This window comes from Melanerpes formicivorus, unplaced genomic scaffold (genome assembly GCF_026170545.1).
Source record: "Melanerpes formicivorus ecotype bairdi unplaced genomic scaffold, bMelFor1.0.p_v2 SCAF_6, whole genome shotgun sequence".
Lineage (NCBI taxonomy): Eukaryota > Metazoa > Chordata > Aves > Piciformes > Picidae > Melanerpes > Melanerpes formicivorus.
The window spans coordinates 34,937,911-35,078,700 of NW_027142358.1; the positions used below are offsets into that span (position 1 = coordinate 34,937,911).

The 140,790-nt window shown below is 50.0% G+C and overlaps 3 protein-coding genes across 5 annotated transcripts; all 3 read left to right on the forward strand.

Moving 5' to 3' along the window:
* Positions 1–17,742: 17,742 nt before the first annotated feature.
* On the forward strand, positions 17,743–20,848 carry HMX3 (H6 family homeobox 3). The gene is made up of 2 exons (XM_068140463.1): positions 17,743–18,406; positions 18,618–20,848. Exons 1-2 carry the CDS (start codon positions 18,091–18,093, stop codon positions 19,223–19,225), a joined length of 924 nt encoding a protein of 307 aa, XP_067996564.1. The 5' UTR covers positions 17,743–18,090; the 3' UTR covers positions 19,226–20,848.
* A 2,149-nt stretch (positions 20,849–22,997) lies between these two features.
* On the forward strand, positions 22,998–29,623 carry HMX2 (H6 family homeobox 2). The gene is made up of 3 exons (XM_068139261.1): positions 22,998–23,055; positions 27,849–28,126; positions 28,818–29,623. Exons 2-3 carry the CDS (start codon positions 27,850–27,852, stop codon positions 29,360–29,362), a joined length of 822 nt encoding a protein of 273 aa, XP_067995362.1. The 5' UTR covers positions 22,998–23,055; position 27,849; the 3' UTR covers positions 29,363–29,623.
* Positions 29,624–31,036: 1,413 nt separating this feature from the next.
* BUB3 (BUB3 mitotic checkpoint protein) lies at positions 31,037–44,555 on the forward strand. Of its 3 annotated transcripts, none has more exons than XM_068140464.1 (9): positions 31,037–31,115; positions 31,493–31,612; positions 33,804–33,998; positions 35,071–35,140; positions 36,399–36,550; positions 39,555–39,713; positions 41,098–41,275; positions 41,630–41,846; positions 44,218–44,555. In XM_068140464.1, exons 2-9 carry the CDS (start codon positions 31,604–31,606, stop codon positions 44,225–44,227), a joined length of 990 nt encoding a protein of 329 aa, XP_067996565.1. In that variant the 5' UTR covers positions 31,037–31,115; positions 31,493–31,603; the 3' UTR covers positions 44,228–44,555. The 3 variants fall into 3 exon arrangements, with proteins under 3 accessions (XP_067996565.1, XP_067996567.1, XP_067996566.1); XM_068140465.1 differs by lacking the exon at positions 31,037–31,115 and adding an exon at positions 31,175–31,256; XM_068140466.1 differs by lacking the exon at positions 44,218–44,555 and having other exon boundaries at positions 41,630–41,850.
* The last annotated feature ends 96,235 nt before the right edge of the window (positions 44,556–140,790 follow it).

The following is a 140,790-nucleotide window of genomic DNA, read 5'->3' on the forward strand; positions in this document are numbered from 1 at the left end:
CAGTCCATGTGGGCAAAGAGCAGACAGCCTTGCAGCCTCGGTAAGCATAGGTGCACAGCCAACAACTGAGGGCTAAACGCATGAAATGTGTCCACTGTGCTTCAGGACCTCGGCACAAAGGCTCTGCTGAGGGTAGAGCTACAAGCGCCTCCAAGCAGACATCCAGCCTGGTCCCCACCTTGCCTCCATCCTGGTGTTTTCTATACATCTTGGCAAAAGATGTTTGCCAAGTCGAGAAGGATAAAGGGGGCAGGTGGGAACGTTTTGGATAAAATGGGCAGGTGGAAACGTTTTGGTTTTATGCCTGCTGGGGGATTGCAAACACTGTCACAGCACACTGACTGAAAGCAGGGGCGGCGGCAGCTTTCTCTTTTCTCGGGGCTGGCTGCAGGACCTTAGCTCAGCTTTTCAGGAGTGCAGAAAGTTTGTAACTCAGCTGAAGCCACTGCTCCTGTTCATAATTGCTGGGCTGAAAAGGTTTAGCAGCTGAACACAAAATGCTCATTTTAGGATTAAAGCTGGCAGGTAAGACTGTCAGATGAGGGGGAGATTTGTTCTGGAACGAAAACACCCTTCCCTCTCCCTTGTTGGCATCTTTTGATTTACGGGCATGGGTTTCGGGATGGGCTTTGTGCCCGGATCCCGCCCCGCTGCTCCTGCCAGTGAGCGTGGCTGCTCAGCCCAGCCCGCTGCTGCAGCTGCTCCAGGGCCAGGAAGCCTTGGTGGGAATGCACCTTCCACCCCTCCCCGGGCTTTCTGGGAGTGATTCCACAGCAGCTGGGTTTCATTGCAGGATGCACAAGAAGAAAATAGAGTGATGCTGCTGATGCTGCTGTGGAATTAAGTGCAGAGCGTGGCCAGGCTTGCCAGAGGTCTCCGCCAGCACGCCCTGGTACAGCTCAGCTTATTTCCCTTGGGAGAAAGCGTGATCTCCCCGGTGCTCTCGGCTCAGCCTCCCGCTAGCCAGCACCCTGAGTTTTACCTGCAAAAGATGAAAAATTGCAAAGGAAGGTCAGAGATTAGGTAAAAGAGTTGAGCTAAGGCAGCGTGAAACCACAGGCGGTAGCGAAGGATTTATTCTGCTGGATTTATACCCGCTCTTTAGGCTGGATTCCAGGTCGTGCAGCTACAATTCACGGCGGCAAGCGCTGCAGCGGGGCTCTTCGTGGGGGCCGGCGTGGGAGCCTTGTCACCCTCGGCCAGCGGGATGCTGCTCCCTATTTGCCAGCCAGGCCAGCGGCGGGTGAATGGCATTTCTCCGCCTGCAGGTCGGAGCGTTATTAGCTCTTAGCTCTAATTGCCATCATTTTCAAAGTGTTCGAGCAGATGGCTCTAAGAGAAGAGTGGGGAGAGAGAGAGCCTTTCATACCTGTGACAAACACACACACACAGAAGGAAAAAGAGAAAGAAAGTGCTTGCTGGGCTTCCAGCTCACGTTTGTGGGGTTAACCATGGCAGAAACAGGCCAGATCCCACTGTGGCTTCAGCTGAAAAGGGACCAGGGAGCCTAGGAGAGTCCAGGTTAGGTTCCCACTTGCTGGTGTCTGCTTGCTCTTCCAGAATGCCCCCTGCCCTACCTGGTAGGAGCTCACCAGGGAAATGGCTTTTCCCCATGCCTTGGCCCCGCCGTGCAGCTCCCATGGGCCAGTGATGCTCCTCGGGGTGCCTGGCACTGTGAGGGGTGCTTTGGTGGGGTGTGTACCGTGATGGCCCCCACCACATCCCTCCTGCCTGCCCAACTGCATCCCCCCACCAGCACACACGTGCCGACACCGCAGAGGAAGGGTTCAGTGGGCTCCAGCGGGCTCCAGCTGCACAACAATTACCCATATTAAAGCATCACCTTTAAAACCACTAAGCCCAGTCCCAGGTGAGGTGCTGCAGGGCCTGGGTGCATAAACCCTCAGCACGAGCAGATTCCCTCATTTGGCTAACTGCTCCGGTGTGAAAGCACACCCGAAAGAGGCTGTTCCCCTGCCTGGTATTTTTCATCATTTGGTCATTAAATAGTGATGGATATAAACCTATAAAGTACCTAAACTGAACCTCTTAACAATCCATGAGCAATACTATCATTTCTTTAATAGAACTCGCTGACCGTGCCTTTCTCGGGTGCCATTTGTCATTTTCAGCCTGCAATAATCAATAACTTGGCTTTGAAATAAATAATCTAACAGTCACAATATATTATCTTTCAGGCCAGCCTTATCCTAACCATAAAACAAGTCTTGGAGAGGTGAAAAACTTTAGGTAAATGCCAAAAATGAAATAACTGAGAGCAGGAGCTGAATGAACCAGAAGCTGTCCACAGTTTCCCTTCCCAATTCATTCACACTTCCCTTCCTTTTAGGAAACTGGCTCTGCTCCCAGCATGAACACACCAGCCTGGCACCCTCTGGTTTCAGCTCTGAGACAAGTGGAGTACTACTGGAGTACTGCCTCCAGTTCTGGAGCCCCTATGACAAGAAGGATCTGGAGGTACTGGAAGGTGTCCAGAGAAGGGCCAGGAGGATGAGCAGAGGGCTGGAGCTGCTCTGCTATGGAAAGAGACTGAGAGAGTTGGGGCTGTTCAGTCTGGAGAAGAGAAGGCTCCCAGGTGACCTCATTGTGGCCTTCCAGGATCTGAAGTGGGCTACAGGAAGGCTGGGGAGGGACTGCTCAGGATCTCAGGTAGTGATAGGACTAGGGGGAATGGAATGGGGCTGGAGGTGGGGAGATTCAGGCTGGAGGTGAGGAGGAAGTTCTTCCCCATGAGAGTGGTGAAGCCCTGGAATGGGTTGTCCAGGGAGGTGGTTGGGGCCCTGTCCCTGGGGGTGTTTAAGGCCAGGCTGGATGAGGCTCTGGCCAGGCTGATCTAGTGTGGGGTGTCCCTGCCCATGGCAGGGGGGTTGGAACTGGATGATCCTTGTGGTCCCTTCCAACCCTGACTGATACTGTGATACTGTGATACTATGATACAAGTGCAGTCTCCTCAGTCCTCCTGCCCCAGGGCTGCTGCAGCTTTGCTCTCCCAGGCTCCAGGTCAGGCAGACGTGTGAGCAGCACCACCAGCCTGCTGTTATTCACCAGAGCAATTCAACACATGCCAAGTTTTAAGCACATGATTGGGACATTGAGATCAATAGGGCCCAAGAGCGCTCCTGAATTAAACTCCTCTCTAAACCCAGCTGGAGTTTAGAACAGCAGCTCCAGCGTGAGATGGCTAAATCCCAGTCAGGCTCTGGGCATGGGTGGGTGGCTGCTGCGGGCAGAGCCATGCATGCACAGCACTAGAAAAGCAGCGTGAAGCCCTGTGTAAGGCAGCATGCATGTAGGATACCAGAGCAAGCTTAGCTCTGTGTTTCTTCTGCTGGCCAAGCCTTGATCAAATCCTTAACTGTCCCATGTATTGCTTTTCCTTGGTTGAATTTGATCCCAAAAAGCCTACAAGCCCCCTGCTCAGCCTGGGCCTGGGCTGATCACCTGTACCCAGAAGCAAGCCTACAGTTTTAGTGTAGGAGGGGAAGAAGCCAGACTTTTGTCAGGTTCAGGAGAACAGTCCTGAGAGCAGAAGGACCCCCAGGGGATCTGCTTTTCTACCTCTCCTTGGAGTGAAAAGTCAGAAGGGAGTTTGCATCAAACTGGCACTAGCACTGCTCAAAGTTCCTTGCCCACATCCTTACTCGAGAAAGGAGCCCCATACATAGGAGCTGAGAGAGGGCAACATTTGTGCAGCCATGGGCTTCCTCCCACTCACAAGCTACCCAGCAAAGCAGGGGCAGGCAGTCAGGGCCACCAGGGTCCCTGCCTTACTCCTTGGGGATGGATATTTTCTGATTAAGGAGAGGGTGATGGGCTCCTGTGTGGGGAACTTGCTCCTAAGTGTTGCTTCAGGACTCCCCACTGAGCTTTTTTGAAGGTTTGCTGAGCCTGGGAGAGCAGGGGAAGAGAGGAAGGTTTTGTGTAACTACATTCTGGTGATTCAGTGCTGAGGCAACATTTCCTCAGCCATCAGTGTAAGAGCTTTGGCTGCTCTTTGCAACTCAGCCCTCTTTGGAGAAGCTCTTGCAGACACCGGCAGTGCCCCATGGCAGAGCCACAGCCAGCCAGGGAGGGCCGAGCCCAGAGAGTGGTGGTGAATGGTGCCACAGCCAGCTGGCAGCCAGGCACCAGTGCTGTGCCCCAGGGAGCAGTGCTGGGCCCTGTGCTCTTTAACATCTTCATTGATGATCTGGATGAGGGCATTGAGTCCATCAGCAGTAAATTTGCTCACAACACCAAGCTGGGGGCAGGAGTTGATCTGCTGGAGGGTAGAGAGGCTCTGCAGAGGGACCTGGACAGGCTGGACAGATGGGCAGAGGCCAAGGGCAGGAGATTGAACACATCCAAGTGCCGGGTTCTGCACATTGGCCACAAGAACCCCATGCAGTGCTACAGGCTGGGGTCAGAGTGGCTGAGAGCAGCCAGGCAGAGAGGGACCTGGGGGTGCTGGTCGATGGTAGGCTGAACATGAGCCTGCAGTGTGCCCAGGCAGCCAGGAGGGCCAATGGCATCCTGGCCTGCATCAGGAACAGTGTGGCCAGCAGGAGCAGGGAGGTCATTCTGCCCCTGTACACTGCACTGGTTAGGCCACACCTCGAGTCCTGTGTCCAGTTCTGGGCCCCTCAGTTTAGGAAGGAGGTTGACTTGCTGGAATGAGTCCAGAGAAGGGCAACAAAGTTGGTGAGGGGCTTGGAACACAGCCCTGGGAGGAGAGGCTGAGGGATCTGGGGTTGCTTAGCCTGGAGAGGAGGAGTCTCAGGGGAGACCTTCTTGCTCTCTACAACTACCTGAAGGGAGGTTGTAGACAGGCAGAGGTTGGTCTCTTCTCCCAGGCAGCCAGCACCAGAACAAGAGGACACAGTCTCAGGCTGTGCCAGGGGAGGTTTAGGCTGGAGGTTAGGAAGAAGTTCTACACAGAGAGAGTGATTGCCCATTGGAATGGGCTGCCTGGGGAGGTGGTGGAGTCACCATCACTGGAGGTGTTCAGGAGGAGACTTGCTGGGGTGCTTGGTGCCATGGGTTAGTTGTTTAGGTGGGTTGGATTGGTTGATGGGTTGGACACTATGATCTTGAAGGTCTCTTCCAACCTGGTCTGGTCTATTCTATTCTATTCTATCCACTGGCTGGCAGAGGGGCACCTGTCAGGGAGCTTCCCCATAGATTGTCCCCTGGCATCCCTGGGTGCTGTTTAACTGCTGAGATTTAGATGCAAGGAGCAGAAGTTCCTGCCCTCAGGTGTGAGCAGCCCTTGTCGCTCCTGTGGTTTCAAATAATGATAACAATTAAAAGCTCAGGGGCTCAGCGATGGAGCGCTTCCGTCCCCTGCCGCAGGTGCGATCGATGCGGCCCCGGCTCGCACCGCGGCCCCGGCTCGCACTGCGGCCCCGGCTCGCACTGCCGCCCCAGCTCGCACTGCCGCCCCGGCTCGCACTGCCCACATCAGCCACTTCATCTTTACCACCTTTTGGAACTCACTTAATCACCCTTCCTCTCCCTGCCCCATCGAGACTGCCAGGTCTTCAGGGCAGAAGGGGAGCGAGTAGCAGACAATGAAGCCCCAGGCTCAGCTCCACTCCACGGCAGCTCTCGTAAACACAAAGATAGGCTTTGAAGGAGGTGCTTTAATTTGATTTGCTCTTTTGAGCACAACCGAAGGCTGCAGCCAGGGTGACGATCTGGGAGAGGGCAGACAAGAAGGGAACTTATCAGACCTCTGTGGGAGGCTAACTGGAGTCTGCAGGGCGTTTGTTCTCGGCAGTGCCCGCCCGTGAATCTAGAGGTAGTGCCTCTGATCCTGTGTGTCTGCGACTGGGGTCACAAACGACTGATTCAGAAGAAGTGCTTCACCCCGTTGCCAACCAGGAAGGCAGGTCTCTAGTATTCTCAGACTTAAATGCTGCCAGTATTTCAGGTTAGGATAGTCATAAAGTTGAAGGTTAATAGGCTGTACAAATGACAGAGTTTAAAGGAAGAAATGAGGATGGGAAGATGCCTGGCACTTAGGGAGCGCTTCAGAAGCGAAGCTCCTCTGCCTAACGTCATTTCCCTACATCCTTTCTCATGCTCTTGATCACTACTGAAAACATTTCTATTTGCATAAGTTATTTCTACTTCACTGCCCGCCTCCCTTTGCTTTTTGGCTCCCCATCACTTCCCACAGCAGGTGGTGAGTCAGGATCCTGCTGCCTGCCACAGCAGCCTGCCACCCTGGGAGCGTGACAGGGCCCGGTGGAAGCCGGAGCCTCGGAGGGAGGACGGGCAGGGAGACCCGCAGTGTGGGGAAGGATTCTCTTCAGTTGCTGGTCGTGGGCAATGGCAGGCTGAGGAGAAAGGCAGACAGAGGCCCTGCTGGCAGTGGGATTTGGTTGTGGTGTTTCAGGTCAGCTCAGCAGATGTGGCAAGTGGCAGAGGTGTGGTGCTGTGCCACAGCCTGCACTCGCTTCTCAAAGGCTGGGGCTGGGAACTGGAGGCTACTGGAGGGATTACCATGACTAAGATAAATACTTTTACACAGAGACTGACAGTTACCACATTTGCTTTTGCACTCACCAAGAAAAAATCTCCCTTGGTTTCTGTCTAGGCCTTCCTAGGAGCTGCTGAAGGCTCTGGAGCACGAGTCTCACGAGGAGTGCCTGAGGGAACCAGGCTTGTTTAGCCTGGAGAAAAGGAGGCTGTGGGGAGACCTTCTCACTCCCTACAACTCCCTGAAAGGAGGTTGTAGCAAGATGGATGTTGATCTCATCTACCTAGTAACAAGTGATAGCAGGAGAGGAAATGGCCTCAAGTTGCTGCAGGGGAGGTTTAGGTTGGACATTGGGAACTATGTCTTTACCTGAAGGGTTGCCAGTTCCTGTCACAGGCTGTGCAGGGAAGCGATGAGGTCCCCATCCCTGGGTGGAGTCGAAAGACACGTCGATGTAATGCTGAGGGGCTTGGCAGGGCTGAGGTGACAGCTGGGCTCAGTGATCCAACTGGAACAGTCCTGTGATTGGCTGACTCCAGAGCAGCTGGCACAGGCCACGCAGAGAGCATCCCTTCTTGCTTGCAATGCAGAGAGATTGACCATTCCCTGGGTGACAGACTCTGGTAAGACCTCCAGTAACTGAGTTGCAGAGCATTTTCCTCTTCTCAGTGGTGCCCAGCAAGAGAGGGGGCAACCAGCACAGGGTGGAACACAGGAAGCTCCACCTAAACACGAGCAAAAACTTCTTTCCCTGAAAGCACTCTAGCAGGTTGCCCAGAGAGGCTGTGGGGTCTCATTCTCTGGAGACATTCAAAACCCATCAGGATGTGACTCTGGGAAGCCTGCTCTAGGCAAACCTGCTTTAGCAAGGCAGGGGGGAGCGAGATGACCTCCAGAGGTCCCTCCCAACCTCTCCCATTCTGTTGTTCTGCAGTTCTGTGATTCTTCTGAAACTATGGGCCCTGCACTGCCTTTGGGAGAGGTTGCAGCCCCTCTTGCCCTGCTCAGCACCCCTTACTCTGCAACTGTTGGGATCCAGATAAGACCACTGCAGAAAAGAGATAGTTTTCATGCTGAGCCTTTGTCTCAGAGGCAGCTTTACCTCTGAGGCCCACACACTGCTGTGCTGCTGGTAGAGCCTTTCATCCTTTTGCACCAGCAAGTCTGTGGATTCAGGGGAATTGCTTGTGTGAAGAAGTGCTCACCTAAAAGCAAAGGGTCCTTTCTCTTTGGTCCTCTATCATTTCTGGTTCATCATACCTTTTTACAGACAGGTGGGGTGGTTAGAACAGGTTTGCTTTGAAGAAGAGGCCATGCCTAGAAGTTCAGTGTGGAAGGTGCTGCCTGTGGCTTTTATTAGCTTCATTCACTCTAATGTATCTGCCTTGTGTGCCAAGAAAAGTACAAACAAATGGCAGGGTATTGGCTTCTCCATAACAAGGTTTAAACCAAGGACATAAAAAGCATATCCTATCTGACACTACTTATGAAACAATTAATAGTGTCAATGCCTTTTCCATCTGCTCCAAGTTGCACACACTGCATAAGTTTTGATCTATCTCAGAAACACCAAAGATACCAACTGGGCAATGTGCCAACACCTGCAGTACTGCAGGTCCAGTGCCCCAGCTTTAGAAGGACATCAGCCTGTTGGAGCAGGCCCAGAGGAGCACACAAAGATAATCAGAGGGCTGGGGCACCTCCCCTGTGGGGACAGGCTGCAAGAGTTGGGGCTGTTCAGCCTGGAGAAGAGAAGGTTCTGGGGAGATCTTACAGGACAAGGAGGAATGGCTTTAAGCTGAAAGAGTGGACATTTGGAGGGGATGTTAGGAAGAAATTCTTTACAGTAAGGATAGTAAGACACTGGAACAGGCTGCCCAGGGAGATTGTGGATGCCCCTCCCTTGGAGGTGTTCAAGGCCAGGTTGGATGGGGCCCTGATCAACTAGTGGAAGGTAGGGGGCTGAAACTAGATGATCTTTAAGGTCCCTTCCAACCTAAGCCTGTCTATGATTCTAGGACTGTTGGAGGGAGAAACATTTGGCATATCTTCTGTTTGGAAAAATAAACCAAAGCTGCAATTCTCTTAATTTGCCTGCGAGGGCCCAGGGCACGGGAGGCAAAAGGCCCTGCTTTGAGCAGGTCATCGCAGGATTTAGATACAGTTCATTGTTTTGGCTTCGGGGAGCTTATACAAGAGCTGCTAAGCCTCTGGGCCTTCCTTTTTGCCCCTCGAATCAAAGTAGTTTAGAATCATAGGCTCATAGAACCTTAGAATGTTTGGGGTTGGAAGGGACCATTTAAAGCTTATCTAGGGCAGTGAGCAGGGACACCTGCACCTGGATTGACTGCCCTTTCCCTCTCCCACGCACCCAGATGAGCACGGAGGGGCTCTGCCTGTCACAGCACCGTCACCTGGGAAGTGTAGGAGGGGCAGGATGGGACCTGCCGCAGAGAGCTGCCCCCAGCCGTGCCCGCGCCAGGACCGGCCCGGCGCTGGCCGTGGTGCTGAACGGGCGAGCGGAACGGACCGGGAAGCAGAGGGCGGCCCCGCGCTGCCCTGCTGCAGTAGTGGTAGCATCTATTAGCATCAGCATTACTAATAATGCTATTAGTGGCGGTGCTATCAGTATAGTAATAACAGCAACAACTCTCCACGGCTGAGGGGGACGCACCTCAGTACTGTCTTCAGTCTTGGACCCCTCACTACAAGAAAGACATTGAGGTCCTAGAGTGGGTCCAGAGAAGGGCCACAAAGCTGATGAAGGGTCTGGAGAACAGGTCCGGTGAGGATCAGCTGAGGGACGTGGGGGTGTTCAGACTGGAGTGAAGGAGGCTGAGGAGAGCTCTTGTTATCTGCAACTACCTGAAATAAGGTTGTGGCAAGGTGGGTGTTGGGTGGTCTCTTCTCCCTAGTAACAAGTAATAGGACAAGAGAAAATCACCTCAAGTTCCACCAGGGGAGGTTTAGGTTGGACATGAGAAGAAACTTCATCACTGAAAGGGTTCCCAAACTGGAACAGGCTGCCCAGGGAGGTGATGGAATCCCCATCCCTGGAGGTGTTTAAAAGATGCAGAGATGTCATGCCAAGGGACACGCTTTAGCACCAGCCTTGGCCTAGCTAGACAGTGGTTGGACTCAGTGATCTTGAAGGTCTTTTCCAGACAAAGGGATTCTATGTTCCTACACAATCTGTTCCCAGACAGAAGTGAGAACATTCTGGTGAGAATGCCACACACAGCCCAGGTTTCCCCAGCAGATTGTTGCAGCAGCTTTGCATTTCTGTTTTAATTGCCTTGCCCCCCCGTTTGTCACCTGAACATTTCAGAGCTGCTTATCAATAGTGCTGTGTGTGTCACGCTGCTGTGAGGCATTCCAATCAATACATTATCATTTCAGAGCATGATTATGAATGTGAAGGGCATCGTCAAGGACATCTGGAAACTCTGACCAGTGTTCTGCAATCTCTGATCAGCTTCAGTGCTCTTCAAGCACTCGAACAAAACAAACCCAGCATCTCTAGCTGGAGAGTCAGTGCTTTATCTTCTCATTCATCCCGAGCCTGGCACCAATAAACAGACAAACAGGTAAAAAGCAAAGGTGTCATTTGTATGTGTGCCCCAGAGCCTTTGAGCATATTCTCTACTCTTCACTCCCCTGCAGCTCTCCTGCACAGCAATACATGCTGTGTGCTGTGCTCCTGAGTGCAATATCCAAGGCAACAGTCATCCAGGGAAGATGGAAACACATTAGCAGTGGGGAGGTTGAACATCTTTTTTGTGACACATTACACAGGTAACTTAGATGTCACACTCTGGGAATGACAGCAGAGTGGCAGAATGATAGGTGTTGGAGGGGACTTCTGCAGAGCCTCTAGTCCAACCCTGCTGCCAAAGCAGGGTCATCCACAGCAGGTTGCCCAGGATTGTGTGCAGGTGGATTTGGAGTCTCTGAAGAGGAGGCTCCACAACCTCTCTGGGCAGCCTGTTCCAGTGCTCTGGTATCCCCACAGGACAAAAGTTTTTCCTCATGTTCAGATGGAACCTCTCGGGTTCCAGTTTGTGCCCACTGCTCCTTGCCCAGATGGGGCACCACTGGCCCCATCCTCTTGACCCCCAGCCTTTAGACATTGATCAGCATTGATCAGATCCCCCCTCAGGCTGCTCTTCTCCAGAGAAAATATCCCCAGGTCCCTCAGCCTTCCCTCCTGAAAGAGATGCCCCAGTGCAGCACCACACAGCAGGCTACCAGGGAGAAACAGCTACTGCTTTCTTAATCATTTGGTGAGTTCTGAGGGCTCAGGTGGCACACTGATGTTTTCTTTGTGTTATGTGACCACTTTAGATAGAGTGGAAATAAGAAACTGTTCATCTAGGATAAGGTTTTTCCCAGGAATGTACAGAGCTGTGATGTAGAAAGAAGCCCCAGAGCCTTCTCTTCTCTGTTGTGTCTTGCAGAAAGGGCAGAGCAGAGGCTCTGCACCGTGGGAGCAATGTGAGTGCCTGAGCTGTCTGCACAGCAGCAGGTGTGCTGGTGATGCTCCAGCCAGAAGAGGTAGGAAAGAGCCTTCTCACCATTCCTGACACATTGGGCTGGCCTGAGGAGGAGCCTTCTCTGGGGCTGGCAGAGGAGGCAGAGTCATTGATGAATGCAAAGCACACTGAGGTCTTGACAAAGCTCTTGTGGAGGCCCAAAATGGCCCCACCAGTCGTGCAGACCCAGCAGCTGCTTGGGGGATCTGCTGGCTCAGAGCAGGCTGGTTCAGGCTATGTCACTGGCAGCAGGAGTTCTGGGGGAAATTAGAGTGGTTTGGGGATCTTTCAATAAAACTGAAAACACAGCTCCTGTTCAGGATGTCCATTCAGCATAACTCCTGAGCAGCTGCCAGGGATCTCTGGTGTGAGCATGAGAGTCTTTCTAAGCAGCTGATTTTTGAGTCAATGGGCTGTAACACTTTTGAAATCAATGGTTATTTAAGAACTCCTAAACCTGCACATTGGCTGGCTGCAGTGCACACAAACATTGGATCTGCTCTGCTCTCTGCTGGCACTCTGCAGATGGATGGTTTGGATCTGGGGGCTGAAGGCTGCTCTTCTCCAGCCAAACCAGTGCACCATTCACTGTGCAGCTTTGCAGCAGTGTTGTGTTTCAGTAGGAGCTGAGAACACTCAGCACTTTCCAAGTGTGGCTGCAGGACACTCCTCAGGTTTCGTAAACAAGCTGTTTGTGGCCACAAGGAGATGTGCTTAGGTAGGATTTCATCACTGCTGATGCTTACACAGTTTATTTTGGGTTAGTTTTGCATTCTAGCTGACACCTTGGAGTTAGAACTTGATATCCAACTTGCAAAACTTCTGGGGGTGCTGATTGACAGCTGCCTAAACATGAGCCAGCAGTGTGCCCAGGTGGCCAAGAAGGCCAGGGGCATCCTGGCCTGCATTAGGAACAGTGTGGCCAGCAGGAGCAGGGAGGTCATTGTGCCCCTGTACTCTGCTTTGGTTAGGCCACACCTTGAGTCCTGTGTCCAGCTCTGGGCCCCTCAGTTTAGGAAGGACATTGAGACACTTGAAGGTGTCCAGAGAAGGGCAACAAGGCTGGGGAGAGGCCTTGAGCACAGCCCTGTGAGGAGAGGCTGAGGGAGCTGGGGTTGCTTAGCCTGGAGAAGAGGAGGCTCAGGGGAGACCTCAGGGGAGGCTCAGGGGAGGCCCTCTACAACTACCTGAAGGGAGGTTGTAGCCAGGAAGGGGTTGGTCTCTTCTCTCTAGCAACCAGCACCAGAACAAGAGGACACAGTCTCAAGCTGTGCCAGGACAGGTTTAGGCTGGAGGTGAGGAGAAAGTTCTTCACTGAGAGAGTCATTGGTCATTGGGATGTGCTGCCCAGGGAGGTGGTGGAGTCACCATCCCTGGAGGTGTTCAAGAGGGGATTGGACGTGGCACTTGGTGCCATGGTCTGGTCATGAGGTCTGTGGTGACAGGTTGGACTCAATGATCCTCGAGGTCTCTTCCGACCTTGGTGATGCTGTGATGCTGTGGAATAAGACTCCAGACTTAGGAGCTGCAAAACTACCACCTTATCCATTGTCCTTTGGGTGCCTCTGTCCTGTGATACTGTGAAACAAGGAAGAGGAACTACAGTAAAGTTTGTCTTTGGATGAGATGGTGAAGAACAACTCGTGTTCTGCCCTGAAATCCACATCAATGCTTTCCATGAGAGATTTCCTCTGGGGTATTTGGCTGATCTCTGTTCTGGGAGTTAGCTTTTGAGAGTAACAGATGGGGCACACATGACTAATGCCAACACGAGGATCATCATGCTGTCCAGCAATGGGACTGGTGGGCAGGTCACAATGGCAGAGGCAGAGGGTGTGTTGTATGAGTCTGTGATGACTCCAGAGCATCATATCTCGTTATAGAGGTGATGTGTGTGGTGCTGGGTGAGATTAGGATGGTCCTTACATAGTCTGTATGCTTAGCAGTATCTCAAGGGAGAGCGTCAAGAGGATGGGGCCAGGCTCTTTTCAGTGGCACCCAGTGACAGGATGAGGGGCCACAGGGACCAACTGGAACCCAGGAAGGTTCCTTCTGAAGATGAGGAATAACTTCTTTCCTGTGATGGTACTGGAGCCCTGGAGCAGGCTGCCCAGAGAGGAAGCAGAGCCTCCTTCTCCAGAGAGATTCCAACCCCACCAGCCATTGTGATCCTGGGCAAGCTGCTCTGGGTGGCCCTGCTTTAGCAGGAGGCTTGTGCTAGATGATCTCCAGAGGTCCCTCCCAACCACCACCATCCTGTGTTGCTGTAAACCACATCATTTGCCCATCAGTTCTGTGCCCAGAGATCTATTGCAAATTGCATGGACTTTGTTTCATAAAAACATCACAACCCAGGCAAATGATGTTCTGTGAGTCAGAGACAGCACTGTGATGAGCCTCAGAAATGAAGTCTCATAAATTAAACAACCTGCTTTCCTGCAGTGCTCAAAGGTTCTAATATTTGTCAGGAAAGACTCTCATCTTGCCAGGAAGCTGCCAGAAACCACAGCCTTACAAAGCCTTCCCTTTAAAGGTACGAAAATGCCATTGTAAGGCATAATAGGAGAACAACTTTAACTGCTCCAAAATGCCTCTCAAGCCACACGTGTCACATACACTCTAGGACACTCCACCAAGTGAATCCTGAGACAGGCTATGAAGTATAACTCCCTTGTAGTTTATCTGCTCCTGAGTGAAAGGTCCTTATCAAGCAGATCCTGCAGGAGACATGCCTTTTGATGAGGAAGCAGCAATCCCATCGTGGGAAACCTCTGTTTCCCATCATGCATTCGAGAAGAAGCAACTGAAAGAGTGACAGAGAAATGCAGTGCTGCTGAGCAACTGGGGTTTTGCAAAGGCCCTGGTAGGATGGAGCTGGTTGCAGCAGGAAGGGGAGAGGTGCTGATGGTGGCTCAGACTTTGCAGTGGTTAATCTCTGGCATTCACCACACTGTTTTGAGCTGCCTGCACAGAATCACAGAGTGGTTTGGGTTGGAGTGGACCTTTTAAGATCACCTAGTCCAACTAGATCAGGCTGCTGAGAGCCCTGTCCAGCCTGACCTAGAACATTACCAGGGATGGGGCATCTCCCACCTCTCTGGGCACCCTGGGTCAGTGTTTCACCACTCTCTGTGTAAAAACAATTTCTCCCTTCTATCTTGTCTGAACCTCCTCTCCTTCAACTTAAAACCATTACCCCTTGTCCTGTCACAACAGTCTTTGCTAAAAAAACACTGTCCTCATCTTCCTTATAGTCTCCCTTTAGGTACTGAAGGACCACAGTAAGGTCTCCCCAACATCACAACAGCAGCTCTGAAACCTGGTGATGGAATTCCTTTTGTTTGCCTGGGAAGGGAAGGTTTCTGCATGGGGCAAGGTGTTAACTAAGTTCTCATCCCTTCTTCATTCTCCTTTGAACCTCTAAGCACTGATGCAAGTAGGTGCTTCAGCACTTCCCTGTGGCAGAAACGAGTTAAAGTTAGCTAGGAATTCAAGCAGTCACTTTGAATATTACTGTTTCCCTACATCTGCTGTGAGGCCAAAGGCTGCAAACATCTACAGGAGAGCACAGGGGTGGTCTGGGGAGAGAGTCCAGGCGGGCCTCTGCTGCCTTCTGCTGTGCAGGAGGATATCTTGCCACCATCACACAAACAAACAAACCTCACCATTTCTGCCCGTGAATCCTGGCTGCAGTCCTCCCACAGCTGGGCTGCTGGGCGTGCTCCCAGTTGGGCAAACAAAGGAGCAAAGAGACTAAGCACTACACTTTCCTCAACCCCCTGGGGTGGAGAAGAGGAAACCGACCCCAAAGCGAGAGATGTTTGTCCCCTGTGGTTACAGCAGAGACACTCAGGGGTTGAGAGCTACTCAAATGGTGCAAGAATCTGGGTGATTGTGGGCTGCTGTGGGTACCTTCTGCCAGGCAAAGAGGGCTGCTTGGCACAGTGACCTGTGAGCAGGCAGCATCAACAGGCTGGAAGAGAGAGCACTTTGGAGCCCCACAGAACCATGCAGTGCAGACTCGTGCTTCAGCCTAGCAAGAGTGTAGCTCCTTAGAAAAAGAATGGAAAAGAAGAGGCAGTGCTGAGACAGGGTAAATAGGGAGATAAATCACCTTGCAACACCATGCAAGCCAAAACCTGCGAGCCAACAATGACTTTAAATCATATCAAGCACCCATCACAAACATCACATTTATACAATTGATCCATGTGTAAATTAGCCAATTAATCCCGGCTTGGAACACTAATGAAATGATAATTATCTGCTTGCAATGGGATGGTAGGAGCACGGCTTTGGGAACACAGATCAAGAAAGACTGCAGCAGAATCCGCTCTGCTCCGGGCATGGGGGGGGATTGGGGGGGGTGGTCAGCACCAGTCTTTAATGTTCGTTTATGGCTGGGGGACATAAATACAACACATCAACGGGTGAGAAAGCTGTGGGCAGCAAATGCCAGGGAAGGGCTTTTGGAGAGCATTAGTTGCCTTCTTTTTTTTTTCAGTAATGAAGAATTGCAAAGTGGAAATTTCCCTTCACATCTCCAGAGGCTGGCCAGAGGCTGGCGTGGTTTCTTGTCCCTGCTTGTCTTGCTGCCCTGAGTGGTTCTTTGCTCTGAGAGACTCCGGGGGAATTAGGACCTCACTGTCACCAAAGCAGTGAGAGGTGGATGGGAAGGGGTGGGAGTTTCAGTACAGAGTGATTGCAGTGACTCAGATCTGAAACAAAGTCGTCCCTGAGATGGACAAAGGCACTGGGGTCTTCTCTGAGAACTTTGCATCCTTAGCTTTTCCTATCAGAGCTGTCCACAGAGCTGTACCGAGCTCCTCGTGGGGTAGGCAGGGGCTGTGGTTTGGTGACTGTCAGCTGTTTCCTGCACAGAAACTGCTCGGGTTGTGTCTCTCTCCTTTTTGTTCTGTATGTTCTACCTCGGAGCTGAGGAGTGGTCACACCGGAATAGCATTCCTGTGGAAAACTCCTCGTGAGCATTCCTTTACCTGCTGCCTCTAAGTGAAACCGTTGTTAACAAGAATATATAACTATAAATTGCTGAGCCCCCATCCCTGGGATGTGTTTTGGTGGATTTTTCATTTCTGCACCTCCCTGTCTGTCTGAACTGCTCCTCACAACGACACTAACAGTTCAGAAACAGTCCCTTAAGAGATGGCGCTCTGCAAGAGGTCACATACACTGAGGGCACATGAAATAGCATGCTCTTTGCAGCCAAAAGCGTTACATGCTTGGGGCTCTGTGAACGTTCCTGAGAGGCAAACCCCAAAGTGCTGGGGGGGAAGCAGGGCTCCTGGGGGTGTCTTGCAAGCACAGACACAGAGAAGTTTGATTCAGATAAAAGATGCTGTCATTCCAATTGCCAAGGAATAGCAAGAGAAATTATTTCTATCTGACATGGGCATTAAGACTGTGCACATGTGCATGCTTCCAGCTCTGGCCCTCCTCTGCCGGGACAGATGTCTGCAGTGCGTGTTCACATGTGTTCAAAGGCTTAGAAGCACGGTAGAATGGAGAGCCCGGTGTGCTTTCTCCTCTCTTTCCTCCTTCCTTACTTTCTTCCTTTAGTTCGTTCCTTCCTTTACTTCATGCCTTCTTTCTTTCCCCTTTTCCTGATGCTGCTGTACATTACCGACTCAACTGCACACGGGACCGCGCTGCCCGCCGAAGTGCCGCCGCCAGCGGGGCTGTGCCCCGGCCTATACGCGGTACCGCTGCTGTACCGGGAGGTCACGCCGAGGCCCGCAGAACCCGGAGCCGCCCGGCGCGATGTCCCGGGACGCTCCGTTAGCCTTCGCCCGGCCGGGAGCTCCGAGCCTGCCTGTCCCGGGACACGGCGCGCTCCCGCGGCCCGGCAGGGGGCGCCGTGTGGCCGGTGGCGGGGCCGGGCCCGGGAGCGGCAGTGGGTGGCTGGTTGGGCTGGCCCGGGCACAAGCCCCGCAGCCCCGCGCCTTGGCCAGGCCGTGTCCCGGAGCCCTCGCCGCGGCCGGGGGATCGTTATTCCCTTCACCTCGCAGCACCTCCGCCGTAGGCTCGACGTGTCCCGTGGCCCCCGCTCCCGAGTAGGGGGGGAACCGACGCCGGGCGGCAGAGGGGCTCCGTGGGCAGGCCTAGGGCGGGGAGGGCACTGCACGAGAGTCAGCGCCGCCCGGGCACAGCCCTCCCGCCGCCCCGGTGCACGCCGAGCCGCAGCCTTCTGCAAAGTCGTTTCCGCCCCGAGACAGCCGAGCCGGGCCCGTGCTTGGCGGAGAGCGGCGGAGGGGTCTCGGTAGCCCGGCTCAGCGCGGCTCGGCCCGCCCGGCTGTCCCCCGGCAGCTTTTGTTACAGGCGGTGCGGGGCGGGGAGCTGGAGGCGTGGGGGGGGGTGGGGGTGGGAAGGCGGCGCGGTGGGGCGAGGGGAGGTTTTGTGGCAGGAGCGGCGCGGTCCGTGCCATTCGCCTCCCGCCGCTGCCGCCCTGCTTCGAGCCGAGCCGCGGGATCCCTTTGTGCTAATAGCCCCGTCCTCATTTGCTGCCTAATTGGACTATATAAAGCCAATAACGGGCGGGCTCTCGTAGCCTCCAGCCACAGCAGCAAGCACGTCGCAGGCGGGGTTGGGGTTTGGGGACGGGGCGGGGGGGGGCTGTTGTGGGAGGCCGGGGCCGCGGCGGCTGCGGGCAGGGGCTGCGCGGAGCCTTCTCCTCCCGGCTGCCTTCCCCGCCTAATCCCATTTGCCATTGTGCGTGCCCAATCGCCGTGTGCTCCCCGCGTTTAACTTGGATGACATTTTGATTTCATCATTAGCATCCGGCGCCAGGTTGACGCAGCAGCAGCGGCGGCGGCGGCAGCGACGACCCCGGTTCTCCGTTTACCCGCAGCGGCCCCCCGGTGTCGCGGGCTGCGCGAGTCCCCTCGGCCCCCCGCCCTGCCGCCCCCTCATGCGAGGGGGCCCCGGTCGGCCCCGCCGCCGCGCTCCCACGCCGCCCCGCCTCGCCTCTCCCCCGTGCCGCCGGGAGCCGCCACCTGCGCGCCGCTGGGCGCGGGCTGCGGGGCCAGCGGCGAGCAGGAACCGGGAGGGCACCGGACGATGCCGGAGACCGGGCAGGAGCCGCCCAGCGCCCCTCCGCCTCCCCCTAAGGAGTCCTTCTACATCAAGAACCTGCTCAACGGCGGCCCCCCCAAGGCACCCCCCAAGCAGCCACGGGCTCTGTTCGCCCCTTCGGGCAAGGCGACGGTGGACGGCGGCGGCTTCGCCCTCTCGCAGGTGGGCGACCTCGCCTTCCCCCGCTTCGAGATCCCGGCGCCGCGCTTCGCCCTGAGCGCCCACTGCCTAGAGCGAGCCCAGACCTGGTGGTACCCCTACGCCCTGACGCCGGCCGGAGCCCACCTGCCCCGCACGGAAGGTACTGCTCCCCCCCCACACACACACTTCGTTCTTCCCTCCCTCCCCTGACAGGCGGCGGCGGGGACCGGGGAGCGGCGGCGGGAGGGAGGCTGGCGGCGGGACTTGGCCGATTCGTCCCGTTTCCCTCGACGGGACGCGGGGGGCTGGGCGGTAAAGGTGTCTCTTTGTGTCCCTTATTCCCCCTCCCTTCCCTCATCCTTCTCCTCCAGCCGCGGAGAAATCCCTGCTGAGGGACTCGTCCCCCGCTTCGGGCACCGACCGGGACTCCCCGGAGCCGCTGCTGAAGGCGGAGGGGGAGCAGAAGGACCTGGACTCCAAGAGCCCCGATGAGATCGTCTTGGAGGAGAGCGACTCGGAGGAGGGGAAGAAGGAAGGAGGCGCGGAGGACTGGAAGAAGCGGGAGGAGAGCCCGGAGAAGAAACCCTGCCGCAAGAAGAAGACGCGCACGGTGTTCAGCCGCAGCCAGGTCTTCCAGCTGGAGTCCACCTTCGACATGAAGCGCTACCTGAGCAGCTCGGAGCGGGCCGGCCTGGCCGCTTCCCTCCACCTGACAGAGACCCAGGTGAAGATTTGGTTCCAAAATCGTCGCAACAAGTGGAAGAGGCAGCTGGCGGCCGAGCTGGAGGCGGCCAACCTCAGCCACGCCGCCGCGCAGCGCATCGTCCGCGTCCCCATCCTCTACCACGAGAACTCGGGCGCGGAGGGGGCGACGGGGGGCGGCGGAGCCCCCGGTACCCAGCCCCTGCTCACCTTCCCTCACCCCGTCTATTATTCCCACCCCGTGGTCACCTCTGTGCCGCTCCTGCGGCCCGTCTGAGCCCGCCCGCCCGCCGCCGCTACGCGGAGAGGCGCGGAGAGGCGCGCGAGTCACCGGCCCGCTTGTAAGTACTCCAATCACTCGTGGGATTCATCCGGCCGGCGTCTGTGAAGCTGGGGGGTGGGAAATGTGGGGAGGGGAGAGAGAAGGGGTGCGGAGGGACCCCTCGGCGGGTGGCTCTTGGAGGAAAGTCACGGAAATTTAGGATTAAAAAAAAAAAATCCAAAATAATAAAAATGGGGGGAGGGAAAGGGAAATAAAGAAAACGAGAGCGGGAACTTGTGAGAACCCTGGAGCTGTCACACCTTTTGTAAACGTGGACAAACCCTGCGATGGTCTCTGTGGCTTTAGTTTTATTTTTGTAAGAAAAAAAAAAAAAAACCAGGAAAAAAAAAAAGAAAGAAAGAAAGAGAAAACGCAAAGGATAATAATGCTAAATAAAAATACCACTGCTAATCATGGTCCCAGGCCACTCCTCGAGATTTGCCAAACGCTAACGGGAAGCTGAATTTCTGTTCCTTTCGGACCTCTCCTTCTGCCGCCAAATTGTTCAGGCTTCTGATGCTGTGGCGACTCGAAGCCCAGCCGGCCGCGGCTGTGCCTTTCCGCCGAGCTCGCCTCCGAGCTGCCCCTTGGCTCTGCCGTGGTTTGTACCTTTCGGTTTCTGCCGCGGGGCTCGCTGAGGAGCCGCGAGCACGGCCTCGGAGCGGGCAGTCACACACACCCGCACGCTTTGGGACACCTTTATTTATTATCATTTACTCAGATATTTTACATTCTTCTTTATATTTCCCCTTTCCCTCCTGGGCCGCTTGATTTTTATTCATTTTTTTTTTTTTTCCTTGTAAATTTATTTCCTTTTTTGTTTGTTTGTTTGTTGTTGGGCGGGGGGGGAGAGAAAAAAAATATCTGTACCTATTTGCTTTTTTTTTTTTTGTTAGTAATAATAATAATTATTATAATTATTAATTATTGTACTTTTGAACTGTGCAATATTGTATGACGATTCTTGAAGCACTGCTTTGATTTGACCGGTGAGGAAAGAGGGGGTTTCTAGCATTGTATAATTGCATTCGTTCACGTTGTGAGAAATAAAACCGGGGGGCGGGGAGGGGGAATAATAATAATAATAAAATAAAATAGAAATAACATAAAAGCGAAGGGAAGTGAGAAGAAAGGAGGGGTGGGGAGTCCCAGGGCGTGGGAATAAGCATCAGCCCGGCTTGTGCAAATAAATCGGGGAGGTGGGGTGAGCCGGGCGCTTTAAGTGAAGGACAATCAACTTTCGGGCGATTTTAATTTATTTGATATGCTGTACAGTTTTCTTCTGAAGCCCGACACTTCTGTGGGGTTTAATAAGCAGAAATCAAGCGAGGAGTGGGCGCCTCTAGTCTCTCTCTGTTTCAGTGTCTGCTCACCTGTTGTCTGGCAATTGTTCGCTGTCTTCCCAAGAGTTTGGGTTGGTTTATTTCCTTTATTTTATTTTAGACACTGATTTTTTTCCCCCCTCCCCCTTTCGGTTCTACTCTCTACCCTCTCGCTTTCTTTGAGGGATCGGTCCTATTTTTAAAACAGCCTATATTGTTATAATCTTAATGTTGTGGTGGAAAAAAAACCTCAATAAAACCCGTTCCTTATCAGTTTTTCAAGTGTGGCTTCGGAGAAAGAAAAAAACATGGGAAAAAAAAAGGGGGGAGGGGGGGAAAGGGGAATAAACCAAGGGTTGTGTGGGAGCGCTGCCGCCTTGCTCAGCCGGGGCTCAGCCGGGGCGCGGGCCGCGGGCACGGAGCTGCCGCCGCCGGGATTACCGAGTGTCCAGGGCCCTCTTCTAACGGGGAACGGACCGACGGAGCGGGAAGCGTGGAGCTTTCTGAGGGCATCGCGGCTGGGTGACCCCGAATGAGGGGGTCCCAGGCTAGCTCTCTGTGGAGAGCGGGAGGGGTCCCTTCCCAAGGCGAGGGAGGCGCATCCCCAGGGGCTTCCCCTGAACTTTCTTGCCGCCCCTTCCGGCTGTTTCATCTCCCGACAGGGGGGTCGATGCCGCCCTTCTCCTTCTCCTTCTCCCCCCTTCTCCGGGGCGTTTGTCCGAAGGCACCCCAGGGTGCTATGTCTCCCTCGGCCCGGGCTGCGCCCTTTGCCCTCGTCCAGAGCTGTCACTCGTGTTCACAGAGCCGGGCAGGGTAATTTGGAGATAGGATCGTTCTCCGCTTCCCGCAGATTGGCCCGAATCGAGGTGTTTATAGCGCCAGGGGCAGGATTTGGGGCCAAAGAAATAAAAATAAAACTCAGCGTTGCGAAAAGCTAATCCTGCGTTTTCTTTTCGTTTGGGATAAAAACCCTGGCAATGGGTCGTAAATGAAAAATAAACAGAGTTTCGGAGTCAAAATACGCTGCTCGCTGTGTCGCCTACAAACAGAGCGATGCCTTTCCTGTTGGCAGTACTAACTTTGGGACAAGTCGCTTGCGGCTCATTAAAAATATTGTTGTAACAGCAAATAGGGTTTTTTTCCATTTTACAGCGCGGTAGCACGATGTTATCAAACGGCGAGGGAAGAAACACACCTTCCTTTATTTGTGGTCGGTGCCCAGACAATGATTCCGGTCCGGCCCAGCCTTTCCCCAGGCGGGAAAGGAGCAGGGGGTACCAGCAGGTCCCCGCTCCCTGCGCGGCCCCATCCCCGCAGCGCGGCCCTCACGCGAGTGCGGAGAGTGAGCGCTGGGCTGCCTTACCCGTTCAGGGGAAGGTTTGATCTTGGTGGGGTCTGCCGAGCCTCAAGTAGGAGCTCCTTTTATTTTTTTTTTTAAAATTAATTAAGGGGGAAGAGGCGGGGGGGAGGTTAAAAAATAATTCAAACCCGGCAAATCAGAGACCACGCTTCTTGCTGCCCTGGCACAGCGCGGACTCGACAGCAGACAAGCTGTGAACCCCGCAATAAACTTGGGCGGTGGAGTGGGGGTGTGTGAACCCAATTCGTTGCCCTCTGACCCGCACACCTCACCCCCCCACCCCCCCGCAGCGGGGCTGCCCGATTCGGGCTGGGCTTTTCCTCCCTCCGCGGCCGGGAAGAGCTCTCGGAGAGCTGTTCTCCTTTCTATCCGCATCCAGAGCCGGCCGAGTCTGGCGCCTAGGCTTTTTTTCAAGCCCTGCAAAAGTCATCCCAAACTCCATCCTACTCTCAAATCCTCAGTAAAATGGGAATCGGCAATCTAATCTCTCCCTTCTCGAGGCAGCACGACGTTTCGAGGGGGATTCCCACAGAGCAAAGGCTCTACTGCATCCCTGGCTTTCCCGAGCCGCTCTCGGGAAGGGAGTACGGATAGGCTGCCAAGGTACCCGCCTCCCCCCTGCGGCCCCCCGCCAGCCCTAGCGCTGCCTAAAGTTTCTGGAGAGCCCGCATCAAGTAGCTGGATGGAGTGAAAGCAATCGCTTTGAGCGAAGGTGGGAAAAAAAATAGAGCAAAACTGTTTGTCGAGGAGGTTGATGTGATTCGATGAAAGTTGCTTCATTCCTCGAAGCTGTAGCAACTCAAATCTCTGCCTTTGTTTGCAGTTGGGGAGATAACACGGTTCTTCTCGGCCACTGTTTTGAGCCTGGCTGAACAGAACTCGCCCTCCTGTTTGTGGTCGAAACACACATGTATTTCTTTTATTTGGTAGCAAATAGAGGCTTGCTGTGTATAGCAAACAGTGGCAGGGGAAGATATAAACTTCCCAACCAGCAGATCTGGGGATTCAGAGGAGTTTTGCCTCCCGGAGGGCTGAAGTAGAGACCCAGGGTGCGGGGTTTGCCCCCGCAGCAGCCGCACGCCGCCGGCGAGTCGGTCTGGGAGGTCAGTATTTTTACGTTATTGCTATATTTTTTTTTCTGCATCCGAAGGCTTATTTTGTGGTACAGGTTGTTGGGAAATGTTCGATTCTGCTAGGATGTGCAGGACGGGCGGCGGAAGTGGGGACACAGGGGGTCGGTCCCAGCTCCGGGGCAATAATCCCGTCTTAAAACGCTGGTGGAAATACGTGGTTTGGTGAGGTTCTTTCTTTCTTCCCTTTTTTCCCCTTTATTTTTTTCCTTTCCCCGAAATATGCTGCAAGTGCCTCTGTAATAATCACTTTACTCTATTGACTTAGTCTAGTGTGCTAACGGAATGAGAAGACCATTAAGAGCATTAACAGATTGGTACAGCATAATGCTTCAGCTCATATTGATCGCCAAACGTCTGTAAAATATTGTTTCAAATGAATCTATTGTTCCTGCGATCTTTCCGCGGTGTTGATGACCTTGGTCTGTTCTCGCACATCCAAATTACCCTCCCGCCGCTCCCGTCTCGTTGGGAAGCTGCCCCCGCGGACCCGCGCCTAGTCCGGAGTGTAGTCTGAGGGGTCGGAACCGCCACAAAAATGGGGGAGGGGGAAAAACCCAAACCCAAAAGTTAAAGTGAAGTGAAAGGAAGGGGCTCGGTGTCAGTGCGGTGTGTTGCTCGGCCAAGCTCCCCCTCTCTCCGCAGCGTGCGCGGCTGTCGGAGCAGCGGAAGCCGCTTCCCCCGGACCGCAAACCCGGGCTCAGCCTGCAGAGCTGCCGAACGGAGAGGTTTATACCTGTTTGTATCAATACCAAGTCGAAGCGAGGAGGCAGATCCTACGGCCTTTCTCCTCATCCCACATCCCCCCAGGCTGGCCCGGGCCGGGGCGTGGGGGAACGGCTGCGAGCGGAGCCCGTTCGTGCCTCTTCCGAGCCGCCCGTACACATTTTACAGACCGAATCAGCCAATCCCTCGCCATCAGAGCGATGTTTCCGATGTAAATCTCCCTCACCTCACTCCCTGCCGCTCCAGAAGGGGCCGTGGGACGCTTGTGTCCCGTTCCCCTCCCCCCGCCGTGGGGACACAGGCGTCGCCGGGGCAGCGTGCGGAGCAGCCCCGCGGGCGTGGGAAACGGCAGCTCGGCGGGAATAAAACCTCCACTTCTCCCAGGTTTGGTCACCTGGTCTGGGCTCTCCTGAGCTCCGATATTTTAAATAAATATAAAGAATCTCTTGCTCTCCTCAGCTCTATTCGCCTTCATGATGGAGTGGAACCATCAGATTTTCATCAAAGTTCTATTAAGTGAAACATAGGTTGCAGGGCACCCTCTGATTGAAACAGTTTAAATTTTAATTGTGTTTTTAATTTGACATATAGTTGCAGAAAGGAATGACACTACAACGCCAAGGGGCGGTCGATTTTCTTAATTTCTCCCAGAGGAATTGATGAGTCTATCAGGCCACTAGATTGGAAACACATTAAAGCTCTCTGGTTAGGTTGTTAATTGGAACTTGATGGATAGGGGGCCTTGGATAGGCTATGCTGATCCAATCTTCATGACTTTCTGTTTTCCAATAAATTACACGATTCATTTTCCAGCCACAGATTACATAAATTGTACACCTCTAGGGCTCTCTTTTTCAAAGAGGGAGCCCTTTTCCCCAAAAGCCTATTGCAAGATGTCATTTGCACCAAAAAACGAGCAGCAGAGGCTCTTGAATGAAAATCGAAACATAATCAACGTTTATACTTAGAAAATTTATTGAGATCATTTTCTCTGGTATTTCCTTATTTTAAAGTTTGGACGCGTCATATATCATAATCCACACGTGTAAAGGGGACTGTGTTTAATATTTATCGAAGCTTGATTCCAAGATCAAACTTGTTTATGACTTCATCTGTCATTTCAGAGGGAACCTTCTCCCGATATTACGGCCGCTCAACAAGCCTATTTTCCGAGTGCTGCAGAAGCAGCGGAGATCAATTTTTATTAGGCTCCCTTTGAAAGCTTGCTCAGGGCCACTTTAATATCGAGCATTGTAATAATCTGGAGATCTAAACTTTAAGCGTTCGCTCTGTCTTTCAAAGTTTATCTTTGCCGCGGCGTTTGATCATCTGTGCCCTGACGGGACGGGCCACGGGGGCGTGGGGGCCGGCGGGGAGCCTCCGGCCGCGGGTTACCCCCACGCCAAAGCTTTAACGTGGCCGCCAACCCCTGGCTGATGAATATTTGATCAGATGCTAATGAGAGCGTGGCTGGGCTGCTTCACCCACCGCGAGGAGCGGAGCCGGGGCCGGCCCGGCTCGCCGGTCCTCCCCTCGGCGAGAATGCCGGAGAGGCTGCCCTTCCTGGCGAGCGGAGCGGCTGTTTCCCGAGTTTCTCCTCAAATACTCGTTTCAGGGAAATTTGGTGGCTTTCGGACTGTGCCCGGGCAGTGCTTGTTAATTCCGCCTCGGCCAGCTTTCATCTCTCCATCCAGCATCCCACCCGGGTGCCTCCCGCGGGTACGACCGCCCTCCGTGGGGAAGGCAGGACAGCATCGGGGACACACCGATCTGCTGGTGGGCTTCGAAGGAAAGAAGCTCTGGCGTGAGAGGCAGCTGGAGGCCAGCGGTGCCACTGCAATGTCACGTCGAGGGACTGCCGGGGGAGCGGGATTGCTCCTTAGTCGCTCTCCCTGCCTGCTCCGGTCCCATTTCCGTGAGGGAACGGGCTGCCGGCCCCCAAGGGCTCCAGGGCTGGTCACCTCGACGGCTCTTGCCCAGAGCCCCCTTTCCCCGCTTGCCGCCCGCGGGAGGGATGCTGGGTTCTAGGTGCGGGTCCAGCCGAGGCGGCAGAGCGGGATGAAGGACGATTTCTTAAATTGTATTTCAGTGCGGGGTCTTTCCGGGTTAATGAGCTGACATCATGATTAAAGCTGACCATTTGTAATGTGTCGCGACCCTGTTGAAAAGCACTGAAAAGGTTAATGTGGTAAAACAGGACAGCACCTGCCCCTCACAGGGAGAGGAGGAGCTGGAACACTTTTCCTAATCAATTAGTCCATTAATGAGTCTATCAAGTAGTTAAGTAGTTAAAGATTATGCCGCTGGTCTGGGTAACAGTCGTCATCTCGCTATACCTAATTATATTATAAGTACTTTATTCAATATACCAGACATAATATGGTGACTCGGAGTTAATGAAAATGTCATTTTAAAACGTCTTGACATTTTTCTCTATTGATTTGTATATTTCCATCTCGTTCTTTGCTTTCCCCGATTTGTTTCTATTTTTTAAGTTAATTTTTTTTTGGGGGGGGGCGGGGAGCGAGGTATATTTTGGAGAGGGGAAACGAACCGCACCGGGCGAGCGATCAGCAGCCGGAGCAGGGTGACCTGCGCCGACAGGGACGCCAGCCCCATGGGCAATCCGAGGTTAAAAAACGGAGCCTGTGCCCCCGCCAAGGGTACTGCACCTGGAAAGGAATCCCACCAAAACCACCGGGATTTCCAGCACTTGTCACTCGGTCCTCTCTGCAGCCCTCCTCCTCAGCCATACCCGGGGTGCTGCAGCAGTCCCTCAGTGTTGTTGCCCCCGGAGCTAAGGGGTGGGGGGCACTGGCCCAACCAACCGCAAAACTCGCCCCAATTTCATTAATCAATGATATTTCCAGGTGTGATTTGGCGGGGTGGGGGGGTGTCAGCCGGTGCCTGGCAGGGTCTGGCTCCAGGCCCCAGCAGGAAGGAGGGCGAGGGGAGCAGGAGTGAGCCCCATGCCGTTTGGGAGAGACCCCAGCCCACCGCCGCAGGCAGCCGTCGGGGCTCGGCCTCCGCCTCGCATCTCCAGGACAGGCAGGAGAGAAGTGAGCTGTAGGTCCCCGAATAAGCGGGGTTGAGGTGACCCTCAGAGCCCGGTGGGGTCCAAGCCCTCAGCCCCCTTGCCCGCCTCGTTCTTTTGGGGCAGGTGTAACACAGGGGTTGTTGTCCCAGGCGGCCCACAGAGGACTTCCAAGAGCAGGAGCGGTGGGGGGAGCAGCGATCGCCGGGATTTACTCCTCTCGAGGCGAAGAACCCCTGACTCCTGACAAAGTTTATTTGGGAATGCAGAAGGATGCTCCCTCCCTCCCTGCCTGCAGACCCTGGGAAGGAAACGCATGAAGCATTTAATGAGACATTTGTTACGGGCTGCAGTGCAAATCCCAATTTCTCGGAGGTTCTCCAGCCACCACACTGTAACAGTTGTTTTTTCTCCCCCTTCTAATGAATAAGAAAGGTAGAGATCCCTGGATATACACAAGATGTTTATCCGAACACCCACTCCCCCGGCTGGCATAAAACATGCAGCCCACGTCCCTCTCCCCGGCTCCAGGTGGAGGCGCGGCGGGAGCTCAGCATTCCTCCTCCGGGGGGGTGTGGAGTCGGAGTAGCCCCGAGGGCCGCGGTGAGGACCCCGCGGGGGTTCCCTCCGTTCCCAGTGCTTACTACCCACCCCCCCACCCCCCCCGTCTCCGTATACCCCACCTCTCCTCCCCGGACCCTGCGGGTTTCCAAACTTTCCGTGACCGCCGCCGCCGTGATTGGCGCGGCGGAGGCCACCTCCATGCAAATGAAGCCCCGCCGCCCGCCGTCCGCAGATCAATAGGGACGCGGGGGAAGGAGCATGCAGTCCGCCTGGGCAGGCGTGGGGAGAGCCGGCAGAGGCACGCCGAAAGCACCCCACCACCACCAAAACAAACCCCCCGGCCAGTTGCCGGCTCCCCCAGTCCCCCCTCCTCCCGCACACCCCGGCCCCCCAAGCGCCTCTAAAGCGTGAGCTTCCCTCCTCTGCTTTCTTATGAACCCAGGATGAGCAGCAAAGAAGACCCCAGCAAATGCTGTCCGGCGGCTGCTCCCATCTCCAGTTTCACCATCCAGTCAATCCTGGGCAGCGGCAGCTCCGACCCGCCCCGGGAAGCCGGTAGCAGGGCGGCCGCCTGGCCCCCCCGCAGTCGAACTCTTTCCCTCTCCTCGGAGGACGAGGAGCCGGAGGAGAGCTGGAAACACCGCGGCTGCTTTTGCCCCGAGGCACAGGGCCCCGCCGAGACGTGCCACAAACACCAGCCTCTCAGCTTCACCTGTATCGGTGAGTACCGGGATGGGACGGGGCGGACGGGGCCCGCCGGGAAAGGCCGCGAAGGGCTCGGCCCCAGCCCCTGCCGAGGAGGTTGTGTGCAGGGGCATTTCTCACCCTCCCTGTTTGCGGGGCAGAGCGAATTTGCGCCGTCCGTGGCTGAAGGGGGAAGAGGAAGGAATTCCGTCAAAAACCGAGTGGCTTTTTGTTGTCCTCCCAACCCCTCCTGGGGCTGCTTCCCCCGAAGGGGCGCGATAGGATGGATAACGCTCATTTTCTTAGATCCCACGCCTTTATTTATCGCCGGGCCAGGGGACGAAAGGTGTTTAATTTTTTTAGGATTAATTCTGACCGAACAGTCTGTGCCGTGCCATGCTGTGAAGTAAAATCTGCCGGCTCGTGGCGGATAGGAAAGCAGCCCTAGCCTGGTGCTCGGGTGCCTTCAGTGAGGCATGCACAGCCACCTGTACATCCCTCCCTCCATCCCTCCATCCTTCCTTCCATCCCTGGAGGACAGGGATAACCCGGGCGGGGATGGCTTCCCCCGGTTAGGGATTCCAGGGGCAGCCAGGCGGCGGGTACCTGCCGCGGTTTTCTCCTCGGTGCTTCTCTCAGCCGACGCGGCGGTAGGGGTGCGGGCTCGGCCCTCGTGGGGTGCCGGTCCCGGCCGCCGTACGACCCCCGCGCTGTCGCTCTGTTACAGGCAGCTCCAAGGGGAGCGGTGCGGCGGGCAGCGGGGAGCGGGGATCCTTCCTCCCGCCCCCCCAGCAGCAGGACTGTAAGGAGGAGAAGGAGAAGACGCTGGGACCCTCCTCGCCCTCCTGCGGGGACCGGCAACGCGACGGCGGGGACCGGCAGGCCGGAGCCGCCAAGAAGAAGACGCGCACGGTGTTCAGCCGCAGCCAGGTCTATCAGCTGGAGTCCACCTTCGACATGAAGCGCTACCTGAGCAGCTCGGAGCGGGCCTGCCTGGCCTCCAGTCTGCAGCTCACCGAGACCCAGGTGAAGACCTGGTTCCAGAACCGCAGAAACAAGTGGAAACGGCAGCTCTCGGCCGAGCTGGAGGCGGCCAACATGGCCCACGCCTCGGCACAGACTCTGGTGGGGATGCCGCTGGTGTTCAGAGACAATTCCCTCCTCCGAGTGCCGGTGCCCCGTTCCATCGCCTTCCCCGCCCCTCTCTACTACCCCGGCAGCAACCTCTCGGCCTTACCGCTCTACAATCTCTACAACAAGATCGACTATTGAGCGCCCCCGCGCCGCGCTTCTCTTCCCCTCGGCCGTCCCGTCGGGGCAGGTACCGGGGCCGGTACCGGGAGCGGGGTCGCCGGGTAGTCTCCGAGCAGACTCTCGGCCCATCTCTGCGGCGAGGACAGAGGAACAGAACTGATGGGAGGGACAGGCAAACGGAGAGCTCGGGGCACAGGGGGCATCCCCTCCCTTCCCTCCCGCTATCCTGCCACTTGAAAAAGAGAAAAAATAATAAAGAGACAAAAGGCGTTATTTCAGATCTGTACATATTTTTAAAGAAAGAAAGAAATAATAAAACGTTTTAAGCCTCCTTTGTAAATTTGCCGGCTCGATCGCGTGTTCCCCGCCCGAAGGGGACCCCCGGGACTGGGGGGTGCCCCGCAGCCGGGCTGGGTACGGTGGGGAGCCCGCGGCGGCTGGGCCCGGTGCATGGGAGAGCTAAGCCGGGGTGCTACGCCGAGGGTTCATCTTGGTTTTGTGTCTCCCGCTCGTTGTCTCGTTTCCTGCAGGGACTCCCAGGCAGGCCTGCCCGTCCCCCTGCTCACGGCCCCACCGGACCGGGGTGCGCTGGGTTCCCGGCGCTTGGCTGGAAGCTGAAGGGTCTTTCTCACATACTCAAAAGCAGTTTCGGAAACGGGCCCCGTTTTTCTCGTTTGAGGAGTATTTTGCCGAAGCCGCGGTGACAGCTCCGGTGATTGACCCCGGTGATTGACGCCTCCGGGCTTGCAGCTCCCGGTGCCTGGAGGCTCCTCTCCCCGCCCCGGGGTACCCACGGCTGCCTCGCCTAAGGAGGATGGAGTTAGTCGTTCCCATAGAAAAAGAGTAAATCCCGCAGCAAGTGGTTTTTAAGCGCTGGCCACCGGTACAGCGGGTACCGGGCGCGGGGGACGTCTGCAGCGGTAATAACAAGGGTGCCTTCACGCGGTAACGAGAAAGCCGGAGAGACAGAAGATCCGAAGGGATACATAAGGTGGTTTTCAGTGGGAACGAAGAAGCTCTTCTGCAGCGTCGCAGCCGGGATTTTAAGCCCTAGATCCCGTTTGCAGCCCGGTGCTGCCCTTGCCCCGCGGTAGCTGCAGGCCGGGGTGAGGTCAGCCTGCTGCCGGTGGGACACCGAGGTGAGCATCGGCGCTCAGGTGCCGGTGCCCCCGCCCTGCCTTTCAGGATTCTGTTATTTTTGTATTTCGGGGAGTAATTCGTATGTCGTGTTTCTCCTTTAACGTTATTAAAGCCTGGCAGCAGCTGTCCCTTCCTCCGCGGCACGGGCCTGGCGCTACGGCCGGTCTGGGACCCGCCCGGGCTTGGGCATGCCGCCGCCTCCCGTGGAGGGAAGCGGAAGGCGCTCACCCCAATCGTGGCCCCGGGGCGGGGATGAGACCACCGCATCTCCCCCCGGGGGACATCCTTGTGGCTTCCCAGGTGGGCCGCAGCACCAGCACCAGCCCCGCACCCGCACCCCCCCCAGTAACCCCCGCAGCTGCCGACGAAGATAACCGGAGCGATGGGGACTGGAAGCTGCCTCTCGCGCATCTCCTCGCCGTGACCGGAGGACTACACATCCCAGCATGCCCCGCGGCGGCGCACAGGAAGCGGCGGGCGCGCGGGGTGCGCCGGGACGCGCCGTTCCGCCCTTTTGAACCGGCCAATAGCAGGCGGCGCGGCCCGGCCGTGGGTGGGAGGCGGCGGAGTGCGCCTGCGCGCGGGCGGCGGTTGGCGGCAGGCCGGAGCGTGGGGTCGCGCGTAGCTCCAGGTGAGGCTCGGGCGTGCCGCCGGGGCCCGGCCTGCAAACGCCACCGGGGCCCGGCCTGCAAACGCCACCGGGGCCCGGCCTGCAAACGCCACCGGGGCCCGGCCTGCAAACGCCACCCGGGCCCGCCTCTTCCTCCTCGGGGTGAGAGGCAACGCGGAGGCCTGGGTGGTACTCCCGGGCCGGCGCCGCGCTGAGGCCGAGCGGGCGCTGCGGCCTGGGAACGGCCTCGTCCCGCCCGGGCTGGGGCTGCCTTGGCTCTCCTGCCGCTCTCGTAGTTCTCCCTCGCTTCCCTCTAGTTTCCCTGTGGGGCCGTGGGTGCCGGAGCCTCTCTGCTGGTCGCGGGGCCCGCCTCTGACGCCTTTCCTTTCCCGCCGCAGCCAGCAGCATTCCCCGCATCCTGACGTGTTTCTCCGGGAGCGGACTGCGAGACCGGCGCCTCCGTAACCCTCTGCCGCCGCGGGAAGGAAGCTTTTCCTTGGCGTTGCAACATGAAAACGGTACTTGTTGTGTCTCCTTCAGGACGGCTCGGGCTGCCCGTCCCAGCGCTCGCCGCAGAGGCCTGCGTTCCCCCGGTGACACTTGCCGGCCCGCTGAGCGCGGAGCGCGCTGCGCTCCCGTATCCGTTCAGCAGCACTGAGCTCTGGGAACGGGAGCGTGCAGAGGTGCAGCCTGTAGCTAAGCGAGCATCGCTGGCTCAGTGGCCTTCCTCTTCCCCATAGTGGCTTCTTGACGAGTTGGTTCTCGAGGCGCTGAAACGCTTTGCCAGGGCTTTGTTGTTGGAGGCGAGCTCGGCGTTCGCCGCTGTCTGACGGCCCTGGCTGTGGACCAGCGTCACTGAGGGAAATGTGCAGAGCTCTCTCACTGGGTTTGGTGTTTGTGTTGTGGGCTTTTTCCCCCTCCTTCCTTCCCCCCCCCTCCCCTTTTTCTTTTTATTTGTTGGTAACACACGTGCAAAGGTAGGATATGTTTAAGTTCTGATGTCTCATACGTTCTTTGGGAGATCCTGCCAGGTTTTGGCTGTAAGTAACTTTATTTCCTGGAGTGTTGCTTATTAATTGCTTCTGGGCTGGGCTGTGACTCTTGTCCCAGGCACATCGAACTCTCGTGCTTGCTGCTTGAGTTTTCTGTCCCAAGCAGCCCAGGCATGAGCACCTCCACTCTAATGTTTGTAGCTGTTTTGAGCCCCTTTAGATTTTGTCTTTGTACATCCATCTGAAATACTCCCTGAGGTGTAGTTTACAATTTAAACTCTGATGAAGGGGTAGCAAAATCCTTTAGAGTGTTGATATAGGAATAAGTGTGGCAAATTCTCCAGCTGCCTGTCTTTTGCCCCAGTGTTCCCTGAGCAGAGCTGAAAAGGAGCACAAGAAAGGAACCTTTATTTTCCGTTCTCCGAAGCTTGGTGTATTTTTCTTTCCTCTCACTTCGTGTTTAAATAGCTCTTGGTGCTGATGTAGTGAGTTGGTTTGCTTTTGTTTCTGAAGGATGGCTTGCAGAGCACCTGCCAAAGCTCCCACTTTGGGAATTTTTCCAGCCTAAGCGTGTCTTGCTCACATTGTTGTGCAGCTTGATGGCTGTTTTGTTCTGACAAGTGCTGACCTAGAATAGCACAGGACGTGACCCTTGTGCTGGATCCCCTGCTCGTTCTCTACCGACTTACTTCAGGGGTCTGACAGCAGTTGAGCATAACAAATGGAGGAGTGAGAGTGTTGTAGAAGATCTGAGCACATTGACTGTTCTGTTCCTTTGGGCACCAGGGGAATGTGTCGTTAAGGCGTTCTGAAGCCTTAAAACTTGTGGTGGTTTTGCTGGTGCACTTGCAGTGAACAGCTCTTCTCTGAGTGTTGCAGTTTGTTTCCCCAGCTCAGATTTGCTGTTCACAGCCTCTGCTGTCTTTTGAAGTGTTCACATGTGCAGCTGGGACTGTGAAGTGAGTTTGGTAGATACCTTCAGAGTCACTGATCACTCCTTAGTTTGTTTTTCCTGTCACATTGTATTTATGTGTTAGCTTTCCATTTCAGTACCCCACTAAGCATCCCCTTCCTTATTTGCCTGACTGTAGGCTCTGAGAGGAAAAAATCTGACAGCTGTTGCTCTGGGGAAATATTTTACAGCACTTAGGGAGGCCTCAGGATTGGAAAGCTGCAGAGAGCCTGAAACTGTCTAGAAGATGATCCAGGTGCAATTGTTAGAAGTACATGGCAGCCACAACAAGTCAGGGACAGCTCAACTCTTTCTGTTGGGCTTTTCAGATCAGCTTCCTTTCTGGCTGCTGGTGCTGTGGTTGGGTTTTTCAAGTCACTTTCTGATGCTCACAGTACCTTGTAAATATTTACTTTTGAAAACAGCTGCCCACACTAGAGTGGGGAAAATGCACTTGTAAGTAGCAATGTCTGAGCTTTGAGAGGATTATAACAGTAACCAACTTTTGGTACTGTTTATTGCATGCTATATTTCATATTTAAACTTAAGCTGTCTGTAGGGGGAGGAATTTGTTGCAGTCTCAGGTGGGGATCATGGTCTTGAATCTTCCAGTGTCAGGAATCTGAGACTGCTCTGAACTTTTCCTGTGCAAAAGCTGGTAAACCTTGCAAGTGCTCTTCAAGTTACCTTTCAGATGGATTATCAATTCACTTGCCAGTTTTTGTTAATAGTGAAACTGTGTCTCTGTTGCTGCCTTGCCTGCAGATGACAGGGTCAAACGAGTTCAAGCTAAACCAGACCCCGGACGATGGGATTTCCTCGGTCAAGTTCAGCCCAAACACGTCCCAGTTTCTGCTTGTTTCGTCCTGGGACACGACTGTCCGGCTCTATGATGTTCCTGCCAACACCATGAGGCTCAAATATCAGCATTCAGGAGCTGTCCTGGACTGTGCTTTTTATGTAAGTGTGTGAAGTGATTTTTTTAAGTGATTATTTCCTAGGCATGTGGTGCTCAGGACCCAGGAGAAATTGTCAGTCCCTGACATTAAAGGGACGCTGAAATCCTACCTGAAATCTGGATTGAAACCAAAAAGCTTCTGCTTATTCCTCTTTTAGTGAGTGTAGTTCTAGTGCTAAATACAGGAATTGCTGTGAAGAGTGCCAGCACACAAGTAATTCTAGTGGAAGTAGTAGGCAAAGGTAATTGGAGCTGGTTTGTGCTGTTTCTGCAGTGGCATGGGAAATGGTGGGGGTGTGTTTCTTACAAAGGGCTGTACTGGGGCTACATAGCCAGAAATCATCATTCACAATAGATACCCATGGCCAATTATTCTTTTCTTCTTAACCTTCTCATCCTGGGTTGTTTTGGAAACATGGCATTGTTCCAAGTGAGCCATTTACCAGGTACTCCATGTCTGTACTTGAATGCCCTGCCTTCGAGATGCCAGCGGCTGGAGTTTATCGGTGCCACCTCTTTTGTTTTGCCTGCTTTTAAATGGAAGCTTTCCCCTGGCATTTTCTTTGTTCTTTATGATGTTCTGCATCTCCTCCAGTGACTGGATTTTGGTGTGTTACTGAATATACTAAGGGTCAGTTTGAGTTTCTAATTCTGCTTGTGCTCTTCTCACTGCACATTTTGCCATGTATCTGATACCATCCTGTGGATCAGCAGACAGCTGCTCCAATGCTTTCTGGCTGCTGAACTAGTTGTAGAAGGAGCACTTCAATTAGGTGATGATCATTTTAAAGTGAGATTTGTGTTTTGCTGCTGCAGAAATAGGAATGGTTTGATACAGCCTCTGACTGCTTTTATTTCTTTTGAATTTCACATTAAATGAAAGCAATTCCTACCCTGAAGTCCTCAAACAGTTGGCAAAGCTTCTGCTGTCTGCCTGCTTAAATCCGGGCTGGAGCTCAACCCTGAGGTCTTAACTCCCATCTTCCCAAAAGCAAGTCCTGTGTTATGAGATGAAGTGTGTGCCAGTCAGGGAAGCCTCATGTGTGTCCTAAAGTGCAGTGTCTTGCTTGCTAGGATCCTACCCATGCCTGGAGTGGAGGATTGGATCAGCAGCTGAAAATGCACGATTTAAACACAGACCAAGGTAAGCAGATGGAATGCTGTGAGGTGATCTCAACTGGCCTAGGCTTTGGAGTTTTGCACTTGGGTGGGTGGGACACGTTCCAAGCTGCTGAGCTGGAGGATATTTCCTTCCAGTAGTATCTTCTGTTGGTGTAAATGGTCATGCTGGTGCTCAGCACTCCTGTACTGTCAGCCCTTGTGGCTCACCGAGGCGCTGAACAATGCTGTGTTCCTTATGGTGTAATTGGAGGTTGTGCTGTCACACCTTTGACAGGAGGGCTGAGTCCCTCCTGCCAGAAGCTAAGCTTGTCCCACAGTGAATGTCCATGGATGTGTGTGTATTCTATTTAATTATTTGAAGGTGGTAATGGAAGGAGAGGAAGTAGCTGTGTACTTGTCACTGTCTGTTTGAGGTCCACAGCATGTATGCTTTGTCTAATGAATACCACCTCAAGCATGGAAGCGTTCAGTAGCTGCTTGTAGGATGCCTTGCGTTGGATTTCTGATGGTAATCCTGCTCTGCCCTAGGCTACTGTGTCTAAATGAGGGGGAATTAGCTAAACTGAGCTAGAACTGAGCATGTGCTTTTCAGAAGGTTGTGGTTCAGAGCTGGTTCACATCTTTCACATGTATGGCAGAGTGTACATAAAGCTCTTGCTTTATTACATTTTTTCCCTATCAAAGCATAGCTCAAAAGTGAACAGTTCCAGGGCCTCACTGGGGCAAAACCTGTAGCTGCTTTGTCTAACCTTTTTTATGTCAGAAAGAAAAGCAAATTTCAGCCTGAGACAAATGTGTTTACCAATAGTCAGGGCTTGACAAAGCTTTGTGCAGGGATGTTAAGGTAAAGGTCAACATTCTGGTATAGATGACTTTCTGTTACTGTTTGCATCAATGCCTTTATTAACATTTAATAGTCATTCCTTCAGTCATCAACATTAATATACACAAGCTTAAGTCACTTTCTTATCAGTGTTTGCATCAAAGGTGCTGATGCCATTTGACAACAAACACTTCTTTGTACCTCTGAAGATCTCTCTGTGGCTGCCTAAAACTCTTCCTTTCATAATCTCAGAGGACCCAAGTTTAAATTCAGCAATCCTTGTCTTGGCAAAAGCTATGCTTCTGAGACACAGAAGGGACCCCTTGAAGGGGCACACCCCAGGAGTGCCAGATAATGGCATGTTCATCCTGCAGTAGTGTGTCCTTTTGTTGGTCTTGAGGCAATGTTTCCTGCTTGCAGAGCCAGTGAAGCTACACTGTATTGTACTTTCTTGCAGAAAACCTTGTGGGTGCTCATGATGCTCCTATCAGGTGTGTGGAGTACTGCCCAGAAGTGAATGTCATGGTGACTGGAAGCTGGGATCAAACAGTTAAGCTGTGGGACCCCAGGACTCCCTGCAACGCAGGAACCTTCTCTCAGCCTGAAAAGGTATGTGCTGTGTTCCAGGTGAGAGGATAAATCCTGCAGCCAGTGCCTGGTTGAACATCATCACACTGTCTTGAGCTGAACTGAATGTGGGAAGCTGTGTGACTGTATTTGCTAAAGCTGCATTTGGAAGGTTGAAAGGTTGTGAAAACACCAACATCCAGAGTGTGTTGTGATGGTAGGTGAAGGCTTCAAGCTTGCGTCGACAGGAGAGCACAGCTCAGCTCTTGGCCCTTGTGCTGCACTGAATTCTTGTCCTTTGGAACAGACTTGAAGGCAAACATAACAAACCCAACACGTGAGATTGGTGCAGTGGTTAATAATCCTTGGTGTAGTGACAGTAGGCACTGCTGATGTCCTTAACCTAAGGCTTTCCCATCTCACGCCCTGGCAGCCATGGGTCTGATCGCTTGGCGATGTGCACGGAGCCATTGATGTTGCCTGGAATCATGTTTGGGATTCCTTCCACTTGTATTGAAATAACAGCTTCTGTTGTAACACCAGGCTTTGTACCAATGCCTAGGAAATCCATTCAGCCCCCTAACACTGCAGTCCTCTGTGGTAGCAAGAGACCAAGAGAAAGGAGGTCAAATGTGATGTCTGCAGCTGTTTTGTATAGTGTGGTGGTCTGTCCTGCTTACAGCGGTGGTGCTGAAAGAGCTAGAGTGGTAATTGCTGTTTTCTGTCCTTAGGCTCCTAACCACAGGCTGGGTTCTGGATAATTTTGCATAAGAGTGGGTTTCTTTCTGCCTGTACCTTACATTTCATTGTGCCCTGTCACATCATTGCCAAGTCATAATTGTGAGCCCTCATTACCTTTCCTATTGCAGCTAAATAGCTCTTACTTTTGCTGCAACATAGCTGACTCTACTTCTGGCAAGATCTTTGTTCAGAATGAAGTAATTGCATTATTTCTAGCCTTGATTTATTGTAGTATGTAGCATGTAAAGAGCTGTGATAAATTGCTGACAGAACATCATATAATGGACAGGCACAGTGAGTCAAGCTGCTCATTGGTTCAGCCAGGTTCATTATGTCACTTTTTTAATGCTGCCTTTGATGAATGTGTACCCCTACTGAACTGCATGACAATGGCTTCATCTGATTTATGCTTCTGTGCTGCAGAAAGAATACTTCCTGTACAGGTGTGACATCAGTTTGTAAAGGAGATTTAGGATATTTATTGTTCTTAATGCCTTTGTTTCCATACCTGTGTACAAACACTTTTTTGGGTAGTGTTTATTAATCATTTTGAGTCAATTCTTCCACTTACAACAAAGGGAGATTTACAAACCTCTCTTGTTAAAATGTGTGGCTACTCTTGGCTCAAAGGTTTCATTGCCCTTTTTATACTTAATTGGGACTTAGCAGTCAGAGCCATCAGAAATTCTAGGCAACTGCTATGTGAACATTTAAGATGCTTCCCATCTTAAGGCCTCAGCTTTAGAGGGGGTGTTCTGTAATCCCATTGCAGAGTGAGAATTCACCTTGGCTGATGGGTTGGTTAAGTGAATAAATATATCTACACATACACACAGCTGCCTGCTTCTTTTGGAACAAATCTTTGGATTAAAGAGTTCTCCAGAAGTGTTTATAGCAAGTGCAAAGTTGTCTGATATTTCAGTGCAGTCTGAGCTCTGTAAGAGAACCAGAGAGTGAAACTCAAGCTACTGGAGTGAAATCGTCCAAGCACATGGCAAAAGTAAACGGAGTCCTTCTGGCAGGATGCCACATCTCTTACACTTTTGATTCTTGAGCTGAGCTATATACAGTATCTGTTTCCTATGGAGTTAGCTGTGTTAGGTCACTTGTGGAAAGCTCATTCTTGTGGTTTGCTCTTGTTAGCAGCTTGGTGACAGGACCTCTATAGGTGGCTGGGCTCTGTCTTGCTTGTGTATCAACAGCTTGTAATTCATTTGATAGCACAGGTTTCAATTGGCCCTTCTTCCTTTTAACGTCTTTCCAGATCAGCTGCATTCCAGCTGCCTCTGTTCTGGGAACAGGACGATTTATCTGCCAAGGATTTTAATGAGAAGTATGATAAAGAAGGAGTTTTTCTGCAGTAGAGTTGAAATCCCAAGCCGTAGTAGTTTTGTCATGATGTGCAGCACGTTGCTTCCTTCACTTCCCTTAGTTACATACAGACTACACTTTTGTTCCATGAGTTTTTGACAAGTAATTTCCCTTTACTAACATGAGGCTCAATGTGGAAGTACTCTCTTTCAGAAGAAAACCACACAATTAGCAGAGGGAGGGAGTCCAAGGAGAAACTGCGTGGTGTGATGCTGTAGGCTTAAACTGCAGGGTCCCAGATTGATAGTGGGGAATGCAAGCTGTGCACACCAGGCAAAGATGCTTTCCAACAGCCACACCTTTTTTCCACCCTTCTTACTTTGCATATATGTTGTGTGTGTGGTGTTCTTGCCTTGAAACATCCAACAAATGTAATGCTTGAAGTAGCTTGGGGAAAGCTTGGGTGGTACTGATTTCCATCTGAAATGATACATGGGCACAGGTGTAGCACTTAGAACAGGGGTGATGCCAGCCAAAGGGAGAGATCTCATGTGAAGAGCATGATCTAGGTACCACTGAGATCTGGGGACTGGTAACAGAGCAGAGGTGCCTGAAATTTGGAATGGTACATGTGCATGAAACATTTGTCTTTGACCAGATCAGTTCTTTGTAGCATGGAGAGACATTGGGCTTGATGGTGTATGGGGGTGTGGGGGTGGTGGTGGTTGTTTTCTTCAGCTGTGTGCTAGGATACAGAATTAAAGGTGAGCTTTTGAAATTCTCCCTGGATGTCTTATTAACCAGGTGCACACTGCTGCTCTTTGCCCTGAACTTGAGCTGGGAATTCAAGCCAGAGGGCATGCTGTAGCTCTAGTCTCGGTTGTAGGGGTCACTTGTTTTGCTGTTGTGTGTTGCTGACGGTTGCTTTTGTACAAAGAGCCGTGGATACCCAGGCTGATCAGCGCTAACTACTGCAATTCACTTTGCTTTGAAGGTCTACACCCTCTCTGTGTCCGGAGATAGGCTGATTGTGGGGACAGCAGGCCGGAGAGTGCTGGTGTGGGACCTGCGGAACATGGGTTACGTTCAGCAGCGCCGAGAATCCAGCCTCAAGTACCAGACCCGCTGCATCAGAGCCTTCCCCAACAAACAGGTGGGGGAACCAGCTCAGTACTTGCATTTCTGATGAATATTCTTTGATAGAAATGAGGGGGGAGAGGGGAGGGAGGGAATTTGTTAGATTTTCTCCATGCTTAACTGAAGAATCTTCTGGTCTCCCAGGTTCTGTAATCAGACTCTGGGGCTGGGGGAAGCGTCGAAGCTGCTTGTCCCGGTGCAGCCTGGGAACGTTTGCCACTGATGCACCAGCATGCTACATTTTCTTCTTTTCTCAGTGTTGTCTCCTTTTTAAAACCATCCTGTTCAGTGCATCATCATACTGATGTGTAATTGTAAAACAGTGAACAAACCAACCCTACACCGAGTTGTGGTGGGAGGGAGAAGGAGCTGGTGGCTGCTGAGCAGCCTTTTTACACTGCAGCCCTGGCTGCTTCAGTAGGCTGTGAGCAGGGGCAGGATTAAAAGTATGTGAGTGTCCTTTATATGTTTTTCTTTCCTGTTGTTTTTTTTCCCCCCAGCTCTGAGTCTGTGGTGCATTCAAGAGCCCCTGATCCATTATCTAGGGGGAATTGTCCAATTTAGATGATCTTGCAGCTTAACATGCTGTATGGGTGGTGTGTCTCTCGCTGAGCTAAAGCAAGGAGATTAGCTGCTTCTGACAAAATACTTTGGAAGGGAATTTTCCCCTGTCCACAGTGATGGTACAGGAATTGCCAGACCTTGCTTGTTCTTGAACTGACATGAGCACTTTGTCCATTTTCAGTTCCAGTAAAACAAGCTGATCCTCCAGGTTGTATTGTGGGATGGATTTTAACGAGCCTTGCTATAGCTTCGGGAGCGTTGCAGTCCTGCTTCTGGAAAGATCTATTATGAGCTTAGCTCAGAAGTTGTAATAAAAGCATCTCAGGTTGCTCTCAGTCAGGACTGTAATTAACTGGATAAGTGGACAGCACTTATAATCAAGTTTCTCTGAAAATACTGCTTCACCTTGAGTGTTCAGTCGCTGGTGTAAAGCTCTGAACTAATTTCCACACAATGTAACTCTGAAAATCAATAGGCCCCCGAGTAGCTCTGATATTGCAGATGCTTAGGCCCCAAGGTGGGCAAATGCAAAGGGTTCTTCAGCTGATTTGGGGCAAGAAGAATGTTGTGCTGGGACCTGCACAGGGTAATTAAAAGTCTCACTGTCAGATTAAACCCTGGTGCAACAATGAGAATCTCAGGAAGTTGTTGTTTTGTTGGAGGCAGTTTTCACTGATGCCATGGGGGTGTGGTAACCAGCAGCTCCTGGCTGTGCGCAAGTGCAGACTCTCTGCATTCAGCCTGAGTGCAGAGGGCTGTACAATGTACTGCAGTCTCCTCTCCAGTTGTGAACTTCCAAAATGCCCATTCCCACTTCCATTTGTAATCTCTGGTAGGGTTATGTGTTAAGCTCCATTGAAGGTCGTGTTGCAGTGGAGTACTTGGATCCCAGTCCAGAAATCCAGAAGAAGAAATACGCCTTCAAATGTCACCGCTTGAAGGAGAACAACATCGAGCAGATTTACCCAGTCAATGCCATCTCCTTCCACAACGTCCACAACACCTTTGCTACAGGTAGAGGCTCAGCTGCTTTGTAGCACACCAGTTCCTCCAGTTCCCATCTCAAACGGGTCAGCCTCTCACGCATAGGCCCTCGCTCTGGAAGCGTTTCAGTGGTGTTTCTGGCAAAGTGATTTGATGTGGTGAGAGCTGGCTGCTTCAGCAGGGGGTCTGGGCCGTGGGGTTGTGCTCCTGACTTATGCAGCGCCGTGTAACTGTTTCTACTGACAAAGCAATTCTGCCTCTTGACTAACAAAGGAATTGCAGGGAGTCTCTCTTCACTTCTTCTCTCCCCTTTGCTGTATCTTTCCAGTCTTGCCCCTCTCCCCAAGTGTAACTTACGAGCGGTTGTCAAACGCTGCTTTGCAGGCGGTTCGGATGGCTTTGTGAACATCTGGGACCCCTTCAACAAGAAGCGGCTGTGCCAGTTCCATCGCTATCCCACGAGCATAGCCTCGCTTGCCTTCAGCAACGACGGCACCACCCTGGCCATAGCCTCCTCCTACATGTACGAGATGGATGACATTGAGCACCCTGAGGATGGGATCTACATTCGCCAAGTGACAGATGCAGAAACCAAGCCCAAGTGAGTGTGCTTCACCGGTGGTGGAGACTGGGAGCATTCCTCCCAGGACTTATTAATTTTCCTCAATTCATGAATAGCATTATTGATGGCAGCAGATAGAGCAGCTTGACAGTAGGCCTGCCTTTGATTTTATCTTCCTCCCCAAGCTTTCAATATCCGCAGCTTGATAGACGGCCCATGGGTAAAATCGTGCCTGGTGGCTCGGTGGGAGAAGAATGTCAAACTCTTCTCCTTGGTGAATGGGTGCTGTTCTGTGGAGCTGTGGAGTCACTGCTAGCTCCTTGCTCCCAGAGTTGAGTGAGGGATTCGAGAATAACTCGAGTGACTGTTCCTACCTCTGGGCATTTGAAGCTTGGAAGTACTCTGTGCACATGGGGTGTGCACCCGGCTCTGACAGGCAGGAGGGAATCTGGACCCTCTTCTGGGAAGGCTGGGGAAAAGCAAGGAAAGGCTTTCTCAGCTCCCATGTCCTGGAGCTTGCTGCAGCCAGCTCTGACAGGCAGGAGGGAATCTGGACAAGGAAAGGCTTTCTCAGCTCCCATGTCCTGGAGCTTGCTGCAGCCAGCTCTGACAGGCAGGAGGGAATCTAGACAAGGAAAGGCTTTCTCAGCTCCCATGTCCTGGAGCTTGCTGCAGCCAGCTCTGACAGGCAGGAGGGAATCTGGACAAGGAAAGGCTTTCTCAGCTCCCACATCCTGGAGCTTGCTGCAGCCAGCTCTGACAGGCAGGAGGGAATCTAGACAAGGAAAGCTTTCTCAGCTCCCATGTCCTGGAGCTTGCTGCAGCCAGCTCTGACAGGCAGGAGGGAATCTGGACAAGGAAGGCTTTCTCAGCTCCCAGGTCCTGGAGCTTGCTGCAGCCCTCTGGTAGCGCACTCTGCTGTCACCGCTGCTGTCAGAGCGGGGCACCCTGATTGATGGAGGTGAAAGATTTCTGTTAAGCTCGCTTTGGCATGAATGTTCCACAGAAAAATTGCTGTCACAGGGCAGAATTGCACTGCTCTTCATTATGGCAGCACAGGAGCAGCTGCCTTTATTTCCAAATTCCTCTGGTTTGGCATTGCTTTTTTCCCCCTTCTAGTCCTCAACCCATCTCAGGCTTTACCTGGTTATCCTCATTATTTAAGAGGCTGTGTACATAGACACAGCAGTGATCAAAGCTCTTGAGCTGGGAACCTCTAAGGCCTTTCCCTCCCCTTTCAGTGACTTGTCTGTTGCTTTCAGAGCAGCCATTTTAGTGCTGTGGAGGTGTGAGGTGGAAGTTCCAGGAGAATAAAAGCAATAGACCATCTCTGGGTTTTGAATCAGTTGTGATACTGGTGGAAGAACTAAAGCAGAACTGTTGGGGTGTTTATTTCTGGGCTTCCTCTGTAAAAATAAATCCACATTGTGGAGTCCAGATTTGTTTGAAACCAGGCTGTGCTGCTTGTGTACCTGGAGGGCTGCTTAAAAACACACAAGTGGTGAGAAAGGACTACTTGCTGCTTAAGGCCCTGTTGTAGCAAGAGCTGCTTCCAGTTATTTTTGTTCCTTGCTAGTTATGATTGCTAATTGTGTAGATGCTCCTTTCTGCCTTAGGAGGAGGTTAATCTACAATTAAACAATATTTCCTCTTGGCCCTCCATTATTTTCTGAAACAGATGGTTCATCATTTCCTGGGCTGTTAAACACAGCAAGGTTAAGGTTAGACTCTTGGGAATCAGCTAGTTTTGAATCTTATTAGGCTGTAGAAGGAAAACTAATAAGAATAGTCCTTAATATCATTTTGTGACTGCAAACAATTATTTATTAGCAAACAATTGATCCCAGCAGGGCAAATTGTTTGAGTCAGTAATGAGCTGAGCAAAGACAGAGCCTATCTGTGCATGTGGAAACTAATTGTAACGTAATTGCAGTGCATTTAGGCAGGCATCTTTTTGGACCTGTTTCTATCTTTAAATGAATTTCTGAAAACATTAACAAGGTTTATGTGCTCTTCTGACATTTACAAGTTGCTGGTGCCAACCTTGGGGCACTCAGAGTGATGTGTGCCTTGTGGTGTTACAGCAGGGGGAGTCATCTCTGGCTGCTTCTAAAAATAGCTTCCTTGGGAGGCTCACAGTTGTGTCTCAGGGAGCTTTTTGCATATGCATTTGGGCCACTGGAGCATCTCTGCCCACTGCACTTTTAAGTGCATCAAGATGGTGCCATGTGAGGGGAAACAGCCCCAACTTGGCAGGATCAGCTTTGTGATGGCCAAGTGATTAAACATTCTGTCTTGGTACAGGTGAGAGCTGCCTTTGCACACCTCTGCTCTTATGGAATGTTGGATGCTTTACCTGCTTATGATTGCTCCAAATGCTGCTTGCTGAAATACTGTCTATTTATTTCAGGTCTACTTAGACTTCTGGTGATATTTCCTCTCTGCAAGAGGTGCCTGCCTGCTCCTGACAAGAGTGAATGAGAACAGCAGAAGTGAGAGGAGCAATCTGTGTACTGATGTTGCTTCTTAAGCAAGAAATACCTGTTTGGTGTGACCTGGCACTGCTTGCCTGTTTCTGGTGTTAGCAAAACTGTTTTCTTTATCTCCTGTCTGTAGCTGTTAGATTAATTTGTCTACAGAACTGTAACTTTGGGAGAGCTCAGCACATTTTGTTAGTATCTCATGAGGAAACCTTCTGGCAGTCTCTTAACTGTTCAATAAATTTTCATAGTTTTTGGTAGAAACAAACACTTTCTGTAGCCAGCTTTGCTGTCTGGGAAATGAACAGTCTAGGTTGAGCCTGGTGATCTCTGAGGTCTTTTCCAATCTGCTTGATTCTGTGATTCTGTGAACACAAAGTTGGAAGAATTCTTGAGTTCTGGATATTCCTGATGGGAAACTTCTGAACCTTTTGCCTTTTCCAGTGAAATGCACTGGGAATTTGCTTAGGGCTGCTGGCTCTCCAGGCAATGCTTTCACAAGTCTAAAGCTTACTGATCTCAGTGACCTGACTGCTACTGGAGAGCCAAGAGCTTTCTGGAGGGCAGAACCTGAATGTGTGGTACTGTGCTTCCTTTTCACCTACTGCATAAAAACCTAACCTTAGAGATGCCTGAGAGGAATTGAGATACAGGGGAACAAATGTAGAGGTCTAGATTTGTTCCAAGGCAGTAGCTTTGACCTGGTAGCCCAGAGTTCACGTGGGAGAGCAGAGTGGAGCTCTCTCAGGCCATCTAAGCCACTCAACTCCATGAAGACACTGTTTCTCTGAGGGTCTTGTCTACCACATGGGCAGTTGGTGAGAAGTCTGATCTCCAACCAGAAGCATCAGCCTCTTCATTGTGGCATGTGGGTAGGTGTGGGAAGATGCTTGGTCATGGACAAATGAAACATGTCTTAGTGTCTAAGTTGTCTTCCTCCAACTGCTCTCCTGTGTGTGGTCTTTGCTAAGCAGGAATGCAGAGCTGAGCAAGGGACTAAACTTACCAATCTTCTGCTGAACAGAACAGATGCAGTGTGGCACATTCCTGACTGGCTGCTTAGTGCCACCAGTGAGAGCTGTCTCCTCCAGCTGTACCTGCAGAACAGACTGACAGAAGGTAGCTTCTATCAGGCATTTGAGGAGGACTCAGTGTTTACCTAGTGGGGAAGAGTAAAGGAAAGAACCAAACTGTGAAGCTTACCAGAGGTGATTCAGGTGTGGCTGTTTTGAAGTGCTGATTGAATTCACATTTAATTGTAACAGAAGTTGGGAGTAAGCAGTGCCTGTGCAGCTAGCAGGAGTACTTACTACCTCTAAAGAAGCAAACTTGGCCACAACAGGAGGAGTAACTGGTCATTCCACAGGTGGTGGTGATGGAGGGGAAGCTGGGTTCTGTGTGTGGAAAGCTGACAAACTGTGGAGCTGTCACCAGGCAGGCAGAGTAAAGGAGTTCTACCTGGAGCACTTTGTAGTTTGCCACGAGCTAGATAAGGATTCTTTGATAACAAACTGGATTTGATAGGTTGGAGAAGAATAAAGATCTTCCTAAATTGAATGTGAGCAATGTCCTTGCTCCAGGAGCATCCAGCCTCTCTTCTGGTAGATGTAGACCATCCCCTCTGATTTGAAGTGGCATTTTGGACATTGAGGGGATGTGAGTGGTCTGGGGCAAGGCTTGGACTCCTGCCACTTGGGCAGTGGTGGCACCTTGATATTGTGAGTTGTTCCTGGTAGAAATGAGTTGCCAAATAGGGTCTGGGGCCTAACCATGGGAAGTAAAGGTTTCTGCAAGGTTGACTAGCAAAGAAATGGTAGACAAAATCCTTAGTCTGGGGCACAGCTGTAGGCTGGAACAGAGTTTGTGTTGAGAATGCTGCTGAGCGTTGCAGGATCCCACAGCACGGTGCGTGTGCTGGTTGGAATCCACACAGCTCTGCAGAGCATCTGTTCTTCCATCTCCTCTCAGAGAGTATAATACTACAAAAGACAGGGCTGAGTTCACAAAGAATTTGTTGCTACCTGAAAGCATAAGTGACCTTGCTTCTGGAGAAGAGAGCCGAAGTGAGAGTGGGTCCAAATAACTGATGTGGGAAGGCAGAAATAGTCTGGGAGCAGTGAAGAGGTGGGGATGTGGAGAAAGGGACCTGTGAAAGGGAGAGAGGAGACTCAACAGGGGTAGAAGTGGAGGGTGCAAAGTGAAATGAGAACATGGGGGGAGACAAAGAACTGGGGGAATTGCAAATAGTTTGGTTAGCCAAGTAGGCACAGAGGGGAAATGACGCCGCTCCTGAGACACTTCATTGGTAAGGATCGGGATGGGGGCGGAAATGATGTGCTGAGGTGTGCACAGGGAGCCCAGCATACCTGGCAGGAAGTGGAGCTCGTGGTCTAGTTTGATGTAAATCTGGCAGGAGATTCCTTGTGATGTGTCAGTCTTAGCTAAATGCCTGAAACCCTCTGTAGGAAATGGAGACAGCCAGGCGTAACGGGGCAGAAGTATTAGCTGCTCAGGGCTGCAGCTTGCCCAGGTGCTGGGCACAGATCTCTGCAGCTGGTATATGGATGTTTCTTGTACAAGATGAATCTTCCTCTTTTTAGCTCTCCTGTAGAAATGCAGCTGAAGGCAGAGGTCCCTAAGCCAGCAAAATGGTGGAATGAGAAGCAGCTGAACAAAGAGGAAGTACTGCCTGGTGAGCAGGGAATTGAGATCTAAGCAAGCTCCTTAAGTCAGTGCTTTCTGGAGGGTGTGGAGGGCCATACAGAAAACACAGTCATAGCCATCATTTTAATCGAGTCATCAATCACCAGTGGCTGCTTGCAGGAAAAGAATATCATGGGCTGTCTCTCACAAGAGCCTGGTAAGGCTGTGGTATGAGAAGCCAAGTGGCATCTGTGCCCTGAATGTTACAGAGCATGCTGTTAGGGTGGACTTTCTGCTGGCCAGTGCTGCAAGATACTCAGGCTGTGGTTACTGTATACAGGAGCTCTGCTGCATCTCTGCAGTGTTTTGTGCTGCTGCTGCAATTACAGTAAGTATACATTAAAATAAAAGTGCCCTTTGGATGGATGCTTCCCAAGCAAGAGCAGCCCTGCCCTGAGCTCACCGAGCTGAAATAGGAGTGCTGGACACAAAGCCTAAAGTGATGCTGTTGAGAATGGCCCTTACAAAGCTGTGTAGGTGCTGCTGGTTCTGCCTTGCCTCACTGCCTCACACTTTTGTGCCCAGTGGCTTTTACTGCCTTGGAAATGAAGGCTTTTTGGTAGCTGGAGTGGTGTAGTCCCCAAGCGCAGCAGTCATGCAGCTGGGGTGCCTGTTGAGATAGATGCCCAAGAGCTGGGCGTTTCTGCTGGGGGCTGTTCTTGCAAATGTTGGCCTAAATGACACCTCCACCAGCAGTGATTGGTATTAGTGGTCTGGAGGAGAACCCATTTCTTTTGACTAGCAGACATCTGTTCTGCTGATTACACCATTAGCTGCTTTTATGTTGTTTAGTATAATCATAACCACACCGCTAGTAATTTTTTACTCAATATGCAACTGATCTAACTTGTAGTCCTCCAGCCAGGTGACATTTGCTCTGAAATGTGTCAGGCTCCTTTGTTCACAATAGTGTTTAAGTGATACTTGGTAATACATTTAGATGTGCAGGATTCAGACATGAGAAGTCAAACACAGGACTCGCCCAGATACTCTTGCAACTAATCAGCTGAAGGCACTGCCTGCGAACTCTCTTCATTCCCAGGGCTGCCTGTGTGCTGCTTTCTGACTGTACCATGCATTATCCTACAGCATGAAAAGATGTGCATGTGCTAAAGCATGATGGCAACACAGGGGATATAATAGGTCTTCAGAGTCTCCTGTGATTACCTGCAAAGTGGAAGGGAATAAACTGTTCTCCACGTCCGCGGGGACTGGGAGGAGGCATAATGAGCTTAAATTGCGGCGGGAATTAGCGTGGACATTAGGGAAAACTTTCCAAGTGGAAGGATGGTTAAGCCCAGGAGTAAATTGCCTAGAGAAGCTGCAGGGTCTCCATCTGTGGAGTTTCTCCAGCCCAAGGTAGGTGAGCATCTGCCAGGAATGGTGTGGTGTTAGCTGGTTCCATGTTTGTCAGGCAGTGCTGACTGCACCTGTGGTGGTTCTGCACTCACCTGGCACTGCTGCTGTCACACAAGCCAGTGTTCTTTGTAACAAAGGCAGGGACCCCTAGTGATTTAAAACTTCTAAGTTCTTGGACTTTTATTTCTCTTCATGGCCCACACCACAGTTAAGACAGACTCATTTCAGCTCAGCTTACCCTGTTGCTGTGACCTGGCACACCAGAGCTGGGGAGCTCTACCTGGGAGAGAGCTCTGCACAGCTGTCCCCTGAAACGAGGCCATCACACTCCCGAAGTTCAGTGTGTGTCTCCATTCTGTATGCAGGACTGAACTTGTCTCAGGTCAATAAAGCAGAGCATGTGAGTCTTATTTGCTATGTAAATGTTTTGCTTGCACCACTCTTCAAATAATTGCAGTTTAAGCCTGCAGCTGCCTTCGCTGTCAGCCGGCACTAAGCATCTCCCGTAGCAGTGCAGCCTGAAGCTGTGGTTGTAATCAGTTCCCCACTTACAGAAGCCCACTGTGTTTTGGTAAAAACAGAGCAAGGTAGCATCAAGTGCAGTCATTTATTCACTTCTGCCAGAGAGTTCCTCATCATTTAATTAAGCTAAGCAAGGGTTGCTCTTCCCTGCTTGTGTTTGCTGCAAACCACTGCTGCTCTGCAACAACAACCCTCAACAACGATGGCAATTGCCTCGCTCGCAGCCCTGTGCAGATGCATTGTAAGGAGTGATGCTGGCTTGAGAATTTGCTCCCTCAATAGACAAGGCAGCCAAAGGTTGAGGGGGGAGAAATGCTCTCGTTCCACAGGTGTCCACAAAGGCACAGGATGAGGAAGTGAATTTCCTCGTCAGAGAGCAAAGGCAGGACTTGAGCAGATTCCTTGGGTCCTTGCTCACTTAGCTGGTTTTGGGTTTTGCCTGTGCTCTGGACTCACTGTGGGGAGTTGCTGGAGTTAATCCTTTTGGTTCATCTGATGTGATTTTTGGTCAATCAAAGGAGCAGTGCTTCCATGTGAAGCTAAAAGAGCAAACTCTTCAAGGAGAACTAGGTGCCTCCTCTTCAGTGCCAGTGTTTCTTCCATGCTGGTGCAGTGCACACTGCTGTGTTGGTACACAGTGCTGCTAAGAGGCAGGAGGAGATTCCAGCAGAATACAGAGAGGGGCTTTGCTGACTGCTTTAGTGAGGGGTGGATGTAACAGGGTGACAGCAGAAAGTGCAAGCAGAGTCACAGGTTGTGCTTCTAAAAGTACTAATAAAATGTGCCACCGTGCTGCTGTGGGGCATTATCCAGGCAGAGGAAAAATGTATAATTCAGAACCTGGAGATCAAAGACTGCTAAGAATTGTTAAACAGGGAATTTGTGATGGGCTTTGGAAAGCCAAGGGAAGAGTCACACTCCTGCAGCTGTGCAGCAGGCAGAAGAGCGGAGACATCAAGACTATATAAATGTACACGTTATTCACCGCCTGCCAGGCCCTCAGTTTCTGATGCCTCTTACTGCTGCCTCAGTTTCCTTGGCCCACAGAAGTGTTCTGTGCTGGGCTTTGGATGGTTGCACTGCTGGGTGCTAAGCTGCTGAGAAGCTGCAGGTACACTTTCCCCAGGAGCAGATCTGGGGTATTTCTGAGGGGGAGATGCTTCCCTGCTCTCAGGCCCGTGACAGCACCGAGCCTGTTCCTCGCTATTTGCTTGCTGCTGACAGTACAAACCACCCTCTGCAGTGTCTGCAGGTGTCCACTGCTGAGGCAGGCTGGAAGAAGACAATACAAATATCTCCTGGCTCTGTAAGTCACATGTTTTGAGAGGGTGGCTTTGGCTTGTTCTCTCCCATATGTGTGTTTCATTTGTTGTTGAGGTGATTTGGTTCTTCACAGGAAGGCGTTACGTAGTGGCCTGCAAGCAGAGGGTGACTGGGAGGTGGTTGTGCCTGAGCGGTGAGGTAAGTGCTCTGCTCCTCTCTACTCTGGTACAGGAATTTCTGCTGAGGAGGTTTTGGAGGGAAACATCTGGCTGTTTGTGCAGGAACCTCAATGCTGCAGCATAAATAAAACATCTGGGGAAAATGGCTCTCTCCCCTCCTGCTTAAAGCCTTTGTTGTTAAGGTGATCGCTCTTGGGTTGGGAAAGAAAAGAGCTGCTTAAATCCTTGCATTCTCCCCTTGCTTGTAATAGAGTCGCTGTCATATGCAACCCTCAAGTGCTTTTAATCAAACCCTCAGGGTTTAAATTATTAACCATCTTTTGGGGATCACATTTTTTATCCCTAATTACAGGCACAAGATATATATCATGAAATATGCAGCGTGTAATTGCGATTAAAGCGTGCAGCCTCCCCCAAGATGGCTCTAACGGTTTTACACATCCAGCAGTTAATTAGGCAGATAATGGGCTTAGGAGCGAGGTGTCTGAGCATGGGGTGGGAAGGAAACTTTTGGGATTATATATAGATGTGTACATATTTGTTATATATTCCTGATGGATGTGGACATCGGTGTGGAGGCTGCGAGTGCAAACCAGGGTCATATTTCTTGCCCAGTCTCCTCCTTAGACAGCTGAGAAATGAAGTTCAGAATTAAACTCTTCCACAATCAGAAGGGAACTTTTCCCAGGTAGATTTCTTGGCCCTTCCTTCCTTCCTGGGCACATTATTAAAGGCTGTCTCCTCTGCTTGGCTGCCTGCTTTCATGAGGGATACAGGAATTTGATATCTTTGAGACCTCCTTCTTCTGTCAGAGTCAGCCCTAATTGGTCCATCAGTTCCAAAGTTATTAGAGGGATGAGAGGAGAAGGGGAGAGGCAGGCAGACAATTTCATTGCAGGAGCCTCATTTCCTTAGGAAACTGGAATTAAAAAAGACCAGGTAAGGTTAAGACCCTTCCAATGCCCTTCTCAATTACTCTGTAAGAACAATGGAGTTTTCACTCAGGACTCCATGATGCACAATATCTTCGTCACCCAGCACAGGCCCAAACCTGCTTTGGCAGTTGGTTGGAAGCACCCAAACACAGGAGGAAAAGCGTTTCTGTGGAGAGCAGCTGAGGCTGTGCAGCCTTGGGCAGTGGCAGCATTCACCCACTGCAGGCTGCAGCTCCAGCAGGTAGGCTCAAAAGGACACAGCTCACTCTGGTCCCATGGGTGAGCAAACACTGAGGTTTCAAACACCCCTGGTGCTCCAGGGCTGCGCTCGCCAGGGCTTTGTTCTTGGTGGCACTCAAGGAGCAACTGAAGGTTCAGGTGCTGCTGTTCGGAGAGGCACCTGAGGAGCCTGCTCATGACTTCACAAGCAGCAGCTTTGTGATCATGTCATCTCTTGGGGCAGAGTAAGACCACGGTGCCCATCTCAGCTGCATGGGATCTTTGCACCAGGGCTTGCACAAGACGGGAGGATGTTGGTCAGCACCTCTCTTGGGATTGTTGCAGCAGCAGCAGGAGTTTCCTACAAGCTGCACTGCTCCAAAGGCACTGGGTCCCACCCAGGCTTTTGTTTCAGCACCCAATGGCCTTGCATGCTGCTTGTTAAGCAGTGCCTTCTCCCCTGGGTGGTGGTTATCTTTCTTTCACATTCTGGATGTTTCCAAGTAGTTCTGCTTACCCTCCCTCAGGGTGGCACTGAGGAGTTTAAATGTCATGTTTCATGGAGGCTCAGTTCCAGCTCTCCAACAATTCAAATACACCTCACAAGTGCTGAGACAGTGAATAAAACCTTGACATTTTCACATGCTGCTTTCTGGACTGGCTTCTAAATCACCACCAAGATCCCAAACTACGACAACCCCCCATGCAAACGTTGTTTTGTTCTGTTCTGGTTGCAAACCAAGCCTGTGAGAGCCTCCTGAAACCTTCAAGATCTCAAGAGCAGCAAAATCCTCACTTTTTACCCCCCCCCCCTTTTCCCCCCTGTCCTCTTTTACTCAGCAGAGATGTCCAGATTGAACCCTTTGGGGCTTCACACGATCTCAGCATTTGTTATGCTAACATCTTGCTCTGCTGTGGAGCTGTTTACAGGAAAGGCAAACCCACCCTTGTTTGCCTCCCATCTCTATGGTGAGAGGGAATTCTTTGTGGCGAGAAGGAAATGAGAGCTGATGGTAAGGGGGGGAGCGCGCCCCACTCAGATGATGTGTTAGCTGCATCCCCTTCTTTCTGCCTCTCCCTCTTGGCACTCTTCATGCCTCTAAGGACACTTAATTTAAGCCAAACAGGGATGCTCTCCCTGTTCATCCCCTCCCAGACCTGTTGGTGGGACTCTGCTAGAATGTCACTTCAGTTATTTACTTCCTCCTGGAACCAGAATTCAAACCCTTCTGAGCTCAAGGGAGATGTTTTCCATTTAGTGACTTGTTACAAGGCTTGGAGACAACTCCTCTGCCTAAAAGCAGTGAGAAAAACCTTGTTTCTCCTGGCAGAGGATCAAGCTCTATGTCAAAATGGTGGCAAATGACGCTGTCCAGACCTTATTTGTTAGTGCAGCATCAGAATCACCTTTCCGGGAGATAGGAGATTGCTGCCATGGGGTTGATGTCATTTGCATGCGATGCAGCAGCGTGGCCCTGGCTCATTCCCTGAGCAACTCTGCTGTTAGAGGAAGCCAACTGCATGGAAGGCATCCTCATGGCTGTTGTTAATTCCCTGAGTAACTGCTGTTAGGAGCAGCCAACTGCATGGAAGGCATCCTCATGGCTGTTGTTAATTCCCTGAGTAACTGCTGTTAGGAGAAGCCAACTGCATGGAAGGCATCCTCATGATCATTGCCAATTCCCTGAGTAACTCTCTGCTGTTAGGAGTAGCCAACTGCATGGAAGGCATCCTCATGGCCATTGTTAATTCCCTGAGTAACTCTGCTGTTAGGGGAAGCCAACTGCATGGAAGGCATCCTCATGGCCATTGTCAATTCCCTGAGTAACTCTGCTGTTAGGAGCAGCCAGCTGCATGGAAGGCATCCTCATGGTCATTGTCAATTCCCTGAGCAACTCTGCTGCTAGAGGAAGCCAACTGCATGGAAGGCATCCTCATGGTCATTGTCAATTCCCTGAGTAACTCTCTGCTGTTAGGAGTAGCCAACTGCATGGAAGGCATCCTCATGGTCATTGTTAATTCCCTGAGTAACTCTGCTGTTAGGGGAAGCCAACTGCATGGAAGGCATCCTCATGGCCATTGTCAATTCCCTGAGTAACTCTGCTGTTAGGAGTAGCCAACTGCATGGAAGGCATCCTCATGGCCATTGTCAATTCCCTGAGTAACTCTCTGCTGTTAGGAGCAGCCAACTGCATGCAAGGCATCCTCATGGCCATTGTCAATTCCCTGAGCAACTCTGCTGTTAGGAGCAGCCAGCTGCATGGAAGGCATCCTCATGGTCATTGTCAATTCCCTGAGTAACTCTGCTGTTAGGGGAAGCCAACTGCATGGAAGGCATCCTCATGGTCATTGTTAATTCCAAGTAACTCTCTGCTGTTGGGAGCAGCCAACTGCATGGAAGACATCCTCATGGCCGTTGTCAATTCCCTGAGTAACTGCTGTTAGAAGCCAACTGCATGGCAGGACAGCAAGGATCTAGCAGCAGGTATGGGTTTGTTTTTCTTTCAGGCTGGCTTCTAATGCAGCAGCCTTTCATCCCCCTCTGTAAGAGTTACCTTTAACCCAGAATCTTCCCCCCATTATCTATAATGTATAATTATAAAGACATTGTAGTCTTGAGTAAGTACAATTAAAAAGGGTAATTCGTTTCCCTCCCTCTCCCCCTGCCGTCCTCCCCCCACGTCCTCAGGTTTAATTTTCATGATTATGTTAGATTATGAGTCATTTTAAATCATGGTATCCAGTAGAGACTGCTCCTACTCTGCAGCTCTTTTCAACAGTTGTTTATGGTAGTTTCAGCCTCTTTCTGCCTCTCTGAGGCTCTTTATTTTTAAAGCAAGGCAGACAAGGCCTAAAATTATTCCATTAAAGAGGTGCAATTTTTGTAATGGGACTTAGAGTGCTCTGCAGAAGTGCAGGCAAGTTTCTTCAATATCCTGAGCATTATTCGCTCATTTAGTTAAATGATGTTTCTAATTCCCTGGTAATTACATGTAATGAGGCACTCTTTCTCTTCTTGATGAGACTTTAGCTTAATAGGAGATGTCGGGGTTTTTTTTCCCCTCTTTTTTCTTTCTCTTTCCTCTCTTGGTTTTTTTTTTTGAGGGATAATTACCCTTCCCAGGCAGAGCAGGGGGTTTGTTGTGCAGAATCTATAGCAAATTATTTTATTTCCTGCCATCTTGACTGCCAGTAAATTATAAAATTAAGTTTCAGTGGAGCATTAGCACCGTTTTGGAAAGGCTTGAGGCTTTGGCTCCCCACCCCCACCCCCCTTTTATTCCTTGTCCATGTTTTGATGTCCTTTGGGACTGAATAGATGTTGTTCTGCCAGCTCCCAGTAGTAGATGGTATTGAAGCAGCAACATGGGTTTAATGTTGTGGGTTTCCACCCCCCCTCCCTGGATAACATCCAGTGCAGAATTGTTTTGTTAGTTGTTACTATCACAGTATCAGTCAGGGTTGGAAGGGACCACAAGGAGCATCCAGTTCCAACCCCCCTGCCATGGGCAGGGACACCCCACACTAGATGAGGCTGGACAGAGCCTCAGCCAGCCTGGGCTTAAACACCTCCAGGGACAGGGCCCCAACCACCTCCCTGCACAACCCATTCCAGGGCTTCACCACTCTCATGGGGAAGAACTTCCTCCTCACCTCCAGCCTGAATCTCCCCACCTCCAGCTTCATTCCATTCCCCCTAGTCCTATCACTGCCTGAGATCCTGAGCAGTCCCTCCCCAGCCTTCCTGTAGCCCCCTTCAGATCCTGGAAGGCCACAATGAGGTCACCTGGGAACCTTCAGCCTTGTTCTTTACATCACAGCCATCAGCTTCATGAAGTTTAGCACCACTTCCCCACCACTCTGGTGACTAATTACATTTGGTTTTAGGCTTGTTGTAATATTAAATGCTGGGGGTGAGGGGTGGGTTTTCTGGGGTGTGTGTAGAGTTTCTCTTGAATTGTGGCTCGCTGCTCTTCCTTAAATGTGTCACAGGGGAATAATATTTCGGGGTGTTGGACTGTGTGAAGAGCTGTGGGGTACATAAAGTTAATAATGATGATGCTGATAATGCAGCATTTAACTCCAGTGAAAATAAACCCAACAGTCATTTTAATTACTCTGCATTTCCTGCCTTTTGTCAGTGTCCTCCTCTGCTGTGGCTCTGATAAGGTGATTCTTGTCTGCTCCTTTGTTCTTTAAACTCCAAAGGCTGTGAGAGTTATGAATGGGATAGCATCTGAGAATACAATTGCTGAGGGTGAGCTCTGCGCTGGGAGCTGAATTGCCATTTAAAGGAGCATTTGCTTGCCTAATTCTTGCAGAAGATCTGGGGGTGGGTTTTCCTCACCTACTAGCCAAAAGCAAGGTTTGATTTTAGTCTAAATGAGGAAGCCTCCCTCCCAGGCTCCCCTGTTTCCAGCTGTTGCAGTACTGTCAAATAGCAGCTCTTGGTGCAAGGCACTTCTCTGAGGGGTGAGGGCTGTTCATCACAGCCTCCCTGATAAGAGATTTTCTTCCCCTGCTGTGGCTTGAGATGTGACTTCCAGCTCGTGATGCCTGGCACTGAGCAGAACCTGGGTTCTGGGGGTGGCTGGTTTGCAGGTGGGCTTTAGGCAAGTGGCTCTACCTTCTGCAGCTCAGTCTCCATCAGCAGTGGTGTTACTGGCAGCCACCTCCTCTCCAAAGCCCTGTGAAAGCTGCAGCCTGAGATTGCTGCCCAGCAGCCAGCCCCAGCATCACTGCAACTCCCCAGCACCTTTGCAACATACTGCTCTTGGCTGTGTGCGCAGGGCACAGCTGCTCTGTGCGCTCACCTTGCAGGAGGAAGGCAAATGAAATGAGAGAGTTGGTGGGTGGTGGAAACCCTGATCACCTAATGGGGTGGGGGCTGGGAAGGAGAGCAGAAAGGGTGCCGCTGCCTGCCAAGGTCTTGTGTCTTCTCACCTTGCCCTCTCTCTTTGGGAGAGATTTTCCACTGCTTATCCTGGCCACAGCAAGAGCATCTTGGTAAGAGGCAGCCATGGAAGAACCTTTTTTGACCTGAAGACAGATGTTCATGAGTGTGAGCACACTGCATGGGTGCTCCTTGAAGCTACTGACACACCACCTCCCTCCCTCAAGACATCTTCATTTCCAGGGTTTTGTAGGGGCAGCACCAGAATCCATCGGGACTGAAGGATGAAGCCTTGAAAAGGAGGTACCAGAAGTGTGCCTTTCCTGCCTGAGAAGCCATGGTGCTGCAAAGTCCTGACTAAAAAGGTGCATCTTCATGGTGAAGCCCGAGATCTTCATGGTGAAGCCCGAGATCTGGAGAGGCTGAAGTGCCACCCGCAGTCGCACATAAATGCCATAAGCAACTTGCTGATCCCAAACACTGTGACCCCCATTCCATAGAAAGAAGCTGGAAAAATATGACTACATCTCACTCTTGATTTCATCTTAAGCAATTTGACACCAATCAAGTGACTGCAGAGGCAAAGGCATGGAGGTTTATTTCCCAGCCCCCAGGATTGCTGTCGAATTGCAGTTTTCAGAATCGAAGGAGCTGTTCAGGCAGCTCTGCTCCATTTTCCTCCCACTTCTTGCCCTCAAACTTCCAGCAATGTGTCTCTCAATTTTGCAGTGCACTGCTCTACCATGTGTGGGGAAATTAAAGAAGCTCCTGACCAAATTCTTTCCCACACAGTGGTAAAATCTCCTTTTCCTGCCTGCAACTTGGTGTGCAAATCGAGAGGGAGCCTGCATCAAAGAACAGGGAATGAGTGAAATCTGAGCCTTAAGACAGTACCCAGGTGAGGTTGAGAAGTGAGAGAAACGAGTTTGGTACATCCATGCACCCTGGGGCATGAGCCCTCTGCCTTAGTCAGGCCTCAGCTGGAGCACTGGGGCCATTTCTAGGCTCCCCAGTTCAAGAGAGAGGGAGCAGGAGGAGTCCAAGGGAGGGCCTCCGAAGATCATGAGTGAACTGGAGCATCCCTCTGGCAAGGGAAGGCTGAGAGCCCTGGGGCTGTTTAGCCTGGAGAAGAGCAGGCTGAGAGGGGAGCTCAATGTTCATCAACATCTAAAGGGCAAGAATCAGGAGGAGGGAGTCAGAGTCTTTTCAGTGGTGCCCAGTGATAAGACAAGGGGCAAAGAGAACAAACTAGAGCAGAGGAGGTTCCGTGTGAACCTGAGGAGAAACTTCTTTGCTGTGAGGGTGCTGGAGCCCTGGAGCAGGCTGCCTGGACATTGGGACCCTGAGCAACCTGCTCTGGATGACCTTGCTTTAGCAGGGGGGTTGGCCTGGGTGATCTCCAGAGGTCCCTTCCAAACTTTGTGATTCTGTGTTCCATGATTTAAAGCTGTCTGTCTCTGACTGGCTACCACCATTCTGCTGCAACTCAGAGCAAATTCTTGGCCCTGTTAACACAGGGAACTTGCTGCCAGCTGGTTGTACTTTATCAGTGTGAAAACCTTTCCTCAGTATTATGGGAGAGGCAGGGCCTGTGTCCATCAAATGCTCATGGCAGGTAATCACATCAGACAACTACCTGCTCCTAACACAGAGGTTCCATGAGACACTGTAGAAATACAAACTCAGCCTTCACAGGTGTTGGCCACCTGCAGCTGCAGCAACAGTCTGGGACATCCCCGTGGAGATCTGTGCTCTGTTACCAAGGGAGCTATGGGAACCCAACACGGGAGCACCTACCTACTCCAAAGAGCTTACACTCCAAGCAGCTGCTACTGGCAGTGGGAGTTACTCTCATTCTTACCAGTCAGCCTCAGAATTAATGTCCTGAGGAAGTGCCTTCTCTGGTCTTAATGAACTTGTGTTAAGTGGTATTAATGAGGGCTGCAGCCACCCTCTCAGCTGCTGCCATGCTTTGGGAGCTACTTGAATCTCTCGGGTGCTTCAGTTTCTCTAAAGCTTCTCTAAGTTTCTGAAAGCCAAAGCTCCTTCGCAGACCTGAGCCAGTCAACTCTTCCCTCATCTTTAAAACCAACTGTAATGTTCTTCTCGTGTCTTCCAGCTGGCACACTCAGGTAATAACTTCAAAGCCTGCCTAATATATGCAATTTTCTCTTAGAACAACAACAACAGAAAGCTTCTAGTGGCGAGAGTGGCTGTCTCAGCTGGGGTGACCCACGCTCGGCCGTGAACTCTGCTGGAAGTAATTCCAGCTCCTTTCTAGGACGCTGGCAGGAGCGTTGGGGTGCAGAGCTGTTTGGAGACAGCAGCTATGATGCAGGAGATAATGATCAGCACAATGCCTGGTTCACTCTCCTAGTGAAGTTAGGTAAAAACCCAGAGTCTGCAGGCTCTCCCTGTGTTGCCTGCTGTGTTTTGGGCTGTTGATCCTGGAGCAAGAGTACCTGTTGGACAGGTTTCTCCTGAGCATGTCACCAGGTCATTCCCTTGAACAGCTTCCTTAGGTGGCTATATCTCACTTGGGTGGGCTTGGTCTGTTGCTGACAGAGGAGGCAGTACCCAAACACAGCTAAGCCAGGGGCATCCCTGTCCCACAAGAGGTGGGTCTGGAGTTCCAAGCATTTGGGACAATCCATCCTTTTCTGGGAACAGGGAACTCCCAGGCACATGACATCAGTGCCCTCCTGGAGGCAGCTGGCAGTGGCCTGAGAGCAAAGGCCAGGGTGCCCCCTGGCAAAGCAGCCATCAGCTGTGCTGTCTGTGGTCACTGTCTGCAAGCCCAGGCTGGCTGCTGCCCACCTGCATCCCACATCCCAGCTGCAGGAGGGCCGGCACTGGGGTGAGCGGCGTGCGGGCTGCCGCAGCCCCTGGGCTCTTTAAAGAGCTCCACAGCCTCTGTAAGCAAAAGAGAGGGATGAAGATCCCAAAACAGCAGGCTTTCCTGTCCATGAAATAATTATCCCTTCCTCTTCTGAAGCATGACAGGATTTGGCCTGAGCAAATGATGAGCATCCCGAGGGGAGAGCACAGCCCAAGGATATGGTTTTGGCAGACTCCTGCAGAGCTCTAGGCCCCGGGGACACGGCCAGGTTCGCTACGGAAGCGCTGAGCAGATAGCTCTGCACCAGAAGCCAAATCCAGAGAATTTGGAAGTTCTGCCTTTGTCTTTGCAGCGTTCTCTGCTGCCAGTAGAAGTCTGCAGGATTACAGCACAGGGATTACAGCAGTGTGGTTGCGTGGCTGGCTGCAGATGAAAGCATCAATCTCGGCAAGCGCAGGGCAGCAGGGTCTGGGGGTGTGAGCAACCGCAGCAAGACGGAGTCAAGGTGAGTTAAGCTGATGCAGGAGGCTGGGCTTATCACCACCTGCTTTGCTTTTTTCCAGTACTGCTTTTCCTGAGGGATTTTCTCAGGATTATTAATTTTCATCTTCATCTTGCTCTCCCTTTTTAGTTTGCTCTAGGGATTCCTCTATCTGATGAAGAAAAACCAAGAGTTTTGAAGTGGAGAGCAGGAAACCCAGTCTGAGTAATTGCTCATCTTATCCTTTGTAGATAATACTGTTTGGGGAATCCTTAGTATCACCCCCTGACAAATCATGGCTATTTGTGCTTTATCCCAGGGCTTACATGTTGAGAGATGTTACCAAACCAAGCTTGTCTTGCTGCTGTGGAAGCTTTCAGATACACAAGACAAGCAGCTATGAGCCTTGTGCTGCTGGAGAGCTACTCGCTGACCTGGTGTGGAAATGCTGATGAAGAGATTGAAACTTCATGGTTTTGCTTTCTGGCTGCAGCTGGACAGACTGCCAGGCTGGTTGCTCTGCATGCCCACCAGATGTGAGACTAGGAGCCCCTGTCTGGAGCAGGCTCCACCCTCCAGGACAGTATAGAGAGGTAGCAGCACTGCTCAAGGTTGAGCCTTTCTGCCTGGCCTTAGCCTGGAAGGTCGCAGGTTGGGATCAGGCTTGGGAAAAGCCCAGTAGTTGTGTAAGGCACGAGGAGGGTGGGCTTTGTAGTATGTGCTCCAACAGCCTCAGGAGGCTAATGGGTACAAGGTACTGCTGGGAAGATTCAGATCAGGCACAAGATGAAAATGTTCTGCAACAAGGGCAATGATTTGTTGAAATAATCTCCTGAGGGAAGTGGTGGAGTCTGCAGCATTGGACACTTGTGATTTAGCTGAACAGGATGCTGGGCTGTCTTGTCTAGGCTGTTCTTGGCCAAGAAAAGTTGGACCAGATGATCCTTGAGGTCTCTTCCAAGCTGGTACTGTATGATTCTACATGGCAGGAGTTGTAGAATTGAGATCACTGAGTCCAGCCATAACCTGACACTTCCCTGCAGGCAGCTATAGAATCATTAAATCACTTGGCTGGGAAAGACCTTAAGACCATCAAGTCAGTTTGGGGAAACCTGTCTACCAGAAGTGGACTAACTCTAAAACCCCTTTGACAAGGGCTCATGTGGAGCCACCAGACTAAATTCCCTCTTTCTTTATCAGAGCAGCTCTAAGGCAGTGGTCTGATAGGCAAAAATGCAACAGACCCACAGCCCTGTGAGGGAGTCAGAGGGAAGCATTCGCTGACATTTGTCTGTTAGCCCCAGACAGCAGCCCTGTCCTGCTGGGATGTGGCTCTGTCGTGTGCAGAGGAGGCTGCTCGGCTCAGGCTGTTACACATGCCTTTATCCACTGCCCTTTTAAACAAACAGGGATATATTTAGTGCAATAATTACACTTATTTGATTACCTTTCCTTTAGCCTGAAGTAGAAGGCGCCTGACAGATGTGAATACCTCCGAGAGCAATCCTCTGCAATAAACTAACATTATTTATTGCAAGATGCAGTTTATTAATAGGGATTGGCAGTAATGAATTCACCAAAGTTGATGTTGCTAATAGTTGCCTGTAATCCATGCAATATTTATGAGAGAAAACTGTGTATGCAAAGGTCATTTAGCTAATTAGTTAATAAATACCACCGGGGCTCCAGTGACTCTCTCCAATTCTGTGCACTTCAGGTTTTCCTCCAGTTCTGAGTGGTTTCAGCTTTTCCTTTGTCACACAGTTTCTGCACCACCTTTTCTCTGCATGCTGAGTGGACACTTTTCCTTTGTACCTGCTGTGGAAGTGACCATTTCCAGCTCTTGTTCTGAGCCAGCTTCTGTACTGCTTCCTTTGCTAGTTCATTTTGTCCTCTCTCCTCCTTCCTAGTGCAAGATCCTAACTTACTGCTCTCTACAACTACCTGAAGGGAGGTTGTAGACAGGTGGATGTTGGCCTCTTCTCCCAGGCAGCCAGCATCAGAACAAGAGGACACAGTCTCAGGCTGTGCCAGGGGAGGTTTAGGCTGGAGGTTAGGAAGTTTTACACAGAGAGAGTGATTGCCCATTGGAATGGGCTGCCTGGGGAGGTGGTGGAGTCACCATCCCTGGAGGTGTTCAGGAGGAGACTTGATGGGGTGCTTGGTGCCATGGGTTAGTTGATTAGGTGGTGTTGGATGATAGGTTGGACATGATGATCTTGAAGGCCTCTTCCAACCTGGTCTGGTCTATTCCATTCCATTCCAACTAGAGATAGCACCAGCTCACTCCAATTTAGGTTACCAGTGAGCAGCGGTGTCTGCCAGTTGAAGAATATATGAATAGATCTCAGTCTTTTAAACCTGATGCCACTGACTTTTCCTTGCAGTCAGATCACCATCCTCCACATCAATGGCTGACATCTGAACTGGAAAAGTCTGGGCATCATTTCTGCTCCCAATGAATTCAAGGACAAAAGCAACCACTGACCCTGTGAGGGGCAAGGTCAGAGCCTGGGCTCGTGCCTTTAGCAGCGACGTTGCCCTGGGTTGTGGCAGCCTTTGCCGTGGGCTAAGCTGGTGACAGCTTTGAGCAAGGTGTAGAATGAGGGTATGCTGCCAATAGGCTGTGGAGAGCTTCACCCTTTTCTGAGTGAAGTCTGATGACCTCTGTTTGGTCAGCACTGATCTTTCAGAGGTGTTCAGATGACATCTGAAGCACTAAGAGCCAGGGAATCCACCACATCTTCTTGTCTTGTGCTCCAGCAGCCAGCCAGGCTCACTCTTGAAATGTGAGTGGATCTGGCTTCAGTTTCTTGCTGTAAGTCAAGCACAAATGATTTGGCTTGGTGAAGGGCTTGCTGTGTGAGATTCCTCGTTGTCTCCTGAAGAAGGGCAGACTTGGTGATCTAATAACAATGGTTCCCATGAGTCTGAGAGCCACCTTTGCACTTTCCTCATTCTGGGATTGCTTTAAGCTCAGTTATAAAACAACCTTCAGCACTCAGCCTTCTGGCAGGGAGGAGAATTGCCTAAGGACTCCAGGGATGAGGAGGTGAAAGGAATGTTGCACTCCCTGCCTTAAACCCAAGTGTGAGGAGCGGTGACCAGGGGCTGATGTCACTTCTCGGTGCAGCTCTGTAGGTGGGTGAAGTGGCTCTGGTGCAGCTGAGCAGGGAGGTGGACACAGGGCTGCCCTAAATCAGGGAGTGCTTGGCCTCTCTTCATAAGGTTTCTTGTTCTCTGGCTTGCTGCTGCTATATTGACCAGAAACAGACTGCACTTAGGCAACTGTTGCCATGAGGTCCTTAACAGCAATCCTGTGTCTGCAACCACAGCTCCTCTTGTTTTGTGAATAGGAGACCGCTGGCTGAGGAGGAAACCTTGGTCTTCAGGGCTTGTTTCTCACATGTATCATTCACAGCAGCAAACTGTGCCTAGGAGCTCCCTTTTAGTACAAGGATGGTCCACATGGGACAGTGTAGATGAGGAGGATGAGGATGATGCCTTTCATGGCTGTCTACCCACTGGTGCTCCAAACACAGACAGATGAAACTTGTAAGTGATGTCTGTGACCTGTAATCTGCATTATGGATCCATGGCTGGTGTGAGCCTGAAGGGCCTCACCAGTGTCTCATGCCTTATCCACTTTGTGTGCACTAACTCTATCAAACAAGTCTTCTCTAAGGAACAATTTTATTATCTGTTAAGATCTGATGGAGCAGATTTCCTTACATGAGACAACAAAATGTATCTGGGTAGGCTGCATAGCCCTGAATGGCTAATGAGCACCAATGGAAGCTGCTCTGGCTGATGATCATTTGTCTTGTGCTTAATAGCTGCTTGCTTTTTTAAGCACAAATCCTGCCCCATTAAAGCTGAGGATGCTCAGCCTTAGTTCCACAGGGCAGCACAGATCTTTGTGTTTTCTGCCAGTGGGGCAAGGGTAGATTCAGCCTAGGTAGAAGGTAGACATTGTTTACACTGAGGGTCCTGAGACCCTGGCCCTTGTTGCCCAGGGAGGTGGGAGATGCCCCATGCCTGGAAACATTCCAGGTCAGGTTGGATGGGGCTCTGAGCAGTTTGCTCTAGTTGCAGATGTCACTGACTTGCAGGGGGGTTTGACCAGATGAGCTTTAAAAGTCCCTTCCACCCCACCCTGTGGCTCCATGTGCTCTGCAGCAGCCACTCCTTTCTGTGCAAACATCTCTGTGCCAGTTTGCAGGAGGCAGTGGGGGGGTAAGGTGCCTGGTGCTCTGAGCTTGTGTGGATGGGATTGGCTTGCAAGGCTTTCCCTTCAACTGGTTCCCTTGGAGAAGTAAATGTTGTGGAGGAAGAGCTGGTACCTGAGAGCAGCTTTGCACCTTCCCATGAGTCGGTGTGGGAACACCCATGGGCACCCCACGATCCAGCCCCCTTTGGTGCCCTGCCAGGGACATGGGTGAGGGAGCAGCAGTGGTGCTTGCAGAGGGGCCCACAGCGTTGTGTCCTTCACTGTTCAGCCTCAGTTGAGCAGAGATAGACAACTACCTGCTGTCTGTGTTACCTTACCACTCAGTCAGCTCACATTCCCTGCAGACCACAGGTACCAAATAGATCTTGGAAGAAAGAAGTCTCTGTGCAGTCCTTGCTGAATAGAGACACACTGCCTGCAGATGGGAAAGGCAGAGGGCAAAATGATGCTGCTGATATCTGGGATCTGGATGATGCTGCCTGGGAAGAACTTGATGGAAGAGCTCAAAATGAGACTTGCAGATGGAAATGACATCTCCTAACATCAGGGATTCATTACTTTGGCTTTGCTCTAATTCTAACAAAATGAATTTTGGGGTTTTTTTGGTGAGCTCCCCAGAGCTTCAAGGTGATGTTCCTCTGAGACAATACTGGACAGAGAAGCAGAGAGAGAAAAGAGTAACAGACAAGAAAGGAAGGAGAGTTCAAAGCCATTCCTGCCTTTTGGTGTCACCCTTTTTGTTTGTCCAGGCTCTGATGAGGGGGAAGCTTCTCAGGCTCTGCTGGCTGGCATTGTTCACAGCCCTCCTTCAGCTGATGAAATGTACCCCAGAGAGAGAGAGAGACCTGGCCTGAGCAGGCCCAGGCACTTGGCAGTGCCATTGCTTTGCATGCCAACGTGCCAGCATACACAGAGCAACACCCTGAGCACCTCACAGTTGCTTTCTTTCACATGGCCAAGCCTGAATGTGTAACTAATGCCAGAACAACGAAATGGCCCTCACAAGGTGTGGGTTAGAAAGGAGTGGCTGCATTTAGGAGTGAGGAAGGAGCTCTTCACCCAGTGGTGCCTGCTGAGGTGGCCCTGTCCTTGGCTGGTGGCAGTCTGTGTGCCATTCTGTGTGCTGCTGGGAAGGATGAGCTAGAGCCACATCAGCCCCTTAGTGCTGCCCCAGTAAAGCCATCTGAGCTCATTAGCAAATGACAAGATTTGGTCTTGCATTATTATATGACATAACTGAATAGGGAAACAATTTGCTGAGATGATTTGAATTGCCTGCCTTGGAAACTAAAGATGAAAAGGCTCTTGTTCCCTTCAGCTAACAAACAGACTCTCAGGAAGGAAAAGCTTCAGCAGCAAGCAGAGAGACAGCCAAACAAGGTAAGGGGGATATGCAGGCGGGGGCTGTCCTGCAGGATCTGTGCAGATCCTTCCTGCCTCTTCCTGCTCTGTAAACCATTTCAGCCTTTCCTTAGCTGCAAACAGTCCTCCTGAGGGGCAATTGCCTTCTGAAGGGAGGAAAAAGCCAACAGCCCCCAAGAAGGAGCAATTTTGAATTGCCTTGAATCAGCTTCCTCACAGGAACTGGTTCTGATAGAACAATTTGAAGCTCCCTGTCTCCCTACCTTTCATCGACATCATTTTCCAGGAGGGGCAACAGGACCAAATGAAATGGTTCTGCTGCAGACAGCCTGGCTGATTGCCCTGCCACTCTTGCCCATTTCCAAGATGTTCTCCAGCAGCTCAGAGCCAAGATGGGAGGAAAGCTCCTGCATGGCCCCCCCCAGATGCACACCAAACCTCCTTCAAGTTTATTCAGTTAGGAGCTGCACAGGGCTCAGCTGTCACACACCCCGTGCCCATCTTGGCTTGAGTGTATCAGAACCTGCCCAGGCATTTTTAACCCTCCCCCTTTTCTCTTTGGTTGAAGCCAAAGCAAGGGCTTGAAAGAAAGCAAATCATCATGTGAAGATCTGTGTGAGCTAATCTAATCCAAAGGTTGCTTGTGGAAAGCAGTGTGAGGAAGCACGACCTGGCTCTGCTGTGCTCATGCCAAGGCAGGAGCCAAAGGCTTAGTTGTCTTTTGCCTCTGGTGTTCCTTATGCCTTCTCCTCTTCTCTGAAACCCTCCTGTCTGCAGAAAGTGTGATGGCTTTGACTGAGATGCAGCTGTTGGGACTGAATAGAAGCAGCCAGCGTGGTGGAAGAGAAAGGGACAGGCAAATGGGATGTGCTGCAGCCAGCAAAGGGGCTTGGAGAACCTGATTGCTGTATAACAAAAGAAGCCTCTGGGATGTATTTTACTTACTGGTGGAAGGGAGAGAGCTGTGGTCTTGGGACACGTTTCTAAGGCCTGCAATGCACAATCATGGCCCTTGGATTGTGTCCAAGCGCTGCTCAGCCTCCCTGTGGCTCAAGAAGCCTTAAATCAAGATGGGTGTCACTTTGCATCTCATTGCCAATGCACTACCTGCAGCGTGGGTTTGCATGTAGCATTCTTTTTCAAGCAGAAACTTCTGCCTTGAGGGAGGTTTGAGCTAGCTGGGAAGAAAGAAAGGAAAACCTTAAAGCCTTTTTGTGTGTGTGTGTGTGTCCCCACCTGCAAGTCACTCCTCGTGTAACCAGCTATGATTCACCAGAACCTCTTCTTTGAGAGCTTCATGTTGTGTTCAGGGGACCTAAGTCAGCACTCCTGATCCTGCCTCTGTGCTGAGGACATAAACAAGGAGAGCAGAGGAGCTGTGTCTCCAGGCTGGAGTGATTCCCCACTGCTGTAAGTGGGTTAGTGAGCTATTACTGCCTCTTGGCTCCTGTGTCCGCTCCCCAGCTCCTGGAATTACTCCAGCTCGCTGGCTGCAGCCTGCTGCTCGCTAGGTGCTCCTGCTCCAGACTTGATTCTTCCTATTGATGGCTTAGAAAGTCACCAAGCACTGGCTGAAATCCTTCCAGCTAGATCTAGAGAGACAATCTAAGTACTGGGAAGGGAGTATTTTGTTATTTCTATGTTGGGACCTAACTTTGTAGCTGCTGTAGTAACTATTCCTGTGTACAGTATCAGTATATGTGAGTATTACTATATGTACATAACCAGGAGAGAGGCAAACAGGAAAGGCTGCCCATTGCTGCCTCAACAGCAGACTAACATGGAGAGAATGCAAGTTAATATAGCATTAACTCCTCAGAGAAGCAATGCACTTTGACAAAAGAATTCATGGTCTGTGAGAGGAAAGGCAACGCAGTGTGAAGAGGAAGTCTTCACCATCTACTGCCCTGTGCAGAGAGAGACCTTAACTTTGACCAGGGTATCTGCAGAGAGAAGTGGAAGGCTGCTCACATCTGCTCTGGAAGTACAAGTGAGGCAAGGTGTGAGTGTGACAGCAGGGGTTTGAGCTATCAGGTGCCCAGGCAGGGGCTAATTGCCAGCAGCATGTTCTCTATCAGTGGCTTTTGCATAAGCATAAGCAGAGGTTGAGGCCCATTCCTGGTATTGGGCTTGCACCCAGTCACAGAATGATTGACTTTAGAAGAGACTTCAAGAGACTGTGTGGTCCAGACCTTGCTGAAAGCAGAGGTACATCCTCAGGTGGGCTCTGCTCTCTCTGGAATGCTCTGTGTGCTACTAGATCAGAATGAAGGCACTTCTACAGAGCCAGGCATCTGGCCTGGGACAGTGCTGTGAGACTTCCTCCTTTGGAAAAGGAAAACTCATTATTGCAGCCGAGAAAGGGAAGAGAACTATGGCTGCTGCCACGTTTTGGGTCTGGATTCTGGCTTCAAGTGTCCAGAGGTAAGTGTCTGTGCCTGTCTCTGTGCCTGTGTTTGTGGCATGTGAAAGCAGAGTCTAGTTTGAACTGGGTGGGTATTCAGCTGCCCAGAAGGATTTTGGTGCTGACTGAGCTGTTGGTCACTGGAAGGTGGGACCAAGCAAACCAGCTGCAGTGCCAGCACAGGAGTGTGAGTGGCTAATGTGTGCTCTTACCAGGGCAGTGCAAAGCAGCATCTTTCCTTTCCATTTCCACTTCTTCAGAAGTGACTGGAGGCTGGAAGGGCAGGCCTGACCCTGCTGCCAGCCTCAACCACCTCCATCTGTGGTGCTAGACAGCAAGCTGGGCTGGTGTGTGTGTGTGTGTGTGTGTAAATATGGTCCCAGTACACTCACCCTGCTCCACTCCTGCACAGACACTTGGTCTGGGGTCTGCAGCAGCCCAGCAGAGTTTTGCTCTCTGTGAGGATCCAGCCCCTCATCTCTGTGGGTGGTGTTTGCTGTCTTGTGTCTGCCCCCTGCTCACAGCACTGATCTTCACGAGCAGGGTGAAATTGAAAAGAGGCTGATGGAAGCAGGCAGTAAGGAAAAGTTTTCTCTAGGACTAGGAACCCTAGAAGGTGTTAACCAGATTTAATCCTTGCCTAGTTTTGCTTGGCCACCCTTTGCAGAGTGCTGCTGTTGGTTTTGGCCTGAGAATAGAGTGATGCTATTTTAGCCGGTGCTCCTGAGGGCCATCCTGGGCAGCGGTGTTTCGAGGGATGGTTGAGAGAAAGCTGCTTCCAAAAGACAAAAGCTCTGGCACACAGCAGAGGAGAGGCTTCTCTAAAGCCCTTTCCCTTCCACCCATTTGTAACCATTACTTTGATGTCATGTTCTGTGGTGGGGATGTTTTTGCCCTTTGCATCCCACTGCAGCAGGGTGAGGGCTGTGAGAGGCAGGCTGGTGCCTCTGCAGCAGGGTGAGGGCTGAGAGAGGCAGGCTGGTGCCTCTGCAGCAGGGTGAGGGCTGTGAGAGGCAGGCTGGTGCCTCTGCAGCAGGGTGAGGGCTGTGAGGGGCAGGCTGGTGCCTCTGCAGCAGGGTGAGGGCTGTGAGGGGCAGGCTGGTGCCACTGCAGCAGGGTGAGGGCTGTGAGGGGCAGGCTGGTGCCACTGCAGCAGGGTGAGGGCTGTGAGAGGCAGGCTGGTGCCACTGCAGCAGGGTGAGGGCTGTGAGGGGCAGGCTGGTGCCACTGCAGCAGGGTGAGGGCTGTGAGGGGCAGGCTGGTGCCACTGCAGCAGGGTGAGGGCTGTGAGAGGCAGGCTGGTGCCACTGCAGCAGGGTGAGGGCTGTGAGAGGCAGGCTGGTGCCTCTGCAGCAGGGTGAGGGCTGTGAGAGGCAGGCTGGTGCCTCTGCAGCAGGGTGAGGGCTGTGAGAGGCAGGCTGGTGCCACTGCAGCAGGGTGAGGGCTGTGAGAGGCAGGCTGGTGCCTCTGCAGCAGGGTGAGGGCTGTGAGGGGCAGGCTGGTGCCACTGCAGCAGGGTGAGGGCTGTGAGGGGCAGGCTGGTGCCTCTGCAGCAGGGTGAGGGCTGTGAGGGGCAGGCTGGTGCCACTGCAGCAGGGTGAGGGCTGTGAGGGGCAGGCTGGTGCCACTGCAGCAGGGTGAGGGCTGTGAGGGGCAGGCTGGTGCCACTGCAGCCCTGCTGTCATGTTTTACTCAAGCAGCAGTTTCTCGTGGCAGTGCTCAAATGCCAAAGTGTAAAGAGCAACAGAATCTGTTGCAAAAGCAGGAGCCAAACAGGCAGAACAGGTAGTTTCTGTGGATGTCCTGTTGATACAAGTTCAGCATGAGTTATCAAACTGGAAACTGTATTACTTTCCTTCTAAAGGTGTAAACTCTGTCTCAAGATAGCTTCCCATTTAAGACTCTTAATAATAATGATAAAAAAATGCTTAGAATTTGAAAGAAACCAAACTCTCTTCCCCAGGAGATCATTTCCTGCCAGAATCCCTGGCTCTATCTTCAGAGCCAGAAATATTCAGTCCTGTAGCACCCTGTAAATCACAGACTCACCAAGGTTGGAAGAGCCCTCAAAGATCATCAAGTCCAACCCATCACCACAGACCTCATGACCAAATGAAAGCTGGAAAACCTTTGCTTGGCCACCAGAGGAGAACAACGGGTCAGGAAGGCAGCGAGTTGTGGATGCTGTCTGTGCTGTCATGAAAGCCTGGCAGTTTACAGAGGTTTTTCCTTTCTAGCACTCATTTCCTTGCTCTGAGCCTGCCTCCATGCCCAGCTGTGTGCCCAGCTCTGTGCCCAGAGCGATGCCACAGGTGCTGGGAGCTGGCTGCTGAGTGAGGCTGGGGGCAGTGACTCCTGCATCTGTTACAGACCTGCCTTTTGCTGCTGTTGCGCTTCTGGAACCTTAGAGTGAAAACATTTCCTGTGGCAACATAATTGGCTCTACAGAGAGGTGGTGTGGTGCATTTCCTGTTTGCTGCTGCTAAGGTAAATGTTTACGTTTTCCTCACCACTTATTTACATATTTAATTACCATCATTATGTAGGCTAACTCAATAGCAAAGCAATTCCCTGAGCTGGTTTGAATGGCCTGCCCTGACACCTCCACTTTAAAGATGACAGAATGCTGCACCCAAGTTTTGGTGAGCAAAGCTCTCTGTGCTGCTGAGGGGGTTGGTGCCAATGAATTCCTCTTGGTCTCTGGGTGAAATGCACTCTCCAGTTGGAGCAGGCAGGGTGGGCACTCGTTGTGCCCTGCACTGGTTTTCAGTGGTCATCACCTGCACACAGCAATAAGCCAGTTCCGTGTTCATGCTAAGAACAAATGGAAGCCTTCATTGTTTCTTGCTTCAGAGCCACATAGATCAGCACAGAGGAGCTGCACAGCCAGCAGAGGCCCTTGGGAGATGACAAAAATCAAGGCTGTTGCTTGGCCCCAGCTCACATGTGGATTGTGAAGAGCACAGAGCCAGCAGTCCTGATGTTAGTGAGTTACTAAGCATTGTTTAGTGTTGAGTAGCTGTGAAATCTACATCGAGCTCCCCAGACTAGGAGGCTGAGCAGGTTCTCAGACGTGGATGGCACAGCACTTGGTGTAATCTCTGTTTCCTCAGGCTGTCAAGGATAACAATACAGTCTGTAGTGTACTGGGGTATATAACGGGCACAAGCTTGAACATGGAGGATTCCAGCTCAGCCTGAGGGGAAACTTCTTTGCAGTGAGAGTGACAGAGCCCTGGAGCAGGCTGCCCAGAGAGGTTGTGGAGTCTCCTCTGGAGACTTTCAAACCCCACCTGGATGCATTCCTGTGTGCACTCCCCTGGGTGATCCTGCTCTTGGCAGGGGGCTGGACTGGATGATCCCTGGAGGTTCCTTCCAACCTCTACTGTACTGTGATGCTGTGATTGATTTATACTTACATATGGATATATAGAGAGATATAAATAGCCTTCCAGTACTTAAAGGTGGTCTGTAAGAAAGATGGGGACAATCTTTTTAGCAGAGCCTATTGTGACAGGGCGAAGGGTGATGGTTTGAAACTAGAAGGGGAGAGGTTTGGACTAGATACAAGACAGACATTTTTTCACACAGGGGGTGTTTTGACTGGGATAATGAAGCCCTGGCCCAGGCTGCCCACAGAGGTGCTGGAAGCCCCATTCCCAGACCCATTCCATGCCAGGCTGGATGGGGCTTTGTGCAACCTGCTCTAGTGGCAGCTGTCCCTGCTGAGTGCAGGGGGTTGGAGTAGGTGGCTTGCAAAGGTCCCTGCCAACACATCCTGTGTTTCTGTGGCCCTGGGCACACCAGCAATTTTGGGACATGCAAAACTGGAATTGCACAGAAGGCAGCAGGGATTCATTCTGTAGCAAAGGCTTTAAGCCCACTGCTGGTTGTGTATTGCACAGCTATCCTGTTTTCAAGCACAGCTAGCTCAGTCTGAGGCTTGTGCTCACAGGTGCAGATGCAGTGTGTGTGTTCAAATGGCTCTCCCTGTGCCTTGCATTTGTCACTCTTGGCTGTCATTGCTGGCATGTAGTCAATTTATCTACTCATTGGCTTTCTCTGATCCTCATCAGTGCAAATCACTTCCTAATCCAGAGCAATATTTTGCTTTTCACCTCTGACTGCCTTTTGTAGCAACCTTTGCAGAGAGGATGTGAGGGAAGTTTATCAGAAGCCTTCAGCTGAGTCTCTGTCATGCTTGCTTCCTTCAATATTCCATGGAAACAGCAATGATAATCAGCCTCTTCAGAGAAACTGGTTTTTGGCTTGTGATATCTTCTTTTTCAAATCCCTTGTTGATGTGAGGAGATCTTTCCTTGCTGGCAGTATCACTACTGGCCAACGAAGCACTGCACCGCTGGGGTTGGTTTGCATTTCTGTCCACCATCCAGAAGCATTTTACCTGTTGCTATGAAGTCAGATTGCAGCTATGAAGTCAGATTACAGCAGAGAGGAGAGGAATTGCTGTTGCTGGGATATTCTAACCACTTCTCTGACCAATCCTTACAGACACCTGCTCAGTCTGAGACCGTCCTCACGTTCCTCCAAGACAGCTTTGGTCGCCCCGTAGGGCTGTACAGTGTCCCACTGCTTTGCCACACAAAACCACTTTTCTGCCTTCAGAGGCAAATGTGCTGCTCATGCTGCCAGGATTTGCCGAATCCCATTCCCTAAAGCAAAGAAAACTTCCACAAGCTCCTGAGTGAGAAATCCACCTCCCTATCCGGATGAGCCGATCTGAATGATCAGGATGAGGCAAGGGAGCAGCAGGGCTCCTGGTGGAACCGAACCTGAGGGCTCTGGGTGGCACTGCCATACGAAGGATTTGTAGGTGAATTGCAGTGGCTTTGTGTGCAGGATGTGATTTCCATCTTGTCTGGCTCGTGTTCACATGACATCAGGTCAGCCAGCAGGTTAAGTGTTGTGGGCTCAGAGTGTTCCTTTAGCAGTTTGCCAATTAGGACTTTAACTGATTTGGAGTTTTGTTGAGACTAAATGCCCAACTGTAGTGCTTAAAGCAGCTGAGTTTTAGGTGCAGGTCATCATTTCAGCTCCTTTCTGCTGCTGAGAAGGACACTCAGAGCTGATAATAGCTTATTTCCTTGGAGGCAGCTTGGGGAGCCGGCTACCAACTTTCAGCTGAGCCCGTGTGCTTGGTTAGTCTGTTTGTATTCAAGGTTTACCTTTTCTGGTTGCCAGTAACACTGCCCCACCTGCCCCATACAGCCTGTAGTGCTCCAGCCTGTTTGCAAAACCCTGTGCATAGAATAGGGATTTGCATCATTACAATTTCCTTTCCATTTAGGAAGCATCTGCTATATCTTTAAGAGTAACAGGTTTGAAGAGGCCACAGGCTGTGAAACAGCCTAAACCATTATTAAAACGAAACAAAAAACTTAAAAAACCCCTAGCTGGACCGAATTCAACAGCAGTTTCACCACCCCCCCCCTTCCCTCTCCTCTTTTTTTATTACCTTGAAAAGGTTAAAAGCATTTGGGTCCTTGTGGAAAATGTAATTGCATTTCAGCCTTGTTTATGTGTGAGGCTAAAGAATACTGATAATCTGCCACGTGAAGAAGTTCTGTTCTCCTGCTAACAGGCAGTCCTCCTCCTTCCTAACAGGTCTTTCTATTAAGTAAACAGTTAAGGCCTAATTGGAGCTTTTATCTGCACCATGCCACACTAACTGATCAACCATTGCTAGCAGTCATATAAATGTCATTCTGAGTACTCCAATTGTGCAGATCCGAGTACCACGAGGGGCAAGGACAAACCTCAGCTGCAGTCCTCCTTAACAACCAACAAAAAGCAAAGTTCTTTGAAGATGTGTTGGAGCAGGTTAAGTTAACAATATCACCCTGCTGACCTGCATGCAGATCGCGTCCATGGGCAGCTGGAGGTTTTGTCAGGGGAATCGACTTCTCCCAGGACATTTCTCTCCGTAATGGGCTGTCTGCTCTTTTGAGGCTGGACAGCACCATCGCGACGTGCTGCTTGCTTTACTGTTTGTCCCGTGGGAGAGCTCTAACGCTGAATATTTCTGCCTGAGCATTTCTACCAGCCTCGGTCCCTTGCTCTGCCTTCATGAGAGTCCTGCACACCCAAAACTTCCTCTGATTTCCCTGGAGCGGGATCTGCACTCCCCTGCCCAGCTCCTCTCCTCCTCTCTCTTTCTCTGCCCAAGCAGCAGCTCTGCAGGGGAAGAAAAAAAACCCTCCTTTAGAACTGTTTCAGGCAAGAAGGATATTTTGCTTGTTTATGTGTTTGTTTGCTTCACTTTCCAGTCATTGCCTGAAAGTCTGGCTTTGGCTTCTCCTGAGTCCCATTGCACACATCCCAAATGGAAAGGAAAAATATAGCTTCGCTTTCCGAAAGCACTCAGCACTGGTTTGTTCCTGCTTTCAGTGGGAGCAGGGTTTAGCCAGGGCACAGTGAATCCCATCCCAATCTATGCTAGAAAACAAGGTCCAGAGAGCACTTGTGTTGCTTTTGAAGTATGACAGGCTGGCTTTCCAGGCACAACTCCTCTGATTATTTTTACCTCTCCCTACACATCCCCGGGTCCAGTAATAGAAACTCCTTTTTTTCCCCCTCCTGATGGTACTGCAGTTCTGTACTGGTTGGCAGGCACCACAGGGCTGCTCTCAGTAGGGTTATTGAACTCATTAGCAACCTCTGCAAGTGTCTCACGTGTTTCAGACGTGACTTTGAGCCCTGCTGTTTTGAACACTGCACTTGGGAGAAGAACCTGACTTTGAAACAATGATAGCAACTCTGTCTGTGAACATCAAGCCTTTTAAAATCATCCTCTACCTGGCACTGCCAAATGAACAGTGCTCTGGAAAACAGCTCCTTGAGCTCCTTCTTGTCTCAAGGCAGGACTGAATGTCTGAGTCGTTTGTAAGAAAGAGAGATGAATAATGCCTTGCAAGGGTGCAGGTAGCCCAGGCAAGATAGCCCAGCATCCCCAGCAGCGGCTGGCAGTGCATAGTGCACCTAACCCTCTCACCCTCAATACTCTTCCATCCCCCTACAGTTCACCACTTGGAGGCTTTGTGACCTAGAGGTGATGTCCTTGAGTTTGAAAGCTGCCTCATCTTCCTCCCCTCCCCCAAGCCTCAGCCTCTGGGCTGTCCATGTCGTGGTAGGGTATGGATTTTATGTCTCCTACCCTGCCTGCGTGAAGCATGCAGAGCCCCTAACGTGTGGGCAGGACTCAATATGGTGACATCCATTGACTTCAAGGTGCATAATGCAGCTGCCAACCAGATCATCTTGCAAGCTGGAAGGGAGAGTGTTTTCACTTGGGTTACCAAGCAAACAACAGAAATTTCTGCTCTCAGCACAGAACACCTCTAAAAAAGGCACTTGGAGAGCAGGACCTAAACATGAGTGTCTCACCTGCCCCCAAGGGAATGGCACAAGCCAGAGCAGCTCTGGCAGGTGTTGGTCTTGAAGGTAAGACTCTGGTAAGCTGAGCCAGCAGGACCTGCTGGCCATCCTCATGGGCCCTTGCACATTCACTCCTACTTTGTTCTGGTCTGTTGGCTGACATGTGGCTCAGTTTCTTTCAGGCACGTTTGGACTCCACTGCTGTGGCCAAAACTCTTTCTCAGTGTCAGCACTGATAGCATAGGACCACAAATATGACCTGAGGGCTGGAACCCTCTGTTCTAGAGAGTTGGGGTTGTTCAGCCTGGAGAAGGGAAGGCTCCAGAGGTCCTTTCCAACCCAGAATATTCTGTGATTCTAAGCAAGCTGGGGACAGACTGTTTAGCAGGGCCTGCTGCATCGTCAAGGGGTGATGGTTTGAAACTAAAAGAGGGAGATTTAGACTGGATAGAAGGAAAAAGTGTTTTACAGTGGGGATGGTGAGATACTGCACAGGTTGTCCAGAGGTGGTAAAAGCCCCAGCCCTGGAAACGTTCCAGGTTAGGTTGGAGAGGGCTCTGAGCAACTTGATGTAGTTGAAGATGTCCCTTCTCGCTGCAGAGGTTGGAGTAGAGGACCTTTAAAGCTGCCTCCCAACCCAAGCCATCCTATGGTTGTATTTGCAATTGCTCCCTGCAGTGAGGGCAGCCCTCTGTACAACCTCCCCAGCAAAGAAGAAATCAGTGAGATGTGGTGGAGGGTCCACAGAGCTCTTGATGATCAGAGAGAACAGCTGGAGAGGTTCATCTCTTACATCAGCAGAGGCTCCACTGGGGCCAGCTATGTTTTGCACAGTCCCAACAAGCAACAGAAGTGCTGCCTGCACTGAGACTCAGGAGAAGTCCATGCAGGCTCCTTCTGACTCATCCTTTCTTTCCCAAGGCTACTTTGGTAAGGAGATTTCTCTTTCTCCCCCGAGTTTGGGGGTGTCCCCTCCCGGGGAGGCTGTGTTGGGCTCACCCAGCAGCACCCTGCTCCATTGTTTGCTGGAGCACGATGGAACTTTTGTGCCTGTTGGTTGAGCTCTTGCCCTCAGGCCCTGGCTGGATCGTTCTTCCTGCAATTAGCATTCATGGTTAGCTGAGCAGAACTTCTACAACACATCTTCCCTGCTTTGAAGGTTATGTTACACGGTTTCAAAGTGGCCAGGAGAAAAGATTCCTATGTGGAGAAGGTATCTGGGAGTATCCATTGTCTTGCTGTGCCTTTAATGCTTGCCTTTTGGGTAGGGTTTCCTCGCTGTTTGCTCTGCTCCCAAAGGCAACACGTAACGAAGAGGCACAGCCAAGAAAAGACTGATCTGAAATTTGCTTAGAATTTCCTATTGAATTTTGTCCCAGGCTTCCAATTCCTTTCTTGGTGTTTGTATTGCTTCAGCAAATTTCCACATGGTCATCTTCAAGGTTTTGTTGTGCTGGGTTTTGCAGATGTAACAGATGGGCTGTGCTGTAACTTGTCACTGGTAAAATCTCCTGCTGCTCAGAATGCAAGAGGGGAGAACACTTCTCCTCTTTCATAAGCAAGGGGAACTGAGGCAGGAATAGTTTAAAGGACAGAGTGAGAGCTGAGAGTGACAGAGCCCTGGAACAAGCTGCCCGGAGAGGTTGTGAGGTCACCTCTGAAGAGATTCCAAACCTGCCCTGGATGTTGTGATCCTGGGCAACCTGCTGTGGATGACCCTGCTTCAGCTGTGGGCTTGGTGATCTCTGCAGATCCCTTCCAACCCCCACCGGTCTGTCATTCTGTGACTCGGGGGTTGCTTTTCCCCCATCCTAGAAATACCTGGCTTTCAAGAGCATCACCCTTGTGACAGCTTCTGATGCTGGACTTCTTCAAGCAAAACCTGAAATTGGTACTTATGGATTTGTCCTAAAACATCCTGGATGAGTTGAGTGTCCTTTGGGCTGAAGAGGAGTAAGTGCTGCGGCAACGCAGATTCATGATTGCAGTCACTGTGTTTGGGAATCACAGAATGGTTTTGGTTGGAGAAGACCTTAAAGATCATTGAGTCCAACCATTCTTTAACTCTGTCAAGGCTCTGTCTCAGTACCACATCTCTGTGTCTTTCAAACACCTCCAGGGATGGGGATTCAACCACCTCCCTGGGCAGCCTGTGCCAGTGCTTGAGAACCCTTTCAGTGCAAAGCTTCTAACACCCAACCTAAGCCTTCCCTGGTGCAATGTGTGGCCATTTCCATTGGTGTCCTGTCACTTGTTGCTAGGGAGAAGAGACCAAGCCCTGCTTCACCCCAGCCTCCTTCCTGTCAGGTAGTTGTAGAGAGTGAGAAGGTCTCAGCCTCCTCTTCTCCAGGCTGAACAACCCCAGGTCCCTCAGCTGCTCCTCACCAGCCCTGTTCTACAGACCCTTCTCTGGACCTGCCTCAGCACTGTAACGTCTTGGAAGTGTCTCTGACTATATGAGGACACAGTCTCAAGCTTTGCCAAGGGAAGTTTAGGCTCGAGGTGAGCAGAAAGTTCTTCCCAGAAAGAGTAATTAGTCACTGGGATGTGCTGCCCAGGGAGGTGGTGGAGTCACCATCCCTGGAGGTGTTCAGAAAAGGCTTGGATGTGGCACTTGGAGCCGTGGTTTAGTTGTCAGGAGGTGTTAGGCATTAGGTAACAGGTTGGACTTGATGATCTCTGAGGTCTTTTCCAGCCTTATTGATTCTATGACATTTTTTGTTGACATGTAACATGAACTGATCCGATGGATCCAGTTATTGGGATGCTTAAACTCGGCTGTGTCCTGCCCGGTGTGTAAATGGCCCTTGAGAAAACTTTTTCTTTCTCTTAAGAGAGAATAGAACAGAATAGACCAGACCAGGTTGGAAGAGACCTTCAAGATCATCATGTCCAACCTATCATCCAACACCACCTAAACAACTAACCCATGGCACCAAGCACCCCATCAAGTCTCCTCCTGAACACCTCCAGGGATGGTGACTCCACCACCTCCCCAGGCAGCCCATTCCAATGGGCAATCACTCTCTCTGTGTAGAACTTCCTCCTGACCTCCAGCCTGAACTTCCCCTGGCGCAGCCTCAGACTGTGTCCTCTTGTTCTGGTGCTGGCTGCCTGGGAGAAGAGACCAACCTCTGCCTGTCTACAACCTCCCTTCAGGTAGTTGTAGAGAGCAATAAGGTCACCCCTGAGCCTCCTCTTCTCCAGGCTAAGCAACCCCAGCTCCCTCAGCCTCTCCTCACAGGGCTGTGTTCCACACCCCTCCACAGCTTCGTTGCCCTTCTCTGGACTCGTTCCAGCAAGTCAACCTCCTTCCTAACCTGAGGGGCCCAGAACTGGACACAGGACTCGAGGTGTGGCCTAACCAGTGCAGTGTCCAGGGGCAGAATGACCTCCCTGCTCCTGCTGGCCATACCTGAAAGAAGAGCTGATTCTGTTAGCCCCAAAGCAGGGCTTACCTGGCAGGTTTGAGAGGCTTGGCTGTGACCAGGGCACCAGTGAAGGTGTCTCTCAGGTGATCCCTTTTGCTAAGGTAAATCACTTAACGTGGGGAATTTTCCTCTGTTGCCAGGACCAGGAGTTATTTCAGAGGGGAAAAAAACCCAAACACCACCACCACCAAAAAAGGGAATGTTTTACTTACTTTGTTGTGGTTTTTTTTTTAGCAGGTACCCATAGCTTAACTTAATGATTTGTATAAGTGATAGTAATTGCTGGAACTACAGCTGAGTATTATTAGCTCTAAACCGAAGGTGGTTCTGTGTCCAACACGGCGAGCAAGGCACAGAAATGCAGTTGTATCCAAGAGAAAATAATTACAGCAATAATCAGTGTAATTCATGATAATGGCTGAATTGAATTTCACACCATAGCTCCAAGCACTTACATTTAATGAATGTAGTTTGTGCTTGTTTACTAAAAAGGTTTTTAGCAGAAAATCGATAATGTAACTTCAGTGTTTCTAATTGCAAATGCAATTTCCCTCCCCCCCCCCCCCCCCTTTTTTTTGTTGTTGTTGTTAAAGTAGTGGTTCAATAAGGATTTTGAAGGGAAAATTAAGGTGTATAAGTGCTGCAAAACGCTGTGACTTTAATTGGGCTACCTGTGCATTAGGGGTAGAGTTCCTTAATATTTATTTATGGCTACGTATTGATTAAAATTGGTTTGCATTCGGATTTTTAAGGCTGGCTAATGCCACCGGCGTGCAAACTTCCCAGCAAGCCCTGGCTGTGGCTGAAGCAGATCACGCTGTAATGGCACTGCCCACACAAAGAGGTGGTTTTTACCTTAAAAGCATCATCAGGAGAGCGAGGACAGGCAGGCTGCTCCGCAGAGGTGCCTCCTATGCGATGAATACCAAAGAGTTGCTGCTCCTCTCCCTAGAATAACAAAACAAATGAAGTGATTGGCACTCGGTGTTACAAAATTGCTTAATTGGCCCAAGGGTGTTCTCTGCCTCCCTTGTGATGAGGAAAACTGTTAATTGTGAGCATGACAAGGGTGTTGAGGAATGCAGTGCCCAGTGGAGCTTTTGGTTCCTTAGCTTCCTGGTGTCCAACGTGATCTCCCAGAGCTTCAGGGTAAGCTACATGGCTGTGGTAGGTAGTGGTTACTGAGCTACAAGACTTGGGCAGGACAGCCATGACTGATCCCTGAGACTGATTTGTAGGGGTAAACCCCATGGCCCTACTCTTACTAAAGCCATCAGCAGATCTCCACATTTATTTTCAGGTGGAACATGGTGGCTCAGGCTGGGGAGTATAAAGGAGGTGAGAGTGGAGGTAAAGCATTTAGCAAACAGCAGAGAGGTGGAGCTCTCAGGGGTGGGTGGTCTGGAGCTTAGCTGCTTGCAAACAGAAGTTGGTTCTACCTGTGGGTTGTTTTTGCTCTTGGAGACATAGACCCAAGTGCTACCTGGGTGGGGAAGGGAGCAGCCCTGTGAATTCCTTCTGAATTTTCTGGCACAAGTAACTGAAACATCTTTGGAGTCTGCAGGGACAGTCTTTCATGTCCTGTGGAGAAGCCATGTGCACTTCCAGCCCAGAAGGCTAATTACATCCTGGGCTGCACCAAGAGGAAGTGTGACCAGCAGGCTGAGGGACCTGATTCTGCCCCTCTACTCCCCTCTGGTGAGATCCCACCTCTGTCCAGCTCTGGGGTCCCCAGTGTAAGAAAGATGTGGATCTGTTGGAGCAAGTCCAGAGAAGGCCACAAAGGTAAGGGTGCAGGAGCACCTCTCCTGTGAAGACAGGCTGAGAGCCTGGAGAAGGGAAGGCTCCAGGGAGACCTTACAGTGGCCTTTCAGTACTTACAGGGAACCTGTAAGAGATGGGGAGGGACTCTATCAGGGAGTGTAGTAACAGGATGAGGGGTGAAGGTTTTACCCTGAAAGAGGGTAGGTTCAGATTAGGTACTAGGAATTCTTTACAGTGAGGGTGGTGAGGTGCTGGAGCGGGATCCCAACAGATGCTGTGGATGTTCCATCTCTGGGAGCGTTCAAGGACAGGTTGGAGGGGGCTTGGAGCAACCTGATGTGGTTGGAAGGTGTCCCTGCCCATGGCAAGGGGACTGGACTAGGTCTTTAAAGTGCTTTCCAACCCAAACCATTCCATGGCTAGTGGAGAGCTTTTGTCTCAAACCCACAGGACTGGCTGCAGACTGGTTTGGTTTGGAAGGGACCTGTGAAGGTCATCTGGTCCAAGGCCACTGCAACGAGCAGGGACATTTGCCCACTGCCCAGGGATGGTCACTAAGTCACACACCTTCCAAAAGCAAGCTGGCAGTCGAGCAGGAGGGATGTCATTGCCCAACCACCACCGACAATATGGTAACCAGACTTAAACTGTGGCAGCCAATTAAGCGCAATCCAGCGGGCAATAAAGCGGAGGAGAATGAAAAGGGTTTAAAAACTAAAGCGGGAGCACTCAAGATCTGAGCTCTGATTGTTTTCTGTGGCTACCTGCCCTCACGGCTAGGACCAGCGCTGCCTTGCCTGGGTTCAGCAAGGCATTTTCCTCTACAAAAACAACTAGCTCCTTTCCAGCCAATGATTACTTGTAATTATGCTTTCCCCTGCTATTATTCTAATAGGCTGCCATGCTGCACAGAGGAGGCGTTGGGAGGCTGCTTTTATGGATGGACTGTTGGAACACTTAATATAGCTCTATTTTTGAATTATCAGGTTCTATCCTTTTGAAGTCTGTGTTAGTGGAACTCCTATTTATGAAATGTGCTGTGCTTAAAGGTTTGCTATTGATGAAGAGGTCCAACAGAGGCCTTTATCGTAAGTACTGTAGCATTCTCCCTGAGAAATAAATAGCCTTGCTAAAAGGTATGTTGTGTACCAAGGTTGCAAATTATCAGCCAAGCACCTTATAACTGTATACTTCAAAAATACCTTCCTGCTTTCTGTTTGTTCTCCTCTTCCACAACAGGAACGCTGGCTTTAAAAGCACATGAGGGGGAGAAGAGCCTCCCCCCCCCCCCCCGCAGTGTGTAGCTCTCTAACTGATGCTGTGTTCTCCGTGTAGTTCTTTAATATACAACATCTGTCTTGGCCGAGGGCACTGCTTGCAGGCACCTTGCTCTCTGCATTCACACTGTGAGTTCTGGGGGAGTTTTCAGCTCCCACTCAATGAGTGATCCCAATCACTGATTGATGGCAAAATGCCACCACTGGGGCAGCCCCCCCCAGTGCCTCCCCAATTACTGCCCAATTATTTAGGCAACTGTAACAAGAGCAATGTCTTGCACACAGAAAAGACAGGGGGAAAATCAGACCCTTTCAGTCACTAAGTGTTTGTAGTCAAAGACTGAGTAGGAGGGATCTGTGTAGCTTCATTTTCCTTTTGTGTTGATATTAGTGAGAGCTCAGTCATGCAAGGCACTGCCTGCTCTTCCTGCCCTTGGAATTCAGCTCTCAGACCCTCTCTTTGATTCTGCTGTTTGCTGCTGCTCCATACCTTGAGCTCTTTGGACCCAAAGCCCAAGTGCACCTCTCCTATGCAGGCAGGCTGAGAGACTCAGGGTGGTTCAGCCTGCAGAGGAGAAGGTTCCAGGGAGACCATGTAGTGGCCTTCCCTGAAGGGGACCTGAGAGGGACTATTTACAGAGAGATGCTGAAACAGGTTTTAAACTAGAGAAGGGGAGATTTAGGTTGGACATCAGGAAGAAGCTCTTTATTATGATGTTAATTGGTTGCCCAAGGAGGATGTCTCCCCATCCCTGGAGACATTCAAGGTCAGGCTCGATGTGGCTCTGAGCAACCTGATCTAGTTGGGAATGTCCCTGCTCACCGCAGGGGGTTGGACGGATGACCTCTAGAGATCCCTTCCAATCCAGTGCATCCTGTGATTCTATAATGTGATACATGTTGATTTCTCTCTCTGCTGCTGGCTTGTGCCCTGGTGTGAGACCAGAATAAATCAGAAGAATGCTCTGTCAGCAGAATTTATGTCAAAAATTAGAAGGAAATATTAATTTGTCATGACTGACTTTTCTGTTATCCCAACAAGCTGGCTGCGGTGGGAGCTCCTACACCCAGCCATGCCTTTCCTCTCCTTGGGAGCCTCTCCTTAGGCTGCCTTTGCGGAGCTAGGGTGCTGTGCTGGTACTGGGTACCAGAGCTCCCTAACTGCTTCAGGACCTGGGGTGGTGAGACAGCCTGGTGTGTTGGGGTGGCCCCGCAGGGTGGGGGGCCAGAGCAACACCAAGGAAAGGAGCGGGGGCATAAACATGCAAACCTAGGGGATGCTGCTGCCTCACGGAGGGGCTTTGCATTAAATGCAACAAATAAGGCAAGCCTGGCCCCAAAGTGTTGGTTTGGAGTTTTTTGTTTGGAGCCATAATGTATCAGAACCTTGACTTTGCACTCCCTAATTCGTCTTGGCTTCTGCATTTTACCATTCCCGATAGCTTTCCCCTTAAGCCTGTCTATTTGCCAGCAGATTTGACAGATGACAGCTACTCTTCGGGATGTTAGATGGCGTTTGTAGGGCTATGATGCCAGGAGCGTTCTGAGCGCTGGTGTTGCATATTTATTGATCTCCATATTCCCAATAATCTGATGCACGTCACATTTGACAACATTATGTGGAGAGGTCAGCTGTACGGGGCTAATGAAACTGTTTCAAAGATGGATGTTGTTTTCCACAACATTAACCTTGCAAATAGCTGTCACTAGTGCATTTCACTGTGGGGCCTGGCGTTTGAGAACCTCCCCCTTTTTTTTTTTATTGTTGATGTTAACATTAACCAAAACCTGGAGCCATTAAATCTCCCTATTTGTACACGACAGGAACACGGCCGGCGCGGCGGCGCTCCACATGAAAATCTTATTAACGGCGTGCGGCGCTCGTGGCGGAGTCCTGAGCGATCCGGAGATTGGTTTGGCTGTCTGAAATGTTTGACAGATTGGCTGAGGATGATGTAAAAGCACCGAGCGGGGAAGGGCTGAATTCCAAGGATTAAAGTGGCAAATAGAAAGCCCTGATGTAATCAAAAAGCGCACTGCACTTCCATATTTTACTGCAGCGCCGCTGCCCTCACCGGCAGCTTATTACATCCAGGGCAGGAGAAGATTTAGATTGCCTTCTTATTTTCAAATGATTTCCCTGGCATGTGTAATGTGAGGAGGAGGCACCTCCATTCCCGCTGAGGAGGAGGCACCTCCATTCCCGCTGAGGAGGAGGCACCTCCATTCCCGGTGAGGAGGAGGCACCTCCATTCCCGCTGAGGAGGAGGCACCTCCATTCCCGCTGAGGAGGAGGCACCTCCATTCCCGCTGAGGAGGAGGCACCTCCATTCCCGCTGAGGAGGAGGCACCTCCATTCCCGCTGAGGAGGAGGCACCTCCACCACAAGCCAACCTCATGAGGTTCAACAAGACCAAGTCTTGCATCTGGGTCGAGGCAATCCCAGGCACAAATCCAGGCTGGGCAGGGACTGGCTGGAAAGCAGCCCTGAGGAGAGAGCCTTGGGGGTGCTGGGGGAGGAGAAGCTCACCAGGAGCTCTCAGTGTGCACTTGCAGCCCAGAAAGCCAATCAGAGCCTGGGCTGCAGCAGGAGAAGTGTGGCCAGCAGGGCAAGGGAGGTGATCCTCCCCCTCTGCTCAGCTCTGGGGAGACCCCACCTGGAGTACTGCCTCCAGTTCTGGAGCCCCTATGACAAGAGGGATCTGGAAGTGCTGGAAGGTGTCCAGAGAAGGACCATGAGGATGAGCAGAGGGCTGGAGCACCTCTCCTGTGAGCACAGACTGAAGGAGTTGGGGCTGTTCAGTCTGGAGAAGAGAAGGCTCCCAGGTGACCTCATTGTGGCCTTCCAGGATCTGAAGGGGACTACAGGAAGGCTGGGGAGGGACTGCTCAGGATCTTAGGTAGGGATAGGACTAGGGGGAATGGAATGAAGCTGGAGGTGGGGAGATTCAGGCTGGAGGTGAGGAGGAAGTTCTTCCCCATGAGAGTGGTGAAGCTCTGGAATGGGTTGTCCAGGGAGGTGGTTGAGGCCCTGTCCCTGGAGGTGTTTCAGCCCAGGCTGGATGAGGCCAGGCTGATCTAGTGTGGGGTTGGAACTAGATGATCCTTGTGGTCCCTTCCAACCCTGACTGATACTATGATACTGTGATTCCTAAAGAGGGCTCTCGAAGTTCTTTTTCCTCCCAAAACAGAGAGAAAAATTCCTGCCGTGGTGATTTAAATATTTAATTGTGGGTTTTCCTCCGCTGTGCCCAGGCACTTCAGACCAGAAGTCCTGAGGGTGATAAAAATAATCCTTGGAGGCCCCTTTTCCATGCAGAACAGTTGTAGTAACTCTTTTTTGATGCCATACTGCATCTTTTGTGATGTAAATTCTGCACACACTTGCGGAGCACAGCTCCTGATGTGATTTTGATAGGCAAGCAGCTTAGGAAGTGCTTATGCTGGCCATCTAGGCTGCGAAGTGCCACGTTCCTACAGGGTCTTCTGGGACTTTGGTGCTTTTGAAGTAAGAAGGGGAAAAAACCAAAAAAAAAATCCATCTCTGGTCTTGGTCTGGAAAGCCCTGGTTACACTGCAGTGTTTCAAAGGGCAGTCAGAGTGTGTCCATGCAAAAGCCTTTCACAGGGGCGAGGGTCTGACCCACAAACAGACGCTGGCAGGGAGAAAGGTCAGATGGCCACCGTGGGGACGGCTGAACGTGGACTTGCGAGGTCTCCTAGGTGATGTCAGTTGGAGCTGCAATGTCTCTGAGGAGCAGGAGGTACTAAGGCTGCTCCGCAGCACGCCCTGCCCCTCCGCGCATGCTCTGCTCATATCAGCAGCGTGCTCTGCCCCTCCGCCGCGTGCTCTGCCCGTCCGCGGCACACTCTGCTCATATCAGCGGCGTGCTCTGCCCCTCAGCAGCATTCTGCCCGTCTGCAGCACGCTCTGCCCGTCTGCAGCATGCTCTGCTCCTCAGCAGCTGGTGCAGCCCTCAGACATCCTTTTGATGTATTTAAAACCACCTTACCAAAGCCGTGGGCATTCATTGAGCCACAGCTCAAGCTCTGCTTCTAGGAGAGACCTGCACTTGTGAAAAGTAGCTGTGGGGGTTCAGGTCATGAGCTCAGAAAGGCACCAGAAGACCTTCCCTGGAGATACTCAAGGTGAGGCTTGATGAGGCCCTGGGCAACCTGTTCTGGTTGGGGATGTCCAGGCTGGCTGGCAGGGAGTTCAGGCTGGATGACCTTTGGAGGTCCCTTCTGGCCTGGACCATTCTGTGTTCATCTCCCAGTTAAATATTACAAGCTTCAGACCTTGGTCTCAAATCAGCACTACAAAGGGTAAAAGGTCATCTGAGAAAGGAAAGACCCAAGGCACAGGAGCCATAGGTGTGGGATGACCTTTTAATAGGCTGTGATTCGTTTAACTTACTGTAAACTGCCTGGAAACTAAGTGTCTCTAATCCTGACACCTGGACTGTGAGGGCGCTTGGAGGGGAGCAGGGAGTCTTTGGGGTCAGCAGGTGGGTCAGGATGGGAAGAGCTGCTCTTGGGAGGCACCTTGTGACTGCAGCTCTGGGATGGCAAAGACAGACGCTAGTTTTTATACAAACAAACCAATCAGGTGGCAACCCCCCCAGGAAGCTACGAGAACATTTGTTTCTGCAGAGACTTCCAGGTAGCATGTTCCTCAGGCTCATGGTTAGAAAGGGAGAGGAATGCACTTTTGATTGGATACTTACTTTATAGCACACAGGAAGGTACTTCCCACTTCCTGGTGCCTTTGTAGCACACGTTCCAACACACAATTTGTTTCTTGAGGATGCAGGTATTCACAAGTCATAAAAAGAAAGAAGGTTCCTTCCCCCCACTTCTGGCAGTTTCCTTGGTGCCTGCATTATTTATTCAGTGATTTCATGCAGGGTCAGGGAGAGTTTCTCCAGAGGTAGAATCTGATGCCAAATGGAAGTTGTGAGGGGAGTTAAACCAGGCGATTTACATCATCCCCTGACGCTTAACTCTGCTAATTGAAACAGCATCCTGCTGTGGCAATTCCCAGGCTGCACAGCATTGCTACCCTCTGCAAGAGTGCAGCACACTTCCACAGCAGCGTTTCTGATGCTGCTAAGCTCACATGACATAGAAAATACTAAGTGCTTACCAAAATGAATCAATGGAAGCCCTCTCCTTTTACTCCAGAAGCTAACGAGCTGTGATTTCTTTCTGGTTGTCGTTTGGGTTTAGAGCCTCCAGACCTCATTTGCAGCCTCTCTTCTGGACTCAGGAGAGCTGGTTTGTTTTCCAAAGGAAGTGGAGAGAAGTCAGCAGAGCCTCTCATGAATGTAAGGCTCCAGGAGCTCAGGCTTTAAGATTTGAAGTGATTCTGAGGTGAACAGCCCAAGTGCTGCCAGCAGTGCTGCAGGGTTTTGTATTTGAATATAGGATCTCTTGAAAAGTGTGAATGTAACAGACACATCTCCTTGCTCTAGAACTGTGCCTTCCCATTCCTGGAGGCTACCTCACTGAGGAATCTGTTGCTTGTCTAATGCTCCAAACCTACCCTAGCACTTGGATCAAGGCCCATATTGGGTTTTGGGGTTTTTTTGGTGTGGTTCCATCCCCCCACTTTGATTTGCCATTATGATCTGGGATATATTTTTCCTCACCTCGAGTACTGTGTCCAGTTCTGGGCCCCTCAGTTTAGGAAGGAGGTTGACTTGCTGGAACGAGTCCAGAGAAGAGCAACAAAGTTGGTGAGGGGTTTGGAGCACAGCCCTGTGAGGAAAGACTGAGGGAGCTGGGGTTGCTTAGCCTGGAGAAGAGGAGACTCAGGGGTGACCTTATTGCTCTCTACAACTACCTGAAGGGAGGTTGTAGACAGGTAGAGGTTGGTCTCTTCTCCCAGGCACCCAGTACCAGAACAAGAGGACACAGTCTCAGGCTGCACCAGGGGAGGTTCAGGTTGGATGTTAGGAAGAAGTTCTATACAGAAAGAGTGATTGCCCATTGGAATGGGCTGCCTGGGGAGGTGGTGGAGTCGCTGTCATTGAAGGTGTTTAGGAGGAGACTTGATGGGGTGCTTGGTGCCATGGGTTAGCTGTTTGGGTGGGTTGGATTGGTTGGTGGGTTGGACACGATGATCTTGAAGGTCTCTTCCAACCTGGTTTGGTTTATTCTAATAAAGGTTTATTCTCTTATTTTCCATGAAGCAGAAATTTCACAGTCTGCAGATGGAGCCTGGATGTCTCCCTGGGTGAGCATGGACAGGCTGGCTGTGTGGCTGATACATAAAGGGAGGACGTGGCCAGGATTTGCTGATGGGATGTCCGATGGGAAGGATCAGGTAGCTGATGTCAGAGGGCTCGTTTGGCCTTGGCTGCCCCCTGGAGCAAGGCTCAGAGTTGTATCTCTGTGTCTGCAGTTAGCAGTGTTCTGCCACTACATCCTTAAAGACTGAGAAATACCTGACCTGAATACCACTAATGCCTTCAAAATAATGCTTAAGTGGGACTTCAGGGGTGGAATAGGCCTAGTTCTAGACCACTGGACAGAATCAAATTTAATCCTTAGGGAATCTCATCTGTGCCTCAGAACTGCAAAGTGCTGTGCACTCTACCCTGATTGTTCAGTAACTTGCAGAAATGAGCCCATAGAAAGCATTAAAGAACTTCAGAGCCCTGTGTGTGATTGCATGGAGTTAGAGAGGAGAGATGTGAGTTGCAGCCACAGGACTCGGGAACAGAGCTGAGCCGAGGGGGATTTCTAAGTAGAAGCTCTTACCTGCTGGGAGAAGTGGCAGTGCTGCTGGGGTGAGGATGGCAGGATTTGTGTCAGAGCCCTTGAGACCCAGAAAACCTAATTGCTCCTGAAGGCAGGATTCATTAGCTGCTTGTCTCAGAAATGATGCCTGAGCTCCTGTTGATGGCCAGGTGTAAGAGCCCAGCTCTGTGAACCCTGCACTTTGCAGCGTCTCCTTGGCATCATTTCAAGGGTGCTGGTCTGATACCTGCTCATGGGTGCTCAGAACTGCAAGGTGCTTTGCTCCTGGGCCCTGGCTGAAGGATCAGGACCTGGGAGCTGAGTGAGAGCAAGGCTGGTTCCATCCCTGATGGAAATGCATGCTCTCAGTTTGCATGTGTGTCAGGGATGCTCTTCATCTGGGAAAGAGGATGTGAGGAGGCTCTGTGTGTGTGAGAGTGTGTGTGTGCTTGGGTGACATCCACATAAATTCCCAAAGAATTCTACATGAAGAACACTGAGATATTTGTAAGTGTTAGAGGAGTGAATGAAAATATTGCTCTGTGAGCTGTGTGTGGGTTGTACCCCTTCAGCCTAGCTAACTGTGGAGTTGAACTTGTTCTCCACGGGTACTGTGGGACAGGGAATTGAGGAGATGGAGGTGTGGTGGGGAGCACGTTGGGAAAGCTTTCACTAACAGAAATTTGGGGATACAAGGACACAGGGCATGGCCTTGGCTTTTCCTGGTAAGGACAATCTGTCATTAGAATGGAATAAACCAAACCAGGTTGGAAGAGACCTTCAAGATCATCGTGTCCAACCCATCAACCAATCCAACCCACCCAAACAGCTAACCCATGGCACCAAGCACCCCATCAAGTCTCCTCCTGAACACCTCCAGTGATGGTGACTCCACCACCTCCCTGGGCAGCACATTCCAATGGGCAATCACTCTCTCTGTGTAGAACTTCTTCCTAACATCCAACCTGAACCTCCCCTGGCACAGTCTGAGACTGTGTCCTCTTGTTCTGGTGCTGGCTGCCTGGGAGAAGAGACCATCATCAGCCTGTCTACAACCTCCCTTTAGGTAGTTGTAGAGTGATAAGGTCACCCCTGAGTCTCCTCCTCTCCAGGCTGAGCAACTCCAGCTCCCTCAGTCTTTAACACATTGTCTGTGGATCCACACGTGTGTGTGGATGTGGCACATTGGGACGTGGCTGGGTGGGCATGGTGGTGTTCAGCTGATGGTTGGACTTGGTGCTCTAAGAGGTCTTTTCCAGCCTTAATGATTCTGTGATTGTTTCACAGCATTTCATTTCTTAGTAGTAGTGGTAGTCCAATGTAAGATGGCACACTGCAAGCTGACATTGTGTTACAGCTACAGCACAGCTGCAGTATTCCAGCATTCAAATCCTCAAAGGCTAACCAGAACTGCTCGAAACATTATTCCTTTACAAATTCAGGTAGCTCCTGCTGGAATGGCAATGAAATGCCCTGTGCTCTCTTTCCCTTCAGAACTGCATGCTTTGGGAAGAAAATTCCTGATGTGAACTGACTCAGAGGAAAGTATGAAGAGCCCATGGATGGGATGGGAAATTATCTGCCTGCCAAGTAAGTCCTCTCATAGTCTCTAAGACTTACAGGTCAGCTGAAATGTTGTCAGTCAGGACTTCAGAAATGCTTACTCCTAATGGGTGAGGACAGCAATTTTTGAGTAGTCTTTCAGAAGTTAGATAAGATGTAGAAGATGGGAAGAGAACACCTGCTCTTCACTTCTCTGAGCACAACCCTGTGAAACAAGTGTCTGCCCACTCTGTGCTCACCAGAGAGTGAAGCTGAAGCCCCAGCCTGGCCTTCAGTAGGTTCTTCAGCAGAGCTAGCAGTGTGTGGCACAGGAGGAGTGTGGCAGAAGCACTGGAGGAGGTGGACTGATGGGGAGGAGGCATCTAACACTGATTTAAAGTTTGGGGAGCAAACTAATGCTCTCAGATTACGGAGTGCAATAGAAGAAGACCTCTTGTGTCTGCATTCTGGCATGCTCAGAGGCTGGAACCAAGGGCAGATTACCACCCAGTGGTAAAGGCAAGGGAGGAAGAGGAAAGAGACTGTGGGAGACCCTTGATGTGTCCTTTTCCCAGCCAGGCTGGTTTTAGAAGCTGAGCCCCTGTAACAGGGACAATATAGAGTTATGGAATCATAGATTGGGTTGGGTTGAAAGGGATCTCAAAGGTCATGCAGTTCCAACCCCCTCCCACGGGCAGGGACACCTCCTGCCAGCCCAGGTTGCTCAGGGTTCCATCCAACTGTGCCTTGAACACTCCAGGAATGAGGCATCCACAAATTCCCTGGGCAACCTGTTCCAGTGCCTCACCACCTACACAGTAAATAGCTTTTTCCTAGTACCTAATCTAAATCTATCCTCTCTCAGTTAAAAGCCATCATCCCTTGTTCTGTCACAGCCCTCCCTGATAAAAGGTCCCTTCCAGTCTTTCCTGCAGGTTACCTTTAAGTTCTGAAAATCCACAATGAGGTCTACCTGGAGCACTCTCTTCTCCAGGCTGAACAGCCCCAGTTCTCTCAGCCTGTCCTCACAGGGGAGGTATTCCAATTCCTGATCATCTTTGTGACCTACCGCTGGAGCCACTTGAACAGGTCTCTGTCTTTCTTATGTTGGAGGCTCCAGAGCTGGACATGGTACTGCTGGTGGCCTCTCACGAGAGCAGAGCAGAGGAGAATTAATCCTCTACTATGTAACACAAACAGTTACAACACTGCCTTTCTGTTGGTGGGGTTTTTCCCCTCTGATACCACTAATGGTTGGACCTACACATGCAGTGGGTGTTCCCAGGCACAGGGAGCCTCACTGTGATGTGCACACTAAAGGCTGATGAGAGATGCCCATCCTGTTCCAGCCCTCGTTGGCCAAGATGGGAGCTAGATGTGCAGAGCTGAGCAGGATGGAGCTGTGGCTGGTGGTGGTTCTGGTGCCCTAGGGACAGGCTCAGGCTGAAAGCTGGTGGAGGCAGATTAGGGCTGCACAGCCACCCACCTCCTGCTCTGGAAATGCAAAGTGTTGTACAATATTTGGTGTTTTGCTATCGCAGCCTGTTTATAGTTAGCAATTGCATCTAACTGGCTCTTAAATGCAGGTTAAAGGCCTTGGTGAAATACAGAACGCCTCCAAAAGACAACCTAAATTTTTGCCATTTTAAACTTTGCATGGCTGGCATGCTGGAACAGCCACCCAGGTTAATGAGCTGTGAGTTTAAATAGCCACTGAAGGAGTCAGTTATAAATATAGAGCAGTTTGCTTTTTGCCTTCCTGTTGCTTTCCCAGGCTTCTGAAGGCCTTCCACTGATGGAGAGCTTTTAATTTCACATTTTGGCCCCCACCACAGGTGATAAACAAAGGTTTCCCATTGCTGTGACTCGGGTCAGCGCTGCAGCCCCAGCGTCAATCCCGCTGCCTGTAATTACAGACAAAAGGTTACCCGGAGCCGCGGCTAATTTGCAGCCTCTGTTTAGCAGAATTTAATAGCAGGTATTACTGGTGCAGCAGTAATTAAGGACCTTTGTCAATAAGACGGAATAGATGGCCACACTTTGTTGTAATCAGTGGACTCTTGAGAACCCAGAGGAGTGAAAAGCAGTGAGAGGAGCAATCCATTTTGCGAATAACATGGCTGTCCTTTCACCCCCCCACGCTCCCTCCCCCCTCCTGAAACCAGCAATGGAATAATAATTCCCCAGGCAATGAAAGTACAGGAATAAAAGTACTTACCCTCCAGCCTGTGATTTTTTTTTTCCCCTCTCCCCCCCCCCCCGTTTTACTTTTTATTTACTCTGCTGTGCTTTTTATTTGCTTCGGGCTGCATTTGATGAAGTATTGTTTAAACAACGCCGAGCAAAATGGATATGGGGAGATGGGAAACAGAGGAGGAATTTTAACCAGGTGGATGTATGCGTTTGCCTTTAAGGTGGACAGCATTTGGTTTATCAATTATTTCCTTTGGATTTTTAACAAGAGAGAAAGAAATGACAAAAACAAGTGGCTTGGTGAAGAGGTGGAGAGAGTCATTTAGAGCTGTCTCTGCTCAGAGCTGTTCAGCTGTAAATGGGTCGCAAACAACGAGCGAGAAGTGAACTTGGTGCAGCACTGTAGCCCCCTCATCTTCCCCCTCCCTTCCATCACTAATGCACCAATGAATGGCCTGGCACAGGGCTGAGAGCCCAGGCACACACGCACGCACACACACACTGGTGGAGGGCAGAGGGACGGGGGGAGCGTGGGGAGGCTGGTATCACACAATTCAAAGAGTGCTTTAAGGTGTACACTCCTTTCAGTAATTGATGAAGAAGCTGCATTTCACTCACTGATTTCCTGCCTTTTTACAGGTTTTAACAAGCATGATGCTTTTAATAGCGGTTTGAGTACTGCCTCTTTATGAAGGCTCTCTTTTTTAAAGCAGCTTTAACTATACCCTTTCTGTCAGTAATGTCTGAAAAACTTCTACCTTTAATCATTCCTGGATCAGGCAGCAAACAAGCAGCTCCTTTTCCTTTTTCAATTACCTGCTGGATATTCAGCACACATATAAAAAAGGAGCAGGAGGGGAGGAAAAAAAAAGGCAGCATCTTGAGCCTATCACGTATTAAACGCAGCTCTTTGCTGCTGCATTAAAATAACACCCAGGATCTGCCTTCAGACAACAGAAAGCAGAAATAAAGTTAAAGCTGCAGTCCTCTCTTTCATCTGCTCCATTGTGGGAAGACATTGTAGCACTCTCAAAACAGTGGGACTCGTTCTGTGCCTCGCGGGTGGTGACATTCAGCTAAGAGATGCTGACCTCTCGGCTTCTGGGACCCGTGGCATCTTAGGGATGCTCAGCGCTGGGCCTGGCAGGAGGGGCATTTATTCTGGTTTTTGCTGCTAATTCAAGACAGGAGCAAGGTAACAGCAAACTGGTGATGGGACTAAGTCTGTTTTGAAGCTCCACAGCTTGATGGAGGCCCACCTCTCGATGGAGGTCTACCCCTTGGTGGAGGTCCATCCCTTGATAGAGCTCCATCCCATGACAGAGTTCCACATCACAGTGGAATGCCACATTGCAGTTACAGTGAGGGTGGTGAGACGCAGGAACAGGTTGCCCAGGGAGGTTGTGGAGGCCACCTCCCTGGAGGCGTTCAAGGCCAGGCTGGATGAGGCCTTGAGCCGTCTCGTCTATTGGAGGGCATCCCTGCCAGCACCAGGGGAGTTGGAACTAGATGACCTTCAAGGTCCCTTCTGACCCAACCCATTCTGTGAATCTGTGGACCTATGAATCTTGAGGAAGTTACTTCTCTTTCTACAGAAGGAGGAGGGGAGTGGTCCTTAGTGGACACCTGACCACAACAAAACAAATTAGTTGCTTCAAAGGAGGCTGGAGCTTAAAATATGAAGAAGGCTGAAGACCTGGGCTAGTATGAGCCAGGAGAAGCAGGATAGAAGACCAGGAAATACACTCCAAGACACTGGTCATCCTTAAACTATTTCTCTGGGTCTTGGGCAGATTAAATCTGCAGAAGGAAAGCATAGCTGACTTAATAGACTCTTCTGATCTGCTCTCCTCCTTGCTGGCAGAGGATGGAGAACAGAATCACAACATTGTTTAGGTTAGAAAAGACCTTTAAGATCAGGTCCAACTGTTAACCCACTCCTGCCACGTCCACTGCTGGACCATGTCACTAGGTGCTATATCTACACATAATATAGACACAGATTATGTTCCAGCTCTAGTGGAAATCCTGGTCTGAAAGGAAGGGGTCAGAGTGGATTGATCTGCCAGCACTGGAGGAACTAATTCCACAGCCCAATCCTTAGCACCCATCACTCCCATGTTTTACTCTGGTGAGCCTAAGTGGTGTGAGCTCACATCAGGGTTGCATTGGGGGTTCATGGGCAAAGCTTCCCCATCCTGTTTGTTACCTTGAAGCTCAGTCTTTGAGTTGCTGCAGACTAGGGGCTCATTTGCACTGATGTAATCTCCAGTCCTGGACATAGTTCACTGAAACTACAGGGGAGGAAGAGGGAAAATCACTTTTCAGTAACCACTGTGCATGATGCTTCTGGTACCACTGATAGTCCTGGTGCACCGTAAAGACCTCTTTCCACTTTCTAAGATGTCATACATCTGGAGAAGTATGAAGCTAGTATCCTCAGCTGAGGCAGGGGCATAGGTGGACTTGGTGAATCCTTTCAGTATAACACAGAAACATGATCATGGCTCTAGAATGGAATAAGAGAATCCCCAACCCCTGCTGAAGGGCCACAGGGTCACACTTCTGTGTGTAAACACAGAGGGGATGAGGACTACTTCAGGCTAGTGATACTCATTTTACTGTTCTCATAAAATTCTACCACTAAGCCAAGCCTCAGCAGTGCTCCTTGGCAGAACTCAGGTGAACCCAGCTGAAGATCCAGGCTGTTGCTATGGATTCAGATGATGGACCTGAGAAAGTAAGAAACAATAATCTCATCTCCCAGGAGCAGGCTGAGGCATTGTCTCTGATTTCCTTACGCTGATGTTAATAAATCTGCTTGCAGAGGTGAGCAGCTGCCAGAGTACCTGGTCCTACTCTGGCCACAGGAAACTCAGTGCCAGTTCTGCAGAAGTTCTGTGGTGGTCCTGGGAATTGGGAGTTCAGTATTTGTGAGCCCACAGCGTGGTCCCTAGGCCTTGTTCATTGTTTCTCCCAACAAGCCATGGAAAATGCAAGGGAAGTCCTGGAATGTGTTGAAGAAGGGAAAAGAGGCCAGCTGCAGCCTTTTGGTGGCTACAGTTGACAGCAATGTGTTGCAGTCTCATAGAGGAAAAGGAGATGTGCTTGAGGGACTGGAACTAGAAACTGGATGGAAACTGCCTGAAAGTAAACTTGTTAATAACAGCTCTGATGATGCCAAAGTGGAGAATCACGTACAGAGCTCCTCTCTGACAGATGCTGCTTCAGTCTGCCACAGATAAAATGAAGAGATAGTGTCAGTAGCAAAGAATGTTGTTGCAGGACAATAGTGTCCAGCTGCTGCTTAAATGTCCAAGCCGAAGCCAGGACATTTATTTCCCAAGCAGGAGCCATTGATCTGGGAGGATGTTTGCCATTGCTTTGCAGGGCAGCTCTGCAGGCAGTATACACAGCTGTAAGAGCTGGTGAGGGTGAGTTGGTGCTGATGGGCATCTAAAGCAATCTGGGGTGATGACTGTGATGAGGCTGGAAAAGCAGGGTTTATTTCTGCTCTTGAGATGTTGCCACTCAGAGCTAATGGAATCTAGATTTCCTGTGTGGATACAAAGGTCAGGATATAGCCAGATGTACCCCAGCCTGATCAGAAGGGTGAAGCAGACCTGATCTTCTTTAGAGGCTTTGTCAGTAAGAGCCAGAAGGCAAAAGATAAATATGAAGGTCTGAGGTTCAAAGGTTAGTCATTTTCCTTAAGGGGAAATGTATCTCCTGCAAGAACAGTTGAAGGTCAGTGTTCAATAGGTCACACTCTTTAACCTTTCTTCAGCACTGCTTGGTCATTTGATATTCAAGCCCCTCCCCTATAAATGCCAAGCATGTTCCATACAATTTCCACAGATACAAACCTGTGGAAACCTGCTGGAGACGTGACAGAAGAAAGAACATCTTGGACTTCAGGACCTTGCTTGAGAAAGGTTCATTTCCAGGTAAATGTGACTGTGCTCTGTGAACAAAGCCTGATCTTATTCCTCTTTCTTTCACTCCTCTTCCCACCTGACTTGCACTCAGGGATGGTTGATGTGAAAGGCAAGAGGCTGGGGGCTGACTGCAATGCAACCCCCTGGCATAACAGCTTGCCCATTGTTCTTGCCAGGTGTGCCCCTGACATGTCCCCTGCCCCAGCCCACTCTTGAAGTCCAGGCCAGCATGCCCTGAATCCATAAAGCTCCCATTCCCGGGTGCTAACTTTCCTGAGCTTTGCATTTCAAGGTGCTGATGTCCTGCTTGAAGCCTGTGCTGGGTGTTGCCCCAGGCTGTCCTTACTGCAGCTTCATCAGACTGGTGTGGTGAGTGCACATGTGGACCTGCACCAATTTTGACCTTTTATGTCACAGAAAGTGTGAAAGAAAAGGAAAAGAGTAAGAAGGGGAAAATAAGGGAAAACTTCTATGGTGTGAGGGTGCTGGAGCCCGGGAGCAGGCTGCCCAGAGGTGTGGAGTCGTCTTCTCTGCAGAGATTCCCAACTCCCCTGGGCATTGTGATGCTGGGCAAGCTGCTGTGGGTGCTCTGCTTGAGCAGGGGTGGTTGGACTGGATGATCTCCAGAGGTGCCTTCCAACCTCTACCACTCGGTGGTTCTGTGAATACACAGCCAAGGGGCTGCAGGTTGGCTTCTCTGTGGGGCAGGAACAGTGTGAGGAACTGAGGTGTGCCCTGCCCTAAGCTGCTCAAGCCCATGGTTTCCAGGGTCAGCAGAGAAGTCCCCCTGGTCTAGTGGGAATTTCACAAGTGCTCTTAGTTTCCAAGAGAGTTTTGCCTGGGAGAGTTTGTGCATGTGCTAGCAATGGGGCACTCATGCTGACTAAACTACCCCACACCCCTGTGGGATAGTGGAGTCTGAGGGAGAAAAATAATGGGGACCATCTAATCTGAATGTCCTCAGCTGCTGTTAGTGTCTCTGGGCACAGAAAATTCCTTTTGCAGGCTCTCTCTTCCAATAAAACATAAACAGATTTGAGGAATGTGTTCTCGCTTAAGCCCTAAACCAGATCTGAGCCCTGTAGAGCCTCGAGTGCAGGCAGGGACTGAACTGCAGGGCTCAGCTTTGAGCAGCTCATTTTGGAGAGGTTTGAATTTTGGGTGACTTGGATTTTGTGGACTTGCCCAGATTCACCCAAGGGAAAGGACAGGCTGACTTCCTGAGCCCTGCCACAGGCTGCCCAGGGAGGTGCTTGAATCCTCATCCCTGGAGCTGTTTAGAAGAGGAGGACACGTGGTGCTGAGGCACATGGCTTGGTAGAGTTAGAGACTGGTTGGACTCAATGATCTTAGAGGTCTTTTCCACCCAGAATGACTCTGTGATTCGGCCACTGAGTATGCACAGTTTGCTTTCAGAGTGCTCTGTTAAACCTGGGTGTGTTCCCCGGATGGAAACAACGCTGTTGGGTGTTTGACAAGGATGGTTTGTGCCTAACACGGAGGTATGGCCAATCTTGCTCCCCTCTGCAGTGTGCTGGGAATCAGAGCTGAGGGGCTGGGCTCAGACCTGCTCCCCAGCTCACTCCTCTTGTCCAGGCTGGGATTTTTTTTTCCCCCTCCAATCCTGCATTTTTAATACAAATAAAAAACTTGATCTCTGCCACTGGGAAACTGCATCCCATTTTTTTTCCTAACAGAAAAATGGGAATAGTTTCCTTTAACTAGTGGAAGGGTCTAGACTCTAAAAAGGTTTTTATTATTGTGCGCCCGGGGTCCTTGGTTTTAGACATTTATCTTCTGGCAAACCAGTAGGGAACTAGCAAGGCAGTATTTTGCAACTCCTAGACCCTCAGCTCTAAATAATGACTCCAAGCTGAAATTGAAGCAGGTGCATCATCTTCTTCATTGTGTCACTTCTAGCACAGACATTATACTTTATGGGCTTCCACTATCAAAATAGTTTGTGCAACGGACCCTAAAAGTGGCGCGGCATCAATCAGTCGGTCGAGGCTTACTGCCTCTGCTTCCTTTGCAGCAGCCTTCTAAGTGGTGTTTTAATACACAATAAGGAACACAACAGCATTCCAACGCATTGTGATGCAGCACCATGGCTCTGGGCTTGCTCTGAGGCTGGTAGCCACACTCCAAGGAATATCCCAAAGCATCAGTCACACCGAGCCAAACGCATCCCTGGTGTAACCTTATCGATCCTGCCCGGCCTGACCAGCTCAGAGGGATGGATTCAGTCAGACCTAGTGGTTGGCACAGGCTCCTGGGGTAAGTGGTTGGCACAGACTCCTTCTGGGAGGGTCCAGATGGGACAAGGCATTCAAAAAGGACTGCAAAACGGAGTGGGGTGGTTGGGCAACCAAGCAGAGAGCTGGTTTCTTGTTGTGGGGCTGTACAAGTTCATGAGGTCTTCAGCTGCTAGAGCAATGTTTTCCCATTCTAGATGTGAGATGTGTGACCTGTACCCTCTGCTCCTGGCCCCTGGAGGTTTGACCTGCATTGGGAGGTCTTCATGTATTATAGTTCTTACTGAGAATTGCCAGGGTTCTCTTTGCTCTTCCCAGTTGTTTGGTATCTTTGGTGAGGAGGCATCTCATAGGCTCTCCATGGGTGTGGGATGTGGGCATCAGTTCTGCCATCAGCAGGGACCATCTCTCATGGGGCAGATGCACTGAGAGTGACACTGCAATAAACACAAATGTAAGTATGGCCTATGGAAGTGTGACCAAACCCCAGGAATATTTAACAGAGTGGTCAGCTTGGATCATAACTTGGTTATTGGTTGAGAACTTTGTTTGAGCTGGCAGAGCTCATGCCAGATGATTGGATCTGTGTTAGTGCTCACATCAGACAAACAAACCTCACCTTGAAGATGCATCCTGATGTCTGCATAGCTTTCTTTGATCAACCACTTCTCATGCAGGAGCTTAGAAAAGGTGATTTAGGTAGGAAAGACCCTTAGGGTGAGCAGGAAAAGAGAATTTGTCTCTTGAACATAGAATTCTGTTGCTTATGCTCTCAAATGTGTGCAGCACAGGATCTGAGGCTTTGGATTCTTCCAAAGGGGGGCCAAAATGTTAGGTAGTACTTGCAGCAAAAGCTGTAAATCTGTAAGCAGCTTCTAAGCAGAATACCTTGTGCTGCTTGTCCCTTCCCCAGACTCTCATGTTTCCCTCTGCTCACGGAGTTCATTGTAGTGTTTGTAGTGGAAATCTCTAATTTGATATTTCTCTAGTGAGTTTAATGAGCCTGAAAAGTGACATTTAGAGCTAGTTTTCTCTTTGTGCTTTGAAAAATGAAATACAAGTAGTTTATCTGTTAAATGAGATAATTACATTGCTGCTTTGCTAAAGGCACATATTAGTGATTTTTAGCTTGTTTCACTTAATTAAAGCTTTCCAAACCCCAGAGTGCCAACCCGCTAATAGACCTGTTGGAACAGTTGCTGAGCCTGTGAAATAAACCCAGTTGTTCTAAACAAGCCACAGAAAGGGGCTGATGAGGTGGCTGGCAGCTCAGACAGGAACCTAAGGCTTGGCTGCATTAGAGCAAATGTAATAATAGCAGCAAGTAACCAATAGTTTTAATTTTCCTGATCTTTCTGCAATAATTATAAGGAACTTTTAATGCCTGTAATTAGAACGCCAGAGATAGGGTGACTCAGACCACTGCTGCGCTGTGAAAAATTGGATACTTACCATAATTGAACATTAATCACTTTTCATTACCAGGAAGGGATGCAGTTATTATTTTGAATGGGCTGAGATACATCATATTAATAATGGGGAAACAAACTCAGGTATTCGAAGTCAGCGACTCCGAGGGCAGCCGGTGCCAGACGTGTCTCTGCCGACGTCCTATGTTGGATGATGAGGACTGGGAGGTGTTTGTTGGGCTGCTAACTGCAGCCCAGGAGTTTGCTCTGCTGGAAGTTCTGAGCAGGGGATCACTGAGTTTGGTCAGCCACCCGTCCCTCCAGCGAGCAAGCTTTGTGGTTTCACCCAGCTCCAAGGGCAGAACAGCCTGGAGAGCCATGTGTGACTCAAGGTGGGTGCATGCAGCGCTCCCAGCATCCTCTGAGCCGATCTGAGCAGCGAGGCAAGCAGTGGCCCAGGAGGTTCTTTATGTGGGCAGAGATGGTGGAAGTGCTTTGCTGGGTGTGACAACTGTTACCTGTGAACTCATTCTCTTGGTGGCTGTGCAGAAGGTGGTAACTGAGCAACTTGATTCAGTTGAAGATGTCCCTCCTCACTGCAGGGGGGGTTAGAGTGAATGACTGATAAAGCTCCCTTCCAACCCAAGCCATTCTATGATTCCAAGAGGTGCCTTTGCCTGCTCACATAATGGAGCCATGTAGAGAGCCAGCTCCTCACCCCATGTAAATGGTGAAATCTCTGGAGTTCAGGCAAGTTTGGTCTCCCTGCCAGATCCACTGGGGAGGAGGCAAAAGCAGCACATGCTGAAGAGAATGAGTTTAGGCATGGTACTGTGATCACAGAATGTTAGGGGTTGGAAGGGGGATCTGGACATTATTGAGTCCAACCCCCCTGCCAGAGCAGGATCACCCAGGGCAAGTGTGGTAGTGAGAGGAACACAGGAACACATCCAGATGGGTTTTGAAAATCTCCAGAGAAGGAGACCCTACAACCTCTCTGGGCAGCCTGCTCCAGGGCTCTGCCACCCTCAAAATACAGAAGTTTCTCCTCACCTTGAGGTGGAACCTCCTGGGTTCCAGCTTGTACCCCTTGTTCCTTGTGCTATCACCAAGCACCGCTCCAAAGAGCCTGGCCCCTTCATCTTGACATCCACCCCTCAGCTATTGATAGACATTGATCAGATCCCCTCTCAGCCTTCTCCTCTCCAGACCAAAGAGCCTTTCCTCACAGCAGAGATGCTTAAGTCCCTTCGTCATCCTTGTGGGTCTCCATTGAACTCTCTCCAGTAGCTCCCTGTCTCTCTTGAACCGGGGAGCCCCAGACTGGACACAGTATTCCAGGGGTGGTCTCAGCAGGGTAGGGCTGATGAAATTGTTTATTTTGTGGAGGCTGTAGGAAGCATAGTCCAAGCAGGCAAGTCCCTGGTGATGGAGGGTGGCAGCAGCAATAGCATACCTGGGCTGGCAGCAGTTTCACATGACAGTGTTTTGCTTTTCAAAGCTTTTCAGGTGGGAGTGTGGCCAAGGCAAGGCATTTCCCTTGCTCCGACCAGAAAGGCCTCCTCGTCGTCGTTGTTGTTTAACCAGCTTTACTCCTCCAGTGTGTGCATTTGCTGACACTGGATGTATGACTTGAACCGTGGTGTGTGGCACCCCCAGCACCCTACAGTGCCTTTGTGCTTACAAGGTGGTGTTTGGTTCTCCGAAGGTGGTGTGGAAATGTCACCATCTTGCTCGACAGTTCTCCTCTTGCATCTGCCGCCGATCGCAGCTGCCGAACGCGGAGGCAGCAGGCACACAAGCCCTGCTCCAAACATTACTTTGTAAGTCTCTCTTGCACAATGACCAATTACCTGGTTTTAGGAGCAATAAATGAGCATAACTGTGAGAGAGATGCTTCCCTTCCCCCTGGCTCTAATAGCTCTGTTCTGGCTGCAGCAGAAAAGGGAAAATAGGAGCGCTGGCTGTGGCTGTTTCCGTGTGCCCAGCTGCACAGCCCAGGCTCCACACCTTCCTCTCCTCTCATTAGGCTGAGCGAGGATGTGGCTGCTCGTGACTAGGTGATTGATGCCAAATGCAGCAGCAACATTAGATTTGTCTGCAATGGACAAAGAAAAGCATTATTCACCCTGAAAATCTTGTCTCGAGCTCCCATCGAGACGGTGCTGTTCTTAGATTACATTTGTATGAATTTTAAAATGGCTTTTTAAACATTTCTTGGGCCCTGGCTGTTCCCAAGGTCACAAACCCAGAGAGCTGGGGCCTGGGGCTTGTCCAAGCTGCTGGTGAGGAATGGGCCTGCAATGCATCTTCATATTTGCAAATGTATTTTATTGCTGTCCATATCCTGTGAGAAAAATCCAATGTCCTTAAAAGACAAGCACTGCTCGTTATGTGGACACTTATTAATGTTTATTAGAAGCTCATCTCACCAGCATCCATGGCTTTATTGGAAGTTCCTTAAGTAGCAAATCCAATTTCCTTTCTTATGCTTGCCCTTACTTAATTAACATCAAAAATTGAATGAGGCACAAACAAAGTTTGATATTCATTTTAATAAGTTCTATAAAGTTAGCATAATCTCATTGAGGACATTCCTCATTGCTCCAACTGCAGGCACAAAGTGCCTTTGCAGCCATTTATAGGTTAGAGAGCCTAGCAACTAATGAGACAGCTAATAGAAGAGAGGAATTAATTTGCAGAGAACCCTTTAGAAACCACGTTCTGGGGATGCAGGCCTTTGGGCTGCCTACTGGAGCGTGCTTGGCAGCTAGCTGGAGATGCTCTGACGTAGAAAAGGGCCAAGACCCAGTCCTGGGAGCAGATGTCTTGCAGAGAAACCTGCAGAAAGCCATCAAGGAGCCCCAGGGCAGAGGTTCTAAGGACAGAAAGCCATCAAGGAGCCCCAGGGCAGAGATTCTAAGGATAGAAAGCCATCAAGGAGCCCCAGGGCAGTGGTTCTAAGGACAGAAAGCCATCAAGGAGCCCCAGGGCAGAGGTTCTAAGGATAGAAAGCCATCAAGGAGCCCCAGGGCAGTGGTTCTAAGGACAGAAAGCCATCAAGGAGCCCCAGGGCAGAGGTTCTAAGGACAGAAAGCCATCAAGGAGCCCCAGGGCAGAGGTTCTAAGGACAGAAAGCCATCAAGGAGCCCCAGGGCAGAGGTTCTAAGGACAGTAAGCCATCAAGGAGCCCCAGGGCAGTGGTTCTAAGGACAGAAAGCCATCAAGGAGCCCCAGGGCAGAGGTTCTAAGGACAGTAAGCCATCAAGGAGCCCCAGGGCAGAGGTTCTAAGGACAAAAAGCCATCAAGGAGCCCCAGGGCAGAGGTTCTAAGGACAGTAAGCCATCAAGGAGCCCCAGGGCAGAGGTTCTAAGGACAGAAAGCCATCAAGGAGCCCCAGGGCAGAGGTTCTAAGGACAAAAAGCCATCAAGGAACCCCAGGGCAGTGGTTCTAAGGACAGTAAGCCATCAAGGAGCCCCAGGGCAGAGGTTCTAAGGACAGAAAGCCGTCAAGGAGCCCCAGGGCAGAGGTTCTAAGGACAAAAAGCCATCAAGGAGCCCCAGGGCAGAGTGGGTCTAAGGACCTGCAGCATGTCTCTGGTTAGGACATGTTCTGTGTGCATCATCCTGCTCGTGGTGAGCCCGGCACCGCCTCAGGGCAGCGCCCGCTTCAGCAGCTCACTCTAACCCAAATGTTTCCCTGCTCATGTGATGTCTGTTGACCTTAGAATAAGTGTTATCATATTGGAAAGTAATGATAAAAAAATACTGTCCTACAGTAAAGCTATTATGAGCTGTAGTGTTCGTGCCATTACTGGGGAATATGGTATTGATTCTTTAATAAATTATGCCCTAACCTACATTTCTGCCTTAGGTTAACATCTAACACCAGAAGCAGAAGCAAGGTACAATATTATACTGAGAGCAGAACAAGATTTACCCAACCAAAGATTCCAGCACCACGCTTGGTCACCTTCACTGGTGATGGTCTCCTCTCCCAGGGCTGCTGGGCAGCGGATGAGGACACAAAGGAGCGGGCAGGTTATCCTAAGTAGGTTTGATTGCTCTGCTGCCTCATTTCTCTTCCAGCTGGAGGGTTCAAAATGAAATGGCAACCATTTCTTAGCCATAAGATAACCTTGCTGAGTATCAACCAGAAACCTCTCAGAAGTGTTATGAAAGCAAAGCAAAAGGGAATGCAGCCTGCTGAGTTTTGTGAGTAGATGCTTTTAGATCAATAGTGGATACAAATGTAGATGTGGTTGGGTTTCTTGTCTGTGAGAATGCTTAGATGAGGCTTTGCTTTAGAACTTTTTAAAGTAGCTCTCTAATTTTGGAAGGAAAAATCAGTCAGTTTCTTTCCAAGGAAGAGGAGTAAAATAGCAGAGAGAGAAGGGTCCAGTGGCCATGTGAACCTCATGCTGTGTCACCACTGTTCTGCTGGTGAGTGGGAATTAAACCCAGGAGTCTCTGCTAGAAGTGCTTCCAGTACAGACTGAAACCCAGCTCTGCCTGTGTCTATCAGTATGCGGCTCAGAGAGAGGGGGTGGGGAGGGACATCCTGCTTTGGATGGAGACTCGCTGCTACTGTGCAGCAACCTTTATCCTCAAGAGAAATATTTCTAAAGCTATTTTCAGCTCCCATTTCCCATCCATTTAGCATCAAACAGCTGCTCTTTCCCTTGTTGTTCATGGGAGTGCTAGGCAATGTGGTGTTTTCTAGGAGGTTCTGCGACTGTTGCTCCTTGACAGATAAATGTCATCACCCAGGACAAAGGTGCTGTAGGCAGAGGCAGCTGTGAAACGATTGGCTCAGAGCTGTGGGTAAATATTTTGAAGCAAGGACTTGTGCACAGGGTTTCACTGCTTGTCTGTCATGGGAAGCTCAGGTGTGTACATGCCAGCACTGTGAATCCTCTGATTTCTGCAGATATCCCAGTTTCCAGCAGGAAGCTCATCAATGCCAGCAGGAAGCTCATAAATGCTCAGATCCCTGAGCCTGTCTCCATTGCCTGAGCAGGCCAGGCAACAAAAACTAAGTGTCTGAGTTGAAGCTGGAAGTTATTGAGGGACACCTCCAGATCTGTCTCGCATGCCCACATCATGAGAATAAGCTGTAGCTATTGAGGCAGGAGCTGAGCAAAGGAAGGGAATGAGTGATTCAGGAGAAGAGGAGGAGCAGCTAATGGGCAGAACGGAGATGGGCTCAGCAGCACCAGCAGCGAAAGCATATTTCCTGTAGCAGAGATATCTTATTAATGCTGTGCTGACAAGGGAATTAACTCTCCAGGAGAACACTTTGGGCTCCAAGATCAAAACCTGCAATCACCTTTGTCTTTCTAAAGCCTGCATTTGTGTACCCTCAGCTCTGTGTGCACGCTTAGAGACTCCTGTGGAACTTTTGCTCCCTCAGTGTAGGAACAAACTCAGACAATTTTTAGATACTTACCAAAATATCCTCCAAGTAAAAAATTTAAAAGTCCCCATTAGTATTAAACATTTCCTCTTCATGCTGTCAGTGCTGCCATGGAAAGAGAAATGTACCTCAGCTTGGCTCAAGCTTAAATTCTCTCTCTCCTTGTACTCTTTAAATAGCAGATTGTCAGCTTAAGAAACTTGTTGCTGTCGCTGCCTATGATTCATGATCCGTCCCAAAGAGCTGGGAACTTAATGGCTGTTTTTCATATCCTGATAACTGCATTGTACTCTAATCCCCTGGCTTCTAGTTTTAAGTTCATTTAGAAGTATTGCAGCTTTCAAGCCCCATGGGGCCTGGTTTTATTTTGCAGTGCTAAACCTGGCTTCTGTGGGGCTGCTCCCAACTCGCTCCTGTGGAAGGGTGGCTGAGGAGGCTGCATTGGCTTTAAGGAGGTCAAAGAGCTGCAGCTCGAATCAGGATTTGTCTCTGCAGTTCAAGTACCTGAGCACTTGTGGAGCTGTGTTTGAAACACCTGGCTGGAATAGGTAGGACATAACCACCTAAAATTAAGCGCCGTGTTGCAGACTCCTATTAATTGCAAAGGGACATCTGAAGGGAAGCACACGAAAACAAAACCCAAAATCAATGAGCTAACTGTTCCTTCCTCAGTTAAGTGACATAATTTGTTCAATTTGTTTTATGTCTCTAAGTGAAGAACCTTTTCCTCACTTTGATTCATGGATGGAGGTTAGAAACTGGTGCAGCAGAAAGGAAATTAACATTTAACCTGCCCGCCTGCATATCCGAGCTGATGTCTCAGTCTGACTGCGGCTGTGAGTAAATCCTCTCCATAAACCAGCCAGAGGATCTGTAACAGTCTTGTGGCTGCTTGTGTCCTGAGGAGAGCTCAGGCTGCTTTGGAGCTGTTACAGGCCAAGGCAGGAAAAATAACCTGAGCAGAGTGGATTACTGCTTGGCATGCAGCTGCTTTTCCCAGCTAGGACTGAAGGGGCCGTGTTGTTAGTCAGTGAACATCATCACATCTCACAGACAGCAGCAGGGATGTGCCTGTGCAAAGTGTTAACTTCACAGCCTGGAGGTGTAAGTAGCAGATCTTGGCTGGCACATTGCATCATCTGAAATGGGTTCAGGACCAAGCCTGTGACCAGGACATCTGGCAGATCTGCAGGGTGGTGGCTGTGGCAAGCAGGGCTGTAAACCAGAGACAGTTGTCTTTGACCTGCTAAGAGCCTAGGAGGAGGCAATTGGTGATGAGAGGTGTGTGGATATCTCAACTCGGTGTTGATGACTGTAGAGTAGAATAGAATTAACCAGGTTAGAAAAGACCTTTGTGATCATCAAGTCCAACCTATCACCCAGCACCATCTGATCAACTAAACCATGGCACCAGGTGCCTCATCCAGGCTCTTCTTAAATACTTCCAGTGATGGTGACTCCACCACCTCCCTGGGCAGCACATTCCAAGGGCCAATCTCTCTTGCTGGGAAGAATTTCTTCCTAACATCCAGCCTGAACCTCCCCTGGCACAGCCTGAGACTGTGTCCTCTTGTTCTGGTGCTGGGTGCCTGGGAGAAGAGACCAACCCCCACCTGGCTACAACCTCCCTTCAGGTAGTTGTAGACAGCAATGAGGTCTCCCCTGAGCCTCCTCTTCTCTAGGCTAAGCAACCCCAGCTCCCTCAGCCTCTCCTCATAGGGCTGTGCTCCAAACCCCTCACCAGGAAATGAAGACTACCAAAGAGGCTTCGGAGTCCCTGGTCTCCACTCAGAAGAGTGGAGGGAGGAGGTTTAGTGTCTCTTTGTATGTGTATAGGGTAGTGCTTGATAGGCTGGGTGCAGAGCCTTAGCTGGATCTATGGACTCAATTCCTGCTGAAACACTTGGAGGATGAGGACTGCAGAGAACAAGTCCGATAATGTCGAGAGGCAAGGCAGTGGCAGCACCTTCTGCTGTACCAACACAGTTCTGTTCCAAATGGATTTTGTTCCTTTATAACTATTATTAGAACTAATTTCAAGACAACAGCTTCCCATGTCTTTTTCAGGGAGAGGTGGAGTGAAGTGCCTGTCTGCACACACTGCAGAAAAGGAGAGGGGGAAAATCCAGCTGCAGAATGGGGAATAATGGTGTTTGAACCAGGAGCAAAACCCGAGAGAGGCAGCGGTTTTGTTTGCACTTCATTTGATTATCAGTGCTTGCAGCCATCTCACGCAGTAATACTTCTCTGCAGGGAGAGGCAGGGTTCATAGCCTTTCCCAAGCAGCACTAATGAATGCCTTTAACTTAATAAAATGATCATTTGCCAACTACTTACCATAATGTGAACTAGATGCTTTCAGACCAGAGATTAAAAGGAGTTGTCTTTGTAAATGCAGCGCTGTAACCGTCGTCCCCCAAGTCCTGTGCAGAGCTGTGGGACGTTCACTGGCTATTGTTTTTGCAGCCTCAGGATCTCCTGACAGGGGCTGCAAGGAGTGGTTGGAGTCTGTATTGTTTCAATAATATATGGATTATCACTCTCTAAATACGCAATGACATAAAAGGCAATAATGCCTTTTATGGATCCCATGTGGCCTATTACACTAATGATCCATGAATAATGGGGTCAGGGGATGAGTTTTGAACAGTGCCTTTCTTTGTTGCTTGTTTTTCTCATTTATTTACCCAGGGAAATTCAGTTTCAAGTATCTGCTTTTCAGCAGGGTCCTGCCGGTTGCTGAGTTTTGGCTCAGGTCAGTGGATGCCAAGCAGGTCAGGTGACTTCCCAAAGGTTCTGCGGTGAGTCACTGAATTTGTTGAGGGTAAGACACAAGAATCTCCCAGATTTCTCTCTTTTGCTATGACTGATGCTAAAGCAGAGAGATTTCAAATCAGCACTACAGAGGCTGCGGCTTTGAGGAGGCAGCAAAGCTTGGTGCTCACCGGAGAAATCTGAAGCTCCTGAAGCACCATTCCCCATATTTCTCACCGAGACAACCACAGAGAGCACAGGTACTGCAGGGCAGACTGCCTTGTCCAGCTGCTGGAGCCAGTGCAGAGCAGAGCAAGGAAGCTGTGGAGAGCCTGGAGAATAAATCTGATGAAGAGCAACTGAAGGAGCTGAGGATGGTTAGTGTGAAACAGAGGAGGCTGAGGGGAGACCTCCTGGCTCTCTACAGCTACCTGAAAGGAGGCTGTGGAGAGGCTGCTGCTGGTCTCTTCTCATATGTAATTAGTGACAGAACAAGAGGGAATGGCCTCAACCTGCCACTGGGTAGGTTTAGACTGGACATCAGGAAGCATTTTTTTCAGGGCTTGGAATTTGCTGCCCAGGGAGGTGGTGGAGTCCCCAGCCCCAGATGTGTTTAAAGGTGGTTTGGATGTAGTGCTTGGGGCTATGGTTTAGGGGTGAGCCTTGCAGAGTAGGGTTCTGGGTTGGACTTGGTGATCCTGAGGGTCTTTTCCAACCTGAATGTGTGATTTCTGTGATCCTCACAGCATAGATTCTCTCCTAAGCAACCCCAACCCCAAACCACACAGAGTGAAATCAACACTTGGAAGCCTGCAAACATTTAATCTAATGCTAATCCAACACAACAGGAGCGTTTGTTTGGAACTAATCACCTGTCCTATCTTCCTGCCTTGGTGTCCCTTTCATTTCAGATGGAAAGCCTCTGCGCTGTTCCTCTTGATTAGTGGGGATCATAGAATCATAGAATGTTTTGAGCTGGAAGGGACCTTTAAAGGTCATCTAGTCTGCCCCCCCTGCACTGAGCAGGGACATGTGCAACTTGAGCAGGTTGCTCAGAGCCCCACACAACCTGACCTAGAATGTTTCCAGGGATGGGGCATCTCCCACCTCTCTGGGCAACCAGGGCCAGTGTTTCACCACCCTCACTGTAAAACATTTCTTCCTTCTATCTAGTAAAAATCTTCCCCCTTTTAGTTCAAAACCATCACCCCTGTCCTGTTGCGACAGGCCCTGATAAAAAGTCTGTCCCCATCTTGCTTATAGGTCCCTTTTATGTACTTAAAGGATCTTCCTGGAGTCTTCTCTTCTCCAGGCTGAATAACCCCAAGTATCTCAGCCTGTCATCACAGCAGAGGGGTTCCAGCCCTCTGATCATTTTTGTGGTCTCCTCTGGTCCTGCTCCAACAGGTCCGTGTACTTGTGCTGAGGACTCCAGAGCCGGACACAGCACTGCAGGTGAGGTCTCTCCAGAGCAGAGTGGCAAAAGGATTGTGTTGTTCTTTCCCAAATGTACATTGGCACTACTCCTCCAAGCCCTGCAGGTATGGGAGCTCTGCTGCAGAAAGCAACTGAGCTCTGCTGTGGAAGGCAGGCGAGTCCTGAAGAGGGTGGCCCCAGCTCTGGACGCACCAGTGGAGATGTCAAGAGCAATGCATAGTACCATCACCTGTGCTCTGGCCTCTTGCCTCAAGGAAGAGAAGGGCTCTGCTCTGAGCAGAGCTTGGGCACTCCACAGCTTCATGCCCCTGGGCATGCATCTTCTGTGGCTGTGCCCACGCTGGCTGGGCTGCAAAAGTGAGGTACGTCCTGCTATTTATAGCCTGTCTCTCCTGACTGTGTGTGCACACAGAGCTCTGCAGCTCCAAAGCATTCATTATTGTTATTAGGAATGCCTAGTGAATATTATTTGATGCATTTAATATAGCATAAAGCAATTACAGGAGGTATGGCACTGCGGAAATACAGAAAGCTCTGCCTGGAATAATAATTTGATTTTCAAACTTTGTTGCTAAAAGACTTCAGGGTAAAATTGTAGTACAACATATGAGCTTTTAATGAAATGACTCCCATTACTTGTGGTATAAATGGACAGACCCTCCCCAGCACACGGAGAACTTTCATTTAATTAGCAAATAATTTGTATTGGGATACAGCTGTCAAATTCTAATTCATCAAACGGCAATCAGCAGCGAGCTGGGAATGTTTCCAGCATGCGTGAGCCATGCCTATATACCTCAAAGCTGCAGAATGTACTCGTTATTTGTCTGAAAATACATCAGGTAAATGCTTATGGGCGTACAAAGGTTTGCAGAGCGGTGCCGAGGACTCAGACAATGCATCTCTGCCCAGGCTGCGTTCAGCGCTGCTGCTGCGCGGCGGTGCACGGGGGGCGGCCGGAGCGCGTTCAGGCGCAGGGGCTGAGGCCGCAGAGCCTGTTCCGGTTGTTTGAGCCTGGAAGAAGAGGAGGTGGCAGCTAATTGGCGAGGGATGCTGCCGATCCCCTCAGCTGTGCTCACGCCGTGTGCATGATCTCCTTCTCACCGCGTTTCACCCTGGCCCCGCAGGAGCCGCCGCTGCTGCTCTTGCCGCGGCAGCGCAGCGCCCGCAACCACCTTCCGTGCAAACCGCCTGGAGACCCTCTGCGTGGAGGAGCAGCCGCACAAAGGCTTGCCGGCAGCCCGTTGTACAGCTGACAGGGGCACTGCCTTCAAACTGTTTGCCTTACAATGATATCTTTACCGCTAACTGGGCTACCCAAATGATTTTCTTCTCTCCCCCTCCCCACGTCTGCTGACCTGTGGCTAATGAGATTTGTGTTTCGATTAGTTGTAGAACATAAATTAACTAATCAATGAGAATGGATTCACATCCTTTCTTGTAAAAGAGCTCTGCTGCAGTGATCTGTATTTAATATTCAAATCAATTTCAAATTCTCTGGGTGATTCTGCTAATATGGCAGGCTGGGACTTGCAGCATCTGTATCCTGTAAATATGGGATGTTTATGGAATCGCTCACTGACCTCCAAAGCCTTCTCTGGTCTCATTGATTTACTATTTCACTTAATAGTGATGATGAGGAGCGCAGGGGCTGGCAACGAAGCCGGGAAAATCCTGCGAGAGAGCGTTTTCCTTTCGCTTGCAGGAGCGGTAAGACTAAGCAGAGATTACAGGACTCTGTTTGGATTTGATATGAAAATTTTGGGTCAATTTTATGTTCCCACTCAAATTTCCCCTGTTCCAGAGATGAGAGTTAAATATGGCCATTACCAAAGCAAGCAGCTTGCTGCGGGTGAGGCTCTTTCATTTGCTTTCAAGGTAGAGAGAACTTTATCTTCTGCCTTGCTGTAATTGTCTCATCTGTACAATTAAACCAGCATCTTGGCATAGAATGTGAAAATTTGTACAGTGTTCAAAGCATCTGTGGCCTTTATGGTACAAGTTCTGTTAGTACTGAAGCCACAGAAAATTAAATGTTCCCCAAAGAACTTCCAGATGTGTTTTATTCTAATAGGGTCATTATACAGTAAATTAAAAAGCAGGGTAAATGGAACTGTAAAATTTAAATTACTCTAAAACCACATCTCTTTGCTTTGAACATTCATTTGTGGGGTTGCATTTGCAATAAATGTGAATTAGGCAGCTGCAATAACTGTTAATCATATATTTATAAAATAGTAATGAGGAAATGAATAGCAGAGTAAGACAGCTGCACATTTCTCTAATAGTATGTCAACTGTGCACATAATAAGATGTGGAAAATTGTTTGGTGCTGTGCTGATAATGCAGCCGAATGCAAGAGATCACTTCAACCTCTTAACTTTACAGGAAACTATAGATAAAATCCATAAAAGGCCATAATGATACATTAGGCCTCGGGATTGCAGGCAATGTTTTCCTTTGCTTTGATTTTTTGTCTGAAATGGGCCGTACTTTCCCCCAAGTAATCTGCCAAAGATCACTGAGCCTTTTGTTTCAGGCTGCACTTCAGCCACCATCTTGCAATGTCATTTAAAAGATGGGGCTCCTAAGAGCCCAGAGTGAGAGAACTTCCCTGCTCCAGGGGAGCTGCAGGGGCTCCTGCCGGCCTCTCCTTGCAGAGCTCTGCCAGGTCTTGAGCATCCCACCTCTGAGCCCCCGTGCTGGCAGCACTGCTGAAAGCAGGATCCAGCTCAGAACCCCACGCGTGGCATAGCAGGAAGTGGAGCTGAAGTTTTACATCTATCTATCTATCTATCTATCTATCTATCTATCTATCTATCTATCTATCTATCTATCTATCTATCTCTTTATATATATATATACATACATCTATCTCTTTATATATATATATACATCTATCTATTTATCTACCTATCTCTTTATATATATACACATATCTATCTCTTTATATATATCTACATCTATCTATCTATCTCTCTCTCTGTGTATATATACACATACATCTATCTATATATACATACATACATGTCTGTATATATATATACACACATCTATCTCTCTCTCTATATATACATACATCTATCTCTTTATATATATATCTCTCTCTCTCTTTGTATATATATATACATCCATCTATCTATCTATCTATCTCTCTGTATATATACACACATCTATCTATCTCTCTATATATACATACATCTATCTATTTATCTCTCTCTCTCTTTGTATATATACATACATCTATCTCTTTATATATATATAAAAAATATAAAAATAAATATATTAAAAATATATGACACCCCCCCCAAGATTAATCTCAGAATCTCACACGTGGCATAGCAAGAAGTGGAACTCAGTTTTCACATATACCTGTATATAGATTAAAAAAAGAATATAAAATAAATATATATTAAAAATTTATAAATATGATAATACTAATACTAATAACAATACTACTACTACTACTAATAGTAACTATAAATATATATATACAAAACCACCCCCCCAGGACTGAGCTCAGGAACCCCACATGTGGCTTAGCAAGAAGAGGAGCTGGAGGTGTTTTGTGGTTTTGTTTTGTTAATTGTTTTTATATACCTGTATCCCTAAATAAATGTGTTGGAAAAGCCAGTGGTGCTGGCCACGGCCTGGGGCACCTGCTGCCTGGCTTGTGCAGCCATGATAAGATTTCCAAAGGGTCGAGACAATTGCAAGAGCCGAGGCAAAGCAGCTCAACCCAAGCGCTAAATGGCAGTCTGCGAGCAGCCCTTCGGAGTGCTGCTGGCGCTGGCAGGCGTCACAGCCTGCCCTGGTGCCAGGTGCTGCTCGCTTGCACTCGCAGTTTTTAAGCAGCCTTAATTGAATTGTGCAACTGAATCGGGGTGAAGAGGAGAATTAGAAAGCTAACAGGAAAAAAATTAGGCAAGTGCTGGGCTGCAAACAGCTTCTGGGCCGAGCAGGGAATAGGTGCTAACTGTGTAATAGGAAGGCTGCCACAGGAAATGTCACTTCTCGGAGAGGCAGCACTTTGCAAGGGAAAATGAGAGAAGGCAACGAGGGACCGGATCCTGGCACTCGCTGATGCCGCCGTGCTGTCCCTGTGGTTTCATAAAGCCATACCCTGGGCTTGGAAGCTGGGGTTTAGCTTTGATTTTAGCTGCTAGGCTGGCAACACGGCACAGGGGCGAGGTGGGCACAGGGAGCCCGGCCCCCAAAAGCACGAGGAGGTAGGAAACATCCCATCTTTGCCATGGAGTAAACCCATTTGCTGATGATTCCCTCTGGACCACCTTTGCCTGTGTGATTTTAATGTACAATTTGCTGTCCCCCATCGGGATGCATTTTAAATGTTGAGTTGTTTATTATTTCATTTAGTTATTTTAAAATGAATCCAAGGCATTTGCATCTGGAATGACACAACCAGCTCACTGGGTTTGGTGGGGGGTTTTTGGCTGTAGTTTTGTTGTTGTTGTTTAAAATGCAGAGAGAAGGGAAGAGTGAAGGTCTCCTAATGGTCAGTTCCGCAGGCTGAAATGTTTTTCACCACACGGAATATGTGATAGCCTCAGAAGGCGAGTCCATGCAGGAGAAATGAATCCTCTCTGGGCAGAAAGGAGACCTTTGCAATGAGTGCTGTGTGTTTAAGGGCAAGGTGAGGGGCAGCTGAGGTCTGGGTGGGCCAGCGGAGGTCAGGAGCTCTGCAGCACCCTCAGCTCTCAGCCTTTTGTCAAACCCTTATGGTGGCTCCGTGGAGCTAACCTTTAGCCTTCACCAAGCTGTTGCCTTTTGTGGACAGGGAGGGCTTTTTTCCCTTTTGGTTAGAGTATGGCACAAATCTTTTCTCCTACGTTAAGAACTATAAAGCTGCTTCATGGGGGCCATGTGGGAAGGAAAAGTGCCCTTGCTGTAAGCCTGTCAAAGGAAATACTGTTCATAGAGCACAGCCACGTTACCCTGAGCTCCCTGGGCAAAGAGATGGATACAGGCAGATGGATGTGGATAGAGACATAGGCACAGGGATGCATCCAGGCTGAACGTGTCCTGTGAAACGTTGGCCTTCTGCTTGCTGAAACAAAGCAAAGAGATGTTGGTATCATTAAATATAAGTTAAAGGATAAGCAATGGAAAATGGTCTGCTTTCAGATCCTTTTTCTTTGAAACAGAGGGTTCAATTCTCCGGGAGAAGCAAAGTTCAAGCTCTCATTTCCCACTGTACATTTCTGTGTTAGTGCCTCACAAAATAGCAGTTCATTTCTGGAAATCCTATTACTGTCCACACTCAAGCAGCAGCTTTAGCAGATACATCTGCTACCTGGCAGCTTCTTCCTACACAGCTCCCACCTCTGAGAGTTAAAGCTTGTAGTTGTAAAGGGAAAATTGAAACAGCCCAGTTCTGAACGACGCACACGGAGCGGGGGGTGGTTAGGAAGAGAGCACAGGCCACTGCCAGCTCCCAGAGCCTCCTCTCCTCTCACGGCCTGATCAGGACGGAGAGGAAGCAGAGCATTATCATTGCCTTGGAGATGCTTAGTTGGTGTGTGGACACTCCACCAAAGGACTAATGCAATCGGAAAGTTAAAATATATGGGCTGGAAACTCAAATTCATTAGGCACACAGCAAACCTCTGCTGCAGTGGATCTGCCATCCAAATTAGATTGGGCCAGCAGCATGGATAGTCTGGTTGAGATGATATACGGCTTGCTCGCTTCAGCTGTGGCAGGATTTAATTACTGAGTAAGATGTGTAGAGTTAGGACCCTGTCATTCTCTTGTGGACCTAAGCTGAAGGGGAGCTGGGCCCATCTGGCATACTTTGCACCAGGGAGGTTCAAGCTGGGTATCAGGAAATGTTTCTTCGCTGAAAGGGCTCTTAAACAGTGGAATGTTCTGCCCAGGGCCATGCTGGAGTCACTGTCCCTGGAGGTGTTTAAGCAGTGTGTGTACCTGGTGCTTTGGGACATAGTTTAGTGAGCACCCTTCAGTGCTGGGCTGAGGGTTGGACTAGATGGGCTTGGAGGCCTCTTCCAGCTGGATGTATTCTGTGAGTCTGTGATTTTTGTTAGCTGTTTCAAAGATGTCCATGCATATATGTGTACTCCTCTTTTACATGAGATGAATCTGTGCTTGCACCCACTGGAATTGATGCAGATCTTTCCACTGAGCTCAGCAGGGAAAGATCTTTCCTCATTCTTTCCCCATGCATTGCTTTCCAGCCCTGTGAGATGCTCCTTGCATGGAGACTGTATGTATCATTGTTCAGGATCCAAAGCAGAAAGCAAAGAGCCAGGTCCCCTCCAGGGTTCTCCCAAGCAAGCCCAGATGCTTTGTATCCATACAACCATCCTTCACCTTCCCCATCTTGGGCAAGGAGAAGAAAAGTGTCAGGTCTCCACCCCTTCTACTCAGAAAGACATTGGCTTGAGGTGCTGGTGCTGAGCTCAGCTGGACCATTTCAGACTTCAGGAAATGTCTCCCTCCCCATCACCATCAGAGACTTACAAGAGACATCAGCAGCAGCACTGCAAATTACTGTTGTGTCACGGTGGAAGTGGGGCCAGCCCTGAACAGGCAGCTCCAGATGCTCCTCTGTCTCCTGGATGAGACCACAGAATTGTTGTGGTTGGAAAACACCTTGGTCAAGTCCAATACACTGCTTAGCTGCTAAAGGCTGCCGGTGCCAAGTGCATTTAGTGCCTGCTCTGCTGCTGGTACCAAGTGCATTTAGTGCCTGCTCTGCTGCTGGTGCCAAGTGCATTTAGTACCTGCTCTGCTGCTGGTGCCAAGTGCATTTAGTGCCTGCTCTGCTGCTGGTGCCAAGTGCATTTAGTGCCTGCTCTGCTGCTGGTGCCAAGTGCATTTAGTGCCTGCACTGCTGCTGGTACCAAGTGCATTTAGTGCCTGCACTGCTGCTGGTGCCAAGTGCATTTAGTGCCTGCTCTGCTGCTGGTGCCAAGTGCATTTAGTACCTGCACTGCTGCTGGTGCCAAGTGCATTTAGTGCCTGCTCTGCTGCTGGTGCCAAGTGCATTTAGTGCCTGCACTGCTGCTGGTACCAAGTGCATTTAGTGCCTGCTCTGCTGCTGGTGCCAAGTGCATTTAGTGCCTGCTCTGCTGCTGGTGCCAAGTGCATTTAGTGCCTGCACTGCTGCTGGTGCCAAGTGCATTTAGTGCCTGCACTGCTGCCGGTGCCAAGTGCATTTAGTGCCTGCAGTGCTGCCGGTGCCAAGTGCATTTAGTGCCTGCTCTGCTGCTGGTGCCAAGTGCATTTAGTACCTGCACTGCTGATGGTGCCAAGTGCATTTAGTGCCTGCTCTGCTGCTGGTGCCAAGTGCATTTAGTACCTGCTCTGCTGCTGGTACCAAGTGCATTTAGTGCCTGCACTGCTGCCGGTGCCAAGTGCATTTAGTGCCTGCTCTGCTGCTGGTGCCAAGTGCATTTAGTGCCTGCACTGCTGCTGGTACCAAGTGCATTTAGTGCCTGCACTGCTGCTGGTGCCAAGTGCATTTAGTGCCTGCTCTGCTGCTGGTGCCAAGTGCATTTAGTGCCTGCTCTGCTGCTGGTGCCAAGTGCATTTAGTGCCTGCTCTGCTGCTGGTGCCAAGTGCATTTAGTGCCTGCACTGCTGCTGGTGCCAAGTGCATTTAGTGCCTGCACTGCTGCCGGTGCCAAGTGCATTTAGTACCTGCTCTGCCTTGCTCTTGCCTGACATCTCCTAGCAGTATTTATTCATACTGTAAACATGGGCATGTGCATGAAAAATGCAGCCCCAGGCACAATCATTTAGGCAGACAAATGATGGTGCCATCTCTTCTCTGGGCATTGGATAAGTATGAAACCCCTCCCCCCCAACTATTCAGAGGCAGCCATGATTTGATAACTTCTTTCCAGCGCCGTGAATGCCACTTCTTACAAATGAACGCTCGCAATCAATTTAATTTCTCAAATAAAATGATTAAATTGCTGTTATTGTGGGATCATTATTTTATTGCTAAAACCTTTTAAAATGTTAATTATTGTGCCCCTTGAAAAGCTTTCATCTCGCCTGACTTTGCTCTTCTACCAAACAAAAATGAGAAGGTAACAGATCTCTGCTGGCTGTGAGTTGTGAGCCGAGCGAGGACTCAGCCTTTACCTTTTCTCTCTCCATTTCTCTCTTGTTGTTTTGTTTTGTTAACACTTGCAACTGTTCTCCATAGCTGCAATATTTATATGAATTTAACTTTAATTTTTCTTTGCTTTCATCTCGTGGGTGAGTCGGTACAAAGCACAGATCGCTGCCTCTCCGCCGCTTCCCTGTTTATTTGCTTCAACAATAGCTTCATTAGCGAGATTTGGCTGCTCGAGCCACGCGGACACATCCATTTCAAAGGAGGCTTTAATGGCATTTCATATTTTTCTACATTAAGGAAGATTAAAGTAGATTACAATACCCCTTTACTGCTCTATTTTCTTCATTTTAGAAGTGGTCAGTTTTAAAAAAAAAAAAGAATCAAAAATGTTCCCCCCTGTCTTTCATCTGCAGTGTTCAATAAATTGTCCAGGCCTTTCAGCTGATAGTTCCAGCAAATTGAGTTCTATATTACAACTCTGAACCATTGTTTAGCCCATCATCAGTCAGATAAAGCACTCCTATTCACACAGGACATCAAAAGAACAAATATATGTTCAAAGTGGCTAAAAAGATTACTGTGACTCGGATGTATCATTTTGTTAATTGTTAGTGATTATTCTGCTAGTTTAGAGGTGCTAAATTTGCTGACTCTGAGCTCGTGCTCGTGATGTAATCAGAGTGTAATAGAGAGATAGCCACGGCTGGAAATTACACCATTCAAAAAGGGTCAGGTCTATCATCTTCTAATAGCTGAAGGTGGGCTAATAGCAAGGTTTTAATGAGAAGAAAGATGCAGACTGATGTCTTCATTTCACATGTACAGCACGCCACAAAGTGCTCCGGAGAGCGGCAGCCCTGCTGGTGCCTGGATTCAATCAGGCGGTGATCACGGTGGGTGCTGAGCCAAAGTCAGCCTTGGTGCAAATTGGGATTGGTTGGGTTGTGCTGAGGAGGGATCTGCCCTGGTTTAAATGAGCTTGTTGGCTTGATTAGGATGGGGGAAGTGAATGCATGCAGGTCCTGCTCCTGCCGAGGCTGATTCATGTGTGCTTAACGCTCTGCAATCCCTTGGAAACCACTGGCCATACTTTAGGTATTTTAGTGACTCCCAATGCCCCAGCTTCATGCTGCCACACAGGCCTAGGGTCACACAATCACAGAAACATTCAGGTTGGAAAAGACCCTCAGGATCACCGAGTCCAACCATTGACCCTACTCTACAAGGGTCACCCCTAAACCACATCCCCAAGCACCACATCCAAACCACCTTTAAACACATCCAGGGTTGGTGACTCCACCACCTCCCTGGGCAGCACATTCCAAGCCCTGACCACTCTAGTCCTGAAAATTTTATTCCTAATGTCCAGTCTAAGATATTTGTCCTCACAGCTCCAGGTGCAATGGGTAGGTGTTTCAGAAGTGGAAGACAGAGGTACAAAACCTGAGACCCTCCGAGATGCTGAGGTGCCCAACTCCCAGCAGCAGGAAACCACCGAGTGTCTGCTTCTGAGGTAAGGTCACAGAGGAGGTAGCAGGGCAAAGACCAGGAATGTGCTCATCTTAGCTGCCAGCTCCATCACTGGAGGTGTTCAGGAGGAGACTTGATGGGGTGCTTGGTGCCATGGGTTAGTTGTTTAGGTGGGTTGGATTGGTTGATGGGTTGGACACAATGATCTTGAAGGTCTCTTCCAACCTGGTCTGGTCTGGTCTGGTCTGGTCTGGTCTGGTCTATTCTATTCTATTCTATTCTATTCTATTCTATTCTATTCTATTCTATTCTATTCTATTCTCCTAGGCACTGATGCTTCCTCATCTTAGCTGCCAGCTCCTAGGCACCAATGCTTCCCCTGCCAGCACTGCCACGTGAGTCTCTCAATCAAAACAGAGGTGCTTGCAGCACATCGAGCAGACACACGCACGTCTTGGCAGGCTCCTGCTCTCCAGAGGTAATTTCAGCACTCTCACAAATGCAGAGAGTTTAATATGAAATGTTGAATGGATGCTGCCTACACTCGCACTCTGCATCTCTGCTGTGCACTGGGCAAAACGGAAAAGCAGCGCTGCGGATGCCTGGCCCTGCGTGCGATTTTCTGCGAGGGGGCTGGCAGGGTGCGGGTTGCAGGCAATGAGCAGGTGTAGCCTCGCTGCCTCCGAAGGAAAAAGAAAATAATGGAAAACTCTAACATTCATTTGGAGGCCTCAGAGGCATAAAAAACCCAATTCCAACTGTTATAGGTCCCTGCAGGAGTCTACAAAAGAACTAAGCTTTTTAAGTAAGAAAACTAGATTTTGGCCCAGAGGGCCCTGTCATTGCTGCTTAATAGATGAAACTCTTTTGATACAAATATGCTGTTTACTTCTCAGCTTCAGCTTTCATAAAATATAACCTTTTTATGATTTACGACCCCAGAAAAAGTGCAGGATGGATTTTTAGCTCTGAATTGGTTGAATGTCAACAAGAAAAATACAGATAACATATAGAAATAGCAGGGTGTTAATGCCACACAAAATGATGGAATTATTTTTGTTTAGAAAAGTTAAGTTTGTTCTTCAAGTTCTTTGTGAGTGAAACTGAGGAAGTGTTTTGTGGTGAAGCCATGGGGAGCTTTGCATAAGGCTCTCTTCTCTCTTCTCTTCTCTTCTCTTCTCTTCTCTTCTCTTCTCTTCTCTTCTCTTCTCTTCTCTTCTCTTCTCTTCTCTTCTCTTCTCTTCTCTTCTCTTCTCTTCTCTTCTCTTCTCTTCTCTTCTCTTCTCTTCTCTTCTCTTCTCTTCTCTTCTCTTCTCTTCTCTTCTCTTCTCTTCTCTCTTCTCTTCTCTTCTCTTCTCTTCTCTTCTCTTCTCTTCTCTTCTCTTCTCTTCTCTTCTCTTCTCTTCTCTTCTCTTCTCTTCTCTTCTCTTCTCTCTCTTCATGGAGATGGTCTGCCTAGAGGTGATAAAAGTGATGACATAGAATCCAGATGTGCTACCAGGGAGGGACAGATGGGGCCACATAGCTTGTGAACCTTCTGGTATTGCCCCAAACCTGCCTCAGTTTTGCCCAAGAAAATGCTTCAGAATCATTTCTTTAGCAACAAATTCAAGCTTAAGGCCTTGTTCAAAGCTAAGCTTGTATACAGACTCTTGCTACACATAGTGGTTAATAAAACCAAAGGCCAAGTAACAGCAGTGACAATCTACCTTCCTTGATTTGCCCAAGGTATTGTTTCTTCCCTCTTGACAACCATAGGGCTGCCTGGAGACAAGTTGAATATACAGAGATGACTTAATATATTGGGCAGTGGTTGAAAACAAACACCAGCAAAATGTGGGTGATGTGAAATGAGAATGGAAGTATCAGAGCTCTGCAGACTAAAGGCAGACATGTGAAGATGAGGGAAGCACTGCTGCAAGAGGGCTGCACAGCTTCCCTTCTTTAGGGGTCCCTGCTTGCTTTGTCTGTTTTGGAGCTTCTTTGCTTAGCATCAGCAATGTGCTGGCTTTCCAGGTGGTTTCTCATGTTGGTTGGGAGCCTGATGAACAACAACAGCAACAAGAAGTTGATTTTTCTGGATGTTTGGGGAAATAGCCTGATCCTAGACAGATTGCCCAGGAGGTCTCTGAAATGACTTTAGTCTGCCACAGAGGCAAGGTTGTGAAAATTGACCAGGCTTTCACTTTTGGCTCTTCCAACTACTGCAGAAAGAGACATTTACTAGTGCATGGTCTCTGAATGCTGTGGCCAAGCAAATTAAAATAGCAAGAATATCCAGCTGCTCAGCCCCACACATCCAGCTGCTCAGCCCCGCACATCCAGCTGCTCTGCCCCGCACATCCAGCTGCTCTGCCCCACACATCCAGCTGCTCTGCCCCGCACATCCAGCTGCTCTGCCCCGCACATCCAGCTGCTCAGCCCCGCACATCCAGCTGCTCTGCCCCGCACATCCAGCTGCTCAGCCCCACACATCCAGCTGCTCTGCCCCACACATCCAGCTGCTCAGCCCCACACATCCAGCTGCTCTGCCCCGCCCATCCAGCTGCTCAGCCCCACCCATCCAGCTGCTCTGCCCCACACATCCAGCTGCTCTGCCCCGCACATCCAGCTGCTCAGCCCCGCACATCCAGCTGCTCTGCCCCACACATCCAGCTGCTCTGCCCCGCACATCCAGCTGCTCAGCCCCGCACATCCAGCTGCTCAGCCCCACACATCCAGCTGCTCTGCCCCGCACATCCAGCTGCTCAGCCCCGCACATCCAGCTGCTCTGCCCCGCACATCCAGCTGCTCTGCCCCGCACATCCAGCTGCTCAGCCCCACACATCCAGCTGCTCAGCCCCGCACATCCAGCTGCTCTGCCCTGCTCTGTCACAGGGTATTAACCAGACAGGGCATGTGCAGTGTGCTCAGCAGCAGTGGCTGCCAGGGGCATCAGGCAGCTGACACCTAGCAGCCACAGGGCTTCTACAGACCACAGACACAAGTTCTGGTGGTAGAAAACACCATGCTCCACTAATCTGGGTGCTTTCCCCTTGTGTGTTACAGAGAAAAGGAAGCTGAAGAGAAGCCGTGGGAGAAACTTGTGGAAAGCCATGGAAAGGGCAATGGTGCTGGAATGTTATCTGCCTCACAGCCTCTTCATGGGGTATGAGGAGAGAAAACCAACTTGGAACACTGATTCCTGACCCTTTGTGCAGAAATGCACCCAGAGCAGAGGTAAGTAGAGCCACACCGAGGCTCTCCAGGACAACATTTTCTGCATGAGACTTGCAGGTGCTGTCCATGGAATATGGGATCCTGTCCCAGAGCACGGAGCCAGACAAAAGCCCTGTGAGTCCAGACTACAAGTTCTGAGGGCTTGGCTTTCCTGTGGTTTGTTGAAATAAGCAGGAAGAGCTGGCTCCTGTCCTAAGAGGCTCAGTCTCTGTTGGATGTCACTCACCTACACCCAGGGAAACCAGCTGGTCCCTTACAAAGAAGGGGAAAATGATGCCCTTGACCCAGCCTTCAAGCTGGAAGAACTAAAAAGAAGCAGCTTACATTGGCCTTAAAGATAGTATCATAGTATCAGGCAGGGTTGGAAGGGACCACAAGGATCACCTAGTTCCAACCCCCCTGCCATGGGCAGGGGCACCCCACACTAGATCAGCCTGGCCAGAGCCTCACCCTCTTGCTCAGCTGCAGGGCTGCCTCCTGCATTAAAGCTATGGTGAAGCCCTGCCAGAAACCTGAAAAATACTAATTGTGCAGATGGCCTCAGGACAACTCCCTGAGCACTGGTGGGGTGACAGGAGAGAAGTCCCCCTTGGAGTCCTCCTTTCTGTACAGCTTGTCAAGCCCAGTACGCACCTTTGGCTGGTGATGGCTGATGGGCATCAAGTCCTTGGTGCCCCAGGCCAGAGGTGCTGAGCAATGTGGTGGTGAAAGATCTCCAGCTGATGGCTGCTCTGGCTCACTTGCCACAGGGAGCACTTCCTGGCTGTCACTTTTTCAGCTTCTTGAGCACAACCTAAAGCCTTTAGGGCTGTCTGTGGTTTCTAGCAAGTATTTGAGACCGTGAACAAAGCAAACAAAAGACATCCTTGAAATGCACCCCTGAAATCCACAACTAAATGAAGAGATGTCATTAATTGCATGTGGGGTGACCAGAAGCCTTTGGGCTATGTTTCCCTCTGTGTTGACTTCTGGAAAGCCTGTTATTGAGGAAGGTTTTTAGCATGTGGATGAAATTTAGTGCATAGTTTAAATGTGGATGAAATTTAGTGCATAGTTTAAGTGCTTACCAGAATGCCTGCCTTCATTTGCCTGCTAGTCAATCAGTCAATATCTGCACAGAGCTCTGACAAAGGCCAAAGAGGAGGTGGAAGGAAGACAGACAAAGATGGCCATCACCCACATGTGCAAAGCTCACCAGGCAGCAGACAAAGTAAACATTTGCTTGAGGGCATCTCCAAAAGCATGAAAACAAAGGAATGCTGCAGAATTAAACTTGCCTTGAAACTTGCCCTGATGACTTATTGGAAGCAGGGTGTAGGAAATACCCAGACTTCTCAGGCTGGTACCTGCTCAGCTGTCCAGGCTGAGAGAGCCTCCTCAGACTGAGCAACACCCAGCCTGGGCCACTCTGAGGCATGGTAGAGACTCTAAGTAGACAACCTGAGTACCCTTTGATTTAATTTGACCTTGTAGTTTTGGGAGGTGGAGCAAGTGACCCTTCCTGTGCTCTGCATGGAAGAGTTGCAGGCAGAGCTGCCACCTTTCATGCCGTTAGGAACTCACCCAACCAGCCTTTGACCAAGTGCTCCCAGCCTCAGAAGAGCCAGCTGCTCTGGTGGGTGCCAGTGTTTGCACTAGAAAGATACCTCTCCTTTTCTGCAGTCCTTTTCTTTGTGCCTTTTGGTTTATAGCAATTCCCCACCCCCCCCCCCAGTTATTGCAGGGTTTCTTTTGATAAGGAAAGAAAAACCTTTGCTTAATAAGAATGCAGCAGAAAACTTCCATCTAAATGCTGAGTGCCCACTGGCACATCTGGCAGTGTGATTCATTGGTGCTAGGAGTATTCATTTTACTTGGGAAACTCATTTAGCTGAAGGCATTGGGCTCATGTCCTGCTTGGTGGCCTTTGGATAAAGTGAATTTACTTTACTTGTCTACTCTGAAGGCTGGAATTTTGGTAGTGTTTCATTTTCAGGTAAAAAAAGCAAAGAACTGTTCAGATATTCTCTTGAAGCTGTCCTGAAAAGTGGCTGATAATGACAGAATCATAAAGGTCATGTGCTATTTTCTTTCCATAAATCTGGCAGTGGAAACATTACAGCTTCTCCTGGTCTTTATCTTCTCTCTTGCTGCAGTGGGGGTGTCAGATTGGTTTTGGCTCCTGGGAAGTCCTAAATGTTGGGAATGAAATGCAGAGCACAGAAGAGAGCTGCTGCACCCTCCTGCTATTAAAGGCTGGGACTGGGAATGGCAGCTGGTAGGAAAGCAGGATTATTACAAGATGAATGCTGGCAGAAGACCCTCCCAGTCCCTTGGAAAGGGTGCCTTGCACTGCTGGGAGTGTGAGGGGTGACAAACCCTATCAAGTAAAACAAGGACAATAAGGTGGACATAAACTTAGGTCTTGCATTTTTGGTACTAACCTGTGCTGAAATGAACTGGAGGCTGCTGGAGTGCCTGACCTGCCCAGTCCCAGTCATCTGAAAGAGCCTGTAAGCAGGTCCCATGGAGGCACCAGAAACCCCAGCCAAAGCAGATCTGAAATCAAGGCATGAAAGAGAGGACACTCAGCAACCATCTCATCTCATCTCACCTCACAGCTGTGGATCACAGGCTCCTTTGCAGCCCTTTGATTTGGGCCTTGCTAGACTGTGCTGTGTCAGAGGGGGGTTGTGTGTGGAGCAGTGGTACAAAAGCAGGCTGGAGTGCTGCCTCCAGGCACAAAGCACCTTTCATCTGAGCCTACCTGAGCAGCTGCCTGGGCTCTGCTCCTGGCAGAAGCTGCAAACTGCCACAGCTCTGTGGCCTCTGGACCAGCTCAAGGTAAGCAGAGCAGCCCACCCCTGCTTTTTAATTTGGCTTTCCTTTGAAAAGTGAGAGGAAAATAAACCAATGGCTTTGAAAGCGTTGCTCTAAGAGCTGTCAGAAGTCCACCTAACCCAAACTGAGCTCCTTGTGCTGGTTTAATGTGTCTTTCCCCCCCTAGCTTAGAGCTGTATGTTTCTAATAAGAAGGGCTGATGTACACCAGGGAGGAGGCATGGAACAAGGGTGGGGTTTAGATTTCAAGTGTGACAATGATTCCTCAGTGCCTCTCACTTTAGATGCTCTCACACTGCCCTCGAAGTGTCTTTGTGTCCTGCACTCCCCAAAGGAGCTCACAGGAGCTGATGGAGTGGGGGTGTCCATGGAGCAGGAGGGGGGAGCCCTGGAGAATGAGGTGCTCCACAAGAGCTGCTTGGAAGTGTTTCTGCAGCCAGCCAGCTTCTGAGCCTGGTTTCCCCCGAGTGCTGAGCCTGCATTTGTGGCTGGTGTAGACGTGAGTGAGTGTGAGTCAGTGGCTTTTGGCAGGTGGACAACTGAGGTTGCTTACCCCAGGCACAAACCTGGCCAGGAGCTGGAGTTGCTTCACACACATGGAGTCAGGGCCATGGCTGTGATGTTTGCCAGGTTAATAAAGCTATTGGTCAGGGATGGAACTGAGTCCTTCATGAAAGGTAGTAACCATGACTGATCCTGTAAACACAGCATCTGTTTGCATTTCCAGCACTGTGTGACTCTTCTAATGCTGTGGCCTGGTTACAAGTCCCCTTGGCTCAGTGTCCAGATTCTTCTGTCAGCTAAGTCAGCATCCATGCTACTCCTGAGGCTTTGCTAGTAACAAAACTAAATGAACCTGCAAGCTCAGTTGTTGTTTATGGAACTGTCAGAGCTGATGGGATACCTTCTCATAAGTAAGCATGAATCACAGAATGTTAGGGGCTGAAAGGGACCTCCACAGATCCCCCAGCCCAACCCCCCTGCCAGAGCAGGGCAGGGCACACAGGAATGCATCCAGGTGGGGTTTGAAGGTCTCCAGAGAAGGAGACTCCACAACCTCTCTGGGCAGCCTGCTCCAGGGCTCTGCCACCCTCATCAAAAAGATGTTTCTCCTCATGTTGAGGTGGAACATCTTGTGTTCCAGCTTATACCCCTGGTTCCTACCACTGGGCACCACCAAAATGAGCCTGACCCCTTCATCTTGACACCCACCCCTCAGATATTGATAGATATTGATCAGATCTCCCCTCAGCCTTCTCCTCTCCAGACTAAACCAGCCCAGGTCTCCCAGTCTCTCTTCACAGGGGAGATGCTCAAGTCCCCTAAGCATCCTCCTGGCTCTCTGTTGGACTCTCCCCAGCAGGTCTCTGTCTCTCTTGAATTGGAAAGCCCAGAACTGGACTCAGGATTGCAGCTGTGGACTCAGCAGGGCAGAGTAGAGGGGCAGAAGAACTTCCCTAGCCCTGCTGGCCACACTTTTCTTGATGCATCCAGGATGCTGCTGGCCCTCTTGGCCACAAGGGCACCTTGCTGTCCCATGTAGAACTTGCAGTCCACCAGCACTCCGTGGAGCTGCTTTCCAGCAGGGTGACCCCCAGTCTGCACTGATTCCTGATGGTATCCTCCCCAGTTGCAGGACTCTACACTTGTTCTTACTGAAGTTCCCAAACAGAGATGTTTCATTCTGGAGATGTCTTATCTGTTGCTCCTTGGTTTTGCTTTTCCTGTGGTCTTTTGGTTTCCTGTGGTGTAACTGTCATGGTTCATGGTTCTGGTACACCCAAATCCTCTAATCCTCTGCTTGTAGAAGTCTTTGTGCCTGAGGGTGGATAGTCTGTAACAGACAGCATTAATGACCTGGCAGCATGGTGTCTGTAATTCACACAGCTCTCTGTAAAGAGGCATTCAGTGCTGTAGAGGCAATGCCTAAATTCTTGGGGAAAAATGATGTGTTGCAGTCACCCCAGGGGGGGTCACACTTAGTTAATACCCATGGTGAGTTTGGTCATTTTTTCATGGCTGTTTTTGAGCCAAAGCAAGCATCCCAAAAGATCTACTGATGGAAGCAGTCCAGGTGAACTGCACAATCTACCCGAGGGGTCCTGTGCTAAGCCCTGGAGGATCAGTTACATCAGCAGGTCGTAGGGTAGGCTTTGGTGGTGGTGCCGATGCTGCTAAACACTGTGTCACCGTCGGTGTGAACGAGCTACAGACTTGCCAAGCAGCCAGAGGTGTGGCTGGCTGCTTTTGCTCGGGAATGGTTCCCCACACTTGTGAAAATGAAACAACCCTGTAATAGCAAATCATTGTTAAAGCTTCCTTCATGAAACTGCTCTCCATTACCCAGGCTTCGTGGCTGGAAGGTTATTCCTGGTAGTGAACTTGCCACTAAAGTGTAAGACTCTTCTGTTGCTGTGTTGATGGCCTGGGGAGCACCAGGCAAGGCCAACCTCAGCTAAATCCTCTGCGTGATTAGCACACCTGGTGCCATCAGCTGGCACTGCAGCAAAGAGAGTGTGGATGAATTTTGCTCCATTCCAAAGCTGGAAGCCTCATGCTATCAGACATGGCCTCATGTTGGTAACTGTTCCAGTGGAAACAGGGGAACAGGTCCTGTGAGGAGTGGCTGATGGAACTGGGCCTGTCTAACCGGAGAAGAGGAGGCTGAAGGGAGACCTCATTGCTCTCTACAGCTCCCTGGAAGGGGGTTGGAGTGAGGTGGGGTTGGTCTCTTCTCCCTAGTAACAAATGATATACTGGGAGGAAATGGCCTTGAGTTGGTTTAGGTTGGATGTAAGAAGAAACTTCTCCACTGAAAGAGTTCTCAGGCACTGGCACAGGTTCCTCAGGGAGGTGGTGGAATCCCCATCCCTGGAGGTGCTATAAAGAGGCAGAGATCTGGTGCTGAGGGACATGGTTTAGCACCAGCCTTGGCAGAGTCAGAGAATGGTTGAACCCAATAATCTCCAAGGTTGGTTCCAACCCAAGTGATTCTGTGATTCCAGTGCCAGCCTGTCCTTCTTTTGGCTCCCCAAGCCAGACCCACATTCTGCACCATGACAAGGCTTGGAGCCTTGGGGCTCTAACAGCACCATGGGGCACTAACAAATGGGATTAAGCAGTCGGTGGTGTAGGGATTTCTTTCATTCCTTTGCAGCAATATCCCCAGTGAATGTAAGAGTTCTCCATAGCTCCCTTACAGAGTGAGTGGCAGCACTGCTCTGGCAGAGGTGACAAACTTACCCTGAGACTTCCCAGTTCTCTTCCACCCTTGTTATCTCCTGTTGAACCGAGACCTGCAGTCTCCTTCGCACAGGGGTGACAATCACCTTGCATGTGTCTGCCCTCCCTCACAAGCAGTTGCAGTTTGAGGTTTCTGGAGAGCCTGCAGCTCAGGATTTTTGCTGTCTTTGCAGGGAAGTGCTTAATCGTGGACCTGAATCTGGGCCTTATGGTAGAAACAATATATAGAGAGAGGAAACGCTGGGAAGAGTAATAAAGAGCAATCTTCCTGTGAGTAAATACAAATTACAGAAGGAAACAATAATCAATGCATTTTACAGTTCAAGAGTTCAGCACAGGCTGTTCCAGCACAGTGCAATGGATAGGAGGCATCCCTGGATTATGAATTCCCACGTTTGTGTGGAAAGAGAAGTGAGTAAGTGAAACGAGAGTCATGTTGCAAGAATGTAAAACCAAGCTGGACTTAATGGTGTGCTACATTTCAAAGAGTGATGTGGTGCAAAGAGTATTCACTTTATCTTTTCCTTCAAGCTTGGCTGCCTGCAACCTGTTAATTCAAAAGAAAGCATTTTTCTCTATTTCAATCAGCAATGCAGTGCAAGATGCATTGCCCTTTGTTGCCCCGGATCCCCGGGCCTTGTGCTGCTGAGCAGCACTGAGCCATGGGTGGGAATCAATGGTGCTTCTCATCTGGGTTGGGAGAACCCAGACTGGACTAGACAGAGAAGGGCATGGTGATGCACGGATGTCCTGTCACAGAATCCCAGCATGGTGGGCTTGGCAGGGACCGCTGGAGATATCCATCCCAACCCCCCTGCTAACGCAGGGTCACCCACAGCAGCTTGTCCAAGACTGCAATGCCCAGGTGGCTCTGGAATCTCTGCAGAGAGGACAACTTCACAACCTCTCTGGGCAGCCTGCTCCAGGGCTCCAGCATCCTCACAGGAAAGAAGTTTGTCCTCATCTTCAGCTGTAAACTCCTGGGTCTCAGCTAGTGCTCATTGTCCCTTGTCCTGTCACTGACAAGAGTCTGACCTGATCCTTGTGACACCTGCCCTTTAGTTATCAACAAGCATTGGGAAGATCCCAAACATACTCTTGCAGTGGTTGTTTGGGAGTGACAGACACTTGGAAGGTTCTTTCCATCTTGCAAGATCTTTTAGCTTTCTGAGTCAGCTGCAGCACCCCTGGCAGAGTCCAGAGGCTTTGATCACCCATTCAAAATCAGATTCTGGACATGCTTCATGACCTCTCCTCCTTGACCAGCTTGCTGCTGCATCTTGCCCTGCTCCTCATACTGCTGCAGTTATCAGTCAGGGACTGATCTCCAGCCTTGGTCCCCTCCATCTCTGCATCCATTTCCAAACAACTTACTCGATGGGGTCATCAGTGGCTCCTTTGAGAGAAGGATGTGCCAGAGGGTTGGAATAGTGCAATTAGCTTCCAGTCTTGGCTGCCATGAATGCTCTGGGGCAGGTACTACATGAAGGGTCTGCACATCCCCGGAGAGGAAAGCAAGGCTGGATGAACCTGAGGTCTCCTGGGAAGCAGGGGATGCAGGTTGTGGATTTCCCTGATGCTTCCCCATGACAAGAGGAAATGTTCAATAGCAGTTTGGTCTGAAAAGGCTGGGCAGGAAGCCTGGCCTTTGTACAGCTAAAAATCTCATTAGCAAAGGATTGCAGGCACCTTGCAAGAGAAGGAGGTGACATCCTGGCTTGGGTAAAATGTTCCTGCTGTCAGGCACGGGTCCATTTTGCACTAGCTGATGGTCTGCTTCCCAACTGAGGCCTCTCATGCATGATGAGGATTTTGATTTGATGCTACCCATCCCCTTTTCCAGGTTGGCATGTGTTTTAGCCACCAGTGAAGGCTATCTCTGCTCACACATTACAGACTGTAGGCTGGTACATCATATCTACCTGATAATGCAATCCAGGGCATTATGGAGGGAAAAACCCACTGACTTCAGTGTACTTTCTAAAACCTACATTAAGAAAGCCATAATTTAGGAAAATAGTTCCTGCAGTGTCACCTTAAGAATGAACAATTTTGAATGGGGAAAAAAATAATAATAACAAAAAACCCCCCACCAAAAGGATAAATTTTGAGTGCTTGGCATTGTCAGGCAAATACCATTCCTATAATCTTCATCACACTCAATCTCACACAGATAGTAACAGTTGTGCCCTTGTTCTAATACAGCAGAGCCATTTGGCTAATTCCCCTGCATTCTGCGAGGTGCATGGGAAATACATTTCATGAGCAGGTGCTCTCTTACTGTACATAGGAAGTATTAAAATTGATACCACTTTCCTTTAATAAGAGCAGATAATGGCACAAAATCTGAATCTATTATCAGGAGGAAGAAAGTAACGAGGACAGACAACGAAACAAATGTCATTTCTTCTTCTTACAACACTCACATTTCAAACTTGTGGAGTGTCTGTGCTTTACTTTGTGATAACCACCCTGGCTGCATAATGCCAGGAGAGAGATTGTTTAAAAAAAGAAGGAGAAGAAGAAGAGAAAAATCCCTGATAGCCTATTCAGGGCTGTGTCTTTGTGTCCCCGTGGTAGCCCATCTCTTTAAGTAGGTTGAGTTGAACAACCACCCAGCAGGTGAAAAAAATGTTCTGCTAGTAGCATATTGCAATCTTTCACTAAATGGTTACCAAATAATCCTCTGTAGTGGTGAGAAAGGAATGCATTTCTACCTGCTGGCAGATGTCTCTGCAAAGTGCAAGGTAACAGGGCTGTGTGGATATAGACTGATGCTGCCAACGAAGCTCTCTGCATTTCCTCCGGTCCCCCCTCTCCCCCAGTGTCTGCAATGTGCCTGCGAAAATCAGCCAGCAGAACTAACACAAATGACACAGTGAGCAGGCAGGCAGTGATCCCCCTGCCCCACACACCCCCAGTGCATGCAGTGTTAGGGCCTGAGCCCGCAAGCTGTGATGCTGCATCTGTAGTCAGGGTCATTTTCACACTAACATGGTGTGCACCAGCCAGATCTCTCACCGGAATGGAAGTGGTTTATGGCTGAGTTGAGCTGAAGGGAAGAACTCTGACATTTATCAGCAGATTTTGCTTTCAGGATTGTCATCAATCTGTCTTCTACTTTTGGGTTTTTTCAATGGGGAAATACCAAAGCTCCTTCATCTGCAGAGAGGAATGAAAAGCATGTGACAGTAAGAATAAATAATTAGACATGGAGGTTGTTTTGTGCATGAAATCTGCTGCTGCACACCAACAGTTTCACAGAATCAGAGAATGGTTTGGGTTGGAAGGGACCTCGAAAGGTTATCTAGTGCAACCCCACTGCAGTTAAGGAGGGACATTCCCAAGCAGAGCAGCGCCCCATCAAGCCTGCCAAGCTCTACCACCTCCCTGGGCAACCTGTTGCAGTGTTCCACCACCTTCATAGTAAAGAATTTCTTGCTAGTGTGCAATCTAAATCTGCCCTTCAGTTTCAAACCATTGCCCCTTGTCTCCTACACAGTCCTGTGGTCTTCCTTCATCTCTCAATGGAGTCTCCATGCTTGACAAGTTTGCCTGACCTGATCCCAAAGTCTGGCTTCTGTACCCAGATGAACCTTCCACAGCAACACATCCCTGCTGAAAGCTCCACTCAAGTCCTGATGCTCCACTCACTACTGCTACAGCCTGGGCTGGGGATCAGTTCCATTTGTATCTGAGCACACCCCTTGGCTGTAGCAAAGCTGCTCATCTTCTCCTGACTTTCAAATTCACACAGTCTCCAGCTGCCACTTCCTGCAGGGCTGCAAGAGGAAGCTGGGTGCCCTGGTGCCGAAGTAGCCTTGATCCGTTCAGCCTTTTAGCCAAGCATTCAGAACTGGTGTCTTAGCCTATCTCAGAAAGAACCAAGTCAATTAAGATGGGCAGCAAAGGAAACAAAAGCAAACAAACAGGAGCCCCTGCTGAAGAGCTTCCCCAGGAAGTTTTGCCCGTCAGGAAATTTGGGCTGGCTGAGTTATTACCTCTCACAGCCCAGCATTCACAAGGGAAATCCCAGCCGAGCCGTGACTGCAGCTGTGTGAGTGGCACAGCTATAATTAACTCTGCCTTCAGACAACTTCCATTAATATTTGAAGGATTTTTTAATTAAAATAATTGTATTTATGAGACAGGCTTTCTCCCTCCAGTTGCTGCAGACAGAACCTATTCCAAACACACTTCTTTTGTTTTTTTTCCTCCCCTCTTTCTGATGATAATTCTCACCTGAGCAGCAGCTTTCCTCCTTATCTTGATTTTCTTCCCTTGCTAGATCCCCACATGTTCTTCCAGGCCATCAAAGATGAACATTGCCCTCTTTGATCTTGTGTCTTGTCAAGCTTTGGAAGCCCTGTGGGGGAAAATCTCATATTTATCATCTCAGAATCGTTCAGCCCCCTGCACAGACACTCAGCCCAGTGTCAAGTGTCTGGGTTTATGGAATGGCAGTGAGGTGTCATTCCCAGGCTTCCTGCAGGATATCCTCAAGGCCTGGGAGCAAACTCTCTCGTTGTCAGGACCAGGGAGCAATGAGCACAGGAACCCAGGAGGCTCTGTCTGAAAGTGAGGAACATTTTCTTTGCTGTGAGGGTGTCAGCACTGGAGCAGGCTGCCCAGAGGGCTTATGAAGTCTCCTGCTCTGCAGAGATTCCAAACCCATCTGGATGTGATCCTGGGCAACCTGCTGTGGGTGGGTGGCTTGGACCAGGTGATCTCCGGAGGTCCCTTCTCCAGAGGTCCCTTCCCCAGAAGTCCCTTCCCTCCCCTACCCTGCTGGTGTTCTGTGATTATTTTTATCTTGACATTCATCATTTTTACTAACTCAAATGCAGCTGGAAGTCAGAACATGCCCCTTGTATTTCACTTATAAACAAGACCACATCACTCACCCTGGGTGCAGATGAAGCAAGAAGATAGCTGGGAGCAGGATGCTGCGTTTTGGAGGAAGAGATTTGTGCAGGCTGAGTCTTCAGAGCACTCTGGGTTTGACTTTCCAGTCTGTCACTGAAGTGGTGCCACACCAACATGACACTGCTGACATGTAGATGGGCAGGTGAAATGGTCACAGGCACATTGTCAGTGTGTAATAAATCTGCTTCTCCTATGCCTGCAGCCTGTGCAAGTTCTCACACAGACAATGCTTCAGTGTATGATAACTTACCGAGAGGCTGCACTTCTGATGGGAAAACCTCTTTGTGCACAAGGAAAAGCCCAACCCGAGCAGTTCAATCCACCACGGCACAGGGATGGAAAGCAGAGCCTGCCATCCAAAGCAAACGAGACCCCATGCAGATGCTTCTATTGACTTATACTTGAATTCATTTAATCTTTATTTTATTCTATTTCAACTCTGCCTTAATTTTTTATTATTTCCCCCCCCCCCTCTGGTAATCCTCTGCCCAGAATGTAACGTGGGCAACTTTTGCTCAGGCTCATCATTTGAATAATCAGCCATTTAGTGACATGTCTAGTCCTGTTTAATGACTGAATCTGTAAAAGTATGACCTCAAGCACTGGTTAACTTTAAAATAGCTGTGCCCACTGCATGACATAGCCAACAGGAAGCCATTAGAGCTCCAGCAATTACCATTTCCATCCATCGCCCAAGTCCCTATTTTATTTTAATCTGCTTAAGTACATTTTCTGCACGAGGTTAAAATATAAATCCCTTCTCCTGAACAAGACTGGTTTTCTGGCTGACTTGAGAGCACAATTTACAACTGATTTAATTTGTTCTTCACAAACATTCCTAATGACATTACCCTGGTGCATATACTGACTGCCTCCTCTTATTCCATTAACTCCCAAATCGGGTTTAAAGACCATATTGATGCTAGATGTTATTATGGGTGATTATCAAAACAACAGACAATGGGGCAAAGTGTTTACTAACTGGTTTATATATAATTTCTGTAATAACTACAACAGATGGTAATGCTACAAACAATAAATCAAGCTTTTCACTGCTGAAATAAATTGGCAGCCTGCAGTACAGAAATGCTGTATGTAACTATATACAGATGCTTCAGTCATCAGCTGTATTGTTCACCTTATTAGAAAATGGGTCTGTTACTGCTATTACAGGAAATCTTTCCATTTGCAATTACAAATGTATATTTTCAATTAAAATTGGTTCTAACTGCCAAACTGGTTTAAGTATACTTTAACCTTTAATTACAAATAGAGTTATCACGGACTGCCAAACTGGTTTGAGGCATTTGTTTGTGTCTGTGGAAGTTCCTCCTCAAATTGGGTTTCCACTCCATAAATATACTCCTGCCCTTCAAGACTCCTCTGGCCAAAAGGCATTGGCAGCAGCTTTGGGAAGTTAATTCAATAGTAGCTACATAAAAGGCAGCTTTATTTGACAGTGCTTAAAACAGTATCAAACCTGCAATTAATTCCATTCACTTTTGTTTGCAGTAATTTATCAAACCCTTGTCTCTCTACTCCGCTTTCTTTCCAGCTTCTTTGTGGGGAGCTGATTCCATGTCTTTGTACTCATGTCACCATCTCCTGGTGTTTCAGAGCTCCTGGACTGTGGGGAGATGCCCTGCAGCTGCTTTGCCAGCAATTTGGGGAGGGAAGTTGGTTTGTTCCAACGTTGTGTTGGAGCAGGCTGCTGAGAGAGGTTGTGGAGTTTCCTCCTCTGCAGAGATTCCAAACATGCCTGGATGCTGTGATCCTGGGCAAGCTGCTGTGCGTGGCCCTGCTCTAGCAGGGTCTTGGACTGGATGATTTCACAGAATCAAGGTTGGAAAAGACCTTTGAGAACATGAAGTCCATCCTGTCACCCAACACTATCTAATCAAGTAAACCGTGGCACTAGGTGCCTTGTCCAGATCTTCCCCTGCTCAAATCTGGACCTGCTGCCCAGAGAACTGCTCATGGCAGAGCAGTGCAGCTCTCCTGCTGGAAGAACTCTCTCTTCTCTTTACTGTTCTTTGCAACTCCTGCACTTGTGCCTGGAGAACAAAGGGTTTCCGTCTCATACTCAGATTGTCTCCGTACTCACTGGGAGAGACCACAGGGTTCATTGGGGCAGGGACTGTTCCTGCTTAGCTGTAGGAGAATTCAAATCTGCCAGCTAAACCCACTGGCTCCTCTTCAGCCCAGCAGTGTCCTGGCTTCACACAGCCTGCTCTCAGAAGCAAGCCCCCTCCCACACACACACAGATGGGTGGGAAAACAACCCCCCAAAAACCTGCTGGGCTGAGATAAAGAGTTTGCTGAGAGGGTAATGCTATTCACTGGCAGAAGCTGTGTGAGTTTTTTTGTTTATTGAACTTAATATTGGCCTATCAAAATCATGTTTGGCCTTGTCAATAAGTGATCTAATATCCAAGAGCAGTGGAACATTCTGCAAGTAGCCACATTAAGCACCTAGCAATCACTAAAAGTCAACAATTCACATTTGAATATTGTTTTCATCTCCATTCTTTCTCAACAACACTGGTTTCACAGGCTGCCCCTTTTCCACCCCACCCACCTTATTTTCCCCCTTTTTCCCCTCAAACCCACATCACCTGGGCTCTGTTGGAGTCTCCTCCCACCCCAGGTGTGGCCACTTTGCCCTCCCCACCCACTGCCCTATTTAATGCCTACCAGGAAGGGCAGCAGCCCCAAGCTGAGCCCATCTGGGCTGAGGATCCTCCTCTCGTCGCTGGTGAGTACCCATGGTGCACACTGGGTGATGGTGGTGGTGACTACAAAGGCCGGGGGGCCTGGTGGCCCCCCGGTTGTTAGGGCTAACATTGATGACTACTCCACTACCATTCACGAGTGCTGGCTGGGGCTGCTTGCTGGTGGTGTCTTGGCTGGGTGAGGGTCTTGCCTCCAGCTCTGGGCTGGGTGCAGGAATGGTGGTGGTGGAGGAGCAGGAGCTGCTTTGGAAAGATGAAGGGTGGTGGTGGGGGAGGTGGGGGGGTAAGCTAGATGACCTTTAGGGGCCATTTCCATCTCTGATGATTCTGTGACCTGCTAGACGCATGGCAGACGGACAACATCCCAAATGCTGCGACTAGGCGCTTCCAGAGGAAGGAGTGAACAACCGAAACCCACCAAGTTCCAGAGGTGCCTTCCAACCCTCCTCATTCTGTGACCCTGTGATGCTTTACTGCCTGGGCAGTCACCTGGCTGCTGAAGGCTGTTGCTGTATCCTACAGGATAGATCCCACTGGGGCTCATCAAACACAGAGCACAGCCCCCTTGCAGGTCTGCCTGCATGGATGCACTGCGTCTGGATGCAGGGGATGCAAATTCCCTCTGCTGTGTATGGAAAAGACAAACCCAGCATTACAGAGATCTTTAATTAGAATGCTGCAAAGGTGCAATCTGATTATTTGCTAATTGCCTTTCCATATTTTTCCAGGCCCTCACAAAGCATGGGGGATACTAAAGAGCAAACAGTGCTTTAAGGCCAGGGTACAATGTGACAACAGTGATAGATATGCTAATTTCTTCATTCACTCCACTTCACTTCTTTTATTCTTTCCAATTAAAGCAAACGCTACTGAAACTGTAATTAAGCTAGTCCCGTGGCCCTGATTGCCTGCTGTTTTAATGAAACCCTATTGATTTTCCTTTTATTCCTAATGGCCACACATGGTGCTCGATGGTCAAACACGGGGAAGCCACAAACTTCACAAAAGAGCTATTTGTGTGGGGTCTCTCTATACAGTGTGTGTGTCCCCCCCATCTGCTTGAGGAGATGTACCTTTGAGCAAACATATTACCATTAAAAAGAAATGAGGAGTAAAAATTACCAGGAGTCTCCTGTAGCTGCCATCAGCTGCACACAGATGTGGCACAGCCATGATCCCCAGCAGACTTTTCAGCTTTATTTTATCTCTGTCTCTGGGAGAGAATGTGGGGAGCATCATCTCCTCTCTTCAGGACATGATCAATCACACCAGCAATTTAGGATATAACAGGCTCTGAGCACTTTCTGATTTGTTGATAATTTTATTGAGGAATTCATTCTCACTGCTAAATTTCACTGAATTATTTTCCTGGTTTGCCTGGAAGCAGTGAAAAGGACAAGGAAAAAGAAAAACCTCTTTCAGAACCCCATAAAACACAGGTTATCCCTGGAGATTTATTATTCACCAGCGGGATTGTTCTGCCAGGGGATTAGGTATTTAACAGGGTAGAGTTCTCCTGTGCCTTCGGAGTCATACTTAGGAGCCAAGTGTGTTGAAGGAGGCACCAAGCCTCCTCACTAATGAGTCTCTCCAGCCTCTCACAGCACACTGCAGCAGAAACTCACGGTGTGGACTGGGCAGCTCTAGAGGAATATTAAAGATCTGAATGCTCAGAACACCAATCTGTGGGATCCCATTCCAGTTTTGCTTGAGGAACAAAAATGGTAATAAGGCAGTATGTTTTCTGACCAGTCTGGTAATAAGGAAGCTGTATCTGAAAATGTTTCCCTTCTGAGTGCCGGGGAGGATAAGCTGTAATTACACTCAGGATACACAAAATCAGAGTCAGCTTAGCAAATGCATAAACCACACATGAGCTAAGGCCCTGATCCACGCTCTGTGTGCTGAAGGGAGATTTCTCTCTCTTTCCTACATTTGTTCAACTTTAACCATTCATATTTCTTTCCTGGACTGAGGCCAGAAGTTGGTTGTACAAGTGAAGCTGCTCTCCCTTCACAATCTCTTAATCAGCATCTCTAAATCACAAGCTTTGGGTTAGAGTATTGGCAATCTGTGGGGGAAGCATTTTCTCCCAAGAATAGGTTGGGAGCTTGGCAGTGGCTGCTCTTGAAGGCTCCTCCCAACCCAACCCTTTCTATGACTTAACTTGTTTCTCACACAAAGTGGCTGTCCTTGGTTTAAGCCAGTTCAAGTCCTTAGAGCATAGGTCTGTGTGGTTCTTGCCCCTAATCAATTTCCTGACACATTGTGGAAAAATATTTACCCAGGGTCCTAGGTCCTCATCCTGCAGCCTGATCTGCTTGAGCACGTCTTTAGGCTTGCTGAGAACTGCAGTGAAAGCCTCTGGGGTGTCTCCTTTGTGGACCAACTTGGGGGATCATAGGGGCAAAAGTTGCATCAAGCCCAAAGCTGCTGAGTCTGACCTCACAAACAGGCCAGCCTGGACTCAAACAAAGCTAAATGACTCCTTCATTTGTCCCAGGTGTGAGCTACTGAAGAGGAGGGACTGTTTTGGTATGATGGGAACTGCTTTGATCCCATAGGTGAGGTCGACTGGGCCACACTCAAGAGTAGATGATGTGTAAATGTCAGAGCTTCCAGCTCAGCCAGTTGAGGTCACACCAATTGCACTCAGCAGTCACAGAGTCAAAAGAAGTTGTCCTTGCTGGTTGCTGGTCCATCATTGTCCTGCCAGTTGTTTAGCTCTGCACACAGCCCAAGAAATCTTTCTTTTGCATTAAGTTCACTTCCAAGGGTTAAGAAAAAGGCTGGTTAGAATCACAGAACTGTCAGGGCTGGAAAGGACCTCAAGGATCATCCAGTTCCAACCCCCTGCCATGGGCAGGGACACCTCACACTACAGCAGGCTGCTCACAGCCACATCCAGCCTGGCCTTAAAGACTTCCAGGGATGAGGCTTCCACCACCTCCCTGGGCAACCTGTGCCAGTCTCTCACCACCCTCATGGGGAAGAACTTCCTAACATCCAGTCTGGATCTCCCCACTTCTGCTTTTGCTCCATTAAAAGGGGGTTGTAAATTTTTGATAGAATTACATTCCAAGGCTTAAGCTTCTCTTGCAGGAAGCTCAGCTCCTTGCCATGGTCATCCTCCTAGTACACTTTCAGGTGGGCAAACAGAAGCAGGGGAGGTGGCAAACACATCCCCATGTCCCCTGTACTGAGCAGGCCATCCTGCCTGCCTTATTTCCCAGCCTTCTCCAGCCACGCTTCCGAATCACCTGCTCTTTGTGGCCACCGAGTGCGAGCCACACTTCCATTTTACCTGCAGGCAGCAGATTTGTCCAAAGCCTCCTGTTAGCCTGCCAGCAGAGCAGGAACATCAGCTCTGTTTAATTAGATTTCCTCGCTGCGATGTTCATTCAAGGAGGGATAAATTCCCTTTAGTGGAGGCTGCGGAGCGCGCTGGGGCTCGTTAGCTCTGCAGAAGTGAATAGAATAAATAAAAACCCATCAGGGGAAAAAAGCTAACGGTGGGAATAGTGGAAAATAAGACACCATCATGGCACTACTCAGCCCTGTCAACTGTTAACGCTAATCAGGGCAGAATTAAAAGCGCATTTTCTCCCGCGCTGTTTCGCAGCCAAACCGGTTAAATACAGATCTTAGCAGAATTGAAAGCGTATTATAGGCAGATTTGTGGTCTCCAGCTCTGCCAGCGAGCGCTGAAAGTGTGATGAAATAGCAAAATTGCAGCCTAACAATCTATAGAATAATATTGTCAACTAATGGGTGGTAATAAAATAAAACCTCTTATTAGGGTAAAACATTATCACACACACACACACACGGAGATAATGAAAAAAACATCAAAAACCTCCCAACTTTTATTTGGGGCACCTCCCCCTTAATGGTCTGAAGCATTTTGAAAGGTAATTTAAACAAGTACATCGGGTCCTCATTGAAACTGTTTCATCTCGCTAGCCGCTGGAAATGGCTTTAACCATCCCTCCGAACAAAAGCCGGCTAATAAGACAACAAAAAGCCTACAAAAGCACTGGCTCAGCATCGCTGCAGAAAAGCAACTAAAGACAGCCTGTAAATGGTCTGCTGCTGCTGCTGCTTTCCCCCCTCCCCCCACCTTTTTTTTTTTTTCCCCCTTGCATGTAATTAGATGAATTAAAAGGACAAAGTAGTTAATGTTGCTGTTGTCCGAGGCTCCCGGCTCTTTTCATACCGCCCGCTCTCGACGCGAGCCCGCGGCTCTCGCTCCAGCAATGCGGGGAAGAATGTTGGCAATAAGTAAAATTAACAAGCTTAATCTGTGAAGAATCTGGTCTGAGTCATAGATGAAATGTATCTCTAGCAACGAAAGGCTAGTAATTCCTGGTCTCCTTTTATATGCCTAATAAAACTTACAATAAATTAACCGCATTTTAGTTTGCGGCGCTGGCTCTATTAATCAGGGCCGAGATGTGTAGTCAAGTTACAATGGAAAGAACTCAACTGGGTGCATTTCAGTTATGCAATTAGGACCCATTGGCCCGGCTCTAATTAGGCCAGGGATGTTGATATTTCAAGTACTGTTTTATCATTAGGTTTCATTTCCTTGGAACACCCTCAATGGCCAAGTAGTGAGAAGGGTGGAGGATATTATAAGCAGGGGTCATCAGAAAGTCATTAATGGGAGTTAGGGAGGGAAGGGCTGACATCCATACCTCACCCTGTGAAATGTGGAGTTGTCTCTGGGAGACTCAGAGTCCCTCTATCTTGCGGGGGAGTTGCTGGCACCTGAGAGTGGCAGGATCAGGCTGCTGGCAAAGGACCAACCTTAGAGACGATTTGATGTTAGGAAAAGTTTCTTTGCTGCAAGAGTGGTCTGGGATTGGAAGAGGCTGCCCAGGGAGGTGGTGGAGTCCCCATCCCTGGAGGTGTTCAAGAAACTTGTGGCCATGGCAGCACTTCAAGACACAGTTTAGTGGCCATGGTGGTGTTAGGTTGATGGTTGGACTCGATGATCTTGGAGGTCTTTTCCAACCCAAACAATTCTATGATGATGTT

Excerpts from the sequence above, each read along its gene's own strand:
- HMX3 (XM_068140463.1), top strand. The coding sequence starts at position 18,091 with ATGCCGGAGACCGGGCAGGAGCCGCCCAGCGCCCCTCCGCCTCCCCCT. Across the intron at positions 18,407-18,617 it reads CCACCTGCCCCGCACGGAAG|CCGCGGAGAAATCCCTGCTG; the intron begins GTACTGCTCCCC and ends CTTCTCCTCCAG.
- HMX2 (XM_068139261.1), top strand. The coding sequence starts at position 27,850 with ATGAGCAGCAAAGAAGACCCCAGCAAATGCTGTCCGGCGGCTGCTCCC. Across the intron at positions 28,127-28,817 it reads TCTCAGCTTCACCTGTATCG|GCAGCTCCAAGGGGAGCGGT; the intron begins GTGAGTACCGGG and ends GCTCTGTTACAG.
- BUB3 (XM_068140464.1), top strand. Across the intron at positions 35,141-36,398 it reads CGATTTAAACACAGACCAAG|AAAACCTTGTGGGTGCTCAT; the intron begins GTAAGCAGATGG and ends ACTTTCTTGCAG. Across the intron at positions 36,551-39,554 it reads CCTTCTCTCAGCCTGAAAAG|GTCTACACCCTCTCTGTGTC; the intron begins GTATGTGCTGTG and ends TTTGCTTTGAAG.